This window comes from Sebastes fasciatus, chromosome 17, assembly GCF_043250625.1.
Source record: "Sebastes fasciatus isolate fSebFas1 chromosome 17, fSebFas1.pri, whole genome shotgun sequence".
In the NCBI taxonomy this organism is placed as follows: Eukaryota; Metazoa; Chordata; class Actinopteri; order Perciformes; family Sebastidae; genus Sebastes; species Sebastes fasciatus.
In genome coordinates, this window is record NC_133811.1 from 21,951,430 (window position 1) to 22,095,608 (window position 144,179).

General features: G+C 42.5%; 2 protein-coding genes across 3 annotated transcripts in view; both read left to right on the plus strand.

Moving 5' to 3' along the window:
- The first annotated feature begins 25,452 nt into the window (after positions 1-25,452).
- efna3a (ephrin-A3a) lies at positions 25,453-101,163 on the plus strand. The gene is made up of 5 exons (XM_074613740.1): positions 25,453-26,162; positions 89,113-89,414; positions 89,656-89,721; positions 91,240-91,317; positions 98,885-101,163. The coding sequence occupies exons 1-5, from the start codon at positions 26,053-26,055 to the stop codon at positions 99,001-99,003; spliced, it is 675 nt and encodes a 224-aa protein (XP_074469841.1). The 5' UTR covers positions 25,453-26,052; the 3' UTR covers positions 99,004-101,163.
- A 40,225-nt stretch (positions 101,164-141,388) lies between these two features.
- The window catches only part of efna1a (ephrin-A1a), a 14,542-nt gene continuing 11,751 nt past the window's right edge, over positions 141,389-144,179 (plus strand). For both annotated transcript variants that reach the window (XM_074613154.1, XM_074613156.1), the window contains exon 1: positions 141,389-141,724. In XM_074613154.1, the coding sequence (XP_074469255.1) occupies positions 141,627-141,724 (98 nt within the window). In that variant the 5' untranslated portion in view covers positions 141,389-141,626. The remainder of the gene's footprint in view (positions 141,725-144,179) is intronic.

The following is a 144,179-nucleotide window of genomic DNA, read 5'->3' on the forward strand; positions in this document are numbered from 1 at the left end:
AGGCATCCCACACATGGTGTTTTACATGTGCTGCGTCTCAGGTGTGCGGTATTGTATACAGTATGTGTGTGATTGATGGAGACAAAGACAGAGCCAAAGGGGAGAAAAGAGACGTATAGAGACTGTTTGTTACAGTACATTAGAAAACATTATGGCTCCTGTAGCAGGGCCTCGACGATGAAAGAACAACAACAGCAAAAGACACGCACACTCGCACACACCTAGTAATCACCATCACACAGCTAAAGGGTAATTGCACATGGTAGGGGAAGTGCCGCAGCTCTTAACAGTATGTGCAGCACGTACTGGTACAGGAGAAATGACCTCTACGTTCCATGTTTCCGTCTCGCCCTTTTTTTTTGTCTTCGCTCTGCCAACATTATCACCTACCCCGCCGTAGTAAAGGTGGGCTGTAACTGCTCGTGATTTTACACAGCGAGGCTCTGGAAGCTTCTCACAGTAAAAAGAGGGAAGGATGGAATCGCTCCCCCAGCAGGGTAAAACTACAGGCCAATCACAGAATTATAGTGCCCAAGGGAGCACGACCTGCTTTCTGCTTGTGTTTAAAGAAAAGTGATGTGTGTGTGTGTGTGTGCGTTTTCTTTTTTTTCCTCTTCTTCTTTTTTGATTCCAGACAACCTCTTGAGTTTTATCTTTTAAAATTTAACAGCCAGTCTTTCCCCGTGTTCTCCACCTCTGTCTCTCTTAGCCTGATTCTAGTGATGCTGGTAAATGGTGGCCCAGTTTGTCCCCCCCTCCTCCTCCTCCTCCCCGGCGCTCCCGCTAGTGAAATTACCAGTTGGTTACTATAGAGACGTGTTTATAAATGCAGTTTATGACTCCCTGTCTGCCCTTTCTCTCGCTGTGTTTACCTCCTCATTTTCCACACCCCTATCTTCCCGTCTCCTCTAAAATGACATCTTTCTATTTTCTTTTTTTTCTCTCTTTCCTGTCTGTCTGTTTATCCGTCTCACTGCTTTCTCCTTCATCTGCCCCTTCCATCAGGTTCTCTTTTGCCCTTTCTCTCCTTCTCCTTTTGTCGAAATCTCATTATTTTGTTAATTTCGCCGGGGCCAGCCGCCGTCAACGTGACTCTCATTGCACAGAATTAATACCTAATTTACCTCAATACTCAAATGGGCTCCACTCTAGCAGCTTCCCAATCTAGGTGTTTACAATACCACAGGGCTTCCATTTGTGTCCTGCTCGGGGCTCTAAACTCTCCTTTTTCTTCCTATATAGGGCTCTTCTTTATGATAATGCATCTGTGTGGGTACGCGCCATACATCACTGTTTGCAAAGCAAGCACCCTTCTACCTTTGCGAGGTAAATGTAAAAGAAATAAAAATCTGTGGGTTGTCTTTTCTGCTCCCTCATGAAAGTCTAATGGAGAGCTGATTCATTCTTGCATCCATCTACCCAAGAAGACAATGGACGTACAGTATAGGTGTATTGAGACCACTCAAAGCAAAGTGCTGCTGAGGCTACAGTTTTACTCCCACTGGGTTCAGGTGTGGAGGGGAGCTAATGCACAACAAAGGGTTACGCTTATGTAATTATGTAATAACCAACCTACCTCCACTGGCTCTAAGCGAAACACTTATCTCCGGGTTGATTTTTCCACAATTTCTAAGTGCTTGTTTAAAACCGAATTTTCTCTCCTTGTAGCGAGGCATCCTCGGCTATGTTTGCTTCTGTGATTGACAGATTTTCTTCAGCGATAATGATTGGCTATGCTCTGGTCATTTCAGTAAAATGTCACTCTTCTCTGCAGCTTTGGGGAGTTTTTAACGGGGACGATTTGGATGCTTCCTTCTGTTGCCTGTCTGTTCAGCTGTAGTACCACTTTCATTCCGGCAGTATCACAGCGTACCAGTCTATTGTGAGTAGAAGGTAAGGTATATAGGCTGTCACCTTGTAACTTCATCAAAAGGAAGGAAAGATGTGTGTGAAAACAGTTTCAAGAAGACATAAAAAGCATTCTCGGGTATTCACTTTTACGGTAATGTAGGTTTTGATTTTTAGCGTATCTGTTTTCCTCCCACGAGCCTCTCTTCACTTCTAATTTATGGATTGTATTTTTCTGTTTCTCAGTGAACTTGCCTGCATTTAGCCGCACATTTAACTTTAATCTTCTCCTCAGTGTGTTTGTTTTAGAGGTATATGTGGCTGGGGAAAGCAGTTGTGAAAGTCAAACGTGGTAACAGGAAGAAAGATTAATTCTTCCTCCCCATAAAAATCTCTCGATCAAACACCAGATATTGTGTGACTGCATTGTGGTCTGGTCTATTTACACGATTGTGAAAATATTGTGCTGGCACAAATGTCCTCCTGTATCAATGATGAACTGATTCGATTTTGGTTGTCGAAGGTCAAAGTCACAGTGACCTTACTTCAGTACCATTGTCGTGATATTTTGGGAACGTTTTGAGCAAATTTCTTCAAATTTGGCATGAATGTCCACTTGGTATCAAGGGTGAACTGATTTAAATTTTGGTGGTCAAAGGTCACTGTGACATCACAATACATGTTTTTGGCCATAAAGCAAGAATTCACATGCTAACTATGACAATTTTACACAGATGTCGAATGAAGAAGTGATGACATGTTGGACAGACATGGATGTAAATTGCAACTTGACTGGTTGGAGGAGGCATGCAATCGCGAGGTGGTCTTTTTTCTCTGCATAAAGGCCGTTACACACCGGCGGCGTATCTTTCGCGCTATTAAACTGCATATTAATATATTTTTGGAATTGTTTTTTTGTCAACGTGAATATTACGCGTCGTTTATTGTGTAAAGGTCTTAACTGACTTCAAAACATCAAAGTGGTGAATGTATAAAAAAGAATTCTGCTGACTCATTTAAGCCAACATTTAAACATTTCTGGCATCAAACTTTATTGTAGCAGCACTGCAAATGATCTTAATGTGATTTTATTTGGCTGTCAATCGATTAAGATATTTAATCGTGATTAATCGCATGATTGTCCATAATGAATCTTGATTAATCTTGATTAATCGTACATTTTGTATCTGTTCAAAATGTACCTTAAAGGGAGATTTGTCAAGTATTTAATACTCTTATGGGAGTGGGCAAATATGCTTGCTTTATGCAAATGTATGTATATATTTATTATTGGAAATCAATTAACAATACAAAACAATGACAAATGTTATCCAGAAACCCTCACAGGTACTGCATTTAGCATAAAAAATATGCTAAATCATAACATGGAAAACTCAAGCCCAACAGGCAACAACAGCTGTCAGTGTGTCAGTGTGCTGACTTGTATGACACGGTTGGTAAAAACAGATTCATTAGGTTTTCTAGTTTCATATGATACCAGTATCTTCACTCTCGCTTTAAAACTGAACTCGGTACAACCTCTGGAAGATCGATTGCGTTAACGCGTTAAAGGAATTAGTGGCATAAAACCAAATTTGCGTTAACACGTTATTATCTCGTTAACTTTGACAGCCATAGACTTTATACCAATTATGTTTGGCCATTTATCTGCATATTAGAAAAATATTACACCAAACTACATAATGGATCTGGAATTACAAACCTATTCAACATAATTCAGTTTCAGATGGATATAACTGTGTGTGTGTGTAGTATAGAGTTTGTGCATCATGTCTGCATCGTGTCCCTGATTTTCTCTGCCTTGTCATTGCAACTCCATTCCAAGGAGCCACGTTGGCACGGCAGAAAAAGCCTGTCTTAACACCCAGGCTGGTTAGATTATACCGTACGAGACAGCGGGACGCGCTGCCATGACATCGATGACACGACGCGTGTCACCCCTCCGCTGTCTCTCTGCCATTTAGCGATGTGGCACTGTGTGTGTGGGGCCCTCGCTGCATCTCTCTCCCTCTCTCTCTCTCTCCTTGTGGGTGATGTGATGAGGTGCAGTAATATATAAGAAATGACTTGGTGGCAACTCATCTAATGTGATTTGTGTAGGAGCTCATAAAACCTCGCCGAGCGTAACTTTAAAAGAATGAAATGGAAGGGCCGGGTGTTGATTCGGCTCCCTCTGTCGCATTGCAGGGGATCATAAATGCGTTGAGAATCGGGCTGTGGGATGAGGATTTTCTGTGGATTTCTATCAATGCTAATGACGACCATATCATATTGTCATAAAATGTGCGAGTGCAGCCACTCTGACTACAAAGACCTCTACCTGGGTGACTCTCCTTCAGCCTGTGTCGCCCTGTAGGGAGGCAGCGAGACAACGGCTCCGGAAATAAATAATAAACACGTTTAATTAAAATGAGAATGCGTTGCATTTCCACGTTAATCCTAATTTATTCGCCTTAATTGCGCTTCCATTTGCTTTGCTGATGGTTGGCACAAGTGTTAATGAATAAGCCATTGTCTAGATGCCATGAAGCATTTAGCTGAGCAAATCCTAATATACTGTAGCACTTCACCTGCCTAATAAGCAGAAAGAAAACTCCTCAATGTCATAAACTTCACTACACACACACACGTATGCATGCCTAAACTACACGTATGCACACCCACCCCGGCAATTCTTCTGCAATAATTACATCCTATTCATATTTGAGACCCACCCCAACATTAATTATAACAGTATAATGCAATCATAGCAAACTGTGTGTTGTATAACGTGCTGTGATCACATTTCCTCACTCATTTATCTTTTTCGCTCGACCCAACGTCGGGTCTGTGGTCGGACAATCGATCTATTTGTCCCTGTGTTCCTCGGCTCTCTGCGTTGCTTATTAGTGTCATTTGGTAAGAGGGTATCTCTCCGATGGCAGCCTTGACTCCCCGCTCATCATCTCTCCCACCTCGTCTCCCCACTTTCTTTTACATGATGAAAAGCGAGCTTTCTTTCTCTCAGGGCTCGAATAATCATTTTTTCCAAAGCGGGGATTTAATTGCATGTTAAAAGTCCTCGTCGGAGTCTTTCGCTGTTCTTGAACTATGCTCTTTTGACTGTCACCGAACCGGAATGGAAGTAAACTCTCTCTCTCTCTCTCTCTCCCTCCTTCTGTGTCTCTCTTTCTCATTAGCGAAGTTTTGCCTTCATTACCCTAATGTCACAATTTTGTCTCTTTCTTCTTCTTTTCAGAAAATGTAATTGGGCCTTTGCGTGTTGGTGATTGTCTCTGTATCCGCTGCATGTAAAAATCACCAAGAGTGAAATTTCACCCTGGGCATATTTTCACCGTCTTTTAACCTCCCTCTTGGCTTCCTCGGACTCCTGTTGGGAGACGATGAATAATTTTTTGGGAGGGCGGTATATTCAGAGAGCATGAAAGAAAAGGTTCAACATCGTTCCCTTTCTCTGCCCCTCCAAATGTTCCTCAATCTAATACAGGCAGGCCCGGCGAAATACGCTCCATGCATTCAAAGCAGTGTTTATTCGGAGCATCTGATTAGAGTCCATGTGTTTTTCTAGGGGCGCAGCAGATATCTGGTGTATATATATCAAGTGGCATGGTCCTCTTCCATGTGGCTCCAGGCGCAGCATCTGCACACATCTGCAGAGTGCAGAGTATCCCCCGTTGCCTCGTTATCTCCTCCAGAGCTGCTTAGTGATTTATTTACCTGCTCGCCACATGCCGCTCAGGCAAAAAAAAAAAAAAGGACGAGGGGAATAAAGGGAGAAAATGGGGAGAAAGGGGGTGGGGGTGAGTGGTTGAGGACAGGTGACGAGAGACAGAGGAGAGGGGAGAGAAAGGAGGCAATGAGCGAGAAAGAGTGTTGAGGCGATGATAACACGCTGATGATGAGAGGAGCAGGTGGAGAGAGCCATTCAGACGTCGTTTACAGACTGACAGAGCCAATGAAGGGCCGGGGCGAGAGGAGGAAAACAACAGGACTGAGATTCTTAATTCTAATCAGGAGATTTGGTTTGAATAAAAATAAAAATCCATGCAAACCCCGAGGATGCCACTTCACATTAGTGAGGATGCTGTCATCCACAAGAAGACATCAGTGTTGCTGAGACACCAGGTGGCGGTGGACAAAAGATATCAGTCAATGAAAAGTGACTGGTTTGTAATAAATGTGTTTGTTTGAATATGTAAACATACACTGACGTACACATAATTACATTTCAGAGACAATTGTGCCAGTATAAATGGGAGACGCAGAAAGGTGTGATCCAAATGCAAACAAAACCTTGAATGTAAACATCAACCCACCAGCGGAATCCAGAGGTATGTCAGTTTCAAATTGATTGACAGGTATTATAATACAGGGACCACAACACTATCTAAATTATTAATATTTTCTGAGGCTAGTAAAGTGTTGTTTACATCAGTTATTTTTGTAATCATTGTTGTAAAATTGCAGTGATGACACCTTCTGTGTCTCTGAAACCCGTAAGTACGCCGTAAACTCACTATTGACGCATCCAGGGGACGCACCCTATTTCTTCCCTGATAATGCTACAGGGTGAACAACAAATCTGTGTTGAAATCATAGAAATAAACAAAAGAAATCTTGCTATAAAAAAATAATAATCATCCACCATATATACATCATTCTTCTTACCATCTGAGCATCTATCTTGCACAGACGAGATCCAGGCTGCGTTCCAAATCACATACTTTTTCTTTTTACTTTTAGTACATACTGCAGCTGCCCTTACAAAGTGCATACTGTTGCATGCAGTATGCATACAATTGGGACATACTACTTCTTCATAACATTGTGCCTTGAACTTTGACCCTCTTGCTCATATATCATAGGATTGTGAGTCAGAATAGCCAGAAAAGCATGCTGGCTTGCATACTGCAAAATGCAACCAGATGTAGTAGGACAACCTGGTATTTTTGGCTTACTGCATTTGACATAACATGTATTGGGACTTACTACCACTGTTCATAGTCTCAATCATGGCGGGAGAAAGTAAATGTCCTTGCTGCAACAAGACCCATTCTCACCGCACAGATTTAATTTCAACAATCAAGGCTACACACTTGGTATTGTAAATAAACTCACGTGGCCACTGATCAATGCTGTGTTCGCTCATGTCGATGATGACACCGATGATGCTGGGGATGCGCTGTGTTGAAAGAATATTTTCACCGGCGGCCGCCATTTTCTTACCGTCTGTGCATATATCCCACACATGTCAGCTTTTTATATTATCGTCTTAATCAAGTTTCATGTTTGTGATAAAAGTTTCACAATTTCTGACTTGATTCTTTTTCTTATTATATCACATTTTATTTGTATAATGTTTTGTAAATACATTTTCAGATTTGGGATTTTATTTTCTTAAAGGACCAGTGTGTAACATTTAGCCGGATCGATTGTTAGAAATGGAATATTATATTAATAAGTCTGTTTTCTTTAGTATATAATCACCTGAAAATAAGAATTGTTGTGTTTCTACCATGTTGCACTGCCATGTTTCTACAGTAGCCCGGAACGGACAAACCAAACACTGTTAACTTTTCCTGCTTGGGACGGATTCAATAACGTTACTCGCTGCCATCGCCACCGCTCTCTCTCTCTCTTGCTTCATCACTCACTTCCCACGTACACACACACTCTATGCACTCTACTCTTACAACAACTGGCTCTAGAGAGGGTCGTTCACGTTTTTACTACCGCCGTAGTTCTTCTACATACTTGGCACGCTGGAGAAGCTTCAGTCGGCTGCAATCTGCAACCTCACCGCTAGATATCGCCAGATCCTACACACTGCACCTTTAATTTTCAGATACGTGACTATAACCATAATTCTAACCATATAACAACAAACACGAGTTTAACACCACACAGCTTTTATTGGGCACCCACTGAAATGACCATCACAGGACCGCATTGAAAGTGGTGAATCACTGAAATTGTCCTATAGTTTCAATGATGATCACGTGACAAACACACTAAATGCAGTCATATCATTTAGAAAAAAAACCTCTTTAATTATGTGTCTGAATTTAGCTCAAATGCATATGATAAGGAAAGAATTGGGCAATAAGAATTCAAGTTTATTGTTCGGTAGCTGTACATACAGTAGGCCTACAGTATATGGTCGGTACCGAGCCCTGGAAAACTTGGTGACAAATCTTCAGTCTAACATGAAATATTCACGACTCAAAAAGCGACAATCGAAGTTAAAGTTCACATCTTTATTTATTATTTATGAAGAGTTTAACAGCTAAGCTGCTACATCGGGACCGTGTGGGTGTAGTTTGATCGGATTTGAGCGACAGCGTCCAAACAAGCCACCACCTGTCATCACACTCTGATTCATTTACATTTTGACTGGTTCACAGAATTATGTAACATCACCCAGACAAAAGAAAAAATAAATAAATCTGTCATGTGAAATTGTTACATATATCACAGTTACATTCATTGTACTGTAATAATTAGTTGTTTTTCACACTTTATCATATTTATGTCTATTCATATTGTACATATTGATTTATTGCCCAGTATGTCTATATGCACTTTGCACCATCTGGTCAGATGCTAAACTGCATTTCATTGTACTGGTACTGTACTCTGTGCAATGAAAATCTAATTGAATCAAATTTAATATTATTTCAGTTTAAGATTTTTTTGATTTTCTAATCTATGATTTTACACCGATTTTTCTACTAACAAACATGTAATAACTGGTATAACTGATTTACCGCCATAACCATTACATCTCTATAACAAGCAGATGGGTTGGCAGTGAGGGCAGGCTTGCCAAGGTCAACCCCGGGGTACTCAGAGATATCGCCGCCTGTGCGGCAGCACTTTCATCCACCGCCAAGACTCACGCTGCTCCCGGGAGCTGTGCCTCTCCTCCCCATGCCACCCCCTCCGTCCCCTCTGGATCTGCAGGCTTAGCTAACTCAACCGTGTAAGCACATCTCCCCCACCGCTGGAACCAGCCTCCGTGGGGGAACCTCGCTCGCTTTGCCACACAGCACGCACCAGGCACGCACCGCCAGTTTCACTGGAAGCCAGACAGACGTTCATGGAGAATTCCCCCACAGCCACCCCCCTGCGCTCTCAGCCCTTTCCCCAAACCAGCGTGGCGGTTTTACCCCAGAGGTTCAGTGCCAGTCATGTCGCAGCCAAGCCCTAAACCGTCTGGGGGTCTGAGGTCTTGCTACCACATTCCTATCTGCTGCAGTTCAGGATGGGGGGTGGGGGGGGAGGCCTTGTTCAGCCCAATCAGGATTTTCGGAGCTGGAGTGCTAAATGACCCTCTTAATGTCACTGGGGAGAAAAATGGGCAATCTCTCAATTTGGCATGAGCCGGTCCGTGGCAGCGAGGCAAGAACTTGATAGAGTGTGGAGGTTTTAAGCGGCAGGAAACCTGGTGACCTTTCCCTGTTTTCTGACGCGCTGACTCGATTGCCCTTTTGAAAATGCTAATACCAAATGGTTCTCTACAAAACAGGTCCTCCGAGAAGGCCCTCGGCGTGTCGAATAAAAGGGTGGAAGACGACCACAAGCAGTGTGTGTTCAGAGGGCACCGTGTCAAGTTTCGGGGTTAAAGCCCTGTGTAATGTGAAACCGGCTGCATTCATTATAGAGTGTGTTCTTTTACGGAGGAAGAACTTCTCGGTAAATAACTTCACTCAATTAAGTTCCTGCACAAAACAAAACTGAATTGCTCTCCCAAAATTCCAGCATCTGAAGGGCCAATTTATTTTTTATGGAACGGTTATGAAATCACCTGCAGTTTATGATAAAGTCTTGCTTCTCCACTGAGAAAGCATTTATTTCCCTCCTTTTAGCACCTGCGCAACCTCGTGCATGGCACGTAGCTGCTTAGTTTGTGGAGCTCTGCAAAAAAAAAAAAAATCACATGAAGAGCAACTTAATTATTTGCTTAATTTTATTCATTCCACCGCCACAGAGGTGTGCAAAAGGCGATAGAAAGCATAATTATCTTAATGGAAGACTGAGATGCATGCCCTTTGTAACACAAGCACCTCTTAACAGCCAAATCAATAGCACGCTACGGCTGCGCCCTCGGCCCAGGAGTGGATCACCTCCATCTCCACTATCGAGCACTGATGATCATAATAAGCTGCTTTGATGCGATTCACATCGCCGCAAATAATGAGGCGTCCTCAGTCGAGAGAGCGCTATTACCTTTTCCATCTCTCTCTCTCTCTCTCTCTCTCTCGTTCAGCAAAGTTCAACATTAATGTAGCTAAACAAGTTTTTCTCCAGGGTTTTAAAACCCCACTCAATCATTTACTTTCTCTTTCCTTCTTTTGCAGTTTGAGTGGCGTTTTTCAAAAGATGAATTGACATGTAGAAAAATCATGCCGTCATGAGACACTCAGTCCGGCAGCGGGATAGAGAAAATAGAACAATAGAATCTGATGACCGCCTCAGCACAAGTGTCGACTATCAGCTCATCAGAGAGCACAGGAAAAGAAACCGACATGGCTGCCATACATCTGGGTACACTCGGTTTTAAAAACAGATGCAGCTCCACTCAAAATCCCTGCTGAGGCTTGTATAACCACATATGTGACTACGTCAGCGGTGTGTCACTGGAGCTATGAGCAAGAAACACTGATTGCTTGGTTCATTAGTCCTCCTCACCGGACTACTGAATAACAATACTCCTCTGAGGCATTGCACTTGGCCTTTGCACAAGTGCTTACAGCGGAGCGGACTGTGCGGCTTGCTGAAATAGCTCTCCGAGCATCAGCTGATCCTTCAGTGGCTCATACTGACGCTCACAAAAAAGAAAAGAAAAAGCAAGACAAGGGTGTTTGGGGAGAAGCCAGAACAAGGGGCTTTAAATGGAGGCAGATATTGCTTCGGGACTCCCAGTTGGGACTCGTGTCGATCAGGTCAGTCAAGAAGAACTGTCTTGACATGTGATCAGGAGCAGAGCAAAAGGCGTGAGCTCTCCTAACGGGGACGTCGTGTGTGCTGTTGGCTGACCCCTCTGTACACATGAGTCTGTCGGCTGATTTATGTGTTGTGTAAGCGCCGCTGCCATTACTGCCGTGACATGAACTGAAGGCATTTACACTGACAGTGGAGGCGTTTGGGATGTTTGTCCCCTATGAAGGGTTAGTTTGTGTTAGTCTCAAAGCTCTACTAAATCACTAAATCAGTTATGATACAGGCTTTGGGAAAAAATAACATTAACATACAGCTTCTGTCTAACCTCCGCAGTGTGGATGTGAAAGTGCTGTGTGGAACAGCTGGCTGATTAAACCCAGCAGGAATTACTTGCTAGCTAATGATTTACATCATCAAACTCCCAAGTCGTCAAACTGCAGCTTGGTCAGCGGCTCTATGCGTCACACTATGACGCTCCACGTACTCCTCTAGCGCACACACATGGCTGCCTCTGGGGTCCTGTGTGAAACCAAAAGACAACGTTGACTTATTTAACTTATATACATAAGTTAAAGGCTCTATAAACAAGATTCAGAATATTGATATACTGTAGCATCAAACAACTCTTTGCTATGTAAAGATACAGAGGAGTAATGTCTACCTGAGCAGAGAATGAAGTCACTCTACCTCTGTGTGTGTTGTAATCTGAGGTTCTCTGTGCTTTGTTTACATAGCCGGGCCGCCCTTTGAATCACTCTGTTGTGCCCCACTGGATAGCTAATCGCCGCCACTCTGCACTGCGCTCATATGGCAGTTACAGTTGATAACGCCGTCTCGATAGCCCACCCTCCGGTAACAAAATATACTTAACAAATATACTTACAGCATTTTAACCCAAACCATGATCTTTTCCTAAACCTAACCAAGTCGTTTTGTTTCAATTCACAACGTTAACCATGTGTGTCTATCAGACTACCCTGCATGTGGAAAATTGACGCTAAAACGGTGCGTAGTGCGTTACAAAGTGACGCCAAAGGGTCCTGACCGAGCGTCTGTATGTGAAGAGTTGGGAGTGAGAATGTGTGTGTTGTAATCTGAAGAAATGCATCATTTCATACAAATTGGAAACGCATGATACTGTAAAAATGGAATTCCAGCCAGGAAACAACACAGTAACAAGCTCGCAAAAGATGCTATACGCGGTGGCGGCTCACCATCAGTCCCGTCTAGACAGATTGCTTGGTGTTTAGCTGTCCCTGGTTGGCTCAGAATGTGAACGAAACACAAGGGTTTAATGGAGAAATATAAAAGTGAAATAGATTTCATGAAGCAGAGGCTTGTGGTTTTCACTTTCCCTTTTTTATGCCTAAGTTGAAGTGTATTGTTTGTGCAGGAGATTACAGTACAAAAGAGAAAAGACGTCTAGCCGTCTGATAAAACTGGACTACATTTTGTTAAAAAGTTTTAATTTAGTAGATTATAACCGTTATTTTAATGGCATTTGGTGACTATATCTTCAGCATGTAACAGGTTATACTACATATCTTGGACAGATTTCCTGGCAAATCCTCTTAAAAAGTGAAATCCTTTACATGTTCATATATCGCAGTGTTACATGTGTGTTAACAAGTGGGGTGTGAACAAGTGAGTAATGGAGGCTTGTCTACTGTTGCCTGCAACCCTGATTTGTCTATAGCAATAAATGAAAATGTTTCATTTTAGCCCAGCGTGTCCTCACTATCACTCCCTCTGTTACGCACACACACTCGCATACATCCATATCAGCCAAATGCCAGACAGTACGGCAATTATTCAAACAGCTAATTAGGTCAGTCAGCTCCTTCGGCCCTGCAGGCGGAGGGTTGTGCAAGATGGTCGGGCCTGACATAGTGACCTCATGACGGCTTGCCTGGGCATCACTGGCTGGGATTGGTCCAAAGCCAAAGGGATGAGTGACCCGAGCGTCAGTTGGACTCGTGATTGAAATCCCGAGCATCAAGTACAGGCCTTCTGGGCATCCTGCCATGTGTCGCTGTGATACTCTACTCTACGGATATAAGACGACCAGGAGTAAAGTCCTTTTGAACAGTTGGACAGGGTCTCCTTTTTCACCCAGTAGACAAACACTTGAATCCATGATTGATCTGATTTCAGGAGATAAACACAGACCATTCACAGACATCTGTGGAGGAATTTACTCAGACCTGGGTTAAACTGTATTTGCATACAATTACTAGCTTTTACTTGAACCTGCATGAAGTTTGCAACATGGTGCAATATGACAATGAGAGTGATGAAACAATTACAAAAAAGGATACAGTGTTTTCTCTAAGTGCATTCAGTTACAGCCAAAGACAGTAGTTTCCAACATTTTCTGTGTGCAAACCTCCAAAATTATCCAGTGATTCACAAGAAAAATAATATTAAAATAATAATAATATACATTTATACAAGTTTTTGAGCTTGCGGATTATTGACCTTGGAAACTGCAGTTGATAAACCAATCTCAACTCTGTTTTGTTCAGTAGCTTGTTGCTTTTTCTAGCACAACTTTTAGCCAACATGGACAAGATGCCCTAGGTGTGTTTAAAATAATGGAAGGTTTAAATATATTTCCTGCTATCCTGTCCTGTTAAACTTGTCTGTGAGCCAGAAAATTGCCTGGAAGTTGATCCTTAACTGCAGTTAGCTACAGAAGCTAATACGTAACTAATTTCTCAGTTACTATCATTTTGACTGGACATTTTGGAGTGTTTGATTCCTCTAAAATTTCAGGCTGTTCTCATACACGGTTTGTAGCTATACCTACAAAAAAGTAATGCACTGTAATTCGTATATATCCCACGTAATCAATTCCTATGTAATCCACATAATCCTGAACCAGGAAGTATAAAGAGCGACCAACACTCTATAGAAAAAAGGTCATGGTGGAGGGGTGGGTCAAAAAACACTAGACTTTCGTCCAGGAGACAGGCGTTCGTACCCCGTGTGAAACCAGAAGTCAACATTGATTTTTTTTGTCACATAACTTCTTAAGTAACGCAACTTCCGTAGTTATTTTAACCCAAACCATGATCTTTTCCGAAACCTAACTAAGTAGTTTTGTTGCCTAAACCTCACCAAGTTGTTTCTTGTTAAGACAGAAGTTTATTTTGAAAAGACTGTATGCATGTAACAGGCGGATATTTCCACGTGCATCACATGTTGCTGGACGTTCATATAGGAAAACACATGAAAAATGAGGAATAACTTTTTGGTAAGATATCATACAAACCATTGTATGAGGATATCTTGAAAATATACGTTTATTAATTGCGTTGTTTTGCCCTAGTCACATTTCTCGAATCTCTACAACAGATGTAAGAAGTTCAAAATTAACGTGTCTGTAGCCAGAATGACTACAGTTATGAGAATAAGCCCCAGGTGGAAAAATACTGGATTTTCTCTTTAATCTTCTCCCGACACCTCAGATTTCTGTGCAGGTTAAATGAAAAAGTAGGGCGGTGCAGTGTGACAATATGCTTCAGTTATAATTGTGTGAAATAAGGCTGAGCTGCATTAACTTGTTGAATACAGCAGTCTGCAGCATTGGTTATGAGTAATGAGCCAATAACAGGCTGCTATGCTGTAAATGATGCTGCATTCTGCCTGACACTATATAAATAATCAAACCATTAGTTATCAGCTAGATGAATATTGAACCCACTGTGTCATCATCCTCCATAATCAGCTTGTCTTCCTCTTCATCTGTGTTCACAGTCCCTCATATGAAGTCGTAATCCGGGCGGCTGTGTTTTTTTTTCTATTCTTTCCATAAAGCACACACCAGGGAAAGGTTTATGTCCACGCCAGGCCCTGCTCCGGTAGTGATTGTGACATTTCTCCTTCTCCCTCAGGGCTTCGCTGCACCCCTCCGCCACCCTCCCCCTCCTCCTCTGTACACCCTCTCATCCAAAATGCTCCCAATTCCTCGGGTGCAATATCTTCTGCTCGCGGAGAAAAAGGTCACATGCTCCATTATTTCAGAGTGAACTTTCGACCTAACATTTACAGAGGAGGCAAAAAATAGCCGTCGATGTGAAGACGCAGCAGGTTTAGCTGGGCTGTATATTTTTGGATGAAGGACAGACGGACAGCATGTAAGGATTATCATTGTTTGACAACACGAGTCTCCATATAGAGACGAGGGATGACAAGGCTGAGTGGTCACACATTGATCTGAGTGTCCCGGCCGCGTGTACTGTACAAGCCATTACGGCATATTGGGAGTCGTTTCCATGCTAATAATATCTGTTCTCCTTGAGCATTATGGCACTTGTACATGCAGGAAACAGCCAACCCCTGAGGCTGTGATGGCAATGACTAACGCTGCCTTTTGACTCTGATTCACACTGCAAGTCAGTCCTCTCTGCCAGTGCAGTTCCACCTCCATAGCTTCTCATTAGAGCAGTGGGCAAAGCACAGTGATGAGATGCAAAGTGATTTTTTTTTTTCCATTCAGGGTGTGACATTAAGTTTAGCAATGAGAGACAATGAGCTGTGTTTACTGATGACGCCCTGCTTCCAGCCAATTACTGGTCATTAGAGGGTTTCAGAGACACTGGCTTTACTTACAGACAGCAGCGAGGGTGAGGAGGAGAGAAACGATCCTTTATGAATACATTGAGGTGCTTACTTAATTGCTTCCTCGATCGATGCTCGTCCCGTGGTCAGGCCAGGCTGCTGATTTGAGCCCGGTTATTGACTCAGCTGTTGTTTGCTTTGTCGTACAAAACCAATCCTCGGAGCTTCAGTAAGAGCAGACCCGAGCGAGGGGGAAAAAAACAGATAGAAAATAGTGTCTAGTGATTTTCCTCTGCATTTTCTTCATAACTCTTGTAGCTCTCAGCATGCTATCAGGTTTGTCAATACTTGTTTGTGCTTGCACTCGTATTGTTATTGCGTACGGCTTATGTAGGCATTTTCAATGCTTTGTGTTCTGCAACGACGTGCATCAACTAATTTCCAAGACACAGCCGCGGTGAACAAAATGCCTGGCAACGAGATCTGCCATTACTCGTATTGATTCGTAATCAATCATGAAGAAGCAGAGAGATTTTTCTTCATTTCTGTCTATCCATCATCCACCCATCCATCTATCTATCCATCTATCCATCCACCCACCAATCCATCTATCCATCCACCTATCCATCCATCTATCTATCCATCTATCCATCCACCCACCAATCCATCTATCTATCCATCTATCCATCCACCCACCAATCCATATATCTATCCACCTATCCATCCACCCATCCATCTATCTATCCATCCAACCATCTATCCATCTATCCATCCATATATCCATCCATCTATCTATCCATCTATCTATCCATCTATCCATCTATCTATCTATCCATCTATCCATCCATATATCCATCCATATATCCATCCATCTATCCATCCACCCACCAATCTATCCATCTATCTATCTATCCATCTATCCATCTATCCATCCATATATCCATCCATCTATCTATCCATCTATCCATCCACCCATCCATATATCCATCCACCCACCAATCTATCCATCTATCTATCTATCCATCTATCCATCTATCCATCCATATATCCATCCATCTATCTATCCATCTATCCATCCACCCATCCATATATCCATCCACCCATCTATCGATCATCCATCTATCCATCTATCTTTCCATCTATCCATCCACACATCCATCTATCCATTCATCTATCCATCCATATATCCATCCATGTATTATCTATCTATCCATTTATCCATCCACCCATCTATCAATCATCCATCTATCCATCTATCTATCATCTATTTATCCATCTATTTATCATCTTTCATCTATCTATCATCTATCTATCCATCTATTTATCATCTATTATTTATCTATCCATCTATCCATCTATCTATCTATCTATCTATCTATCTATCTATCTATCATCTGTCCATCGATCCATCCATCCATCCATCCCTCGGATGCAACAATATCAGTCAGATCAATATACAGTTAATCTATTCTGTAGTTATTACTTCATGAACCATATTAATTAGGCAGTCTGTACTGTATATTGAACAGCAGATTATAACTAACACTTTCTTTACTACAGATCAAATCAGATTATTACTGAATTACTGCACCTGTTTCTGTCAATAATGCAACATTACAATATAATGCCAGCTCCATATGTTCTGATCTCTCAGATTTCTTCTGTGAATGAAAGATCAAGAGTTTAATTCTCTTTAATGATCACGTGTCTTTCATTCATTCAAACCTCTCGTTCCCTCTTTGTTCACATAATATTACAGTAAATCATACTGGTTGATGTGTTATTAAAGCCTTATTTTCATTTTTGCAGCATCACTGCAACTGTTATAGTAAGAAGTGAATTCTGATCCTTTTTGGATTGGAAGTCATTCCAATAATTTTCTCATTCTCTTTTTGTTTGCTTATCAGACACATGCTGCTCCGCTCTTGTTTTCTCTCTCCTCTCCTCAATATTTCATGCCATAGAAAGTGCATCTATTCTCGGCGTTCCCCGTGCCCTACCACCTCCCGACTGTCACAACATAATATTCCATCATTTGACACCCTTCCACCTTTCTTAACCCTCTCTCTGCCTCCCCGTCCTTCTAGTACGTAGAGGCCATCATGTGCATTAGGCTGTGATGGTATGTTTGCTCTTTAGAGAGTTTTGAGTGCGCCTGCGTCACTCGCTCAGCATAACAAAGGACAAAAACTGTATTATCTAATGTTGCGGGTGAAATTTGTTGAGATCGGTTACACAATGCTGAACGGATTAGTGAAAACATGTGTGGTCTATAAAGAAAATGACCATCTACGAGGTTGTAAATTCAGCATTTGCTTTCCAAAACCGGCAATCTGACGAACACACCCAGTTCAGCACTGCAATTGGCTGGGTGTGAGGAGACGAGAGAGAAGGCAAGGTTTGAGCTTAGCTCTCTTCTTTCTTCACACATTTACTCCCGTCACTTCCTGAATGTGCAATGTTTGTATGATGGCAGCCCCGTCTTCGAGTGTTGCTGTTCAGTACAGCTCCTTTTTTGCCTTTTGACGTGGTAGGACAACTTGTCACATGAACTAGTTTGTTTTTGTTACAAACCAAGTCTTTTAGGGCGCTTTCACAAGCCATAGTCCATCTGCTGGTCCGAATCAGAGTGAAATTGATACTTTTGGTTTGTTTTCTATTTAGTCTGGTTTGGCTTCACAGTGCACAAATTAAAGCGGACCAAATAAAAAAATAATTTGCTGAGGGGCCGTTTACGAAGGAGCGAATTTATCTTTTTTGTCTCAAGAGACAAATATACAGGGAATCGTGGACTTTGATATATTGCTGTCTAAGTGTTTTCACTTTGACTCGGCACTGATCTACTATGCGCATGAATCCCTTCTCCATTTTTATCTCAAACAACTTTATAAACATCATTATTTTTGTGGTCTTTATTTAGCACATTCTATATGTTCTCTTACCTGTCCAGGGTGTAGCTGGGATCGGCTCCAGTTCCCAAGCGACCCTGAATAGGATACAGATAATGGATGGATGGATGTTCTCTTCGACCCAGATGTCAATCAAACATCAGACTTCTGCAGAAGTCAAGGTCAGTCCTCTCCGTCGTTTACCTGTGTCCATCTCAACAAATGCCCACACAGTCAGCATACAGTTTGGTTCGCTTGGAAACAGTCCGAGACCACCTGTTGCTAGCGGTCTCGGACCGCTTGTTTTGGTCCACACCAGCGTACGATTACTGCGTTCACAACCGCCCAAACGAACCGCACCAGAGTCCATTTAAACAGACTAAATGTTGGCTTGTGAAAACGCTCTTAGACAAGTCAAGTGAAGTTTTTGTATCGCCTAATAACATACATACATAACTTTTAAAGGGTCCAACCCACCAATGGTTCCCAAAGCAGCTCAAGCTAAATATCCTGCTGCATTGAGGTTATTATTCTGGTTGTTTTCCAAGCCCTCATATGATGACCATATTTGTTTTCTTAAGAAGTGCCCTTAATCCATGCCAATTTATTCCAATCATCATTTTGCTATTTCATTTCTATCTGTTTCTCAAAACAGATTGTCCTTAAAGTTTATCTCCTCGCTCTTCCGGTCCTCTGTCCTTTACGACCATTTACCAACACATCACTCCCTTCCCTAAAGGCTCAGCCATCTTCCTAGCATCCATTTCCCCGTGCTCCCTTTTCATCACAGCCCGACGCTGAGGAACATTGTTCTTGATTGCTTGGCAGATGCCATTATCCTGGGCTTATATCTTCACAATCACATTAGCCATTTGCACAGCTGGGCACTTACTGAAGCGAGGCAGGTTAAGCACCACACTCGAGGGGGCAAAACGATGGAGGCCCACCTGGAGCTTAGGCCAGGACTCTCCTCAGCACCATGCCATTACCAAAAACACTGTAGGCCTTTCTTCCATTTAGCTAATGCCTCCACGTCTCCCTCTCCATCTCCCCTCCTGACACTCCTCGGTGTCTCATATACTTTAGTCTTCTTTAACCTTCTCTACCTCTCCCTTGATTCCTGCACTGTAATTTCTTCCTTCCTCCAACCTCGATCTATCCGTGCCCCCAGGCTCTCTCCATTTCCTCCTCTCTTTCTCTCACACTCTAGAACTTTTTTTGTCCCTTAGTCTTTTTTTTATCCATTCCTCACTTTATCACCTGTATGGGTATAGTGGAGTTGAGGGACTGCAAAATGCAGATTCACACCAAATGAAAGAAGTAAAGAAAGGAGGATGAGGGAAGTTGGTGAGGTGACTGTGTCAGCACTGTTTGCTGAGACAATGCTGAGCTCGGGCGGCAGGCCAGAGATGCAGTATGCATTTTTCAGGCTGTTCTTATACACCGTTCGTAGCTATACCTATGGAAAGTAATGCACTGTAATTCATTCAATTGAATTTATATATATATCACAAAATCAATTTGTATGTAATCCATGTAATCGTGAACCACGAAGTATAAAGAACGATAAACGCCGTGTAGGGAGGAGGTCGGGTTCGACGGGTGGGTAAAAAAACTCTGGACACTTGTGAAAACAGAAGTCAGCGCTGATTTATTTGTCACATAACATCCATACTTAGTTTGTTGCCTAAATCTAACCAAGTCAATCTTTTCCTAAACCTAATTAAGTAGTTTTGTTGCATAAGTCTAACCAAGTCAATCTTTTCCTAAACCTAATTAGGTAGTTTTGTTGCCTAAACCTAACTAAGTAGTTTTGTTGCCTTAACCTAACCAAGTCAACCTTTTCCTAAACCTAACTAAGTAGTTTTGTTGCCTTAACCTAACCAAGTCAATCTTTTCCTAAACCTAACTAAGTAGTTTTGTTGCCTTAACCTAACACAGTTGATCTTTTCCTAAACCTAAGTAGTTTTGTTGCCTAAACCTGATGGTTTTGTTGCCTAAACCTAACCAAGTCAATCTTTTCCTTAACCTAAGTAATTTTGTTGCCTAAACCTTACCAAGTTGTTTCCTGTGAAGACGGAAGTTTATTTTGAAAAGACTGTATGCATGTAACGAGTGGAAATGTACACGTGCGTCAGGTGTTGCTGGACATTTGTAGTAAAATACACGAGAAAATGACAAATAACTTTTCGTAAGATATCATATGAACCCTTGTATGAGGATACGTTGCATTCACACACTCTCACTTTCACACAGAGACGTTTCATGTGTCTGCGTCTGCAGGTTCAAAAGGCTGTTGTTATTTTTGTCACAGCTACTTTATATTCCAGTTTGACATTTCACTAGATTAACTGATTAATCAAATAAATTGTTGTTTACTGACACCGCCACTGGACATTAAACTCAATCAAGACAACCTCGTTTTAATCCATTAACATTAAAGCAGAGATTACTCTGAAGTGAGACGTAGGGAGAGAGGAGGGACAGACGGGTGTGGGGAATTAGAGATCGCACAGATAGAAGCCAGGAGGAAGAAATAAAGAAATCCCACTGAGGAAGAAAACCGGCACGTTTTCTCCTGGAATATTGCTTACGCCAGGAATGAAGTCAGTTAGGGAATCAATATGAAGTCAACAAGGATATATGAAAGTGTTGAGGCTGATTGATGAGAACAAATTATCTGAATAATCAATATGCCCATAGCTGCTGTTCATGAATTAATCACAAACAGAGTCAGAGTCAAGGTAAGAAGCCATGGTTACTGTTACTACAGGGTGCACCGGCAGCCTATTGCAAAGCGTGCTGCTGCAGAGGCTGCAGGGGGGCAATAAGCATACATAAACAGTGCATCACACGGCGCAAAGTCGAACGAACAACTGCGTTCAATAACTTATGACACTGGGAAGCCTCATTCAGTCACATGTTCAAAATACACACTCATACACACAAAGCACATCATAAATATATGCATTTGTGCCTCTGCTGGTTGAGACGGGTCCAGGAAACATATTAAATGTCACTCTCTATATTTTCATCTGGCTTTCATTGGCACTGTGCGGTCGGTGCGCGCAACAGGAAGCGAGAGATCATCAGTTCGGGAAGAAATGGAAGAATATGCTCTTCATATGCAGCACTTTCCCTCCCGAGTGCGAGGCGACAAAAAGGATGACAAATGTTAGAGTGGATGGAGGCGAGTGATCCACTGGAGCCGCACAGATAGGTGGTGGGACGGAGAGAGAGGGAGAGTTGGGAGGGAGGAAAAAAAAAAGTGATGGTACTTGCTCTTTCATCCGCTCCTTTACTCCAGTCGCCACGGCAACATGCCTGGAGGGCACTCAAGAGAGGCGTCATCACTGACAAAAACAACAGAGAGGCAGGGAGTGAGTGAGAGCAAACGAGAGCAAACGAGACAGACTGTGTGTATGAATGAGAGCCGAGAGAGGAGAAAGTATGGCAGCGGATCTACAACCGACTACCTCACTCCTCAAAGAAGTGTGAATATGACCTTCAGGGACTCGCCAGAGAAGTGTAATGAGCGTTCATTCATCATTGGAGGTCATTCAGATTAATGTTTGGATCGCTCTGCTAAAGTTTCACCAACAGCGTCTACGATCACGTTTATGGGTGTGAATATCACTGATATCCCCTCTAAAAAAGGACACTATTATGAGATATGAAATTGGCAGAGTTAATCAAACTGAGGCTAATGCTTAATATTTGGAATTAACTGAGCCATTAATACTGCGGGCTGCCGTTAGGCTAGATAGAGTGGTTAAACCACCACAGGCGAAATCAAACAGGTTAATTAAAGTCTCCAAATTTTCACGCTCTTTCCCTCAGTCTGTATTTCACTGGGAAACACACACATGTACACACACACACACAATAACTCACACATGTTTTATTACTATACTTGTGATGACCTTCCACTGACTGTATTCATTTTCAAATATTAATCTGAATCCTAGCCTTTTAACCCTTAAAAAGGACATATGAAAAACTCACTTTTTCAATGCACATTCATTTGGGTATCTGGAGTGTCTACCAACCCACAAACTGTGAAATAAGACAACCCAGTCAGTTTTTTGTGAGCTGATAGATCATAAACATGTGATTGAACAAGCCATTCAGATTTGGAGCCCCTTCTTATGTCACATGCAGGCTCATTAGAACAAACCGCCCACAGCTTGAGAACTAGATTTGCAAAGGTGCACCATAATTTTCTGGCAAGGCAATGAGTCTGGGCTTTTTCCGGCGGGGGTCTTTTAGCATTAAAGCATGTAAACATTTTTTTCTAGTAGAAACCCAAAATAAGTAACAACAAGTAATAACAAATATGAACCTGGAAATGAACAAGATGTGTCCCCTTTAACACCTGCTGAATAGTGAATCTGAAATAACCTAATTTCTCCAAAATCTTTCACTCCAACGCTTTCCAGCAAACAAAAGGAATAACACCAAACTACTACCTATTTTTGTACAGTACATTAGTTTCTGGCATCCAGATTGAGCCTCAGACCAGTCTGAGTATCACAATTACAGATAGTCATACAGTAGGTGGAACCAGAGTTGGGTTTATGGGGCTTAACCCAGATCATAGCTGCATAGGAACCCTTGACTGTGTATAAAGATGGATGACGCGTCCCCACTTTCTCATTTCGTCATTTGGAGCCAGAGTTTGCGCAGCAGTGATCAGGGGACTGAAGCGGTATCGAGGTCCCGTCCACACACCCGCCCGAGCCAATCACGAGCCGAGCACAGCGTGAGCCACTTAGCTGCTACGAAAGACACAAAAACTAACCATAATATCTTTATAAGTACATTTATGATCAAATTGACACATGTTCTATTACACAGACTCGTGACTGTTATGGAAAGTTAAAGTCACATCTCGTCTCTTGTACTATTCCCGATCCTCCGGCTCCGCGACTACTTCACTAAGAGCAGCTGTCAATCATGACGTCATATCCCGTTTTTATAGCATCAAATAACTAATTAAAACCAAACTTATCAGAAAAATGAACACATGAACATCCATCAGCGTGATAAAAACTGCCTTAAATGACAGTAGCCATCTTTGGGAAAAAATTATTTGACGTGTACTTCGACTTTTTAGTTTGACCCAGGTCCCATTTGCTAACATGATCAAGATGTTTTGGCTTCACTTTTGGGGAGCTGTGATGTCGTCCATCTTTATAAGGTAAACATCTATAGATTCTATGAGAAGATTCTATAGTAGTAGGAACATATGGACATTTTGTGTGTCCGTGTGTCGAGATGAATGTGCAGACTGATTATGATTCATAAACACTTATAAACAGTTAGAAAGCAAGTCTTGGTCATTAAAATGTCTCAGAAAGCTGAAGGACATAGATTAGCGATTATTAGTCTTCTTGCTGTGATTTGGCCAAGCGACATGGTAGACTACACGATGGACCCTGATCAATCATAGCATGCTGCCTTTCACAATCTCAAATTGGGCCGTTATCGGGTTATCATGTAATCTGTTCTCAGTATTAGACAGCGCTCTCCACCAGCATCCAGTTGGTTTTTCTTTTAATTCTTCAAACATTTGCATCAAACAGTTTCCTCTTTTTTTCTAGCTGTTGACAGGAATTTGAACAGTGTGCTTGTAATTAACTGTGATAATGATTAAACGTGTGATAATGAGTCATTTCACAGCTGGTGAGGATTTGTCTCTTTTAGTGTGTCCCCAGTGTAATCCCAAAGTAAACATAAAAACTACTTATTAGAAGTGACCTGTGCTGTATTATTCAAATCTCAATGTCCATTAACTAAACCTATATAGCCTACTCCTAAATCTCACAGAAAAAAACACAGCTTATTAATTAAACACTAATATTGGATCGGTGTTCGGTATCGGCTGATACCCAAAGCCCAGGTATCGGTGTCGGGACTGAAAAAGTCGGATCGGTGCATCCCTTCTGTTGGCTTATAGTATCCTTTAAAAAAATCCTCAACCTCCGTGTCCATGCTGCCAGCTAGAACCATGACGGAGGCCTGATGCACGGCTGCAGCTCCAGACGCTGTTGACCGCTGTCGGGCGCATCACCTTCAGCAGGTGGACACCTCCACCGCCTCTCCCAGCGCCCTCTGGTTGAGAATGCGAGTCATTGAAACATGCTTTGAAAATACTCCATTCTACTGACACGTTGTTTATATTTCAGATCTTTATTTGATAGATCGATTCAATTTTGCTCGATCAAATTCTCAAGGCCAACTAATCGATTATCGATTAATCATTAACATCCCTAACTATAACACTTTTTTTTTTAAGGAAAAGCCATACTTTTTTATTCGGCACCATCTAAAAGCTCTGTGGATGTTTATGATTCTACATAAAAATTTTATCAACAACACCTTTAAACCTACTGTTTCTAAATATTATATGAATCCTAAACCTACATTAAAGTATAATTGATTCTTAAAGGATTGTGTACAGTCAAAACATGATCATGATTTATTTCTAGGCTACTGTTTTTAATAAAGAGGATTACATTTTCTCGTATGGTATCGTAAATTCGTGAGCCTGGTTTGATAGCTCAGGGCTTATGCCCTTTTCTATCCATAGGCAATCATTGGAAGGAGGAAAGAGGAGATGGAGGAGGAGCCCAGTTGGTGTTGAGGCAGCATGGCCCATGCCCGGCCAGTTGAGGAGTTTTTTTTTCTTTTCTTGTTTTTTTTTAAATATATATATATATATATATATATATATTTCTTCTTTTCCTCATAACAAAATAAAATAAAATGAAATATGGATAAAACAAAATGCAGAGAAAAAATAAATAAATAAATAAAGAAATAAAAATAAAAATAAATAAATAAAGAAAGAAATAAAGAAAGAAAACTAACTAAATTAAGGCAAGATTAATAAGAATAAGATAAAATAAAGTAAAATAAATATAAATAGGTAGATAGATAGAAGTAAAGGGAATGATGGCTAAAAGGATGGTGTTTAATAGGGTGATGGATAAAAAGATGATGTTTTAAAAGAGAATGATGGATGAAAAAGGATGATGTGGTTGTATGTGGACTGTAACTGGTGTTAAATGTAATCATGGGTTTGTTCTCCACATTTTCATATATATATATATTTTTTTTTTCATTTTGCATGTGTTGTAGGGGGCGTGGCAGCAGCAGCAGCAGCAGAGAGAGATGGACATGTGAGCGCATCTCGGCCATCGGAGGGCGGGTTTGTAGCGTTGTGTGTCTGTGTGTGTGTGCGCAGCGTGCTGCTGCTGCTGCTGCTGATGATGAAGAGAGGAGAGGAGCGCACAACGTACACAAGCCATTCCTTTCCACGGACATCCAGCGGCTCCAAAGCTGCTGTGCAAAGACCAATAAACACCGAGCTCAGCTGTCAGTAAGTGAACGTGGTAGCATTTGCCTCCTCATTACCTTCGTGTTGCTCTTCTTCCTCTCTCTTAATGAGAGCACACAACTGCCAAACAAAAGGAGTGAGGAGTGACTTGGAAAAAGTGCGCAGAGAAAAAAACCGACAAGTCCAAATAGATTTTTTTTTTTGCACAAGTGAAGATGTCCAAATGGCTCTCGTCGTCGCAATGGGATTTGAGTTGAAGAACCACTCAGAAGTCACCCTGACCTGATTCAACCCCTGTTTGTTAAGGTAACTTGATTTTTATTGTGGGGATGTTGTGAAGGACGCGTCGCCTGTTCTGGGACAGAAGGAAGGAAGGAAGGAAGGAAGAGAGAGAGAGAGGAAGAGGAAGGAACCAGGACGAGCACCGGAGAGGAGAGGAGGAGGATTATGGCTCTCGCAACGTTTTCTCTCAGCCTCATCACGCTGGCGCTTACAAACTTGCACCTGTCGAGAGCCAGCGACCGGCATGCGGTGTACTGGAACAGCTCCAACCTACAGTAAGTGTCCGTGAACGCAGCACTGTATTAACTTGTGTTCCTCTCTGATGCTGATGCTGATGCGCACCTGTGCTGCTGAGAACTTGTTTACAACGACAGTGACACTGGTCACATCCTCTGCAGCGACTTGATTCTTTTGTTTACAGCATTGAGACCTTGAAAACACCACAGAAAGACATTAAATACCAATAATAAAGCCAATTATTTCCCCCAGTTTTAAGATAAGACAACTGTCTCATTAAATATGTGCTTCTTTTAATCTCTAAAACAATTCCAAAGCCTCAAATTTCTCTTTCTTTTTCATTTAATCAGGGTACAGTAATGCATTGAGACCTTGAAAACACCACAGAAAGACATTAAATACCAATAATAAAGACAATTATTTCCCCCAGTTTTAATTTAATCAGTGTACAGTAATGCGTCTCCATAGGGGAAAGTGTTCCTACAATGTACCTTCTCTCTGCTCCCTTGCATGCGGAGTGGTTACTGTATAAATATTTGATTCTTTATCTCACATTTAGTCCCATCTTCTGCCTCACAATAATGACTCATTTGAGCTGAGAACTTGTTTACAAGGACAGTGACAGTGGTCACATCCTCTGCATCCTCTCTATTGTTTACAGCATTGAGACCTTGAAAAACACCAACAGAAAGACATTAAATACCAATAATGAAACCAACTATTTCCCCCAGTTTTAAGATAAGACAACTGTCTCATTATATATTTGCTTATTTTAATCTCTAAAACAATTCCAAGCCTCTTTCTTTTCCATTTAATCAGGGTACAGTAATGCGTCTCCATAGGGGAAAGTGTTCCTACAATGTACCTTCTCTGCTCCCATGCATGCAGAGTGGTTACTGTATAAATATTTGATTCTTTATCTCACATTTAGTCCCATCTTCTTCTGCCTCACAATAATGACTCATTTAAGCTTCTTTTCATTTGCCCTGCTTTCACTTTTCTGTTGTCAAATACATAATTCACACACACGCAGCTGCTCAAACTTCCATGAACCTGCTCGAGTTTGTATAAATAAGTATTCTTGCCACACAAACTGCACATTAATGTATTCACACACACACATCTGAGCCTATATCCTTGGATTCCTCCGACAACAGTAAGGTTGCTTACCTCAGGTAAGCTCCCCCCGGCTCTCCTATCTCTCTCTCTCTCTCTCTCTCTCCCTCTCTACCTGCGAGCTATAAAGCCAGCTTGCTGTGGGGCAGAGATCGATGTGGATCCTACCGCCTTTGTCTTCTCATTAGCCAACAGTGAATCCATCTTTCTCACATTCTTTTATCTCCTCTCCTCACACAACCTCCCTCTTTGCCTCCCCCCCTCCTCCTCTATCTGTGTGTCCATTTGTATGCACCTCAGATGCGGGTCTCTCCTATCGCCTCTCTGTATCTCATACTTGGTTATTTTCTCCCCTCTCTTATTTTTCTGCTGTGTCTCACCAGCCGGCTTGTCCCCCTCAATTCCCCCTTTTTTCCTTCTCCCCTGCATCTCATTACCGCCCCCCCATCTGCTCCTGGTCCCTCATTCACCTCCCGGGCTCTCAGCCGAGAGTACACATATACAGTAGATGATTGGAATTAGAAATTGTATGAAAGTCATTTCAATGTGTGTGGACGCGGGGTAATTGAAATATTTCCTCAAGTCAAACAACGAGAAAACTGCTATAAAACCTCAGGGAAACGGCTGCAGCACCGTCACTTCCTCGTTAATGTTAACGGCAGAGTCACATTCAGAACTATATTTTAGATTTATGACTGCAGCTAATCCCGTTAGACTGACGCGACGAGAGAAGTGGTACGTTAACTGATACTTGCTTTTAAGCTCCGTTAAAGTGCCCAGGTTTTTTGAGTGTCACAATCAGTATTAGTCCCATCTATCAATTTTAATTATTCTTTCGCTGTGTGTTCCGTCTAAAAATGGTTTTCACAGCGTGGGTAAGGTTGCTCATTCGTTACAGTGTTGGCACATTTTGTGCCTTTAAATTGACATTTATGTGTTAAAGTGACAAATATGTGCTGGTATTAATGAATTCAGAATACTGTTTGTGTGAGAGAGAGAGAGGGAGGCAGAGAGGGAGGCAAAGTGCAGGTGTGGGTCTACATGCCTGCGTGTGCAAAACCTTTCCTTTCTCCACGGTGCGATCTAAAACTCTAAAATAATGCAAAAATTGACCCAGTTTGCAGGTAGCAGACAAACCCTCAGAGGCTATGGCAGGAATACTGATGGCCGTCAAGATTTAAAAGGCCTCAGGCTCGGGGCCACTTCTCCACCACTCTGTCGACATGCATAGAGAACCGGCTGAAGGCCTCGCTTGTTCAACGATGCAGCTCCTTTCCCTCGTCCAGCTCCGGTTATTAGAGACCAACTCAGGAGGGTGCTGTAAGAAATGAAGGCTGTAGCGACAAGAGATCCAGAAACCAGAGGCCTTTAGGTCCAAACTCTGGTTGGGGGCCTTAATGTTTTACCCTGGAGCGCAGCATTCAGCGCAGATGGTTACGGCACAGCTGCAAGAAATGGGATCACTTGGAAGCCAAAGCCATGAAAATGGCTTTTTATGATGATGCGCTGCTAGAAATGTCTTGCTCTGGTGTATTGAAAGTCAAAAGGGGATTGTCAAATAGTACCCAGCAATGCTGTGCTGTTGGATTCTTTGAGGTAAACAACATCAGACGACTTATTAAAGCTTTTTTCCTCGGACAATTTGAAGCGAGATGTCTCGATTATCATAACCCAAAGAAATAGCTCAGAGCGCTTTGATTACTGCCCCAGTCACCGTCACAATCGCACCACTACCCCCCCATTAGAAAGTGTTGCTCTCAGCTTCCGCTCTCAGCAGTGCGCCTGGCCAACTCGTTACAGATGTCCCTGCTAATGGCTGACTGAGGCAGGAAAAAAAAACACACACGCACGCAGGCCATTAAATCATCTCGCATCTGAGGCCATCTGCCAATTAGAGGGGGGAGATGTGGAACATCTTGAGAGCGCGCGGGAGCAGCGGTGCACTGCGGTAAGCCTCGCCTGCCCACCAGCATTCGTCCCGTGCTCCTGCCACCTCCTCGCGTCAGGTGTTTGGCCTCGCTGGTTAGGCGGGCCGCGTCTCCGTAATTGGGAACCCCGTGTCAGCATGATCAAAACAACAGCGCATGCAGCTCTCGTTCACTCTCCCACTCCTTCCATAAGTCACGCAGTGTGTCCACTGATGCTCACAACGTAGCAGGACACCAGAGTAGAAAGCCTTTTGCACCGGCGTGGGAAGGAATGGGAAGTGAGTTTGAAAATGTGCCACACATCTCTTTGCTAAATCACCATTCTCAGCAAGATGAAAGTCTTCTTTCGCTGTTTGTGGCTGATCCGCGGCGAGTTACTGATCTGTGTGTTCCATGCACATTACAAGCCTGATTTGGACCCGAAATGGTGTCTGTCGGGCCCACATGAAGGAAAAACAACCCAATCCTCTGCACTCCATATCTGGTGCCACAAAATAAATTATCACCTTGACAAATAGCCTCCCTGAGAGTTGGAGGTACAGAGGCCCTGTGATCAATGTTGAGCCGAGGTGCCGTCTTACTCAACAGGCTCATTAACCGCCAGGTCGGACTGTGTGGGTGTGTGCAGACCCAGCCAGAGTCGGAGGTGGTTCCCCGCGGGGCAGAGGAGAACCCTGACATCCTACAGGGAAAGCTTTTTAGATATTTAGTTGCAGTAAAATGGAATTGTTGCTGAGAAATGTAGAAAAGCGAGAGAGAGAGAGAGAGAGAGAGAGAGAGAGTGAGCGAGCGATGGAGAAGGTGATGGAGAAGGAGAAATCAGAAAGTACATGGAGGGGAAAGAGAAGGATGCAAAGTGTGAAGAATATTACTGCAGGGAAGAGGTGGGCGTAATGGAGAGATTGGAAGGAGAACACGCTGGAAAAAGGTGGAAAGTGGAGCAGCCTTTCAGAGGAAGAAGGCGAGGGAAAGATTGATTGAGTTGGCCAGAAGTCAGGAAGGGTGAAAGAGAGCGCGGGTTCTTACCGGATATGGAAGTCGGGTTATTTGGCCGAATGTGTTGCAGCTGCTGTTTTCTGACGAGATGATACCCGCGGGAGTTGATCCGTGCTAATGTGGACACAGGCTGGGTCATTCATGTGGACCGATGCTCAGAGACAATAGCGCCCACCATTCACCTGCCCCTCTGCCCTCCTGCGCAACACGGCGCAGACGGCGCTCACTGGAGACGAGCTGATTTGATACCCGATTACATGCACGTCCGTCTGCCCGCGGCCCCGTCTCTGAGCTGTCTCGGCGATTTTGCATACAAATGCTTCTCATTCACTGCCATTCAATTTATTCTCTCACATTCATCGCACCACAAAAACAGCGGTCGATAGTAGTCTTTTAGCTGGCTGCGGTTATGTTAAATGAGAACGTCTGAATACCGCTGATTGAAAAGTGCAAATTGACCTTATATCCGTTTTTTGAATTAAACATGTCTCTCCAACCTGTGATGAAGTATTACTCTCGCCAACTATTCAAGTTGTTTGTGAACATTTGAATGCTTTATATTCTCTATCAGGCTCAGACATCCAGAAGATTAGTTTGATGAACAGCGCTTTTAAATGGATAGTTAACTTGACATTATCACCCAGCTTCATTATGCTGTAGATCTGCAGCGGTGTCTCGGAGCTTATCGGTCTGCTAAGCGGCGCACTGGCCATTTTTAGCTCATAGGAGCCTGCCATGAGTCACATAAATGGATGGAGAAACACTGAAAGGATGTTTAATGGTTCGTATGGATCCAAGAGTGGCTGAGGGGATCGATACATTTATATGGTATGGAGAGGTGAATGGACCCTGGCTGAGCAAAAACACTACAAGGTTGCTTTTCGAGCAGCAATCAATCAAACCGGGTGCATCAGGTGATCAATGTCCAAATGCATTTTTAATTGGATTTCGCGGTGTCAGTAAATTTCCATGAAGTGTTCGGGGCTCAGCTCGGGAAGCGCAGATGAAGTATTGCCTTGGAACAGCATGCTTGAGAATTGATTATTACGGGCTTGTCACTCACTGCTCCGGGGTTCATGCTCCATGGAGGCCTTAACTAAGTCTACACTAAATAAGGTCTTGCTACAGCCCAGCGACGGCTGCTTCAGAGAAGACAAAGGTTAAAACAAAAAAAGCATAAGGCTGAGCACAGATTAAAGAGAAAGCTGTTTTTGAATACGTCTGTGAGATTTAAACAAACTGTAAGTTATTCCTCCGCAAGATAAAAATAAAAGGATTTCATCTGCGCATACATTTAGATTCTGCCTGATTCACAAATTCAAAGGTTAGGTGAGAAGAACTTCAGTATACACTGTATATATTTCTGCCGAATCTCTCGCTGCTCACCTGCTTAACACTTTAAAGCAAACAAAGTAAAAATAAACACAGTGCGTCCCATCACTGAAGATTTGTTGTTAATATTTGAGGTGCATTTTTAAGAATTCTCTTCTACTTACAGTCAAGCTTATGTGAAAGTAATTGCAAAGACAAAAGAAAGGAGCACAGAGGTATTAATGTTCATTCAAAGGGCTGTTGCTCTCGGTAAACATTAATTTGACTCTACAGCGCGGTGAACGTGAGTGAAATTAAAAGATGGGCGAGGATACAGATAAAACCTGAGGACGAGGCACTTAATCAACCTGGAATTTAATAGATGTGAACCGAAGGGAAATAAGGAAAACTTTGAATACTCAGTCACATTAAAACCTCCCATCTTGGTGTTTCCTAGGGCTGTCCTCGACCAAAGAAATTCTTAGTCGGCGAACACTTTGAATCGACTAGTTGATTTAATCGACAGATCTATGAAACTGAGTTTCTCCACAAAGACTCACACAAAAGCACCACTTTAAATCTTGTGTTTACCAGAGATGTGCTCATAAGCTTCTTGGAAATAAGTCATTCAGCAGGAAAAAGCAAAAAAAAAGTCCAGACTCATCTACTAAAGAAATCGTATTTGACTAGGACCAAAACGACAGATTAGTTGACTAATCGACTAATCGGTCCGGTGACCCCCAGGGGTCCTTCAGGGAGTTCCAGGGGGTCCCCAGAAACACGGGGAATAGTTTATTCTCACTGTTTAATTCACTATAGAAGTGAGTCCAATATGAGTAAGAGTCATAAAGGCCTTCACACACTTTGCACGTTTTTTTAATCCGTCATCCGTTAAAAATCGTTAAGGCACTGAAACCTGGCTCAGAGTCTGATGCGTTTTATTATTCGCTTCTTTGCAAAAATCCGCAATACATTAGCAAGAAGCTATCATTTAGCCACCTAGAGCATAATCACTACTATCTAATCTTTCAGACATTCTTTGTTTTGCGACCATCCCTGATTCCAAGCTGTTCTGCAATCACCCGCCATAATCTATCTTTAAATTCTGCATCTCCATATTCTTTATATTTCTTTATCGTAAAGTGCTTTGTGCTGGGAGATGATGATGTTTGCACGGATGGTGGCTCTGAATGGTCAAACAACCCTCTTTTGTCTGTGTGTAAATGTGATTAACATAACGTGAGGTCGCATTTATTTTTTAAACGTGCAACAATTTCAGCCGAAAATACAGACTTGGTGTGCAAAGGCCTTTAAGGGTGACTAATCTGATCATAGGTTTCACTTCCTCCACGGTTATCTCCTCAACTGTAGTTGACAACTACAGAATTCTGGTCTTAATCATATCTAAAAACCAACAGATTTCCAGATGGAGGTCCTTGAAGCGAAATCTTATCAAATGGGGGTCCCTTAGTATCAATTTTGGGGTCCTTGACAGGAAAAAGGTTGAGAACCACGGGTCTAGAGGTCCAAGGCACCCCAAGCCTCATTATTATGAGGAATTGGCAGGTTTGGTGGGCCATTGTAGCCTGTTCATGGGCTCTGATGGGAAAGTGCCATCAGAGTCATTGTAGAGCCACCCCAGGTGAGGGGGTTGGTGCTCCTTTCTTAGGAGGAGTCTAAAGAAAAACATAGTTAGGCTCTTCATATTGCCATCAAAAGCGATTAGCATTCCTTGCGCTCCAAGGTTATGAAAACTGCACTTAACTAGCAGTGGGAACCCACAGGAGATAGTCCTGATCCCAGCCAGGTAGAACCAATTTCAGACTCAATGATTTGAATGCAAATGCTTTCTACAAAGAGGGCTTTCCAACTTCCGAATGGGAGCTCCACAGTACATTACACTGGGAGTCTGCACCGCGGTGCCCGTTACCCACTGGGAAATTACATTGCTGCTATGATGGAAATGGCTGCCATGTAGGAAAAAGATCAAAGCTGTTGATAGGTGGATGGTCACTGGCTGGAGTTTGATTATTCGGGAAATGGGCCTTGTTACGCCACATGGCCTGGAAAATGATATGGCAGCCGCAGCAGTTGGTCAAAATAATTTGTTTTGTTATTGAAGCAGAAGGCCCCTTCTGAGGTACGGCAATTGAGGCGGTATTTTGCGCCGACCAGCGCCCTCAGAGTTATCAGTGTCCCTTCATAATAAAGGCAGCCGAGTGAGGACACAGGTTTGTGCTCTGTCATATCTTGTTCTCTGTTCATTCCCTTCAGGTCTTGAGCCGTGACAGGTCTTCCCTCTAATGCTCTTGGGTGCTTAACAACAGCGGCGTTACCAGAAGTGGAAACTGTCCTCGCGGCTTAGTGCATGATACGGCTCCAGTTTTCCTTTCATGCGAGGGCAATTTGGAATATGGGCAGCGTAATAATTAGGTATTCCGTTATAATTGCGATTTTTCCTTTTGAGGATATAATTATATGAAGGTCTGAGACCCTTTGGCAGGCGTCGTCTCTGTAATGAGAATATTTGAAGAAAATTGAAATCGCTCTCTAGTGCTCTGTGCATCTAGAATGACTAAAGGTAATTTGACCCTTCAGCAGCAGCGGCAGCAGCCGCCACCTCCAGTGGCTTAATATATCCCTCTTATATTGTTAGAGGGAACATTTAAATCAGTACATCTTCAAGCGAAACTGTTCCATTACAAATATGATAGCAAAGTCTTTAGAGCTTGAAAGTGTGATGTGAGTGGATTGGACGGGAGGCTTTACCTACTGGCAGAAAAATTAAAGTTATATTCTTGGTGAGGAAGCTGGAGGGCTGTGCAGCTCAAATTTTACATTTGCAGACATTTAAATACTCCTGCCTGAGAGAGCATGTGCCTATTGTTGTAAACTGTTACAGTATGACCTGTACACACAAGCCATTATGCAGTGTTTGAGCCAGGATTGTCTGGGAAGGGGTCAAATTGGCCCAGTAGTAGAACTTTCCTAGGGGGTCACTGCTCCATTCAAGGGGGACAATAAACTGTGAGAGCAGAACACCTGGTGAGTGCTATAAAATAATATTGAAATGATATTACACATATTATATTAGTCATATGACAAATTTTTACTTCAATTACCCTGAAGAAATGAGAATTGAGAAATTATAAAGTCATATGAATGGAAAATAACAAATAAATATAAAAATAGACTAAATTACTGGAGCTCACACGCAGCGACTATCAGTGTGAAACCTAAAACTACCTTTTCATCATACAAATTGCTGGTAAGTCACATCTGATTATTAAAACTAAATATATCAGATATCTAAATTGATCTTGTTGACAGCTAACCTTACGTTAAGTTAGCGTGAGCCACTTAGCTGCTATGTTAGCACCACCGTAGCTGTTTGGCTAGAAAGACGCAACATCTAACCATAATATCTCTATAACTACATTTATGATCAAATTGACACTTGTTCTATTACACAGACTCGTGATGGTTATGGAAAGTTAAAGTTACATCTCCTCTCTTGAACAATTCCTGAACCTCCGGCTTGGCGACTACTTCACTCAGAGCAGCTGTCAATCACGCCTCTTTTTCTAGCATCAAATAACTAATTAGAACCGATCGAGATGTTTTGGCTTCACTTTTGGGGAGTTGTCATGTCGTCCATCTTTATATACAGTCTATGGTTGAACTCGGATGGTACAAGTTTACGTAAGCACACGTCATATTTTGTTTTACAGGAAGAAAAGATGATCGGATTTTTATTTAAAAATATGAGGAAATTTAATTTTTATGATTTTTTTTGTTGATTTCTTTTTTTGCATATACTGTTAAATAGGTGCACAACACATCACACATCACAGGGATGTGATCTAAAAGGGTTAACATCTTAAAACGCACCTATAAAAATGACTATAAAACCTTTTACCATCATTCAAAACATTGATCGTCGAGGACGTTGATCATCATGTAACCCTAACCCTAACCCGCTGGTGGGAAGGTGGGTTTTAAGGGGTTAAAAAGGCATTTTTCATTTCATCTCGACATTAAAGTTTAGTGGTTCTGACTACTTTATGCTATCCGCTAGCTGTTAGTCGACTGCTGTGTAACTACAACGCTGGTTTATTGACTGACAGACTCACTCTGTTGGTCTTTGTGAGCAAAACCGCTCAATCCTAACTAGCTAACTTGTTGAATATCAAAACTCTACAGTACAAGTGGCACTTTCCCTCACAATACTGGCACTGGATGCATGTTTACCAGACTACAGCGAACAGGATTCATTTTGAAGTTTGGCTAACTCACAAAATAAATGTTGATACAGCTTATAAACTCTAGAAATGGGAAGCCTGCGAACAGCTTTGATTCTGCCCTTGATTTTATGGGGGACAATTGGGTGCAGGAAAGTCGTAGCGGCGGGACATTTTATGTTTTAAAGGGGGTCATTGTCGCAATGGCACGCTCAAACTCTGAATATTTAATACAAAGTCAGCGGATCAGAGCCCATCTCCGACAGCGGCGCCGCACTCCTTCCTCTCCGTCCATGTTTCCATATCTTCGACCTCATCATTTAATCAGGTCTCGTGTTGGTCTGCATCAAAAATCTATTTGGAATTCATTTGCCGCCTTGATGTGTAAATTCAACTATGGTTAATACATGAGCTACGGCACATGCATAATCATGTCTCTCTACTCACACACGTGCATCTTTCTTTTCCTTCCTGGTGTTCTAACCCATTGATTTATATGGACAATACGTGACTCATCTCTCACTACTGGCATCCTCCATCAACGGGGGGGTTCCTTCCCCCTCCTTCCCCCTGCCTCCTCTCTCTGGATCAGTGTGTAATGTTGGTAAGAGAAACAGCCCACCAGGCAGTCTGTTGTTTGCATTTGTCACAGCCGAGGGGGGGTGATTTGAGGATCGAGGGACGAGAAGGGGCGGCGCCCTGCTTGTTATTACTAGGGCTGTGTATTGGCAAGAATCTGGCGAGGTGATACATATCATAATACAGGGGGTAACAATTCAATATATTGTGATATATTGCGATACTAAAAGCAAGGATATATATTGAGATTTTTTTTCAAAGCTAATTTTAGGAAAACTGTCACAGTATAAAGACACAACACCATCTGAATAAAAAGAAGTCACTATGTGAAATGGCTGTCATGGGGACTAACATTACACATGAATACAATTGAGCTCATTGGATGCACAAGAGTCTCAGCTTTCCAATTTATGCAATTCTAAGACTGTTTAGGGACCCTAGTATGCAGAAATATTCAAATACACCATTGTAGAATAGGTGAAAATAACACATTTGTACTGCATGCAAAAAACTGCATGTTTTTTTGCCCCAAACTGCATGTGATTATCATAAAGTGGGCATGTCTGTAAAGGGGAGACTCGTGGGTACCCATAGAACCCATTTACATTCACATATCTTGAGGTCAGAGGTCAAGGGACCGCTTTGAAAATGGCCATGCCAGTTTTTCCTTGCCAGAATTTAGCACAAGTTTGGAGCATTATTCAACCTCTTTCACGACAAGCTAGTATGACATGGTTGGTACCAATGGGTCCCTTAGATTTTCTAGTTTCATATGATACCAGTATCTTCACTCTAGCTTTAATACTGAGCCTGCTACAACTTCCGAAACATCGATTGCGTTAAAGAAATTAGTTATCGCGTTAACTAAGACAGCCCCAGTATCGATATTTTCTTACACCCCTAGTTATCACTACGAACGACTAGATTATAGAGGAGATGTATAGCAGAGCCAGTAGTCCTGCTCACCATACTCCCTTGTTACAACTGTGCAAATTCTCCTCTGGCTATGTACCAATCTGCTGCAATGCTTTGTTTGTTAAGGTATTTATTTGGTTGGTTCAGCTGCTCCTCGGTTGCTTTGGGCTATGTACGTCTGTGTGTGCTGTTCTCACGGCCATGATAGCCACATTACTAACATGACGTCTTTGTGTGTACAGTATGTGTCAGGAAAATGGCTTACAACCTGTGTAATGCTGCATGGGACTGTGTCTCGATCAGTGCATAGTGTGTAAAACCGGGAGACACGCAGAGACGAGTCCAGATCCTCACCATGCTGTGTGTGGGTGTATAGAATATCAATGTCCTGCTGAGCTCTCTCACTGTGTGTGTGTGTGTGTGTGTGTGTGTGTGTGTGTGTGTGTGTGTGTGTCTGCAATGAGGTGGCTCTTAAGGTGTTTCCATGTCTGTCTGGATTATTTGTGTGCGTGCATACTGTGCATTGCTTGTTTGATTGATTGCGGGTGAAAGCGGAGTAATGACTGTGTCTCCTTGTCTCGGCCCTCTCTCCGTCTCTTACGGTCAGTCCCTGCTCCTTCACGCCTGTGTTTCCTTTTTTTGTGCGTTGCCTCGCAGAACGGCAGCCCCTCTCCGTCTTCCTGCCGTGTCGTTTGAAGTGTTTTTCGCTCAGCCTTCTGTTCCTGCTCCGTTCTCACCTTGTGTGGAGTCAATGGGAAGTCCCCGAAGACCGCTTCGCTCAACCGCATTGCCGTGCGTGGGAGGAGAGTGGGCACTACCGCCCATTTACCTCCCTTTTAATTTATTGCTCTATTGAGAGAGTGACTCACATATATTGTATCATTGTATCATGCACTTACCTTTCTAGTGCAGTGTAGGCACACATGAGAGGAGCTGTGTTTCCCCTTTTCTCTGCAGTCTGTGTCTTTCAGTATAGCATAAAGTATACGTACAGTAAGAGATAGATGGTTATGATAAATAGATTTGCTTTTGCAGCACTTAAAGGGATTCTGTGCCACTTCCCTGGAGGAAGAGGAAGTGATAGAAAAAGTTACGACAAAAAAAAAAATAACCAAAAAGGAAGAGGAAGAAAGTAAGGTTGGGGGGAGGGGAGAGGCGTAAAAAAAAAAAAAGGTGATGGAGGAGGGAGATATAAGGCAGCGCAGAGATGTAAAGGCAGAGAGTGGAGGTGGGGATAAGGGAGGAGGAGGAGGAGGGGGAGGGGGTATCCGCATGTAGAGGAGAGGAAGACTCTGTATGGAGAATATTAATGGCGTGTCAGGAAGTGGAGTATCTTTAAAGACCTCAACCTTTCTTCTGGTGCTCATGCGTATTGTATCGGAACAAGCAGCTTGGAGGCACGGCTGTTTAAAGCCAGGAAAAAAAGCGCAGAACTGCATCAATGGCAGAATTTTACCCACATGCATTCATTACCAGAGGTAGCATTCACGGGAAACAAATAGTAACGGCCACAACAACTGGAAAGGAAGCTTAACACCTACAATATCGCATTTGGTAGATTTTTTTTTTCTTTTTACCCCTTTAGTCCAGCATGTGTTTGGCTCGATAAAACATGTTTATTAGAGGTGGCTTGTTTGTTTCTCTGTCATTGTCAAAATCAGTTTGCCTGGAGGTAGATTTCTGGCCCACAACACCTGCTCCGCTTGCTGATTTAGATACAGCAAACATTTACTCTCTCTCTCTCACTCTATCTATCTATTAGGGGTGGGAAAAAATTGATTTACCTATGTACTGTATCTATGTAGCGTTGAAATAGATTTTTTTAATGCCAGAATCGATATCTTTGCTTCATTTGAGTCTGTGCGGAGATAGAAGGTAGTTACCGCTTTTATTGTTGTAGTCTGAGTAACGTGACGTTCCGTATCCGTCAACCAAAACAAACCACAGACGGCATTCAAACGGCCCCGATGGAGCTGACCATGGATGTTTAGAGAGCACAAAGCTGATGGAAAGGTAGCGACAGACTTGGCGAAGTTAGCGGAAGTATACACATAAGATTATGGAAAGGAAATAAGATTGATTGGATTATATTTACCAGAAGTATAAAATATTAAACGTCCCTTATAAATAAGAAAGAAAATACCACTAATTTGTGAGGGTGTCTTTATTCTTTGATATTTGGGCTGCTGGAAAATATTCAATAAATAATGCCTGACAACGACTCATATATTTGACTTCAGGCCATCTCTGAGTACAGACATGCTGAATATCAAACATTTTAATGTTTTAATTTAGATATTTTGCCTAGAAGTGTATGATTCAACGTTTTTCTCATGGTCTAGTGATTCAAAAGTTAACAAAAATTGCATTAAATCGTAATATCGAATCGCAATACTTGTAGAATCGCAATGCCCTACTCTCTATCTATCTATCTATCTATCTATCTATCTATCTATCTATCTATCTATCTATCTATCTACCTCATTCACTCTATATCTCTTCCTTTCTGTATTATGCCCGCATACTCAAACACACTCACCAATTTTCGAGTTGCAGCTGTGTCAGGACTCTGAGATCCCTCCCAGCACCTGTCAACGGCGGGATCTACAGCGAGAGGGGAGCTGCAGGTGTGCGCGTATTGCGTGTGTGCACATGCGTTATAGGAAAGGAATCGAGAAAGAAGAAGAGGCGACGCTCATTTACCACATGATGCATGGAAGAAACACGGCGTCTCGCGTGGAAGCCGGTGTCACCTGTGACAGTCAATGACAGGGCCGGGAACGGGCCTCTCAGGGAGAGGCAGGAAGCACATGAATACGATATTCCTCATATAGCGTATTGACAGAGATGCAAAAGGCATACAGTATGGTGGCGGGGGCAGAATAACAGCTGAGCACATTGTTAAGAGTTAAATGATGTAGTGAGGAGAATAACATATACAGCCCGAGGTCGTTGTTTATGATGTGAAAAGCAAGTGTGACACGCAGCGACTGCGAAAGATGGATTCCTGCTGTGGAAATTGGTCTAATACCAGGAGGTTTATTCCCTGCGAGTCCCGGCTGCCGTTAAAAACATTGTGAGCCGTGATTGGAAAAAAAAATGTGAGACTGTAGATAATCAAATTCACGTCTCTGGCGGTTTATTTTTTCATTTGATCCGGAGTAATGTAAATTGGAACATCAAAGCTCTGTTGTTCTCGTTTCTGTCAACGTAAATCCTGTCTGCTGAAAGAAAGTTTACTCGTAGCATTGTCAGGATTTCCTAATGTCTCTAACAACTTCTGACTTGGCATTTGCAATTCATAAAACCGGTTGTAATCCCTAATTAGCAGGCTTTAATTTCCCTAACGGGAATGAACTTTTGGTCAAATTAGAGGTTCCATTAAGTTTGATTCTAACCTCCAGCGCCTGCGTTATAGGGGCAAATTAGTGCCAGGGAAACCATATCTCTAGCTAATGTGCGGTGCCAGGGAGATAACTGCAGTTTCAAAAATGCCAGGGACATTAGCATTCCTGCATCGTGCTGTGTGTGCGAGGTCTCAGTTTTTAAATCTATAAAAAAAAAAATTGCTGTTCGTCAGCAAAAAAAGCCGGCTTCCCCTCCCCCTCTGCCTCCTCTTCATTAGACAGTTCATCAGCAATCTATCATCATATGTATTATTTATGAGCCCAGTTCATTCTAAACACACAGCACAGGTTTCTTTAGTTATTTAGGTTTCAGTTATATTTTCAAACTAGTGTCAGCCCTATTGTGTGTATATATATATATATAGAGAGAGAGAGAGAGAGAGAGGGAGAAAGAGGGAGAAAGAGGGAGAGAGGATTCAGAAAATGATGCTTTTCTGCTTAATGAGGACTCCCAGCGTTGCCACCTCCACCCGAGTGGAGAGCCAGGGTTTGCTGCTCCGCCAGCCCCCTGCTCACTGCCTCGTATGCAAATACCCATTTTTCAATCAACCTTGTGGTTCATTCCGAGGCGTTCGATATATAGGTCTGGCCTTCTGCGAGGTAATTTACCCAGAATTCCTTTGACCTCCAGGGTCACCTGGTGGAATGACACCTTTAATCACTAACCCCCTACTCAGTGTTCATGGCCTCCGACGAGACGCACGAGGTCACCGAAAGTAAACTGACTGCGAGTTTGTCTTTAGAGAAGGTGATGGTGGCGTGTTAGCCCTGACTGAGTCGCGTTGGCACCACTGAATGCTGGGTAATAATGACACATTAGGTGCCAGAGTTTGGTGCCTAATGAATAGGTAATTCTGCATTATAATAACATAAGCCCTGACCTAAAGTTGTTGTTGATTGACCCCTCAGGTGGCTTCTTTCCCCAGTTGTCTTAGAAACAGCCTCAGGTCAGGCAACATTTCACTGTAATAAGAGCACACATTGTGATAGTTGTAGCAAGATACTGCACAGATTGGCAGCAGCGCTAATGAGGCAATTAAAAGTGAGCAGAACTTAAAGTAAATAATCTAACAAGACATGTTTTGTATTGTCAACATGAAGTTTAATATTGTCTTGACTCTTACATTTTAAAACTGTTTTGAACAAATATAAGAAATGTCAGCCCGTTCGCACAAAAAGGCATATGAATGACACAATAATGTGCGATAAGAACGCCCTTCTTGCTTTAGGCGTGTCATTTGTATGCCATGTAGACTGTACTGACTACTAACTGCAATGTAAACACATCCGTGTGAATATGCCGCGCTCAGAGCTAGTTACATTGGTGACATTTGTCACATGTTTTTTATGATGTGTTTTCTGTACTTTTATTACGTTGTTGCCGTACGTATTTTTTTTTTTTTACGTACTTATTTTAAGCCCAACCATGACGTTTTATGGACTAAGTTGTTTTGTTGCCTAAACCTAACTGCGGACGTTACCATGGTTTTGTTGCGTGGTGTATAAATGACATGCGAAAAGCCTAAAATGCGTCCTCATGACACGCAGAATGTCTTTGTAGTGTTTTGCTATTTATGCACCTCCTTTTTCTTTCTAAAAAACGGCGACTCTCACATGACTTTCATGTGACCTTGACCACTCTCTCTTGACCTTTCATTCACACCATTTAGTCTCTGGTGTGAGATGAGGATGTGAATGACCCACTAAAGTGAAAATCCCTGAAACTCTTCCTGTCATTCAGTAGAACAAATGAAGCTTCTTGATGTTCAGTCAACACATGAGCTGCTCGTTTTAAGTCTTTATAAAAAAACTAACTAGAAACGAAACTATAATTGTTTGAACTACTTACTGTAGCGCTGCAAATGGTGTTTTGAAAAAACAATTTTCACCTGGATTTTTGTGTTACTATCAATTTTTTTTCACTTTTAAAAAAACACCAATGTTTTTTGTTAAATAAGAACAGACAGATAAGAAAAAGTAATGAATTCAAGGTAATAAGATTGGTACAGGTGCAAAAGACTTTTTACACAACACCCAACCCGTATTAGTAGGACATACTTGCTTGTGTGTGTGTGTGTCTAAAAATCTCAATATCTCAATGTTTGCCTGAAAATGTAAGGAATTATGTCCATATTTAACCATTCTTCATCTCACGGTTTACGTCCAATACCAGCGCTCAGTGCTAATGCAGGAAGTAGTGTGCCCTCTATGTGGAGATGGAGGATCAAATCCGAACATTCAAATTTTGGTCAAACTATGTACAGTATGTTTTAGAGTCAAAATGCTATTTTCCCAAGCCCTTCTAAAAACCTTTTCCCACGTGACCTGACGTAGGTTTCTGCATGATTGCGCTGCAACATGTACAGTGTACTGTATATACATCGTTATAGTCAGTGTATACATACAGTAACTTAGATGGCGGTCGGCACGCTCCCAGTTTGGAGAGGCAGACAGGAGTACGGCACAGAAGCTAAGCAATGTACCGCTGTGGACGCCACATTAGTTCTGATCCGAAAGTCACACAAACGATTCAGCAGTAGAGCAGCAACTCCTGTGTTTCGGCGAGGTAAAATGACTGTTTTTGTGAATGGAGTCTGGTCTGCTATGAAGACCGTGATATGATGGCTTCAGTTCCCCGTCAGAAATGACTGTCAAACGGCATTGTCAGGGTAAAGCGGTAAAATTATACAAAATATAGCGTACACTTAAACTGATATTGAATTTTTTAGGTGGCTAAATTAAATTTTTCTGCTGCTTCAGTCCACAGCTTCTTTACGTCGTCGTCAGATGGCTCTTTCCAGCGGGAACTGAAGCCATTGTATCGCTCTCTTCAAAGCCACCAGACTCCATTCACAAAAATAGTAATTTTACCTCGCAGAATATGGGACTATATATAAAACCCCACTTAAAAAACTGAACTAACCCTTTCAGTTATTTCCAAACTTTTCATAACTTTGACTCAGCTAGTGCTAGCTTTCGCATTATTCATAACAATATTAATTGGCTTCATAATTAGCTTACGTTGGTAACCTACGTCACTGCTTTTTGCTAACAACTTTGAAAATAACGAAACAGAACGTAGATGGTCCCTTCCCTTAACCGTGCTTTATTTGCCATAACCACAATCTCTCCCAGACCTCAACCATCATGTACTTGCCACGTTCAGATATCTGTGAGCCCCTAAAAGAGAGACCCTCCACTCTCCTTCAACACTTACCGTCAAGGTGCCCTTGAGCAAGGAGATCAACTTTTAATTCCTCAAGTAAGGCTGTTTGATGGCGACTGGTACAGGACTGGTTTTTACTGTGAGAGTAACCATCCTCCCCTGTGACTGTAAAAATGAGTTGCGGTCTGTGTAAACAACGAAAAAGTGTTTCACCCAGCACTCTGTATGATAGGTCTGAATCTGTAGGGAGGAATTACACCTGAATACACTCACTCTCTCTGAGATGCATCCCTTACATGTGCCCACCCACTTCAGCATCCAGTCACAGAAGACACCTCACACTTTAACTCACAAACCCAAATGCCAGATCTTGTGCTTTTCTTCCATAAGCCCTGCGATTTATACCGAGATACACTGTAAATCCACCCGAAGGTTCTTTACATCCTCCGTGCACACCAGCAGACACACACACACACACACACACACATACACACAGTGTGATTCGACTCAGCAGAAGATTTGTAATCGGGGAATAATTGTAAAATTGTATTGACTATTGCGAAATTATGCAAATGCGCTCATTCCACCCTTTTTTTTCTCAAGATACATGTAGAGTAATCATGACGGACTGATTAAAGTTTTGATTGGGGGAGAGTTTTTGAATGCCGTCGAGTTATCAGTGATGTGCTTTTATAAAACAGCTAATCAACCGAAAAAGTCATTGTGTGACCTGAATAACACAGTGTCTGACTAATCAAGGAAGACGGGACTTCACACACACGCACACACACACACACACGCAAGCACGGACAGAAAAGCCGGTAACTCTGATTCCTCTCTGTAAAGCCCTGCAGGTGTGGTCCACTCCTCCTACGCTGGCTATTAGCACAGCCTATCATTGGTATTCATTTGACGCTCCTAATTCCCCCACAGTGTTTTTTCCCCCCTCTCACTTGACAGAGGACCGTGGGTTAAACGCCGGGGGGAGCGCTCCATCACGACTAGATCTGATCCAATTAAATACAGATTTAATCAGCCCCGCAGTCGGCGAGTGAATACGCAATGTGATCAGGCCGCTGGTAACCGGAGGCCCCGGCAGCGCGGTCGCTGGTTTCCATCCATTGGCGTAGCGGGTGAGGAGACACCGTGATCCTATCTGACCTGTCAACTGAGCACATATCTGCAGACGGGCATGTTGAAGCTGCTCCGCGCTTCTCTGCGGCGTCCGCAAACCTTTGCTCTGCTGACCCCGTAACCCGCTGATTTAGTGTGGTGAGAGAGATGCTGAGGAGATGGTCCTGTGGAGGATCTGTGAGATTTACTGTGGATGCAAACACGCAATTAATTAATGATTTAGGGACTGGATTGTATCTGTGGCAGGTGGAGGAGGTTAATCTTTCGTTTACTGGCAGAGAAGAGGGGTTACCAGTGGCCGCGGAGAAAGTGGTGGAGAAAGCGCCTCCCACCTGCCAGAGAGGGAAGATTTCCCCTCCTCGCTCCCAAATGGCTGCAGCTGCTGATTGTTGAAACCTTTTACTCTGCAGAGGAAGCAGTCCTGTGATATGAAGTACAGCTCCCCAGTGCCCCATCAAAGTCCACTGTAACTGCTGTGTCACCTTCAGAGTTCCAAGGGAGGATCGTACATGGGGAGCTGCCGCAGCGCCTACTAATGAGAAGTCATTGGGAAGTGGGTTGCTTTTTAACATAGCCCGATGTCCGGGGTCATTTCAGTCACGACCCGAGACTTAATTACAAACCCTGCTCTTTAGCGCATGCCGGTGTCGGTCTGCGACTAGATATTGTCGTGAAAAAATAGCCATTCTGGCCGTCACTCAAAAGCGTGGCTGTAAATAAGTAATGCCTGCCTCAGTTAGCCGCGTCCCACACAATGCAAACATAACACGCCGTGGCGCTAAGTGCACTGTTTAGTGTCTGAACCGAATCCAACCTGGCACGTCGATCGCTGTGGCGCTGGCGAGCTTAACAAGCTGGGGGGGTTTGTTCCTCATCCAGCATGCCAGTCATTTATGTTAATGCAAACCTTCTCTGTCTCTTTAATGTTTACAGTGATGAATTATGTGCTATCAGATCGTAGCCTCGTATCCTGAGTGTCATTGGCATTCAAAGCATTCCTGCAACCTTTATTGAAAACCACAGAGGACAGATGCCTTGAATTTCTTTTTTTTTTATCATTATTCAGATAAGCTTATCTCATACTATTGTATGGAAAAACCTGCAATTAATAAAAAAATGACTCTCATAGTGTTTCCCAATGAAGGGTCTAAAGAGGTATATTTGTTAATTACACTGTGAAATGATTCCAGTTTTTTTACTGTAAGAATTTTTCAGCCACTTTCTGCCCCTGGGATGGAGATCTTTCTCTCCTCAGATCAGTAGTCTGTAATTGCCTCTTGTGTTTGGAGGAAGACCCACCTCGCTTGTCATTTCCAGGTGTAAATGAGATGAGGAGAGAAAGGTTACTCTGAGCCCCACAAGACCGCGCAGTCCTTCAGGGTGGTCCCGGCTCACCCCTGCCGTAGTCTGATATCTCAAACAGAGCTGTGTTTGAAGTGCTTGGTTGGGTGCCTCTGCTTTCTGCACTCGGGCGAGAGTCGCGGTGCTTGTTCAACTCTGGCAGCCCCACTGTAAGTTCCTTCTTTTGTATTTGCATACCGAACAAACAGGAAATTGTGTTCATTTGTATGCAAATGTGTTTGTCCCCAAGGCTGGGATTTTGAATTAAAAGTTTTACCGTCCCATTAATTCCAAATTACACACAGGCACTGACATGGGCTCCTCCGCCCGGCAGGGGGGTATCCGACTTGCCATCCAAACGCATCTCCGTCAGTTTAGGCTGTTTAGTTTGCCATCTGCGAAACGGAGTCGGAATTTGGATTTAATCTGGTCCGCTGATTTGCAGATTGATCGTCTGCACCACGTTGCAATCTCCTCTTAATTATCTCACGGAAATATGCAGAGATTTGGGCGTGATTGATATTCAGGGATACTACGAGAGACAGACGCGGGGAGGCCTTGGAGTGGTTGACTGACAGGTTGCGAGGAACATGGTGAATGAGGGGGAGTGGTGAAGGCCGTCCACCGTGCCGACGTAGCACACCTCATCAGCCCCCGCTCATTAAAATACATGTACAACCTTATGAAAAATGCATGACCCCGTCAATGACGTGTGGCATGTATGGCCTGATGCTGACAGTCGAGGTAATATGAAAAATTAGCGCCTACACACAGGCTTCTGAAAAAGGGGCTTTGCATAAAGGGCCTTGTCATAATGTTGCAGATCAAGCACTAACATTGTTTTAATTCAGCTGTTCAAAGTTTTCATTATAGGGATTGAATACTGGTTGTAGTATGGAATATTATATAGGTAGATAGATAGATTCTGCCTTTTTAAGTGTGTTTATTTAAAGGGGACATATCAGGCACATTTCCAGGTTCATTCTTGTATTCTGGACTTCTACTACAACATGTTTACATGCTTTAATATTGTCTGTCTGAATATATACCTGTATTCACCCTCTGTCTGAAACGTTTTAGCGCCTGTCTCTTTAAGAACCCCTTGTGAAAAGCCCAGTCTGCTCTGATTGGCTTGTGAGAAAATATATAATGCACCTTTGCAAAGGAAGTTCTGAATGGTCTGAAAAATGAAGCCAATGCTGGAATGTGCCTTAAACTTGCATTCTTTCTAACAGCCAGCAGGGGGCGACTCCTCTGGTTGCAAAAAGAAGTCTGATTGTATAGAAGTCTATGAGAAAATGAGCCTACTTCTCACTTGATTTATTACCTCAGTAAACATTGTAAACATGAGTTTATGGTCTCAGTTGCTAGTTTCAAGTCTTCTTCAATACAGCATGATGTTCATTTAGTAAATTATGGTCCCATTTAGAGTCAAATAGACCATAAAGCAGGGGATGCTTTAGGGCGTGGCTACCTTGTGATTGACAGGTCGATGCCATGGCGTTATCCGGTTTGGGCGTTGTCTGTATTTTCGTTGTACAACTTTCACGGTGTGTTTTCAGTTCATTAAAGTTAATTATAACCTTTTTGGTTGCCTAAAAATGGTCAGTTGTACTTAACTCCACCCTCTCTTGTAACTTCTGGTTGCAAAAAAACAAGATGGTGATGGCCAAAATGCTGAACTCGAGGCTTCAAAACCGTAGTCATGGTGATTACGTCCACTTCTTATATATAGTCTCAAGCTGTGGCTGATATATTCTAATGAGTCTGCATGTGACATAGGAAGGGAAACCAAATCTGAATGGCTTGTTGAATCACATGTTTTCTGATCTAGGCAGCCCACAAAAAACTGACTGGGTTGTCTTATTTAACAGATTGTGGGTTGGTAGGCACTCCAGATACCCAAATGAATGTGCATAAGCACTGATAAAGTGAGTTTTTCATGATACAGTATGTCCCCTTTAAAAAGATACAATATAAAAAAAGGTTGCAGTTTACTCTTTACCGTTTACTCTGTATTTTTGCAATTTGAAACTACTCAAGGGTAGCCGAAGCAGCTAGTGGCACTCAAAATAATGAATGAGAAAAGTCTGCGTGCAAGAAAAGATTAATTAATGAGAGAAACCGATGGATCGATGGATGTTCTGATCTCTCCAGCCTTCCTGTTTTCACCAGTGCCAAGTTTGAGAGAGAAAAACGCCACCATTGTAGCATCCAGCTTTTTATCAGGTTGTTTAATGTCTCGGCCTGGACCTATGGAAATAACAAGGAGGTGATAAAGGCATTTTATTGGGTTGTTCTTACAGTATAAAGTGATAGGCCTTATGTCACTAGTGGTAGTGTTCTTTTTCTTCTTGTGTTCTTTAGCTTTACAGCAATGGTTATTAATTATTTATCATGATTTGTCCACATCTAGTTCAAGACTTGTACTTTTCATCAGTTGTACTCTGAATACTAAAAGACTAAATACAAATCGAACCAGCTTTCTACAAAGGTGTTGCAGCTGCTGGATGATGAACATCACCATCTATGAATGTGTAAAACCGATTTTTTTTTGCACACAGAGAAACACTCACACACACATTCACACATTAATAATGCATGGAGCACATCGTGTACACATGCAGAGTTTTGGCAGACATCTGATGTCTCTGTGTGATGAGCCAAGGGGGACACATCATTTCTGACTCTCCAGTCAGAGAGTGATGGTGGCAGTGTGTGCGGATGCCAGGTTTGCTAATGAAAGGGGAAATTTGGCTATGTGTCTTCTCAAAGACTTTAGAAAGGGCTTATGTTCTTTGGAGGTGGTGCAGTACCTAACCTGGAAGGAGCCCATGCCTGACGGGCTAAAATAGTCGGAAAAATGTACCATTGGACCAAAAAAAGACCATTTGTACAACACACCGAAAGCAAACAACCATTGTTCCTGAACCATTGCTCCGATAAATACACACTACTCGTGCAACAAAGAAAAGAGCATTGCGAATTATTATGTAGAATGACGCCGATATTTTGTATGACATCAGTTGGAAGAAAGGATTTCATTGGTCAAACATATTTCCGCAGGCGAAAATCTGCTGAAATCAAGACCCATCCGAATATTTTTTCCCCTGCACGAATGTTCTGAATGGGTTTGCAAGCATTCATAAGAACCCTAAAAATATATTTTTATAAATTTCCATGCAAATTTTTCCTACGAAAATCCTTGTTAGATGTGAAACGGCTTTTAAGGCTTTGAAAATGTGAAAATATTCGCCTGCGAATATTATATGTCTATAGCTTTTGTTGTGAAAGGTAAGAACAGAAGGAGTGGATCTGGTCTGCGCTGCCTTTGTCAAGGTTGAAAGAAGTGATACAATTTGCGCTCTTGGTTCAGACTATGGAGCCTCCATGTTGTTGTTTCATAAAGGCGCAACTCAACCCGTTCTGCACAACGTGATTGGTTGATGCCTTTATTTGGGGTGCAAAAGCTCAGAAAATCGACCTCGTTCCAAAAAAAAGTACGTCCCTTTTTCGCCGCGTATTATTCACATTCTGTGTGAAAGTATTCAGGACAAAAACATCAGTTAAAAAAAATATATTGACATGCGAATAAATTCAGTAATGTCAGCTCAAAAGGGAATTCTCCTGTTTGTTAGAAACACTCAGAAATAAACATCTTATGGCTTAGACCAGTGGTTCTCAAACTTTTTCACGTCAAGGACCCCTAAACTGACACAGACTACTAAGATTTTGTCCCAGGGTCAAGTGTATGAAACCCATGACCAAAATAGCTCTACACTCTGTCATTGTGTTGCTTATGGATGGATTTATAGTGAAAATAAATCATTCCCCTTTTTGCTGGGGGTCCCCAGCTGGAACTCCTAGGGCTCCTTGTACCCCACTTTGAAAACCACTGGCTCAAACTACTGGGCTTAACAAACTCAAGCTACATTACTAGATTGGAAAATGTTGTATCTGTGATTTGCCTAAATCTATCTTACATTTGTTTATTCGCTCTTGTCTTGTTGAAGGTTAATTTTGTACAATAAACACATTCAAGTAAACAAAAATATAGAGAAAGAATAAGTAACCTTTAAAAAAAGATCAAGAAAAGAGTTGTGCATTGAATGAAACACAATAGACATTCAACTTTCACACTGTGTATAACAATCTCCATGTATTGATCCTGAGTGCTGCTAATACAAAATTTTAGTTATGTTGGCAATACTTTATCTCAATAATGAAACAATATTCAGAGCATCTATTCAGCGAGATTGGTTTGTACATTTCATGCAGTTGTTTATTATTTGTTACTGGAAAAATCAATGTTGAATTTATCAAGAAGAACAGATGGAATCAGGGCTGTTTTTGCACCTGAACAAAACCATTTCTCAACAGTCGGGAGAAAACGCCAGGCAGGTTTCTGTTTTCATTAGCAGAACTGGCAACCACACTCCCTGCTCGGCTCGGCTCACATCACTCTGATTGCAAAAAGGATGTAAAATCCCTCGTCGCCGTTTGTTGTGATGTCAGCCACCCTCCTGAATGCTGTACGTGTAAAAGATGCCACATGCAGAAATTAAATATAAATTGGGTTGCTGCTTTTTGTATATGTACAAAAACATTTTTAATTATTTTTTTTATATGTGACTGAAAACACAGATGGGGTTTTGCTTTTACAAATATTTTACACACAACAAAAGTTGCAGAATAAAAGGTCTTAAAACATTTGTGGAGGCATTATGATAAATATTTATGTCCACGTTCTAGTTGCTGTTCATTTTTGTAACAACTGCTGGTGTGGAATAGATATGCAGCGGATTTGGATGCAGGTAATTGGAGCAAATATTGAATGTAGATGTGATTGCTTAGTCATGTCTCGTGCTGCGCCATCCTTTTTGACTTTTTCAGTGGGCCTGCTGCCTTTGTACCGTGTGTGACAGAACGTATTGCTTCGTAATGAGAGCTGCTGATACGTTTCTGCACCAGTGCCACCGAGACAAATTAGAGTGTTTATTGTACTTAGTGGACAAGGTGAATCTGAGAGTGTGAGAGGGAAAAGTAGAGAAAATGGTGTTTCGGGATGAGTCCTACAGGCTATATGTACCAAACAGTGGAGCTATAATTATGAAGTTATAATGCAAAACAATGATGTACACGTTTTTTTTGATGGAATACAGAATAGGGTTGTCAAAGTTAACGGGATAATAACGCCTTAACGCAAATTTGTTTTAACAGCACTAATATCTTTAACGCATTAACACAACTTGGGGTTTTTAGGTTGTAGTGGGCTCAGTTTTAAAGCTAAAGTGAAGATACTGGCATCATATGAGACTAGAAAACTGAGGAATCAATTGGTATCAACCATGTCATACTAGCTTTTCAGGAAGGAGGATAAATAATGCTCCAAACATGCGTTCAATTTTGGGGAGGAAAAACTGGCATAGCGATTTTCAAAGGGGTTCCTTGACCTCTGACCTCAAGATGCCCACTTTATGCTAATCACATGCAGTTTGAAGCAAGCCATAGTCAAGTCAGCACACTGACACACTGACAGCTGTTGTTCCATGTTCGCCATGTTATGATTTGTGCATATTTTTTATGCTAAATGCAGTACCTGTGAGAGTTTCTGGACAATATGTGTCATTGTTTTGTGTTGTTAATTGATTTCCAATAATAGATATATACATACATTTGCATAAAGCAGCATATTTGCCCATTCCCATGTTGATAAGAGTATTAAATACTTGACAAATCTCCCTTAAAGGTACATATTGAACAGATAAAAATATGCGATTAATTGAGATTAAATATTTGAATTGATCGACAGCCCTAATTCAGAATAAAGGGCCACTATTTCTAACATGGAATAAATGTATCCACTATCCCTGCTTTTGGCAGTGGCTCACATTCAAGCAAGTGCATGCATAAAGTAAAAAGCAGCTTTAATCAATCACAAGACAGAGCAAGTGACAGCTGATTAATATTCGTCAGAAGAAAATCCTCAACTATGCCTCAAAACCCGACGCAGAACAGCAAAAATCCATCGGTGACTATTGAATCCGTTGACTGCTTGCGTGCCTCCCTGCTGTTACGGTTCTCTCACTATTGTTCTGTCCTCGAATGAACTGTCACAGAGAACAATAAAGTCGGTAGTGTACATTTCCTGAGACGAAGAAGGTTGTCACAATTGCCACAAGTCATTGGTACAGAGGCCTGGGCTGGAGTAAACCTGCGGCGTGTGGAGAGGCTGAAGGAAAATAGTTGGTAAAAGAGGACTCGAGGGTTAAGGGAGGTGGCAGAAGAGCGTGGCGCAAAATGTGCCATCGCCATTATCACAGGCCCCAACTCGGACACCCTATCCACCTGTTATTAGCGCTGAATTGGGAGGATTGAATTAGGCTGCCTTGTCTTTAAGGGCTCCTAGAATCTAGCTGCCAAAGCCTTTCTGCCTTTTTGCCCGTAAGCCAGCGGGGGTCAGCGGGGGCGCGTGAGTGGGCAACGACCGCCAGTCACAGCCACTCAGAGACACCCTGGAGGGGGGGAGAGGAAGGAGCCGACCACAGCTTGGCAGCTCCACTGGAGTCTGATAAGCTTTAATGGCACCGCCACAATGATTCACACCATGCGAAACACACACACACACACACACACACACACACACACACACACACACACACACACACACACACGCAGGCACGCACACACACCTCTAGCAGGCTTGTGAGGAATGATTTCTGGACCCTGGATAAATTTGCAGTAGCAGGGAGTCTCTATTTACCAGTAATTGCATTTCTCTGCCCTCTCTCAGCCCTGCCTTCAAAAATGTTCTCTGCCTCAGGAAGTTGAAGGTGGCTGGGGAAAAAGCAACAGAACATGTTGTCGGCCTCACGCGGCGCTCTGCCACAAGTTGACAGCTTATAGGCCAATCTGTACCATACATGAATACAAGCTGTGTACGGTACATAACCTGTCAGACAGACATGTTGCATCATCTGCGTCTCCCGTATGCCCGTTCAACCGAAACCAAACGCATTTAACCGCAGTGCATGTGTGTGTCTACTCGCCATACAATGACTTAATTGATCCGTTTACTCTCCATCAGCAGGACTACCCTCCAGCAGACGAAGATGTTCAAACACAACATCTGTATTCACTGCAGCAGTCTGTCGGTGTAAATTATGATAAACGGTCTGGGGTATTTGGTTAATTTTTCATGGTGGAGGCGGCTCAGGCTTGCCCGTTGGCATCGCGGCAAACAGTTAAGGGAATAGAATAATGGAGCCCAGTATCTCAGGGAATTATGCTTGAAATGGACAATTTTATTTAATTCATTAGTTTAATTGACAGTGACAATCCATGTAAGCATTGTTACATTTAGATAAAATGAAACAGATGCACTGTCTATAAGACTTCTAGCTGTAGCTAATGTGCAATCCTTATTCCTTGTTAGGCTAAAACACATATACACTCACTATCATAAATAGAAAAACAACCAAATCAAATGACGATTAAGGACAACAAAGGAGAAAGAAATTATGTCTGCTCTGTAAACCCATGTGTCTCAGTGTTCACAGATTTGCTCTTTTTCAAGCCATAGTTTTACCTTTGTGTTGAAAGCTTTAAAATCAGTTAATGTTTTTATTTCTGATGTTGGGGTAGTCAAAATCTGGGGGCCTTTAACTGGAAAAGAGGACTGACCGAATGTTGTTTGGCGTTTTTCCGGTTTACAGTCTCCACTTAATGCTCCTTTCGTAGTGGCTCCTTTGCTGTTACTGGAGTGCCAGTGCAGGAAGGATGGATAAGAGACCAACAAAACGGTGGTACTGTATGGGTGGATGGGTGTGTAGTGCCTCTAACTTTCATACTTTACATCCTGTCACAGACCAGCAATTCATGTCCACAGTCTTTCCCTAACCTTGAAAGGGTATTCCAGTGATATAGTAGTTGAGTTGGAAATCAAAGCTGCAGAGGTAAAAACACTGGATCCTACATGTTGGGCTTCCAGTAGACCCCTACTACATTGTAAACAACACCCTTGTCTTTTAAGCTCTATGATAAAATGATGTGCAATTTACAGAGTTTAAATGTCAGAAGAGTGTGATTTATAGGGCATCTACTGTGGTGCTAGTTTCCTACACAGAAATGCTGCCAAATTACTTCATGACAACATAGTTGTAGCTAAATCTGTCAGTATATGGATATACCCAATGTACTACCAAGACATTGTATCCTCATACAACAGTTTGTATATCTTATGAAAAGTTATTCCTCATTTTTCGTGCGTTTTCCTATGAATGTCCAGCAAAACGTGGCAATTTCTTCACATGCATACAGTCTTTTGAAAGCAAACTTCCGTTTTCACAGGAAACTACTTGGTTAGGTTTAGGAAAGATCATGGTTTGGGTTAAAATAACTCTGGTAGTGGTGTTTTTGTCGCTCTTTATACTTGCTGGTTCACGATTACGTGGATTACATACAAATTGATTTTGCGGGATATAAACAAATTACAGTGCATTACTTTTCGTAGGTATAGCCACAAAGGGTGTATGAGAACAGCCTGACCAAGACATTGTAACTCTTAATCTCCAAAACCACTGGATCCTACATTTCCCATAATGCCGCTTGATAGCGTTTTTCATTAGACAAACCTGGCAAACGTCCACATCTTTCAAAATCTCCCCACACAGGTTTTCTGTTGTAATTTGTCATCTTCAACCCCCGTCAGTAGTAACCTGGATTACATCGCTATGAGATCATCGAGGTTACTTGACAAACGTCCCCCGAAACTGCAGAAGACATTATACGTGGTATGTAACGTTATATAATACCAACCATGACGAGTAAACTGAGCTTCACATGTAAGAATGGTGGAGTGTTCCTTTAACCGTACTGCGGTCGCCACGCACACACACACACCTCATTAGGTGGAAGACGGGGCTGGCCATTAATCATAAGGGTTGGCGGCTTGATCCCCAGCTCCTCCTGTCTATATGTTGGAGTGTCCTTGAGCAGGACACTGAACCCTCAAATTGCCTCTAATGTGTGTATGGAGGGAAAAAAATGGTATTTCTATAAAAGCATTTGAATGAAGTGTAAAAAAAATCAATAATTTAATTATTTGACAGTGAATGCTATCTGGCATTCTGCAGAGTCGTCTTATTATTAATGTTCTGTCGGGGCAATACGGTTAAATAAAACAGCAACACAGAGAGAGAAATGCACCAGCTGCGACATACATATCCTTAGTGAGTGTCTCTTGACTGATGAAAAGGGGTTGTATATGGAAACTATAGGGTGTGTGAATGGTTGGATATATATACGTTTGTGCTGGAGAGGAAGCAAGTGAGTGATGGAGTGGAGTTCCAGCAGCACAAAGTAGTAGTGCCTCCACTTAATCGACACACGGCTAAGTTGGAGACACGCAGGGAAACACCACATGAATGGAAAAAAAAAAATCAATAGTCTGAAACAGTTACTTGAATAAAATACCCGACTCTGCCCGGCTCACTGTAGTTTTTTGAAGCTTCACCCTCCTTAACACTAAGAAAAGATCTGCTCCTTGTTAGCAGGAAGTCACTACAATGCAATAATGTACTTAGCAGCTTTGTCTGTGGAGAGTGATTGCTGGGCAGACTGCTAGCAAGTGGAACAGATTGCAGTATTGCATATGACTCAAAATGTCCATCTGCCCCCATTATGTGTGCAGTGTCTCTTTTTTTCCCCCTCATTTTTTTTTTGCTGCTTTCAGCATTATACTGTAAGTGTGCTCACACATCTCTCTGCTGCTGGGAGTTTGTATTTTTATTTTTTTATACATCCAAGGGGGAGGTACTTAAACACACGCACACACACGCAGGCTGCCGCGGTACAACAGGTAATTATTTGCAAAGAATGGAGCAAGTGCGTGGGGGGCAAATTGCATCGTGGGATGGCTCTGCGGGACTGAAAGATGTCAATTGAAGAGGCTGCCATTTTTTATGCACACCTCATCCATTGTTCTCCGTGTTGAATTGCAGGGGGGGTGTAGGGGCAGGGGCCCTGCATTCACATGTACCCTCTCAGAACGTGGGTGTATTTGTTTGTCTCTGTCAGAGAGGATGATTTGCCCCTCGCCGGAGAACACTAGCTGTGCACCAAGCAGCCGGTAAATGGGAACATGAGTTTAGCAATAATTTTGAACCCCTCTCGAGAGCGACGCCGAAGTGTGCGGCGAGCCTGTCGCCACCTGTCATAACCCTCAAAACAGCAGGTAGGGCAGAAGAAAAACCACCTGCCTGTCAGGAACTCTCTTCTCTCTAATTGTTCGACGCACATTCACAGGAATACCAGATTAATTTTGCTTTATAATCACCGTTCATTGTTCCCCACTTATTGTTTCCTTGCTCAATTTGTTTGTTTATGTTCACACTTTGGCAACACAAATGTTCTTTTGTCATGCCAACCAAGCGGGTTTGCGTGCGAGGCAAATGAATTTAATTTAAGGGGAGAATAGAGGAAGAGCAGGAGAAAGGGATGGGGGAATGAAAGAGGCACCTGCAGACGTGCAGGAAAACAAGTAAAGCAAAGTAGGAGATGCAAAATGAAGACTGTTTAAGTAATTCTTTCAGTCTACATGGACAATGTTTTAACCAACACACCCAGGGCTCCAGATTATGGGACCAAAAATCTGTTAAGTGCGACTAAATATTTTCATTGGTCTCACCGGTGCACCTGACATTTAGCAGGTCTGTCTCTGTGTGTGCAATGTCATGTGTAAAATCGTACCCTGTACTCCTCCTCGAGAAACATCACAACCATAAAACATACCGGTAATTAAAAATTATGAGAACTATTGATTGTTTTTACGTCAAAAAAATGCTGCGATGCTCGTTACACCTGTCCCCGACACTGAACGGCCCAACCCAGACCGACATCATCGGTGGAGGTAACTGCTCCACCACCTGTCTCCCTGGTCCCCAGTAAGATGCCTAATCATGAACACGTCACCAGGTTCATTTCACAAGTGGGGAGAGCAAAAGTGTGTGTGTGTGTGTGTGACACTGTGACTGTACATTTAATAACACAAGACAACTTTACCACTAATTCCTTCTCTGCTCAGACGATGACCAAAAAGCTGATCTGCTCTGAGCTCATCTCTCTCTCTGTCGCTCACCCACTACGCACACATTACATAACGCTGCTCTTATATCAACGTAATATGTAAACACGTGGATACCTGACGGTACAGTAGGTAGACTGTTTGAGACGTAGTAAACACACTATTGATAATGCTACATTGTAAACTACAAATCCGTATTGAAATCGGCCTGACGAGAGCCAGATAAAGCTGAAGTAGGCGAGAGTGGAGCAAATAGGATTAAAAAAACTTAATTTTTATAAAACAGTCACTATATCCTGACAGTAGTGCATAAAACAGGTAACCTGAAAAAAATCATCAGCCTCTTTGTCCTCCGATGTCCTCTGGTGCTCTTAACGGCATCTGCAAGATTTCACAGACTGGAGGAAAACAAGCAGTCAGAGCTGATCTGAGGTCTGCTGTCCATCTGCTGTTTATGAAAGCCGGCTGTCAATCACTCGCAAACTCCGACCAAACGGTCAAACGAGGCAGCGCTGATCAAATATGAATCAATATTATGTTACTGTAATGCCTATTTCTCTATTGCCTATTTCACATGACCTGAGCACAGCCAATAGGAACACTCTCTCAATGAAATGACCTGTGATTGGTCAAAGTCTTCCGTCACGGGCTAGATTTTTTAAAGCCTGAAAACAGAGCCATGAGGAGGTGCAGAAATTCAGTTTTCTCTCAGAACACTTGAATTACAATATGCTGAAAGGTTATTATGGAATCTTTGACCAATGATGCCAAAAAATGTACTGCCTACTGCCACTTTAACAGGAGGTGCCATTGATTAACATTATGGTGCGTTCAGGCTCAATTCAGTAATGATGAGTATTGGGTGTAGGTAAATTCTAACATGATGTGTTCAAATGTAATCTTGTAAAATGTAATGTTTGGCGAGAAACTTTGATATTTACAGCTGTTTGAAGGAGATGTTTTCAAAGCAATATAAAATAGATAATAGAGAGGGAATTATGACTTCATAAGAAAAAACATTTTGCAAACGGTAATAAAGGAGAGGATGTTGAAGTACATGGGATTTATTGTTTTACTTTTGTTTTTTACTGTGGTATCGAATTGGTATCGAGAATTGTAGAATTTCACTGGTATTGGTATCGACTACTAAATTCCTGGTATTGTGACATCCCTAGTGTAGGCCTATTGGAACTGACAAAACACTTAAAAAGTTTTATTGCAGTGCCAAAAGGCTCGATGAAAGTGCACTAGTGCAACCAATGTAAAAAGTTCGTCTGGAGCCCTGCAACGTACCTGACAGCTAATGATGGATTATTCATTTAAAAGGACACAATTACTATATTAAGATCGTTTTTTAATTCATGAATCAGGCTGCTGTACTGTATCTGTGGAGCCTATTCGTCTGGAGATACAGCGCTGTAAGAACAAAGCAGCCCCATCACGTCCGGCTGGCCGTGCTCCCGCGCTAAGAGATGTGTTTGATAATCGGAGGTCGATACCATACTCTTATCTATTGAGATTAAGCTTCCAGTAATCCTCGATAGGATCTCCTATTCATTACAGCTACTACGCCCAAGATTATGTTACAGCATTTTCCACTTCCAAACAGAAGATGTATTACTTATTTTGCCAGCCAAAACCACTTAATTACTTGATATATTACAGTGGAAGAAACTGAATTTGCAACTGCAGGATTAATAAAATATATAATGCCACTAAGTTTGTGATAAAAGGATACGACTGCTGCTGTAGTGATAAAAGAATATCACTACTGTTAGAGCTATTACTGCTGCTAGAAGCATATATGATAAAGAAAAACAAACAGTTTAATTCCCAACAATCCAGTATTCACAGTGCACGTTATCACCTGCTGTTTGTCCGGGTTAGTAGAGATCGCTGCCTGTTTTGTGAAGTGTGACGTTCTACCGACTGGAACGTGTCCAGCTCGCTCTCAGCTGTGGAGTTGGGTGGTTCAAAGCCCTTTGCCCAGCACGTAGCTGTGCCCAGGGACAGCAAGAGAGGAGACTGATCGAATTGGTTTTACACCGGGGTTGTCAGAGGTCTCCTAACTTCCTCACAAATCAATACGGGTCTTAAACTGCAGCCAACCGGCTGAAACCGGCCACTATTTACTCCAAACTCTGAGGCTCTGTCCGCGTTCCTCATCAGTAATGACTGAGCAGTTTGAATTGAGCCAAACGCCCCTGTGGGCCAGGGAACACTGAGTCATGTTGTTCGCACACATTAATAATGCATTATAGCATGTAACACTGGATAATTAACTCTGCTGCTAAATACAAGCTCAGTCCAAAGTGCCATTCTGCCAGGATGCAGTTTGCCCAGAGTGAGAAAGCGTAGGGTGATGACTAAGCCTTCCGTCTTTGTTGTGAATGATTATAGGCTTTACACTCCTTTTTTTGTTTGCTTTGCATTTTGTTTCATCATTGTGTCAACAAGAAGTACTACAATTAGATGGATATTAATCAGCCGGCTCAGTTCTGAGCCAGACAGAACTTTCTTTATTTCTTCAATCCCACAATATTCAGTCTGAGTGCTAAATTACAATGTGTGTGCGTTATTACAGCTCCTTCTCCATACAGAGATGGGTATAATTTGATTTTTCTAGCTATAGGTGCCAATATTATACCCGAGTTTGAAAGAAGAGCTGAAACTCATTAGTCAATTTACAGAAAAGTAATCAGGATTTATTTTAATATTTATTGATTAATCATTTTCTAATTAAAAATTCCAAATATTCTCTGTTTCCAACTCCTCAAATGCTGCTTTTCTTTATCTTATGTGATCGTAAACTGAAAATCTTTGGGTTTTGGACTGTTGGTAGGACAAAACAAGCAATGTGAAGATGTTACCATGGGTTTCTGGCATGATATGATACATTTTATCACTATTTTATGATGTTTGATAGACCAATCGATTAATAAAACGAATAATCAAAACATGAATCGATGATACAAGCATCCCGATGTGAAATTTTATTCCAGACCTTTGAATCTGCCCACTCCACCGAGCTGACTGCTTCATCTGGCATCATGACGGCAGGGCCACACTGCCTTCTACAGATTCAAGGTCTCGCCTATTTTTTTCCGTGTGCTGTGCGTGATTCACAGCAAAAATAAACTGTGAAATGATCTTTTGATTTCAGTATATTTACACCATACCAGCAACATTACTACAGTTTCAAGGTCTTTATCTGTAGAATATGTCACAGACATGAAAAAAAAGTAAAGATTAATTTCAACACTTCATGTTTCTTTTTCAAAATGAAAGCCCTCTAGCGTTTATCTGTGGACAGAATCCCTTCATTTATTAACACAAGGCTTTTACTTAAATTTGTAGGCACTTGCATGGCTCAATACATGAATAGAGTACTAGCTTTTAATTGTGGATTATTATTATTATTTACAAATGAGCACACACTTCTTAATCTTTTTCTGTCTAAAATAAATATAAATTATATTTATAATGAAATGAAAGTAGAAAGAAAGTAGCAGCAACGCTGTCTGTGTGGACGCCACATGCATGCGAGCCGCAACAGTTCAGCGAGGTAGCCGTCATGCGCTGCTCACACGGCAGCGTGGCCCGGGCGTGACATGAAACAGCGGTTTCTCGGATGAAAAAGCAATCGATCCAATGAGCTCCGCAGGAGGACTAACGATTAGCCAATCGGCGCCACGGGTGGGACTAGCGCCGTTGTCAATCTGTTGTCAAGTGTTGTCAAGCTGTGTGCCAAGTGGGCTGCTGAAGAATATTCTTTAATTTGGTATGACCCCCTTGATTAACAAATTTACTTTACAAAGACAGCATGTCTTCTGAATATCGCCCAACATTGTAGTCTGTTTTTACTTCGCTCAGCTCCACTCTTGAAATCTCAGGAAAAACAGTTCGTTGGCATAGCTACGCATCAATGTCGACTTCAAATGCTGTTGGATTCAGGCGGATACGTTGGTCGTAGTGATTGGTTTGGACAAATCGACGGTCCTTCCAAAACCCCATCTGCAGAGGAAGACTGTGAGATGTGGTTGAAAGCTTTGGAAAACGCTAGGAAGTGTTTTTTTTGCTTTTTTCATTATCTTAATTTGAAAGTTTTCCTTAAAAACAATGTACAAATATGCCAAATTTCTCAAATGCATCAGTTTAATGTTATAATAAATCGGCCGTCCAGGAACTTTGGCAGAATTAAATGCAAAGTAAAATAAGGAAATGTCCGGTCAAACTATAAATAAGACTCATTTGACGCTAACTTCCATTACTTGACAGTTTTTTTTATTTAGCTACAAGCACATTTCATTCGATACTTAAAAAGATTTGGGTTTGACACACAGCAGCACTACCTCTATACACATAGTGTGCCTTTTCCCCAGCACACAGAATGACTCAGTCTGTTGATGTGTTTGTACTTCACAGCTCTTTTAGTGTTGTTTCCTTGTACTGAATGTGAAATCCTGTCTCTTTCACTATCTCCTCCTGCTGCTGCCTTTAAGTTAACACCATCCCCGCGTTACATTGGCTGCACATTACAAATAGACTGATTCTGATTGTGAGTTTCATTCTGCCAACCTTAATCTAACCAATGTAACAATCTAATTGATCACTTAAGTGTAATTGGAATCATTTGAAGCTTCATGCTCCGATCCATGTTAGCCATGCTTCAGTCCCCTCTAACAGTGCCTCGAACACTGCTTCTTCTTTTTTTCTCCTCCTCTTCCCTCTCGCTCTCCGTCTCTATCCCAGTGGTTCTGGTCCGCTGCTCTCCCTCCATCTCCCTTGCTTTATCTTTATTGACTGGAGAGTGTAAGGCGGTGTTAAACCAGCATCGATGTAATAGTGGGTATTACCCCTTTGAACTGCCCTTAATTTGACTGTAATAAACTCACATTTATTTTGGTGGCTGAGGCTTTTTCTCCCCCCTCACACACACATAAATATATGTAGAGAGATATCTAAAGTGTGTGAGGGAGAAAGCTGCATTAATGGCCATTGTTATGGGGATAGCATACCCAGTGCATAGCCTGTCAAAAGCCATTCTGCGGCGCGGCGCACTAGAGCCGTGCTTGAGACTCGTCTTTAATTGGAATGTAATTGGAGAAGCACCATTGATCATGAATCACATTCAGCTCCGTCTCCCTCCTCCCCGAACTATAAGGGTTGCTCCGTTTTCCACTGACTGACTCCCACTCCTTCTCTCTCTCTCTTTCTATCCCTCCTCCTGTATACCACCTCCTCCCGTAAGGAGAACGTCAGTCATGTGCAGTGGAGCGACGGAGAGGAACAAGGCCCCCTACCGGGCCCAGAGCGTGTGGGTCAATGTGTGTCTGGGGCACAAACCACAAGAAACAGGGGGTAAAAAACAAAACGAGGAGGAAAGAGAGGGAGGGAAATAGAGGAGAGGAGAGAAGAGAGGAGATTAAGAGGAAAAAGAGGGCGGGAGCGACGAGATGGAGCGCACAAGTGGAATCATTTGTAATAGCCTGCGCGCTCTATTGCGCCATTTCATCCAGCATTTAGTTAAGCGAGATTTGTTTTGTTTTGCCTTTGTTGTCGGGGAATGCTCGGAGAAGTCAATTTGTTGGCTCATTTGTCAAACGCTGGACTGCGTCAGTGGCATCTCAGCGGTGTCGTGGAGCGGAGAAAAGCTCTCTCACTCAGTAGATGGGAATCAGGCCGGTGGAGATTGCCTGTGTACCATTTTAAATGTGGACTGGAAAACAATGGAAGCTAAGGGCACCGGCAGAGCACCTCTGTCCCAAATTGATTCTTAAGTGGAATAGGGCAGCGTGAGCGAGGAGGTGGGAGGGAGGTAAAGAGAGAAAAAGATTGCGAGATACTGTAGTTAGGGAGCAGAGCTGCACCGGTAATAGTTTTTAAAGTGCAATTTGAGGGAGTTTTTTGAAATTTAAATTATAACCTCACATAAATAACAGTGTCTTAACAAGCTGTAGGAAGGGAGAGTTTTACCTGGCAACCATTAATCCCCAAACTATAATGACGACTGTTGATGGCGAATTTACTCAGCTGTAACTGACGTTGCTTCTGTGGGCTGACCAAACCAACTAATGCGCACACACACCACATGAGAATCAAGCCGATTCTGGCCCGATTCCCTCCTCCCGACAAACGTCAGCAAAGCCCCGATTTTTTGATGGTTGTAAAGATCATCTGCTCAGAAGTCCATCCTGGCCGCACCGATTTCAAATCGTAAATTAAACATGTTCAATATTAAAGATCAGATATCCTGTTGTGTGCGGGGAACCCCGAGGACAACCGATGACGCAGCCACGTTGGAAAGAACGATAGCCAACTGAGAACCAAGCCGACTGAAGCGAAAGGACAACCGCCGCCATCATAGTGTTTGCGGCTAATGCATGAGCTAAAACAAAACTCAAAGCATAAAGTAGTAGTAGTAAGATGGACCTCGCAAATGGAGGACCAACTTGTTGATTAGTGGCAACAACACAAGTGTTTATTTAACGTGTCTGCATGACTTCATCCATCCATCCATCGGGAATTTTCAGTACCAAGTATAGTGCGAAAACTAACATCGCTAATTGTCGTCCGACATGTTTGTTTACACTAAAATCACGTTTGATCAGGAGATGTTTTGTGAGATTTTCCTTTTTTTTAGTCGGGACTCTTGTTGTTCATGAATGAATCTGTTAGTGTGTGGTGTGCTGTTTTGGCCAAATCATTGCTCTCCACACAGTATAGAAACAAAACTGTTAACGTGTCATTATGTGTGGGGGCTCTGGGCTGATATCTGGTTTTTATGCTCCATACATGTTGGTTAAAGATGGTTTTGTCAAGGAAGAAACACCGCTCTGTTTCATTTTGATGTCGGAAAAAATAAAGAGTAGGCTGCAACTTGCTCTCGATAAACAACTCTACCGATCAGCCCGGTGTCAGTTTGAGACAGGAAGCTAGCAGTGAGCTCGTTAGTGTAAGTGATGGACAGTTGGTGGACAGAGTTGTGGAATCTCACAGGTTTCTTTTGCCCTAAATCTATTTATAGACCTTTTTTGTTTTTACTGAAGACATTTGGACAGTAAAACAAGCACAGATGTAAATAATCCAATGAATGATGGGTCCTGGTCTTGTGCGTGCTGGTTTACTGTTGTAGCTTATTGGGACACTTGAATACAGCGGAGCCATCGTTAATGTCATTAGTAACACCTGGGCAAGAGGTATTTGTAAGTTCTATGCAATATGTTGAATTCAATTAGTCTATACAATGTGGACTTTAAGGTTTGTGCTTGATCCGAAAGGTTACTGGAATCTTAGCAACGGTTTACATTCAGATCATTTATGTTTGCCACAGGTATTTAGGGTCTCTGCTATTGTTGTTGGAGGTGCAAACACTGGAGGCGGAGGTGCAAATATGCATTGTAGCGGATGCCGTCGTGGGTAAACTGTGTGTGTAAAAGAATAAGAGTTTTTTTCACAATCAAAGCAGTTATCGTTAGCGGTTCAGTAAGCTTGTCATACCATCGTTTTAAGAGAAGCAGCTCATGCTCTCAGTGTCTGAAGATAACATTAACATTAACAGAGCTATCAAATGGACCATTATCGGTTGTCAGTCAGATATCTAAACATTATCAGACGCAACCTAGGAGCAGCTTGTCATCATCACCATTACTGGCCAACTTTGTATCCATTCATTGTGTATGTGTGAATGTCATGATTGACAGGATGTCAGGTATGATGGAATATCTTAATAAATGTGGGCTGAATTGATCATTTTTAAACTTATCAAGTTTATGGTTAATGCCTGACCAATATATGTGATATATGTTTTGCGATGCTGTATAGATTTTTAAATAACCTTTTAAAAATCCGACGGTCCGCTGGCGGACCCGGACGCTATTCTGTCTTTCGTAGGTTGTAGCGGGCTCAATATAAAGCTAGAGTGAAGATGGTATTATATGAAACTAGAAAACTTAGGGAATCCATTGATATCAACCATGTCATACTAGCTTGTTGTGAAGGAGGATAAATAACGCTACAAACTTAAGCAAAAATTTTGCAAGGAAAAACTGCCATGGCCATTTTCAAAGGGGTCCCTTGACCTCTGACCTCAATATATGTGAATGAAAATGGGTTCTATGGGTACCCACGAGTCTCCCCTTTACAGACATGCCCACTTTATGATAATTACATGCAGTTTGGGGCAAAACACATGTAGAACTGTACATGCAGTACAAATGTATTATTTTCACCTATTCTACAATGGTGTATTTGAATATTTCTGCATACTGGGGTCCCTAAACAGTGTTGGAATTGCATAAATTGGGTATCACTGTAAAGCTGAGACTCTTGTAGATCCAATGAGTGTATATATATGTATGTATTCATGTTTAATGATGTTAGTCCCCATAGTAACCATTTCACATAGCGGCTTTTTTGCTCAGATTTTATACATATAGTGGTGTGTCTTTATACTATGACAGTTTTCCTAAATCGCAATACATCGCCTTGCTTACAGTATCGCCATATATTGAACCGTTACCCGAGTCTTGCCAATACACAGCCTTAGAAAATAAAGGATGACATCATCCAGCAACAGCAACTACATTATTTTTCCTGATTCTATTCATTTGTTTGATATTACATACAAGATCCAGTATGTTTTGTGATTATGCTTGATACATCTTGTTTATTCTACGTGGGTACAGGCTCGGAGTGAAACATAATCTTAATTTAAATTGATAGACTGCTCCTGTTTGCCTTGCAGGTAGATATTTTCTTAAGCTCCACAAGGAGCGACGAAGGAAAAGGAACGAGGAGAAGAGACAAACTAGAGCAGGGTCAGAGATCCTTCTTTGGTATTTATGAGACATAAAGAGTGACATGAAAATGTGATCAAATGGATGAGACACAGGGAGAGATGAATGTTTGATAGAGCAACGGTTACTGATGAGGGGCTGGGAACCGATGTCGGGTTGCAGTATTAGAGAGAACAAGAGCAAACAACAAACAATCAAACAGACAAACAAAAAAGGGCCACGAATAAGGAGCGGCAAATGGAAATGAATGAGAAATGAGGAAATTAAGTGGGGGTTGTGAGATGTGAGGAGACTGGGAGAGGAAGAGGCCACAGGGAGGTTGAGAGTCAGGGTGAAAAGAGATGGAGGGAAGGATGGAGAGGGAGCGAGGAAAGAGAGCAAGCAGAGAGGGGGAGGTTGTTGTTTTAAGATCAGTACGGATGAGTGCGTCTCCCCTCTCTGGGGAGGGGGGACCATCGGCTCTCTATGTCTGTCACTCCACTCGTTTATGCCTCGCTCCGAGGGAGAGGTAAAGGGCGCTTAGTGGTTGGTGTGTGTGTGTGTGTGTGTGTGTGTGTGTGTGTGTGTGTGTGTGTGTTTGAGGTGCCTCGTGTGAGAATGGGGGCAATTTGGAAAAAAGGACTGTAATGCTCTTTTCATCACTGAATGAGTCACCCCTCCTTTCATTAGCTTGTTTTTCTTCCCTGCACCACCACCACCCTTTTTTCTCTTCACCGTCTCTTCTCTCCTGCCTTGTTCTTGCCTTACAAATACAGGCTGTACCGTTCTTCTTCCTATTGAGTAGCTGCTTATTGTCTTGTTTTCTTGAGAGAACATGCCGTACACTTTCATATCCTGTTGTGTGGTGACGCAGGTTTTTTGAGGTTTGGATGACCTCTGGTTTGCATTATTTTAATGATCTATTAATCTAATCTAATTTCTATAAAAGATCAGAAATTGTGACAAAATGCCCGTTAAAGTGATAGTTTGGGTGTTTTGAAGATGACGGTCGGCGTGCCCCCACCTTGGAGAAGCAGACAGGATTACCGACACCAGAGCAAAGCAATACAGTGCTGTAGACAGGTAGAAAAATTTATTTTAGCCATAAAAAAAGGCTCCCCTAAAAAAAACCTGTTTAATTATACGCTTTATTTAGAATATTTTCACTGCTCTGTCTTGCCGTCAGACAGCCCTTTCCTTCTCCTTTCCGACGGGGAACTGAACTGGAAGTGAAACTTATCTATGCTCTCTCCAAAGCCAGCAGGCTCTGATGACAAAAACAGTATAGATACACTTCACTTTCAGTTCAGTTCGCCATCCGAAAATATTCTAAATATAGCGTACACTTAAACGGATATAATTTTTTTTTATGTGAGCCTTTCTTTTAGGTGGCTAAAATAAGTTTTTCTGCCGTCCCCGTCCACAGCAGTACATTGCTTTGCTCCAGTGTCGGTGCTCCTGTCTGTTTCTCCAAGCTGGGGGCGTCATCTACTGTAAATAAGATACCTACTCTGGATAAGCACCTCATACAACCCCACTTCAAAACATTGTAACTATCCCTTTTAAGTCTTCCAATAGCTTTTTTGGCCAAACAACAACAATCCAAAACCCCCAAATATTCAATTTACAAAGATATGAAACAGGTAAAAGCAGCAGAGAAGCTGGAAACAGTAAAACACTCACTGGTTCCAGCTTCTCATGCTTTTTGCTTGATAAATGACTTTTATTATCACAATTGTTTTCAATTAATTTTCTGTAAACTAATCAATTAGCCAACGTTTGTTTCGACACTAGTTTGGTTGCACAGGGTAAATAAAAGGCTCAGATGGTATTTAATAATGTGAATGTCATTGCACTTGTATTATGTTCAATTAAAAAGTAGTTCATAGAATTTAACTAATTAAGGGGCTTAGAAGACTAAAATCGTCATTTTAATTTAACCTGTTGATAGTCAATATTTTGTGTGGAAATTATATTATTCATTGATTCATTAATTCATTGATTGATTGATTGATTCATTCATTCATTCATTTCAATTTCATGCCGTTTCAGTGATTTAAGCCCTTAACACACAGGGGCGTGACGAATAAACGACACAAAAATGCGAAATACTTGCCTGCAAATATTCTATGTGTAGGGCTTTTATTGTGAAAGGTAAGAACGGAAGGAGTGGATCTGGTGTGCGTTGCCTTTGTCAAGGTTGAAAGGAGTATTAAAGTTTGCCGTCTGATTCGAACTATGAAACCTCCATGTTGTTGTTTCATAAATATGGGCGCAACTCAACCCGTTGCGCACAACGTGATTGGTTGATGCCTTTATTTGTGGTGCGAAAGTTCAGAAAATCAACCTTGTTTCAAAAAATAAATTACGTTGCTTTTTCGCCGTATAATATTGGCATTCTGTATGAAAGTATTCATGACAAAAACAACCGTTAAAAAAAATATATTGACATGCAAATTAATCACACAAAAAAAGTGTGTTAATACCTTTAGACCATCATATGCTTATTTAACTCCCCAATGAACAGGGATGGAAAGACTACAAAAAGCTTTCACTCAAGTGAAGGTCAAATTATTGTTTTCTAAAAAGTGTGCAAAAAGTGAATTTGTTCCAGCAATGATGGTAATTGCAATTAGTCACTTTCCACCCCTGCTGCTCATTTAAAATAACCGACTAATGGAACAGAATTGGCAGAAACTCCGGATGTTCATTTAAAAAGCATGGGAAAAGTCTAGGGCACATTACTGCTTTTAAACAGAGAATGAATTCACAAAAATATATTTAACCACCACATGAAGGAATAAAAAATGAAAATAAAATAAATGTCATTGCCGGTTTTACGGCCTGTTTTTTAGTGTCCGCGGAGGGACCAAACGCCATTATTTTATTTTACAACACAGTCGGGCTGACATCTGATATTTAATTAAAGGCCAGTTTCAGTCAAAATATATTAGAAAGCCGATTCATCCGTCTAACCCGAGCAATAAGTAATATCCGCCTTGTCGTAAAAATTAACACTAAAATACGTCTCTGTTTCAGTGTGATAACGCTCATTTGGCTTAAATTACAACGTGTCAAACGTTCCATTTTTGGCGCTAATAACTGTATCAGTATTGAGACTGGCTGGCAGCGGCCTCTAAAGCCCCCACAGACAAAGTTATCATTGTTTTTGCAGGTAGGCAGACCTGTCACCCTGAGTGTGTGTTTAGCCCAGTTGCCATGAAGGTTATCAGGCCAGCGCACAAACTAGACTAGAGGTGGAGGGGAGGAGGTGGGGGGGGGGGCTCCCCACAGGTTAGGAGGCATAAGTATGCAGCACCAGTTAGCTGCTTATTTTACCTGCGTGTGTGTGTGTGTGTGTGTGTGTGTGTGTGTGTGTGTTTACAGAGCTGTCTGTCCATGTGTCTGTTTATCCGCCTGCCTCTTTTGTGTGCGCTCATGTATTTGAGTGTGTGTGTGTGTGTGTGTGTGTGTGTGCGCGCAGAACCTCCCAGCAGGAGCAGCCAAAGTGCGTTCCTCTAATGTCATCCTGTGGCCGTCCTCCAGCTAAAAGCCAGCGGCTTGCTCTCCTCCCCCAATGTCACCTTTCCTCCCTCCACTTTTTACTTTCTCCTCCTCTGACGCCTCCTCCCTCCTCTTCCTCATCTCTCTCTCTTTCTCTCTCTCTCTCTCTCTCTCTCTCTCTCTGTTTGTCATTTTTCATCATCTGTCCGTGTTTGCTAATCTCCGTCCTTTCTCTGCTCTCCGTCTCAATTCATCATCTCTACTTGGGTCCTGTGCTGAAGGTTACCGAGTCGCTGATGGAGAGAAGACGCCGAATAGACGATCATAAAGACTGACAGGGAGGGAGGGAGGGAGGGGTTATCCTCTTATCGCTCTCTCTTTTTTCTCCTCTCTTTCTTTCTCTTGTTTTCTTCTGCGTCCCTTACTCTCTCTCTTTTCTCTTTCTTTCTCTCTCCCCCTATCTGTCCCCTCCTCTCCTGATCTCTGCCCCCTCCATCTGCTCCTTCCTGTCATTTCTACCCCGACATCGCTCACCTCTCCCCCTCTATCTCCTCCCCCCCAGCTGATCCCCGCATACTGACAGCCGTCAACTTCTGACGGACGGACACACTCCACGGAAGCAGCATGTGAAGTGTGTGTGTGTCTGTTTGCGCTTAATATGATGTGAAGCCTGTTAGCGTGACCCGTGCGCCAGGTCGACCCCGTGTTTGCTTTGCCTGCTCTGAGCGGGCACGTGTTTACAGTTTGATTCCTGCACGTTAAATGCGGTCAGATGGCCTCGCTCTGTCATGCTTCAGCACATACAGTATGAATGCAAAGCTACACACACACACACACACAAACATACACACACACAGCTCAGTACATTAGAGTATTCTATCTTTACGCACATAAGGTCACATTCAGAGCTCCTGTATGCCTCGCTACACAGGCCGGCAGCATTAGGCCCGGGAATCATGGCGAAGCGGCCTGCCCGTCTCTATCTGAAATTCTAATCACCGCTCGCAGACATTACTATTCAGCCTGTGCTCCCGCCGGCTGCCTGCACTAAGCTTTGCACTAAAGTTTTGGTTAAACCGTGAAGGCCGAAGCCCATTTCATAACACCCACATTTGTATTACATATTGATAAACACAATCTGTGTGTTACTTCCTGCCCCCAATCTGCCGCCTCCTCCTCCCCGCCGCCGCTCTCCCTTCACCTTGGCCACCAACTTCAAAACAATGTTTTTCCCCCCACATTCAGCGGATCCGTTCCCTTTGTCACGACTTATTTATGCATTACACATCTTTTCTTAATAATCTCTCCTTTCATCTTTCAATTTTCCCTCCTTTGCCACCCTCCGTCTCTGCATCCCTTTCTTCTGCCTCGCTTAAAGCGTTTCACCTCTCCACTATCTCCACGCCTGGGCACACTTTTCCTCCCTCATTCGACTCAATTCTTATCTTCACCTCTATATTCCTTCATCTCTTCTTTTTCCCATCCTCCTTCTCTATCTTTCTGCCCAGCTACCTCTCGCATCCTTCCCTCCCTGTGCCCTCTATCCCCTCTCTCTCCGTCACCCCCGCCCCCCCCAGCTGAAATGAAACCCCGTCGGCGCGAGCCTGGCCCGACCACGTCCCCCCACCGAGGCTCAGCCGCACGGACCCAAAGAAACAGACCTTGAAAAACAAGATAAAGTACATCAAAACTGCAATGGGTTCAGCGCTCAACGGGCGGGCAGTGTATATTTTTGGATACCATTTCCCATTTTTACACTCGACTCCCCGCCCTGCTCCACCCAGTCTGTCTGCGTTTCTCTCCCTCCGCCTGCTTCGCTCCGTCCCTCTTTTCCCTTCCCTATCCTCCTCAGACAGACGTTGTCGCAGTCTTGACAGTGAGGCGAGTCTGCAGTGATTACCATTGATTAAAGTGGCTAACGAGTCTCCTTTTCATTCTGCTGGTGTGAGGCTGTGTGTGTGTGTGTGTGTGTGTGGTGATGTGGGAGTGTGCCTTTAATGTGTGCGCTTTTCTGTGAGTGTGTTTTCGTGTTCAGAACGTGTCCATAAAGCTGTCACTCATCTGGGCTGGGTGTGTGAGGAAAGAAAAGCCCAGCTGTGAGTGCTTAACAGTTGAGGTGTGTGTGGGTTTAATGGGATTGTACACAGGCAGACATGTGTGTGTTCATCTGTGTGTGTGTGTGTGTGATTGTGTGTTTATAGTATACAGCGCACATGAAACACACTAATTCAGCTGCCTGTTTAGCAGAGACGCTCGTCCTTTGTTTTCCTGCCACATGGACCATTTTGCCCACAGATCCGCACAGCGAGAACTAAACACCCTGCAGCTTAATTCAGCTTCCAATCAAGTGACCAATCAAATGTGTCATTTTACCTCTAGAGCACATTGAGTGTGTCGTGGCGTTTCATTATATGAGAATGTGTATATTTTTTCATGTGCATGAAGGTGTGCATACATGCGTACACCTTTTTTTTCTTGTGCTCACTTCAGGTAATATTTTTAAATATCTGTTAATGTTTGGTTTAGATGGCATTAGGGATGTCTCAATACCAGAAATTTAGTAGTCGATACCAATACCAGTGAAACGACACAATTCTCTATACCTATTAAATACCTCGGTAAAAAAGAAAAGTAAAACAATAAATCCCATGTACTTCAACATACACTCCTTTTTTTGTTAGGAAGTTAAACAGGTCATAATTCCCACTCTATTATCTATTTTATATTGCTGTGAAAAAAATCTCTTTCAAACAACTGGATTTATTCAAGTTTCTCACCAAAAATGCCATTTTACAAGATTACATTTGAAAATTATGCTAGAATTTACCTTTGCCCAATTCTCATTTTTACTCCTATATCATACGTAGAGCCTGAACACATCATAATGGAGATCGTTGACAAGAGCTAGTTAACATTAGCTGTTAGCAGCCGGTAAGCTGCACGATTTCAACACGGATTTGTTGTTCACAAAGTAGCATTATCTATAAAAATATGGTGCGTCCCCTGGATGCGTTGATAGTGAGTTTATGACGTCCCAAACACATTCTCTGTCATCCCCGGGACGACGGGACGATGATAGTCTCGAGCCCTGACGGTACCTATGGTACCCTTGGTACTGTAGAAAAAGGAGTACTGTCCCGTTTTCATAATTTTGGCATTGACTTGGTATCGAAGTATCAATTCTTGTGACATCCCTAGACGGCATTGATTTGGTACAGATTAAAGACAGGTATTGTTAGATAAGTTGTTGGCAATATGGTTGAAATCAATATTGGGATATTTAAAGTTGGTCTTATCAATATATTATATTAAAGTAGATAAGTATAATGTCACATAATGTCGCTCCTATGAACCTACAGATATTATCACCTGACCCCGCAGTGCCCCTCAGCTCTACGGAACATTTTAGCATCATTGTTTTGGTTTTACAACTCGCACATTTAATGTTCCGTTCACGCTCGCCAATCTCATTAGTATTATTTCCACACCAGCAGCAGGCGGCTGGCTCTAACAAACCTACTGTACACTACCTTCCTATGAACTAATGGTTGACAAAATTAGTGACTAGCTGGTGAACATTTAGCAACTAAAGAAAGAGCCAGGCAGATATTTCACTCAGGAGATGGTGGAGACCAAAACAGAGCAAAAAGAGAGTAAATATTGAATTGACAATGTTGTTCTGTATCTGCTCATTAAGCCACTTTTTGCTAACACATTCACCACAACAATTTATAAAGTGATAATCGGTGATAATGTAAATGATGTGTTTACAGCATGTTACAAAAAAACATTATTGTGGCTTTATGGATATTTAGCAATCAAAATATTGAGGTTCATAAGTGTAAAATAACTTATATTAACTCATATTTTTTGTTTTGAATTACAACCTGCTCAGAATCAACAAAAATATGGTGATACTATAAATGACAATGTGGAATTTTTGCCCAGTCTTACTGTGAGCTGCATAAAAGGAGGCGTAGTCTGTGAAGGTTTGAACAAAAGCAGAGAATTTGCATGTGCTATATGACCCAGGTGTGATTGAGCGTGTTGATTTAATGCTGTATGGTACCTGAGCACAAAGCAGCTCGAGCGGTAACCCTCCCGGCTGAGGCGGGGTGAGGCTGAGTGAGCCTTTGAGGCACACAGATTCACATCCGACATGGCTGCCTGAGCCATAAGAACAACTCCATGAATTATGAAAGGGCACAAGCCCATCGCTGGGGCTGCTCCGAAAGGGGAAGAGATGGAGGGAGAGATAACTACACATTGTAGATAGATGGAAAGATAGTGTAGAGTGAAGCAAAGTGGAAACAGAAAACGAAGGAGAGAGAGATGCACTGGCACAATAAGAGAGGCAGATAAAGCAGGCATGTGTAGTGGAGTGAGAGGGTGTTTGTTTTGGAGTGAGGAGGGAAGTGTGTGTGCTCGTCTTTGTGTGAAATTTTCTGTGTATGTCAGTAAGAGCGACGCTGCATTGTTCCCAAATCTAACCAGCTGCGTAACTATGCCGTTGGATTTGGGCTCATCACTGGGTCCACAAAGGCAACATTTTCACACAGACATAACATACATCACGCAGGCTTTGTTCCAGCCTCTTCAAACAGTTTTCACTGCGGAGGTGTGACAGCACGCTAGGCGGGGATCTGCTGCCCACCGTTTCCAAACCTCGGCAGAAAACAGAGGAGAGACGGAGACGGGGGATTTTTTATTTTTTTTTACACCAATTATCTAATGTGTGATCTGGGGGCCTCGCTGCCTGTCACGCGCAGCCTCTGGTTTATTCTGTCTTTTAATCTTTCTAGTAATCTTTTCGCCACTGCTGAGCCGGTGTCACAGCAGTGAACTCCAAGACAAGGCAATTCCATTAGGAGATGGCATGAGGCGGCATTCATTAACGGCCCTCGGCCAGATGCTGCGCCGCATATCGAACAGAGGAGGGATAATGTATTGTGCCTCATCACAAAGTAGTTCCAGAAAGGGGGTTTCCATATTCAGGAGGAGGCATTGTGGCCACGGAGAGAGCAGGTGGATTTCTTCGAGTATCATTGTGCGGCGTAACAACCTCCCTCCCATCCCTCGCCATCCCTCGCCATCCTTCATTCTGTTCCAGGGCTGTCTCATCAGAGCCTGCTCAGTATTCAACGCTCTCAACTGTCCACTCAAATCTCTCAATCTGTCGGAAGCGTTTCAACAGAAAACAGTACAAACATTTCATCCTCCCATCACCCAGTCCTCCCAGTTCTCCCAGCTGCGGTGTTTGTCCTGAGGAAGTAAACATGCAGAGAGATGCCTCGCCTCTGCAAAAGGATGTCGAACGCTTTCAGAACTCTTTATCTCCTCGGTTACATAAGTGCCTATATGTACCGGCAACCTTCACAATTCATAGCCTTAGGGAGACGGGGAGTGATGGAAGGGAGAGGAAAGATATAGCGGGAGGCGAGGAAAGTATGAAAGAAAACACAAAAGAGAGAGATGGGAAGTAAAGGGGTGGGGGGATAAGAACAATAGGAGGAGAGGAGCTGCGCAGGTGACGCAGAGGAGATAGAGCGAGCAAAGACGTGGGCCGCGGTCAGTCAATTATTCAGGTCCGCCGTACCTCGGGAGCTGCTTTGAACACGCCGGCCCGGCATCACCTGCTAATGGGCCACAGATTGACATGCTACCTGAGCAGACTCCCCTCTTTCTCCCGTCCTATACGGGCTCTTATCAGTGCTCTCTGGTGGTACGTGTAAATAATTACTCCGTGACCACTCTGCTGTGCGAGCTGGAGGGTTTGTTTGCACATAGAAAAGAGGATATATTTTAAAAGGGCGGTGGGTTATTTTAAGAAAGTGGGTGAATTATTTATGGAGGCCTGCTCGGAAGTGTTAGTGCTCCTGTATGTTCGGGGATATCACAAGCTGGGAGTGACGTAATGCGAGGGTGTTTATTCGTTAAATGCCGTGTGTAAGTTGCATTTAGCCTCAGTCATCGGGGAGTGTGTTCATTTCGCTTTGACGTTTTCTTTTATACTTTTGAAAGTGCATGAGCGTGTGTTGTGTTTCGGGGGGCTGCGTAGCATACACGAAACCCTGCAGTTGCCATGGCTTGGAGATAAAAGACCAGATTATTCTACTTGGCATCCATTAGGTTGGCACTGGCTGAATATCGTCCAGTCTAAATCTGACCCAGAACTACTTTCCTTCATCTTTCTTTCTTTCTTTTCCCACCTCACCCCCTCTCCCTCTCTCCTGTCTTTGTTCTCCTTCCTCTCTTTCGTTCTGGCTGAGAGAGGGATGTGTGTGCCAGCCCAGAGTTGGGGCTTAAAGACTGAGTTTTTTTTTTTGTTGAAAGTGAACACCCCACTGTGGTCGACTTCCTGCGACAGCAGCCGAGCCCCTCGCACGCTGAACTTCAAAGCTTGCATACCGCGCTTTATAAAGATAATACAAGTGGCTGAGTTGTCTCATGGTGCTCAAGCATCTCTGTGGATTTGTGTTATATTTTACTTTTCTCTTATGTTGTGGTTATTTTGTGTTCAGTTTTACACTGATTTAGGTTAGGACTGTCAATCGATTCAAATACCTAATCATGATTAATCACATTTTGTATGTGTTCAGAATGTACCTTAAAGGGAGATTTGTCAAGTATTTAATACTCTTATCAACATGTGAGTGGGCAAATATGTTTGCTTTATGAAAATGTATGTATATATTTATTATTGGAATTCAATTAACAACACAAAACAATGACAAATATTGTCCAGAAACCCTCACAGGTACTGCATTTAGCATAAAAAATATGCTAAAATCATACCATGGCAAACTGAAGCCCAACAGGTAACAGCTGTCAGTGTGCTGACTTGACTATGACTTGCCCCAAACTGCATGTGATTATCATAAAGTGGGCATGTCTGTAAAGGGGAGACTCGTGGGTACCCATAGAACCCATTTTCATTAACATATCTTGAGGTCAGAGGTCAAGGGACCCCTTTGAAAATGGCCATGACAGTTTTTCCTCACCAATCTAGTATGACATGGTTGGTACTGATGGATTCCTCTGGTTTTCTAACTTTAAAATTGAACCCGCCACCACCTCCAGAAGATCGATTGTGTTAATGCGTTAAAGAAATTAGTGGCGTTAAAACAAATTTGCGTTAACAAGTTATCGCGTTAACTTTGACAGCCCTAGTTTAGATGCTTAACTTGTCCGTTTTTTCCTCTAGATCCATGAATGAATACTAAGCCGATGTGTGTTTGTGAACCCTCGTAGTCTTTTTCTTAAGTGTGTCCTCTGCTCCGTCAGTGGCCAGACAGTTGGAGATTGGCGAGATAAGCGCTTTGTTTTTGGACATGGCCACGGCGGGCTAGCGGGAGCTGCCTGGCACCCTCGCTGAGGGCGTGTGCTGTGGAGAATTCATCTTGACGAGAGCTTCTTTTGTGTGTCACAGCCCCTCTGCTATCTCGCTTTCTGTCTCTGTGCCTCTGTGTCTGACACGCTCTCTCTGTCTCTAAGGCCAGCACCCTTTACGTTTAAGTGGCAGCACAAAATAGAAATTGGTGTGTTCTCTCAGGTAATATGTCCGGTCGGTGACAAAAAAGGGGCTGCTTTTGGCTCTGATTGTGTCCACACCTCCGGTCAGAATCAATTCAGAGGGAAAAGATATTGATTGGTAATGTCGATTGTGCAGCTTCAGAGTCATTTCAGCTACTTCAAAACATATTATAGCAGATTCATTAGAAAATGTGTGAGACAAAGCAGGCTGTGCCCTTGATTAAGGTTGGGTAGATTTTCTTTACACATTTTAAATGTTCATTTTTTGCCAATTTTACACTATTATATTGTCCTAATTTACACATGACTCGTTTTCTGAATTTAGATTTTTTTCCTCTCAAAAAAGGCAGCATCATATGAACATGAGGTCCATTAGGTGAAGGCACTTAACAGATGTTTAGCAGAATAGCAAACAGAAATATATATAAGTACAGAATCTATCAAATATTGTGTTGGAATTACTTTTGTTTTGAAAGAAATTATACTGATTTATTTTTTTTTAAATGATCAGTGCTTTGTCAAGGTGATGGATTTCATTTAAAAAAAAGTGTTTTATTTAATGAAAAGTGATGAAGAGCATGGACAATATTTGCTGAAAAAGAGTAATATCTCAATGCTGTTCATATTCAGGATGCCACCTTAACAACCTGAGAACAAATTAGCGCTGCACAATTAATTGAATATTATTCACGTTCACGATATTGGCAATTAAATTAACATGATCAACTGTGACATTGATGTTTAAAATGTATGCTCCGCTGCAAATCAAATCAATCGCTTCCCAAACTAACATCCAGCCACCAGGGGGCGATCCAGATGTTTCGGCTTCGTTTGGGGAGCTGCCATGCCTCTGCGTGGGCACCCCACCAGGGTAGCCTGTGAAATACTTTCCTGACTGTTGCGGCTGCAGTCCAGAGTAGAAGAGTTATATAATACTCATTTTAACAGAAAGCAAACGGGCAAAACAAAAAATGCACTAAATTCAGGGGAAGATGAACCTTACTGTAAGTCTTATCTTCATACCAAGATTTATTAATTAGCAGGACAAGCTGAAAGCACAACGTGAAAGTGAAAGCAGCGTTCTGTGGATTTAATTTTGGGTAAATAGTTTTGGAACAATTTTATTTTGCTTCTAGGAGATGCACTCTGAATAGTGGAACATGGAAGTGAAAGCAGCGCTCTGTTTATTTAAATGTGAAAGTGCAATGAAACATATTTTATCCCTAAAATCAATGAATAATCGTGATCTCAATATTGATCAAAATAATCATGATTATCATTTTGGTCGTAATCGTGCAGCCCTACGTCAAATTCAATCATGTTTGGAGTATACTGCGCCTGTATGTATAAAATACCTGAACACATATAAACACATTGTCATTTTCCACAAGGTCAGTGTTATCTATTGTATACTCTATATGAATGCGGGACCTTTGCTGGAGAACAGGCTGTGTTGCATCAAGGAGAGAGGAGAATGCGTGAGACAGTAAATGAGAAGTGAGCTCGCGGAGAGAACAGATGTGGGCGATGGAGCCTTTAATAGTGAGGTACAATTAGAGCCTCACCTTGAGAGAGGTGGACCCTTGTTATCGCGGCTTGTCGCAGGATATAGCCCCTAATCGCACCACAAACGCAGCGGGACGGATGGCTTTTCAAGACTGGATCGTGACCGCGGTCTGACATCGCCTCGTGCTACCTCTGAAGATTTTCGGCCATTAGGAGAAAAGGCGTTCCCATTATCTCTTCCCATTTATTCTCTTTTGTGTGTGTGTGTGCGTGTGTGTGTGTGTCATCCATTCTGTTTTTATAATTCAAATTTCAACACGACCAGATTTTTGGACTGTAGCGCATCTATTTTAGCCACTCAAAATCCCAGTTGCATTAACTAAACCACGGACATTAAAATATGGAGTTTAATTGCTGGATTTGAGTGCTCACTAAAGTGTAAGCCGTATTGCTGCCAGTCTGAGTTGCCACACCAATGCAAAGCCCAAAGCACAGGGGCCGACTCCAGCCAGAAAAACATTCCCAAGTGGTCCTTGGAAACATTTCACTGTAATAAAAGGGGGGAAAAAAGGAACACGCCTAGTGGCCTCGATTACATTTATTTTATGCAAAGAGTCTAGCTGGAGGAGAGCCACGGTTTAATATTCAACGGTGTCATCCATATTTCTGTTTGATATTTAAACTTCCTCTGTGGATGTCTAGAAAGTAAAGAGCAGTTTAAGCCACATAGATTAATCAATGGAATTCATGCCTGATCATATTTCCTCTGAACGAGCTGGCAGCAACCCATAATGTTTTGCAAGTGATTTAATCAGAGGTTGGCGCCGTGGCAATGGTGTGATTATGTTGATCATGATCAGTTTTGTTTCCCTCTCTGCAACAATTCAAATACGGGTGCCCATTGAGCACACTAGCAAATACAACGTGCCCTTTGCGTTGTGTCTTCCCAGCTTTTTACCCGCGACCCCGTTTGAAACTTTGCATATGTGAGCAATTCAACCACAGTTCTTGTTTTTTTTAAAAGCTTGAAGAGGTCAAACTATCAAGTGTTCCTAGAGAAAAATGCCGAAAGAGGCTTGAAGAGGTAAAACTATCCAGTATTTCACGAGAAAAATGCTGAAAGACACATTTCAGCATTTCAGCAATTAACAAATAGAACTTTGTTTATCACATAATAGAGAAACAATGAGTCAATAAATGGACAAGTTGGAGGATTTGCTGTTTTGTATCATTGTTTATTGAATATATTTGGGTTTTGGACTGCTGGTCCGACAAAGCAAGCAATTTGAAAAGTGAAAAATTGTGATCGGGACTCAAAATGTTGTCATGTTTTATATACAAAAGGATACATTAATTAATTAAAAAAGAAATCAGATTGGGAACTGTGTGTGTATTTATGTATATATGTTGTTTAACCATCATCTGAGGCTAGAGTCTAGACACTTCTCTGCATCGTCTCCTCCGCCAGCTTGGACTATAAATCCTGGGGTGCTGCCAGAAATTCTGTGTTCCTTAATATGTGACACGGCATGCCCCTCTCATACATTAAGTTGGCTAATACTTTACATTTCTGAAGGGGTCCCTCAAGCTCCTTCTCCACCCACTTTACTAAAAGCGTGCCCAGAGCGAGGCCGGGGGAGACGGAGACACCAAGCAGCTGAACTGCAGGGTGGAATATAGTGAGCAGATAGTCCGTCCTTTCACTGAAACATCCTTTTCTCAGCTCCTGTGTCGGCAAGAATCGGCCCCGCAAGCTGCTGCCGGATGTTGTTCTTTAGCTGAGGCTGCACTGTGGCCTCCCACCAAGTGAGGAAAGCAAAGAGATTTCGCTCATAAGAGATCAATAGAATATCACTTTAAAGCTGAAATCCATAACTTTCTGCATGTTTGAACTACAGCAGCAATTGAGCATTTAATGCTGCGTTTATGAAGTTGTTTCACCTCGTTGTTGTCGCCGTGCAGTGTAAATGTCACGACATCAACACAAATGTATTAATCACTGAAGTGATTAATTCATTTGAAAGCGTTGGCATTTCAGCATTTCTCAGTAACAGAGAGAACGGATATTCATTTTCATTTTTCAAATCACAGTTTTTAACTTTTAAGATTTTGTCTGCTGTTAAGGTGATCTGCTTTAAAAGGCAATTGCTGTCAAGGTGTCCTTGAGCAAGACTTGTAATTTTCAGCAGCAGAACTATATGCTGTAGGTGGTGTAGCTGTGCAGGGTAGCTCCCAGGTGCGGGTGTCTGTAAATGTTAAAAAAACGTTATTGCAAAGCTTCCCTGAATTAGATGAAGGCCAGGAAAGAAATGCGGCAGAGCATCTGAAATGAGGGAAGCAAAGGTGGAAGGCCGAGGAATAAGCCGTGGGGAGGTTTATACAGGAATGGGTAAATATGAAAAGGTAATGTTCCTCAATTTCTCTGAGGCCGGAGTGGACAGAGGTTGTGAAGAAAACTGGTGGATGACTCCCAGTGGTCTAATAGTAAAAGAAGAGAGTTGCAGCGTTTGCCTCTTCCCACAAACTGGCTCAGCACTTGTTTCTCCCTCAATCCTCCATTTCGGATCGAAACATTGTAAACCGGGCCGTTAATTGCGGCGTTAACTCAATCAGTGACGACTCACAGGAGATATTGTGTGTGTGTGTGTGTGTGTGTGTGTGTGAGCTCGTATGCGTGTCTGATGGTGTCTTTTGTGCGCATGTGTGCGTGCACAAGTAATGAGTTTAGGTGCTGAGGTACAGAGAAAAACAGCAGAGCCCAGCTCGTCCCTGCCAGGGGACTCGATCGGAGGAGTCTTGTCGGTGGTAAACAGGCGATTGGTGAATGGCTTTTTAAGTCACGCCATTTCGTGCATCGGTAGTTTATCCTCCTGATGAGGCTGATGTTGATTACCCCAGAGAGTGTGTGTTTTAAGGTCATCAATGACGATGCCACGCTGACCTCATCTTTATCTGAGAGAAGCTTCGACAACTCTTTGAGAAACACAGCTAGACAGTGACGCTGTGGAGGTACACAGCAAGTACAAGATTTTACATAATTGCTTTAATAAAAAGTTTAATGAAGTCATTTTTCATGGCAAACATCTTGGAACGCAGTAATGACAAACAATGCAGACACCGAAAAAAACACCTTGTACTGTTAATTAGATATCAATTACTTACCGTCGGTGCAGTGGGTGTGATAGTCTGTCGGGCGACGAGCATTTATGCAAAAGTCGATTCTTTAAATTGAATCATTCTGACTCCGTGGTGCTGTCTTTGACGCAGAAAATCTCTGTTCATAATAGCTTTGTAGAACACATAAAGCAAGCTGGAGGACAAATCTTAGATATCTTTGCCAGAAAACTGAAGTGAAAGAAAATATAGCCCAATAAAGTAAGGTTTTGAAAAGTTGTACAAGTACAAGAAGTAATAAAAACGTTTTACAACAGTTATTTGGCTTTCATATGACATTTTCATTCTCCAGTGTGCACCTATGATGTTATTCAATAAAAGTGAGTCTCTTAACAGTTGCTGATATGTGCGTTTGCAAAGGAAAAATACCTGTGTCATTGTATTCTTTACAGTACATATCAGAATTGCAGGAATACTTCACCAACATAATGACCCTTTGTATATCAGTTCTTCACCCCGTGTTACCTTGAATTCTTGAAGAAAACTTTGTTTTTCTTGCATGCCTCCACAGCGAACAGAGAATACAAAAATCGTATGCGTCGTATGCTCACTACTTCCCAAACCAATCACCCAATTCGACTGTTATCAGGCCATTAAATGTGCTTTATCGCTCGCTATAAGCGCCATAGATGTGGGTCAATAGGGGCCTACTACACCTACTATGTTGTAAAAGTGAAGGCGAAACTTAAAACCAACAACCACTAATGTTGTAAAACTAAATGAAACGTTACGTTTTGAACACAAACGAAACAGCTTTTTTAGGTTTAGGTAACAAAACCACTTGAAATAACTATGTTTCAAAAGTGAAAGTAAAACTTAATGCTTGTGAACACACAGACAACTCCACGTTGTTGGTTTCACATGGGAGTTTCACGCTGTCTATACTACAGCGCCTCGCTTCCGCTTTTGTTCCTGTCGCTAGAGGTCGCTGTTGTCTACTTGTATTCCTTCTTTCGGTGATTAACCATGTGAATAGATGACAAAACCTACTATGGGGTGTAGGAGGGCCCTACTGACTAGGGTTGTAACGGTACACAAAGTTCACGGTTCGGTATGTACCTCGGTTTGGGGTCACAATTCGGTACGTTTTTGGTACAATAGGGAAAACAAAGATGCTGAAAATATTTATATATTTAAAAAAAAAATATGAACATTCTACTGTTGCTCATTTACTTTACGATCGAGTGTGGTCACATTTGCATGGATAAACACCAGTCTGTTTTTGTTTCACTCTGCTAATAGACACATTCAGGTGATGCCTTTGTACATTAAATGTTTGAAGTGTATCCACAGATATAGGCCAACCCGACTTCAGTTTAACAGTGTAGGCATACAGTTTGACACAAATCGTTGTCCATAGAGCTCGATTAACCCGGAAAACTAACGTTACAGCGCTGCTGCAGCTGATAGAGAACAACTGGTGCGCTGCCAGAACTTTCCGGGTTAAACTAACGGGAGTAGGGAGTAGTAGACATAAGCCGCTGTTTGGGTCACAGTGCATACCGAAAGGATGTTGCGGAACCAAACCAAATGTCTTGCAGCGAATGGTTCAATACAATTACACCCCTACTACTGACCCACATCTATGAGGCCTCTAACCACGGATAAGTCCCCATTTAATGACCTGATCAGTCTAATCAGCTGAACACATGCATCTTCGCTAAAACCTTACTATTTATAACACTTATGCATAAACAGTCGGCATCTCACGGATGAGTAGCGCACCTGTCTGTTTAGTAGTGAGCATTCGACCGGATAAATGAGACTGATTATACTGCATGAGTGGTGTGAGAGTTTATTAACGGATGTTTTGACATAGTTTTGCTGTTGTTAAACGCGTCCCCTCGTTCACTTCAATTCATCAAGACTTTTTTGATTCTTCACCGTGGAAGCGTGCGAGAAAAACAAAAGTTTTTTTCAAGAATTCACGGTAACCCAGGGTGAGCAATTGAAACACAAATGATCATTTTGAGGGTGAAGTACTTCTCTAATACCTGAAGAGTTGAAACCCACAAGTGTTTTTTTTCTTCTCCAGTCAGAAGCTATTACTGTCTTTTTTTTTACTGCAAGGTCGGACTATGTTTGTCAAAAGCAACAACTTGTCTCTTCCAGCTGTTTTTAACGGATTTTTGAAAACAGTCGGAGCCGCTGGCAGTAATGTAGGGCGAACCTGCAGCAGAACAAACAGCGCTAACTTCACACTGTGAAGAATACCTCGGTGGGTTTAGACTTCTCATATCCATTCATGTCAGTGGGAATAAAAAAAACAAATACAATTGTGCTGGTATTATTTTCCTTGAAAGTCAGCAGCGCTCATGCTCCTGCTTCTGCTTTGATGCTATCTGGCAAAAATGATTATACAGAAAAAATGACATGGATTTGTTTTAGTATTAAGCTCAATGGAGGAAAACAAAAAAATGATTGACATCACTCGCGTGGAAAGTGACGGAAATATCTCCTGATAAAGCCTCATTTTTGTTACTCACAAATTATTCTTCATGGTGTTTGAGTGTTTTTTACTACAGGAAAAAAAACTGATTTTCTGTGGCTCCGTTAGATGCTCTGTTTCTGTCCACTGTATGTTTTTAAGTGTCTTTAGCTGTAGCGCTACCTCACCGTTGTTATTTATTGATACCGGCGGTATTCTCCAAAGACTCTTTTTAGCGCAGATGTGAAAGGTGCAGTGGTGCTATCTTTGTCTTCCTTGCTGGCCCTCCTCCCTCCTCCTCCTCCTCTCTCTCTCCGACTATCTGCCTCCCCTGGCAGTCTTCACCAGCTTTACTAACTAGCTGCGCACTCCCACTCATAGGAAAATGATGATGAGACAGCAAAACCAGCACAGAGACATCGCACAGCAGAAAGAGAGGAAGAGAGAGTTGGAGAGAGGGAGCCGGCTGCAGGAAAAGAGAGACAACGAGAGAATGAGAGCCATCAGTCTTTTTTATGCACTTTTACCACATATATGTTCATCCCCGGGGAGCACTATGTCTCTGTCTCGGCCTCTGCCTCCCTCTCTGTGCCTTTCTCTTTGTTGTCATCATTCAATGCGTTTTCCTTCCTCCCCCCCACCTACCGTAAGTTATTAAATCTCCTCTCACCCCCTTCTTCTGTTTCTCCTCCCTCCGTTCCTCTCTGCCCTGCAACCTTTCTGTCTTGTGCCACTAAGTGGACTGCTTATATAACAGCGTACACCTAGAGGGACTCCTCTCACCCAGCCAGCCTGTTCTTCTCACTCCACCCTTTTAAGTCTGCTGTTTTTTGTTTTTTTTCTCCTCCTCTTCTGCAGCACCTTACCTTCTCTTCCTCCTCCAGAGTCATTTTTCCTCCTGCTCTTCCTTTCTTCCCCCGGCTTCTTCTTCTATCGCTATGACTTTACGATTGGAACAAATGACCCTCCCTCCTGCTGTGTAGCTGCGTCTACTGGGGATAAGTGATAACCAAAACAGTAAAGTCTTATGTTCATCTAAGGCAAAAACGATTAGTCGAACAACAGAAAATTAATCAACAACAATTTTAATATATTTATTATATTTTAATAATCAATAACTGGTAATTATTTAAGTTTTTTACCAAGAGAAAATTATAAGAAATTCCCAAATGTGCTGCTCAAATGTCTTTTTTTCCATCTTATATCACTGTAAATAGATTGCTGCTGGAGTGAGTCCTAAAACCTGGAAATGATTGAGCATTTTAGCACTTCAGGTTCCCTCGTCTTAAACTCAGTGGGCTTTTTGAATGGGTTTTTAGTTAAATGCCTGAAATAAGGTCTGTGGTTAACATAAGCTTAAGAGATTTTTTTTGTTCTACAACATAAAATACGTCAATAAATAACCCACTCGTGAATTTTAAATCCTTTAAGTGTCTTAAAAAAGGCGGTTGCTAACAAGTGGTTAAATGAGACTACTAAACGTCTTCACACCGAACACTAGTCCGCCTTTAACTTAGTGATGACGATGTGAAGTCATGCGACCGTGGTGTAGTTTGTTTATTGCTTAACGTTAGCTTTTTACTTCTGGCGATTTCATTCACGCTTCAAAAATCATAAAAGTGTTGTTCATTTGTGCAGATTATCTTGCTGAACAGAACGTGATCGTATCATAAACGTTTGTTTGCCACAGAGCTTATTTTCTACAATAATCCAAAAAGCCAATGGAAAAATCCCATTAGCTTTTTGTCGAGGGAACCCAGGGTGATGCTAACTTCCTGGTTGGCCTATAAAAATATGTCACCCCTGCGTCACTCTATTTAATATCTTTGGGTTTTGGACTGTGGATTGGACAAAGAAGACGTCACCATTAGCTCTGTGAGATTGTAATGATCATTTTTTTCCTACTTCCTGTGATTTTATAGACTCAATCAATAGATTCATCAAAAAATAATTATTGATAATGAAACTAATCATTGCCGCTCTAGTGTCTTCATGTACAATCAGCACATGAATGCACCAAATTAGTTATCATTGTCTATGTCAGTAGCCTCTCATGTACACGTATCACACATCTCTCCAGCCGCTTAAATCTTAAAACAATAAGAACAAATGCATGTCTGGTGAGTTCGCTGCATTTGTCTCAGTAACACCCAGCGGCGTTTTTTCCATAAATACTATTGAGTGCTCAAACACAGACATACACTCTTGCTTCCTCGCATTCAGCTCCTCCCGCACGCCGCCGTCCTCTCACCTATTTCTCAATGACTGCATCACTCTCCGACTTTTTGCACGCCGCTCGCATCCAGGATTCTCCTCATGGCATGTTTTCATATTCAACGCAGCCCCTCGTTCTCCCTACTTTCATCTTAGGTCTGTCTGCTTACCATTCTCTCTCTACCCCACACACCCATTGTACCGCTTTATCTATCTCCCCCTCCCATCTCAAACTTCCTCCTCCTCCACCACCAGCACCATCACCACCACCACCAACCCCCCTCTCTAAATATAGTCCCTTTGAAGCATAGCTGTGTTGTCTCTTCCCCGCAACACTGCAAGACAAAAGTCTGTCATCTCACATCTGAGCAGCGGGGATAGAAAGCACAGATAAGATTGATGGCCCCAAAAAGAACACTGGTTAAGAGAATTGATATTCATCTGCCTGTGTAAACGAAGAAGGAGGAGGAGGAGGATGGGAGTGGAGGTGAGGAGAGGATCCAGAGAAAAAGGAACAGTTGTAACGCCACAGCGAGACAGATGGCGAGACGGAAAGAGAGAGCGAGAGAGAGTAAGAGAGAGGAGAGAGGTGTTGTGACATTTCTGATCCACATTTTGTAATTGAATAATAATCTCTCTGGAGGCCTGACCTAGTAACGTATGCATGTGTGCGCATGTGAGCAGCTATGTGTGTGTGTAGGCACTATGCAAACACAGTGAGGGAGGTGTGTGCTCCTTTGTGTGTGTGTGTGTGTGTAGCAGAAAATGTGTAAGAAAGAGTAGACAACCAGGAGAGGAAAAAAAAAATGAGTGCAGAGGAGAAAGAGTGGATTTAAACATGAGACGGCACAATACCTCCACCTAGTGGTGCAAAGGAGTCATTACAGCTGTAGTTGGTGCATGTCACACATCACTGCAGCCAAGGACTATTCCCATCTCATCACCTGCAGGAGCCCTTCTAATGGCTCCTACTTTGTCTAATTACAGATTGTGTAATTTACATAATAAGTATACTTAGTAATATAAACAGTGAAGAGCACAGCGTGCAGCCGAATGCAAAATCATATCACATCATCGCCTCAGTTGTTCAGTGAGGAGTCAGAGTTACTGTATGTACGTCACACATATATACACACACACACACACACACGCTCAACCTTAGAGTGGCCTTCCTTACCTGCTAACACTACTCGTCCATCAGCGGCGGTTGCCAGGGGAGCTGGGCCATCATATGTACCGTACCGCGTGCAGGCCGGTTGGTTTCCCCCCGCGGCCAGAGCATACATCGCCACTGACAGGATCTCCTTCCGCTTCAGTGACCCGGCCTGTAGCTGGCTCAGGGGGAAAGACAGGAGTGCAGATTATCATACTCAGCAGCAGCGTTTCTCAGCACTCGCCACGAGGCATATAGCGAGGAAAATGTGTGTTTTTATATGCAGAGGGGTGGGGGGGGGGGGAAGGTGTAATAGTTTCTCTCTTGAAGAGAAGAGGGTGTTAATGTGCGCCGAGGGAAAAGTCTGTGGCTGTTTGGCCTCTTTGTGTTGCTTTTACGTCGAGTATTTTCTGCTTTTCTCTGTTTTCTTCATTGTAAATTAAATGTCTTTTGGATGTTTGAAGACATCACCGAGGGCTCTGGAAACTTGTGATTAGAGATGTTCCAATACCATTTTTTCCTTCCCAATACCGATTCCGATACCTGAACTTGCGGTATATGCAGATACCAAGCACCGATCCGATCCAGCGTGATAAAAAAAAGATTAGTTATTATTATTATTAATTAACAGCTGTTTACTACTGACCATGTATGGATGTGATGTGATTACTATCTTTGTTGTATGGCCTGGCTCGGGGTTAAAGCGTTTTGTAACACATGAACAAATACATACAGAGAATGAACGCAATAGAATTGTATTTTATTATTCAGTTTGTCAGTTACAAAGAATCTAAATTAATAATATAAGAAAAAATTAAATATAAAATATCAAGTTAAACAAGTTGATTAATTCCTGGTTTAATAAATGATGGTATTGGATTGGTGCATAGACTGGCATACTCGCCGATATCCTATCCCAAAGTTTAGGCAGTATCGGACACACACACGATACTGGTATTGGTGTCGGAACAACTCTACTTGTGATGGGAATTTTTCGTTATTTTCTGATATTTTATGGACTAAAGAATTGTTTAATTGTAAAGATAATTGAGAGGTTATAGGAATAGTTCAACATTTTGGAGAGAGAGTTGGATGAGAACATCAACATCACTTTCATATCTGTCAGGAGACAGTTAGCTTAGCATAAAGACTGGAAACAGGGGGAAACAGCTAGCCTAGCTCTGTCCAAAGGTACACAAATCTACGAGCACCTCTAAAGCTCACTAACAACATGTTGCAGTTTTCTGGGTTGTTATGTCCGGCACTCTTTCTTGCCTGGGAGAATGGTTTTCTGGTTGCCTGGCAACCTCAAGCTGACGACAAAGCTCCAAATGTCAAACTAATCCTTTAACAGAACAAAACAATTACATTATTTGCAGCCCTAGGTACTTATCCACATTTCTGTCTGTCTTTCCTTCTTTCTTTTTTTTTTAAATCCACTTCTGTCTCCCCACTTAAATCTGTCTGTATTTTATCCTTCAGGCTACGGAGGGAGGGATACACGGTGCAGGTCAGCGTCAACGACTACCTGGACATCTACTGCCCGCACTACAACACCAGCCAGCGGGGGACGTTGGAGCGCACCGTGGCCGAGCAGTACATCCTCTACATGGTCAGCTACCACGGCTACCGCACCTGCGACCCCCAGCTGGGCTTCAAGCGCTGGGAGTGCAACCGGCCCCACGCGCCCCACGCTCCCATCAAGTTCTCGGAGAAGTTCCAGCGCTACAGCGCCTTCTCGCTGGGCTACGAGTTCAACGTGGGCCAGGAGTACTACTATATCTGTGAGTAGACAGACACTGGTTTATTGTGATGGATAGGAAAAGCCTGAGAGGGCTGAACATCCAATATTTTAACATCTTCTCTCCGGCTGCTGTCACCCACATGTATTGATTGCATGTCTAATAGATTGTGGAAGTTCAGCCGAGGACAGACTTGGTTGCTCAGGCTGCAGAGCTTGCTGATTGTTGAGGGCGGTGTGGCCTGCAGAGGGCACAAGGTTGACATGTTTGCTCTCCGTTTCAGCCACGCCCACCCACCACCACGGCCACAGCTGCCTGAGACTGAGGGTCTACGTCTGCTGCTCCACCGGTGAGACCCTCGTTTTCATACCGTTTCCTCTCCTCCTGTGTCACTTCATCTCCACTTTCTTCTCCCCCCTCCCTATCTCTTTGTCATCCCCCAAACACACAGAGACAAAGAGGCAGACAGAAAAACTAAGATCTGACAGTCTTGTCTCGGAGAGAGGCTTTTTCTGCCGCGCGCGCTGTCTTGGCGAGGTTTTGATGATGGCGTCTTTTCCCTCGAAGCAGCGCTTTGAGAGTGATGGTTTAATGTTATTCTCTGTCTCAGTGCTATTACAGTAATGCTCCATCTCTCTCTCAGTGAATGACATGCTCTCATGAAGCCGTACAAAAGATGTAGAAGAAAAAAAAATTTCAGCTGCAAGATTCGTCTCTCTCTACCCTCCTTCTCTCTCTCCGTCCCTCCCTCCCCTAGCTCTCTTGACCACTTCCCCCCACCCCACTGTCTATCTCTTCTTCTTCTCTCTCTCTAGCTCTCTCATGCTTGCTGCCATGTATAGTGTGTGTGTGTTATTTTTACCCTGGTAGCCTGCTCTCTCCCCTGCAGGCCTTTGATCAGGAAGCCCAGCGCTGAAAGCCTCCCCCTCTCCTCTAACCTTGTCAGCACTAATACATCCCACACTCAGGCCACTGTCAGCCCCTGTGTACACATCACCTTAACACCCCCCCAACCCCAACCCACCCCATCCCAGTGTCACGGCTAATCTATTGATGTGTCTACCACGCCTCCATTGGCTTCCGTGCGTTTGCGCGTGCACCGCCGTGTGTGTCCGAGGTGTAGGAGTTTGCGTGTGTGTTCCTGCACATGGTAGTTTTGTACGGCCGTAAATCTTTTTAGTGTGTGTGTGTGTGTGTGAATGGCCATGTGTGCATTGGTGCATTTAGTGCAGTTTTACAATCCACAACCTTTACTCAGCCAAGGTCATTTTAACAGCTTGCTATCAGAAAAGCTGTTGATTTCAGCAGCCTCCAGACCGGTTTCATTTTCTCTGCGTGTCTCCCACCTTAACGCCTTTACAAGACTTTAAGATAAGACAGAGACGTGAATATTCATGACATATGCTTTACATCTGCGAAAGAGCTGTGACTTGATTGCTACCAGTCCCTATGTAAATTATGCTATTGCATTCTCCACACAGGCTCACACAAACACATATATTTAGTTTAAAAAAAGCAGAAAATACACAAACGTATATACGGGAACACATCGACAAACCCACACATCATTCATTCATGGATAATTTGGCAGACTGAATGTAATTCTATGTCTAGACGAACAGCAAATGTAAAAATGATTTCTGTCCACCGTTTCCGAATGCTTTTAATCTTCAGAGTCTGGATTCCCAGGATTTCTTCAGGGGCACACACCAACTGCTCCATGCTCTGCTATAACTATATCTGTGTACAATTTAGCGGTGCCCAAAAATGCACATTTCACCCAGTCTTGTCATTTTAATGACGTGTTTTCTCTCCATCATTTCTCTCTTTTCTGTCTTTGTGTGTGTATACGTGGTGTGTTTCTCAGTTTCCCAGGCAGATGACGACTCCAGTCAGACCTCTCCCGACTACACAGTCAGGCCAAACATCAAAATACACAACATCGGTGAGTGAGTTGCTAAAAAAAGGAAGAGCGGCCAATTGCCAGATGCTGGTCAATATTTGGCTGTAGCTGCAAAAACTTGATTTGTGTCCCAATCATTGTGGAAAGGCACCAACCATTTGTTAGTTTTTTTTATATTCTGTGGTTGGCAAATGAAAATCCACTGGTCATAGCTGGTTGATGAGTAAAACATTTTTTTTTCTGCTCTTGAGGATTTGGCAATCTGAGTAAGACAATGAACAATGGAACTTTAGTGATTCAGCAGTAGTGGCATTTATACTTATATACATATTGTATTTACGGGCATCTGGGAAAGAACACAAATATAATATGGAAACAAATGAACCCACTTAAAGGTACAGTGTGTAGGATTTGGTGTGATCTAGCGGTGTGGTTGCAGATTGCAACCAACTAAGTACCTATTACTTTATGCTATTACTGAGTAATAGCATAAAAAATAATTCATAAATGAATTAATTCATCAAAAATAAATTGTGAAAGTGTATAAGGGTTTAGATCATGATGATAGAAGAATATGACGGCACATTCCCATGCTCTATTATGTCTCATAAATTGTTGCAGCAATTTGATACCATTTGTTACACAGATTTGGTGCTAAATTTAACCATTTTTACCACTCGAGAATTGATAAAAAATTATCAATAATCCCTCCAAAATACCACATTAAGACACCAAGACCTTGAGGAACACCATAAAAATAGTCATGCTGTGTTTTGGTTTAAAAACCTTTTCTGCTAGAATTGCCTTTTTTCGGTGATTGGATGGCGAGGACTTCCGTTTTGGAAACTTCTCAGAAACCCCCTTCTTGTCAATCTACCTAGGAATCATTCCATCCCCTGAATGCTCTAGGTCTCTAGTTTGTGGCTGTAAAGTTTCATGAGGTTGTGATTATTCTAGAGGTCACCACAGGTCATTTTATACAGTGAGCTCAAGTTTCAAAAAATGGTCTCACTGGGTACCCATAGAACCCATTTTCATTCACATATCTTGAGGTCAGAGGTCAAGGAACCCCTTTGAAAATCGCCATGCCAGTTTTTCCTCGCCAGAATTTAGCGTTCTTCCCGACAAGCTAGCATGATTGATGCCAATAAATTCCTTAGATTTTCTAGTTTCATATGATACCAATGATGAACTGATCCCGGTACAACCTCCGGACAGAGTGTTAAGGGGTTAAACTATTAATTTGTCAGTGTCATTATAAAATTCAGCATTTCCATAGTTACATTAATTCAGTCATGACACGACGCTAACTCAGTTGTTAGTGCCACAGCAGTCCCCGGCCTCACGTTGCCCTACATAAAACAATATTTGAATGAGTTGCACACAGTGAGGTATACAGATTACACTAGTAAATACGAGCATGAGAGAGTATTGGATTGATTCGATACTCAATTATCACAATGGGCGATATTAAACCAGAACTGCAAGCAAAAACCAAACCCTTTATCTCCTACAATGCACCGCACAGGTGAAACCTCCACAAGGTCAGTGGAGGTCTTGTAGGGAATAAAAGGCCCGTGTTTACCTAAAGAGAAAACATGTCAGCGGGCAAGTCAATTGTGCAGCTGAGCGGTTACATAAACCCTCTATTTTTCTTTCTCACAAAAGCCTCTTGCCGGGAATCATTTAGTGCGCTTGTTTCTGGGAGCTGTGGGCAGTCTGTGACGAGGGCTAAGAGAGTGTGACCTGCCTGGGATGGGAACTGAGACCAGCAGAGACGGAGCGAGGAGAGCTCTCGAGCCATCGGCAACGAGTACCTTCAGAGAGAGAGAGGGGGCAGAAAAGAGAGGGAGAGAGGGAGAGAGGGAGAGACACGGTGAGACAGAGAGATAAAAGACAGGAAGGAGGCAGTGAAAGAGAAATGCAGCAGGAGAAAGCCTGGCAGAAAGAGGGACAGATAAGGCAGAGAGAGATAAAACCAGAGTGGGGGTAGAGAACCGGGGGGTGCAGAGAGAAGGGGCAGAGGAAGAAAGAAGAGCTCAGTGGTGGGCGAATTGCTCAGTGGTAACTCCGGCTCGAGCTTACGTAGAATTTAATATAAAAAAAACACACACACTGGCAGGGAATCATAAAAAAAGCATAGCCTCTAGCATTGTGATGCATTTTGCTGAATACATTTGGAGGAATAACAAAATCAGGACACACAGATTTGTGCGCACACACACTCATACTTAGAAACAAATCGTACCCCTGATGGCTCTGCTGACCGCTGGACACCCACTCTCTGACTCACCCTCAGGACCAGACCAGCCCACAGACTGGCTTAGCATCAACAAATCTCTGCCTCTCTCTCCACATATGTTTGGACTCGCTGTCGTCCTCGTTACTTTATTATTAGCTTTGCTTCTACGTCACATTTTCCTTATTTAACAGGGTGTCTTGAGGAGAATTCTGGTCTATTACAACTTGTTTTTTGTAGTTTCGGACATCATATCTACGGGTAATAATAATAAGGCTGTTAAAGTTACTGTGAGGTGCTTTTAACTGGTTATGGAACAGTCAATTTAATACTGATGCCTCTATTATATGACTTGCATAAGTAAACGAGACTATCAGCGAGAAGATTGGCTATTTCTATATAATTATTCTTAATGCTTGTCATCGGTACCACCGGGTCGGATTCAGTGGGATATCAGACACAAATCATGCAAGTTCACCAGAAACTCCTTCAGCTCAGACTCCAGCGGGAAGTGAAAGTCAATTGTTCGTTCCATTGCAACATCAGCACCCAACAGCAGAGCTACACTGAGAAGCTCCGGACGGAGGTGGAGAGCTCCGCGTTCCCGCAGCAGCGGCTCCTCCTCCGGCTAGGAGCAGAGCTTCGCCAACACAGATACCACGCTGCTGGAGGCCCAGGCCGTATTGCTGGGCCCGCTGGAGGGAATGGAGGCACGGGAGAACCAGAACCAGGACTTAGCAAGGCAGACTGTCAGACCCTGCTGCAGTAAAATGAGAGGTTTTCTAAAGGGACTCTGGTTCCTCATAGTGGCTTGAAGTTAGTTGCTGAGATCTGGAAACATGGTGACATTGCTAAACTCAGACGGGGCAAGAAACATGAGCAGTTAGATGATTTAAACAAATCCTCAGGTCAGCCAAAAGTACTTGGAAGAGAAAATGAAGGGCCAACCATAAAAATATTACTCAAAGCTGTCTGCTGTAATCATCTCAGTTTATCATTTGTGAAACGAGACGCCGCCACCATTTGCAATCTGTGTGCAGGCAGTGCTTGTGAATCATTTCTATGAAATGGGACGCTGTTGGCTTGTTTACAACCTGCCTGATCGTCTGACTCGCTCGTCTTTGTTGCCCCATTAGAAAGTGTTTCCATATCTCAGCAATTACTTTGCTGAGCCCAATATGCAACATAAACTACAAAAACAAGACCCGCGTTGTAATAAACCAGAATCATCCTTTAAATATGAATTGACTTGATTTATCTTTTTTATGATTTTAATTTTCTAAACACACATCTGTTCTGCATAGCAGCGATTCGTTACGGTAGAGCGTCTTACAACGAACGGCTTGTTTCTGCAAATGTACTACAAGAAGGATCAGTCTTGCTGCTTGAATTAATCATAACCTTATAGTTTCCTGCGGCAAAGCTTAGTATACACTGTGCATTCTTCCATCTGTGACTTGCCCTTAAACACTGTCCTCCTATATTGAGCGTCTGCAGCAGTAGTAGGAGGGATAAAGGCTGCAATATAAATAACGTGATGGACCAGACAATGCAACCGTAAACAGATAGTATTAAGATGCATCAATAGGCACCGGCGCCCAGGATTCATCTGTCCTGAGTGGCTTGTTTTGTGCAGATTTTCTCAAAATCAGTCATAAGATATAGTTGTGATGCACCGGGCAAACCAAAACACTTCATCCAATATGTGCAGTCTGTATACAAATTCACAAAGAATGGATTGTGGCTGCTGATAGCACCATGAATTACACATCACTTGCAAACGCTATCTGCCCCGACTCAAGGTCCGATTCACAAATGATATAACAGCACAAACACGTCCATAAAGTTATCCATGTTGCAAAGTATAAAATAACACAGTAGGCAGAACGATGGCAGAGAGAAAAACAACAATAAAATATTGAAACCGTGAGCTAAAGGTCCTGACCGACGAGGTGCAGGGGCATTCCTTAAAACTTCAGGCAAGGAATTTAAATGTGACAGAGAAAAAAAACATATTTAATATTCCAGTCTGTCAGTGCTGACAGCCGTTATGAAGGCGCTTCAGTTACCACCAACTCTCTGAAGATGCTAATAATTTCACTACTACTGTGTGTGGCTATTAGCGCTGATCTTTATGAATTGGACTGTTTTTGATGAGGGCTCATTTGCATAGAAGGAGGCCAATTTTGTGCCAAATATTCGCACATTACATAATTTAAATCCAAGCCGCAAATAGCACAGGCGCACCGAGACGCCATTTGCTTGGCAGCGCTATAAGGGATGCATTTCACCCTTTGCTGGTGCTTTAAGAATTTAGAATTACACGGTTTGTTTTTGTCATATTTTTGCAAGTTTAACGCCCGCCCACAGCCGCGCAATCCTTTTGTGAATTTGCCCCTCTGTGACCAAAAGCATTGAAACACTGGTTCAAAAACATGTCAGACCACCTTTGGTGCTGATAGCAGCTGCCATGCTTTAGTAGCACCTTTAAAGATTACCTATCATGCTCGTTTTCAGGGGCATCATTATGGGTTTGGGGTTTCTAAAACATGTTTAAATGATTTAATGTTAAAAAAAAAACGCTTTATTTTTCTCATGCCGGCTGTGCTGCAGCACCTCTTTTCACTCTCTGTCTGAAAAGTCCAGTCTGCTCTGATTGGTCAGCTGGCCCAACGTTGTGGTTGGTCGTCAACCGTACCAAACTCTTCGGACTCTGCTTCAGCTCCGCTCTAACTAGCTTTGTTTGAGGGTGTGCCAAACTAGCCGCTAGGCAGGTATTATGCAAATGTGTTACTTGGTGACATCACCACATCACGGAAGAAAGGGCGGGACTTCAAGCAAGGTGTTTCAGGCAGTTCAGGAGCAGTGTTTCTGTGGAGGAGAGTAACTCCCTTTGGCGTGGACTTTGGGCTTTGTAACTTTGCAGACCTTTTACATGCACAAAACAATTATATTTCACACTAAAGGAAACGCCAAAAAAAAGCACAAAAAAAACACAATAGGTCCTCTTTAACAAAGGACATGCAGCCTGTCATGTTATTTTGTTGTGTTTTGTTCTAACCAATCAGTAGTGAGTGATGTATCCATCACAGTATAGAGCTACGATTGCGGTTACTAGGAGCAATTAAGTTTAGGATTTTCACGACCTTCAAAGTCATATTCATATTAAAGAGTATTTGTTGCCATGTTTCTGTTGCTCTTTTTCATGGAGGAGTGAAGGAAGATGGCATTAAGGGCATTGAGTGTAAGCCAGTCGAGTTCCCTCCACACTATTACACCTCCCCCCACTGACCTGTGGACCTGTAACCACACATGATGGCTCCATCGCCTCACGTTGTTTACGCATCACTGCAGGTCTGCCATCGTCGTGGCGTAGCTGGCAGGAGGATTTATCAGACCAGACAGCCTTCCTCCACTCATCGACAGTCTGGAGCTGATGTTTCTTATCTCACTGTAAACGCCTCGGGCGGTTTTTCGGCGGACAGGAGAGCTACCCCGCGTGTTGTTACACCCCATACAGACGAGACCGCACCGGATTGTGCGTGCGCTCGGAAAATTGATTGCTGTATCCCACAATTGCGCTGTGATGTTAAGGTGTCATACTGCGGACCTTTGATAACTTGTTTTGGCCCGAGGCGCCCGACGTCCGCCACATTCATCTTCCAAGGACGGCCTCCATAAATAGCAAGGGTTTTGAAGAGGTGCATATTGTGCAGCTTTGTGATTGTCAAAGCTCTCGGCGCCCACAAATAAAGTGCAACATCACACGAATCAGTTCACAACAACTCGAAGAAAATGGAGTTGTGTCTCCGTGTACTTGTTTATGTAAAAGTAAGTGAGAGCTCGCTCCTTCTGCAGGAACAGGCCGTCTCTTCTTCTGGTCACTGAGTGTACATTTTATTCCTTATGAAACCCTTTTTGGCGAGACAAACCGGATGGTGTGAAGTGACCTCTGGCCCGTTCACCTGAGGCAATATTCTCCCCCCCTGCCTCGACTGAGTGTGCTCTGTGTGAGTTCATGCCGGTGCACTGCGGTGTGAATGTCAGGGCTGTGTGTCACCGCCACAGACAGATGCCTCGTGTTCCTTAAGAACAACAGTGACGTGGGCAACAGTCGCACACAACCAGGACAAACCAGAGCGGTCGGATGTTTTTTTTCCCCTCAGACAGAGACAGACGGCAACAACAAAATTCCGCACATTCATCAAACGTCAGCTGCCATTGCGACTGTTGTCTCTATCTGTTATCTCTCTGTTATCACATCTCTTGTTTTTTGACTTGTAGCCAATTACTGTCCCGTACACATTTAGCGAACACCGGGCAAGGCTTTAACTTCACACTGAAACAGCATCTTGCCTCCTCAGTGTGATGTATTTCCTGTTGAAAGCCAGTTTGAATTGATGGAGGACGATACGCCGGCTGGAATTTTAACGCACCGGGACATTACGGTGACAACGTAATAAAGTGAAAGTAATGGGATTTTGATAGACAAACACAAGATCGTTGTAACTTTTTTGGGCACAATTTGTCAAATAGATACATCAAAACAAGTATTTTTCATCTTTTCCAGCGCAATTTGAAGCTGTTAAACCCAAATAATGCCCTAATGATACGATATAACATCAGTATGACACATCTCAAGGCTTTAAACTCCCCCTCCTTCACCTACGTCTCTCTCTTTTATGTCTGATGTGGGCTAATGTGACTGACGTCAGGAAGAAATTGCAGCTTTCTTCTGCACTTAGTTGGATTACTTCACGTCTCAATGCAGCCAGCACAGGTTGTTCTCATAGTTGTGCAGGCAACAGAGCTCTTTTGCTTCATTTTGCCGTGTAATAACCCTCCAGATATAATGGGAAGCATTATGTCGAGACAGAGCATAATGACTCAGTTTAATCCACTTTTTACAGAGTATTACAAAATGTGTTCTCTCAGCTCTTTCTCCTGTTTTTACCCCTCCAGCTAATGTTCTGTTGTGTCTAATCAATGGCAAGGCCATAGTAATTTGGTTTGATTGAAATCCCTCTAGGATAAAAACATCATTAGTGTGAAAAGAGGAATACGTGAAAAAAGAAAAACACACATCAGAAATAAAAGTGTTTTTAATTTCTCCATCCCACAGGGGGGAAATGGCCATATGTAGCAGTGCTGATGATAATTGGTGTGGTTTGTTAATTGCATCATGTCTTTTTCTCTGCATATGTTAAAAGCACAATTAGCATGCATCACACGCCGCCTTTAGATTGATGAATTAATAATGCAGTAATGGTTCGTTTCCTTCTGTCTGGCGCGTACACACTCGCTCTTTCACACTCACGTTCTTCTCTTTTCCCACTTTCTTATTTCCTCTCTCTTTTTCTCTCTCTCCAGATGAATTTAACCCCGAAGTTCCCAAACTGGAGAAAAGCGTGAGCGGCAGCAGCCCATCGCGCGACCGCCTTCTTCTCACCGTGGCCATGCTGCTCGTGTCTACCGGGCTTTTGTCCTAGCGACTCGTCGCCCGCGAGCGACGCTCCGTGCTTAGCTGGGACCGCCTTCTCCAAAGGGCTTCGTATGCACCGAGTTGTCGTCGTGAAAGTCTGCAGAAACACAGTCGAGGTGCAATAGAACCACAATCAAACGGACACGGAAAGAAAATCCTTGAACTTCACTTAACTTTTTCAAAAGGAGAGGCCTTTTTTGCTGTCATATTTACACACACTCCATGTTGTTGTTGGACATCATTACAACATTTCATGCAGGTGTGTTTGCCACAACATGGAGACCACAACCATGATTCAGAATCTGTGCTGCTGTCATGCCAACAAGTGGACTTGTAATGAGTTGGATGTAGACTACACACTCTTATTGTAGCATGGATATAAAAATCACCTGAGGATTTCAAGCTGCACTGTCTGTTGGATTTTTAGGCCTTGGACCACGGACCGAGTATGCCGATGGATCAAACTCAACTTAGATGTAGTAAAGAGCGAGCTTGACTCTGGAACTGTACTGATTTTACCTGGGCTATACAGGATATTCATGTAATCGGTCAGTGATGAGAACTGCTGCCGTTATCCCGGACACTGAAGAATGTTTTCACACCGGTGTGAGGGGAGCTGCTGGTTGATAAGAGGCCAAGGTGTTTCTTAAGAAAAGGGAAAGACTTTGTGAGGATATATCCACAGGCCTTTCAAGAATCCATTTTCACCAGACATCAAAAAATACCCCTGGCTTTGTGATATACAGACGCAAAGCCCGCGTTTCTTAGAAGATAGCGAGTGCCCTCTCAGAACTAGTCCTTTGTCTGCATTTCCTGCCTTCACACTGTTAACAACCCGAGAAAAGTACAGACCCCGGACTAGTAATTTGACGGCACTTTAGACGCGGGTAGACGTGTGTTTTGTTCCGACGCATTTACCTTCAGCACTCGGCGTAGTATTTTTCCGGATGTCAGACCTTTCTCCTCGCAGCAATCAGCAGAGTCATTCAGAATACCGCTAATTTACAATTCTTAAAAAAAAAAAAACTCTCTGCGGCAAGTTTCCCTTTTAATCCCAGACAACCCCATCCATTTCCCCTTTTTCCACTCCAGTGGTTCCCGGCCAATCAGTGCCGACGGCCATTACAGCAGTCACGGTCACCATGGAAACGACCCCATACAGTCGCCAGAGTGCGGCAGGTGCCTGAGGAGAAATTGTGCTTTGAGTCTCAAAGTAACGCTGCCGCCATTTTGTTAAAAAAAACAAAAAAAACAACAAGTGTGAATGTGCAAATAAAGATCACTTTTTTTATATTGTAATACAGGACAACATAGGCTGGCATTAATCAGATTACAATGTTGTGCTTTTATAATTTATTTACTTTCCAAATGTATTTATTTTAACATTAAAGTATATTATTTATCTACCTAATTTATTAATGTGCATTTGTAGGCCTTTGCTCAATAAGCTATTGTGCCATTTTTTTATTATTTTTCTTAAACAGTGGAATTTTTACTGCAGCATTTTTGCTTGTGTAGATAAATAGGCAGATGTAATTGAGCCTGACGAAAAGAGAGAGTGGGTTATTGGTTCGGACTAGTCAGTGGGGATGTACACTCAGTAACCCTGCTCTCATTAGTAACAGATACCGATAACCAGGTTATGTTGCTGAAGAAGCGCATGACATAAAACCAAGAGTTGATGGACGGGCAGCATTCCTCCAGCGCTGCAAAAACGAAGGAGTCTGCATTGTAATGTATATTTATAATACATGCCGGTTATGGAATGTGTGTGCACAAGCGTGTATGAGCGTGTGTGGCTTTATCTGCCTTGCTTTCCTGTGTGTGTGTGTGTGTGTGGGAGTGTGCAAGAGAAAAAAACATATGTGTGCACATATGTGTGCCGAATGTGTTCGTCCGCGCTTCTCCAGTATGTTGCATTTAGAAATTCCGTACCCGTCAAGGAGTCGTCTGTAGGAATCTGAATATGCAAGTGTGTGTGAGAGAACGTGCTCTTCTGTAATGTTAGTTTACGTTACGGGGTTTTTGGGAAAAGCATTTAAAAGCGGTGTTGAAGACAAACCACGAGAAATGTGTTTACCTTTGACAAGAATGAATAAAAAAAAACAAGCTGTAAATTGATCCAAGAATGATTAAAACAATGCCTATTAAAATCTTTTTGCAAATTTACATCTGTGTGTTTATTTATGAATTGTTTCTTTTACGCCTCCTTGCCCTTTTCTTTATCTCCACAGTGACTCCTTCACCTTCACTCTGCACTGTTTGTTTTCCTTGAGCACTACTTGAAAGCTCTCCCTCTTTCTCTCACACTCCACTTTTAGATATGTCGGTCGTGAGCGGACAGCAACTCTCGCTGCAAGTACTCTCAGTGTAAAACTATCACCCTTCCTTACAGCACCCAGTTTTGCAAACACTTCTTCTTGCCATAAAACATAATGACAGCGTAGGGAGGGAGGGAGGAGAAGTCACGGCTCCACATCTCCCACTCTATCCATCTCCCTCTCTCTCAAAAAAAAAACACCTGCAAGCCATTCATGTCTCCACAAATCTGTCTCCCTCCGTCTCTCCTTTCCCTTCGCCCCTGTCAGCTTCTTTCTAATCTTTGTGCGCGGAACAGAAAGAAGCCGACAACGGGGAGGGACACATGTCTCAGATGCACTAATGTCCACGTCAGAAGAGGACAGAGGGGGGCAGATAAGATTTTTGTCTTTGATGCAGGCCTCTCACATTAGAGAGAAAGAGAACAGATTCTGCTCTCGGCTGTCGACTTATCTCACTTCCAGACCTGGGTCAAAGAGTGTTCCCAGGGGTGTGTGTGTATGTCTGTAGAAGGCTAGTGCCAAGAAACTCTCAAAGTTCATTTAATATAATGACTGACAATTCACTTGACAAAACGTGAATCACATTTAACTGAGCAGGTTACAACGAATCACGTCTATTAATATCCGTTTCCCAGCTGTTTGGTTCTCATGTGAGGGAGCAGCTTCTGATTCTGTCTGACGTTCTGTGCATTTAGCTGACAGACTGATAATTGTTGAATATTACAGTGGGCTCACTGTCTCTTGCCCACTTATAGGTTTAGACTTGCACATAAATGTTTCAGCGTTTTGACGCTGGGAGAACGGGAGAAGGGTTTTAGCTTCTCCTCCGGGGCCTGGGTTGACAACTTGAAGCATAATCTTGCAGGAAAATCAGGCCCCGCTTTGAGGCTGTGTCTGGTTAGTTATGTAACGGTCATATTTACACCTTATATTCCTGTCTGGGAAAAGCCTATGTTTTGCTTGTGCCTAATTTAAACATTAATTGATGCACTTACTGTTGAAACGAGAGGATCACGAGTGGATTAAAAAGGCCCACCTTGAGCCTCCGCCGTGAAACAGATACCCAACAAGTGCTCCGTCCAGACTCTAACTACCAAAGACATTCCATTAGCAAGAGGAGATGACCTCCTCTCCGTTTGGAGGCATATTATCGTTTTCTGAATCATTTACTGTGAGATAAGCCATCTGTAGCATGGGCAGGCCCCGCGCCGTCGAGAAGAATTCCCCTGACGAGCTGCACCGTCTGGCCCAAACAATGAAACAGATGCCTCCTCCTCAGAGAACTTGTTATAGCTCAGGACATCAATGAGACGATCACGGAGGCCGGTGCTGCCTTCAAGTGCACTTTGGAAAACGCCTGCTTCAAGGTTGGGAGTTGTAAAAAGGAATTGTGTTGCCTCTGGCCAGAAAAGATGATGTAATTCACATAATCAGGGTTTTTATTTTTGAAATCATGCAGCACAAGAAAGAAATTTGGCAGATGATTTTTGTCCAACTCTACAATTTATGGCTAACCTGAGCAACCTCCAGGAAATAACGCACGAAATGTATAACGCATGTAGGCATAATGATCACTTTTTTGCCAATTTTTTTTTTTCACATGCGCTGCAACTACACATTAAACAGAACATGAAACATGAAAACGCATGTCAATGCCAAGCTATTTACACGGAATGCCTCTCACTTCACAGTCTACTTTCTTTGGTGCTCAGCTTGTATTTGTGATATTGACTTCAAATGGAAATGTTTTGCAATCCGGAGTAGCTGCCAAGCCTCTTTCTGTGATTTTTATGCCATTCAGTGCCCATATGCCTGTGCACATATTTGATATATTAAATATGTTCTGCAGTCAGACACCTTTGGGAAGCCTTTTTTCATGTTTTGTGGATTCCTGATGGTTATTCTTGACAGCACTTTGATGTTCCATAATAGGCACAGTATGCTGTATATGCATTTATTATGTGTAACATGTAAGGTCTCAGTTTCAGATGCATTCACAGGTTTTCCCTGCTACACTTCCAATATGATGCCATGGAAAGCATCTCTACTCTAGCAGGTATGTTGTTGCTAGACAGCAGATATTATGAGAATATTCTACACAGAGTATCCAGCTAATCTATTTTCCACCTATAGGTGTCTCTAAAGCTCTCTTTCATTGTGAGTCTCTGCTGCAGGGAGAAGCTGCCAGTGAGATATGGCTACAGGGCATCTGAAAAACATTATGCAACAGATTTACTGTAAGTATGTTTGCCCATAGGATAAAGAATTTGTTTAGACAAAGAGTTGGTGTATGTATTATGTGGCCTGTGTACCCTGAATATTTTTATTCATCTAAGCTGGTCTGAATACATGTTAAGCTGCTGAAGTTCAGTGGGACTAAAATAATAATCTCCCCAAACTTCAGCGAGTGCACCATCGTCAGAGTTGATTGATTCATGTTTAATAGTGCTGGTGAGGCTGCTCTGGGACATCCAGTGTTAATTACTGTACATGATGAATCAGTGAAGAAAGGCCACCAAAGGCAACATCGGATAAAATGTAGAATATATAAGGGAGACAGGGAGATGCAAGACCGCTTTGCATCAGGGTCCTGCATCGCCCCGTCAAGGTTTATTTCACAACAACGACCAGCCCGCTGTACATTATCCCTTACTTATCTGTTGAAAAGATGAGCTGACCTACTGTACTAACAATTTCTTTCAACTTTTCAGGATTATATTAGTTCAGGGGTGAGTCATCACAGATTAAGATAAGAATAAATTTAGATGTAAAACATAAATAGTTGACAGTATGTCAGTCTTAATCAGTGCATACTGAGGTCAGGTTTGTTGGTTGCCTTCTGGCACATAATCCCCCGTAAAACAGCAACTCGTTGTCTTTACACTTTGTCTTTTTGCACAGATTAAAGATGCTAAATTCAATATCCAGAGCATTAATATAGCATCAAACAACTATTTGCTATGTAAAGATACAGAGAAGTAACGTCTACCTGAGCAGAGAATGAAGTCGCTCTCCCTCTGTGTGTGTCGTAATCCAAGCTTCTCCACGCTTTGTTGCCATAGCGTGCTTTTTAGTGTATGTTTGTGCATGTGAGCGTGCCCCATAGGCTAGCTCTGCACTGCTGCTCTGCACTGCTCTCATATGGCGGTTACAGCTGATAACGCCGTCCCAACTGTTGGCGTCGTCGCGGGAGTGTAGAACCCACCCTCCGGTTCCCCCTCAGGTTAACACTGTTAGCTCTGTCTGCACTTTTGCTGTTGTTTGCACTGTTAGCGTTGTTAGCACCATTAGCTGTGAGCTATCAGGGCCCTGTCGCCATGTTGAGAGCTGTTAAGAGGCAATAGAAATGCTCCATCCTGTGTTTAGCACCTTTAAAGAAACACAATATAACGTGGAAATTAGTGAGCTTTAGAGGTGTAAGATTATTTTAGGCATGTCTTAAAACCCCGAACTACTCCTTTAAGTACATTATAGTCATAGCACTGCACTATTTACCTGTTCACCTGGTCACAGGTGGTTTTTCAGATGTGTGTCCACTGGTATCCTAATGGGACCTCTTCGAAATCTTCCCAGGATTTTGGATTCGTCTCAACACTCCTCCAGCTTCAGATCACCGTGAGTCAACTCTCCTCCTCTGCAGATGGAAACAAACCCAGCTGGGGGTTTTTGAGCTGAGCTGAGATGAGGTGAGGAGACGTTTTGGGATCCAAAATGACATCATTTAGTCCCGTGGGAAATATGATGCCAGCTCCTGCGACGAAGACACATGGCAGGAGGACAGGGAGGATGACATGACGGGTCCACTGGTGACGTCAGCAAGCTTTCAAAGCAGGTAAGAAGAGTGATATGTCAGCGTGTTATTATAGCTGCTAATCTGATACAGGCAGCACTCGGGGTGAGAGGGATCTGTTTGGTTGGCATTCAGTCTCACTAATAGACCCTTTTTGAGATGATAATTGGCCCTCAGAGGAGCAAGAGTCGTGTTAAAATCAAATCTGGAGGCAAGAACAACTCAGCTTCCTTGAAATAGGCAAAGACTTGCATTTATTGAATAGTCATAATGGGCCTTAAATTAAATGAAAACGTCCAATTTTACAATGACAGCCCACTAATTTGGGGTTTTATGAGGCCCTCTTTTCTTGGACATGTTGTTAAGAGAGGCAGGAAAATGTGAATGTGCATCTTAATTAGAGCGGCGTTAAGCTTCCTAGAGGGCTTTGCTTTTGCGCACATTAATTTGGGCTCTTGCCAATCCTCTCCAGATCAGTTGACTAATGTGTTGACAAGTGGAGGAAAGTTATCGCAGAATATCAAACAGGCCACATTCGCCGTCTGCAGCAGCAGCCTCTAGTACTCGCTGCAACAGCGTGTGTGTGAAAATGTTGTGAATATTAAACAGGGCAGGATTTGACTGTAATCCTGGGCGAGAAGAAACAGAGGTAGATATCAGACTGGAAAAAGATTGTATTCCCTTAGTTGAGATCACTATGTATTTACATCTATAAACATATCGGTGAAGTCAGACACCTTCTTTTTTTCTGATGTAAACCGTTATCTGTTTATCCGTTTAAGGAGCTAAAGCGTCTCATGAATTATGGAAAACACATTTGAACTCTGCTGAAAGCTGCACTGTTCCTTTCGCAGAAACTCTGTTAGCAAAAACATCCCGACGTCTCCCATGTGAGTGTGAGTACATTAATGGATGTGAGATTTAAGATGCTTTAACTGCAGCGTCTTCTCGCCTGCATTAACGCGGCCCTCTCTGCAGATTGTGGAGGAAGTCGAAGAAATCAATGAATTTGTAATCAAATGAAGGGGGAAAAAATGGACTGTGCTACAGCTTCACAAATCCCCCCCATGGAATAGTTTTAGTCTTTTTTCATCCCTCCGGCTTTCGCTTGTGAAGAAATCTGCCTCTCATCTCTTCTTCCTTCCTGTTTTTTCTTTTCTTTCTCACAATTTCTCTCGTTTTTGCTACTGTGCATCTCCTCCTGCGCTCCGCCTGTGGCCTCTTATCGTTTCTGTCTAATCTTTCTACCATCTTTTAGCCCCTCTTAACCTTTGTCTTCATTTTAGACTGTCATACCTTCCCTCCAGTCTCCACATTGTTCCCTAATCACCCACACCCTCCTCCTCCTCCTCCTCCTCCTCCTCTTCCTCTCCCCCTCCAGATTTAGCTGTAATCCCTCATTTCTGGTTACTACATCTGCACAGCACTTAACAGCTGGGGACCTACTCCATAGACCTTGTGCAGTGTGTGTGTGTGTGTGTGTGTGTGTGTGTGTGTGTGTGTGTGTGTGTCTGTGTGCAGATATGCACATGTGCCCACACTTTGGGCATCTGGTCAAAACTTAAGCCCAGGAATAGCTAATGCTTGTCTCCCAAAAAAAGATGTTGTGACAGAATATTTGTGTCAGGCTGAATGATCCAGGATGTTGCAGACTGACACAAATAAGTATCAAAGGAAATAGATGATACCCTTTAAGATTGACAGAAAGCTGCAAAGGGAGTACATCTAGTCTGGTTTGTCAACAAATCTTCGATCTAAAGATGACATGTCTTTATAGTTTAAATGCAAGTTGCTGAATGTTTTGATGTTGATATATTGACATAAATGCTGACAGTTATTTTCTAGATTAATGCAAGAATTAAAGAAATAGCAAGACTAAGACAAGACTACAGCCGTGATAGCAGTTCTGTGAGGCTCTACCTTGCACTTTGAGCTAAATGCTCACTTCAGCATGCTAACATGCTTAAAATGACAGTGCTAATATGATGAAGTTTACCATGTTCACCTTCTTAGTTTAGCGTGTTAGCATCAGTGGTCAACCTCTGGGTCTGAGAAGTGCAGCCAATGCAAAAGTACCATAAACTTGCATTCTTTCTAATAGCCAGCAGGGGGCGACTCCTCTGATTGATTGTTTAGAAGTCTATGAGAAAATGGTCTCAATTGCTAGTTTCAAGTCTTTTCCAATACAGCATGATGTTCATTTAGTAAATTAAGGTCCCATTTAGAGTCAAATAGAGTATAAAATAGGGTATGCTTTAGGGCGTGGCTACCTTGTGATTGACAGGTCCACAGCGTTGTGCTTTGTTGTTATTAACTGCAACCTCTCGTGTCACTTCTGGTTGCAAAAAAACAAGATGGCGACGGTCAAAATGCCAAACTCGAGGCTTCAAAACCGTATTCCACAAACCAATGGGTGACGTCACAGTGACTACGTCCACTTCTTATATACAGTCTATGGTTAGCATGCTAACATTTGCTAATTAGCACTAAAACCAAAGTACAGTTGATGGAAATGTGGAAATATGTGTTTTGCCGATATTGAACAAAGAGTATTGAATAAATTAGAAATTCTACCAGATGATAGTGATAGATGAAAAATCATTGGATTACCAAAGTCAGTAGGCTTCATCCTCTTGAAACCATGAAGGTATGAACAAAATTTCATGACAATCCATCCAACAGCTGAGATATTTCAGTGTAGACCAGCGGTGGCCAACCAAGATAGAGTCGTGCGGTTCATCCTCTGGGGACCATGAATGTCTGTACAAATACAGTACAATTGTTGTTGAGATAATTCATTCTGGACCAAAGCAATGGAACCAACGTGTACAAGTGTACAAATATGAATTAAATTGCATTAGATCATGTTGCATGGATTTTTCCTGGGGGATTTTTGGTTGAATGACACATTGGTTTTGTCAACACCAATTTTGATCATTTCGACTGCTAAACTCCTCAGTCTGATGACGAATCACTGATTTGAAGGGGCATTTTATTAATAAGGTAGAGCGTCTTGTACTTCATAACTCTATTTTGTACCTTGTGCGAGCATGTGTCAAATCTACTTACGTCAACTGACAGCTTCAGATGTCACAAGGTATCTTGACTCACTCCCCTCGGGGAACGTTTCCCCAAAATGTCATATTGACAAACTCATTTTGCAAATGCCTTTCAGTTTCAGTTTTTTCTTTCTTGTTTTTGCAGCGTTTGACACAAACTAAGACCGACATGCTGTGAGACTTAAAAATATGCATTCAAAAAAGAAACTGAAATATGGAAACCAATCTCATGAAAAACATTAGTGATTTCACAAACAATCTGTGTTTATAAGTTGTCATTGTTTTCATCGTGTTTCATTGACAGCTATGCATCGGCTTCAACAGTGAACTGTTTCTTATTCTGAAGCATAAATAATCTTTGAGGCTGGAGCCAAATACCCGTTCGCAGCACATAAGACTCGTGTGAGCGCCACATTGCACCAGCACGTTGCAAGGTGTTAATGGCCATAATGATAGATGAGATGTTAACACAGACGGGTGAAGCATTCAAATGAAGTGAAAGAACACTGTGACATCTCGTTGCTAGAACTTGAAAGTGTTGGAAATGCACACATTGAGAGTTATTTTTATTAATTAGCCATATAATCAAAAAAAAACTTTTCATAAGTAGAGTTAATTGTTTTTTACAGTAGTTATAACAAGTTTTGTAAAGTTGTACAACATCTGTAGAAGTGGTGTTTGCAGAGATTGCATGTGCTACTTGCAATTTTTTCCCAGCTGGCAGCGTATATTTACGGGAAACCCAGCATCACATGAACGCAGCATGAGTGTTGGTTGGAAGCCAGCAGAGGTCCGGCCTTTAACAAGCCGCACCTGTGCCTAATCAAACCCCTGCCTTTATATCCGTGAGTGTCAGTAAACACAGAGGGAGGCTGGGACTTAAATGAAGAACGACTTTTACTTTAAACACGCTACATGCAAAACTGTGGCACATGTGGTATGTTTCACATGGTTCCACCCCTCCAAACTCAGCCACAGTGTACTGTACAGTACCTGGAGGCTTTATGGAAAACAATTAACCAATAAAATCAAAGCAAACATTTAACAATCACGCCCCAGCGAACCAGCTCCTTAACCGATATCCCGCTGATTTACACTTTTGAAAGATGGATTCAATCTAACACCTTCTGTCAGCAGGAAATTTAACAAATTAAAGAAGATTTAGAAGAAACGGTCGGTGTGTTGAATCAGCACTTTCGCACAAAATTGCTTGTGAATGCCAAGATAATTTGCAAGGCGAGCAATAAAAACGCTGGCCTTGCTTTTGGCGTGTTATATGTACGCCATGTAGTCTTTACTAACTGCAATGTAAACGCATCCACGTAAATATGCTACGAGCTAGTGACGTAAAATAAAAAGTGAGAAAGACTGCTTATAGTGGGCGGGATAGGAGGTGGATGGGTCCAACAAACACAGGACTTTCAACCAGGAGACCAGTGTTTTGTTTTGTAAGTTACATTAGTGACGTTTGTCACATGTTTTTTAGCGATGTTTGTGACATGTTTTCTATACTTATATTACACTGTTTCCGTACATATTTTACTTAGTTTACGTACTTATTTCAAGCCCAACCATGATGTTTTTCCTAAACCTAACTAAATGGTTTTGTTGCCTAAACCTAAATGCGGACGTTACTGTAGTTTTGTTGCGTTGCGTACAAATGACACGCAAAAAGCCTAAAATGCGCGCTTGTGACACGCGGAATGTCCTTGTAATCTCATGGCATTCATACGACTTTCCATGAGATCGAGTTGGTTGAATGGCGCATCAGTAATGGCAAATGTTCAAAGTTTGTCCAGTGAGTGTTAATGTGGGTGGGAGGGTCATTCTCTAGGCTACTAATCCCTTCTACGACCATCTTAAATGTAATTTAATTGTGAATGGAAACAAAGATACAACTGAACAGCAATTGAAAGGCTGCTAAATGTACAGTTATCTTGATGGCAGTTTGACTGGTTTTGGAAAAGTTGCAGTAAATGTGCTATACTTTTTTCATCTTTGACACATTAAACGCTCCGCACACCAATCTAAAAGCTTATCAGTAAAACCATCAGGAGAGTAAAAAGAGTATAAAACCTGACTGTGGCTATCCCAGCCTGGCTTGCTTCTCTGCAGGGCCGGAGGTCACAGCATGATTTAGTGTCATATCCATATTAATAACCACTAAAACGGGTTGTAATCCCAATCCCTCCCCCATGGAGCATTGATGGAGCTATCCGATTTTTTTTCTCTTCTGATCTGCTTTTACTTTTATTACTCTTAACTTTATTTTGTTCAACTGTAAAAAGTAAAGTAGTAGGCAAGTGTTTCTCTCATTTTCACTTAAAACGGCTCAATGTTCACCAAAATGTAAAAGCTGTCAAGTTAATTCTAACACCTTTATATAATTAAACAAATATGATCATGGAAGAGATGATTAACAGCCTGTAATTTACACTAAATTAAGGCAAAACATAACAAACACCTTTGTTTCCCGTCACAAAGGATGTTGCTACTTGTGCATGTGTGTGTGTTTTCGTTCCCTTTCACTTCCCTGAAGACAATGAGATTTTAGAACACTTTATTTCCCCTCCACCATTTTCACTTGTTCCACCGGCAGCAGCCGTCGTGAGAAACTCTGAAATCATTAGCAACTTTCATGCTGGGAAAAAAATGTGATTTTGAAAAAGTAATCTTAAAGATTAATTGATGTTAAAATGCTAGTTTGCACTTCTGGCAATCTCTAATGGCCATCTTATTTCACTTTCATGAAGGATGATAATGATTTTCAAGTATTTCTTATCCATTACATTTCTGTGTGATTTAAATAAAAGAGACTGTTAACAGAGAGCATGGGTTCCTGGATCATTTCCCCTTAAATGACCCAGAACCAACTTCACTCCCACTGTGGCACCGAGGTCCCAGAATGGCCACAAGAGTCAAGTACTCAGTTTAATGCTGCTCTCCCCAACGACTCCCTATTAACACCAGTTCAAGAGCAGGTTTTTATTTGAATGGAAACCTAGATGTAAAGAGAGAGCGAGAGATTAAAATGCTTTTTAACCATTATCAACCAGCCTGTATGAGGGTAGACTCAGTTGTGACCTCTGCCCAGACATGCATGGGGCTAAGCCCTCTTAGGCCATCAGGATGTGTTATTATGAAACACCATTGATTTCACTGAGTGGGATCAAATGGAGGTAAAACGTACGCACACATCTGCGGCGTTTGTATTTAAATCTATAAATGGATATTGAAAAAGCCAATGAAGTAGATGCAGGATGAGTTAAAAAAAAAAAAGGAAAAAAGAGTGACGTGTGAGACGCGTGTCTGTGTCAGCGGGGGCTCGTTTGAGTGAGTTGAGTGCAAACGTGGGCATGCATGTGGATACATGCTCAAGGCTGTACTTAATTCAACAGAATGAAAACAAGTCAGAACAAGGTTACATGGTTCACCTGTCCTCGCGGAGCTGTTACACAATCCCTGTTCAGTTAAAAACACATCACGGTGAAGCAGAATGAAAATGACATTGGCTTTCTGCTGATGTTTTCTATACGTTACTGGTCTTACTCACATTATATAATTCTCATTTGAGTCACCATTGGCACCTGTAAATTGAAATGTCGTGTTAGCTTTACGTCAAAAAAATCTCTGTCATAGATTATTTGTCTTTTTGAGGTTAATTTGTCATACATTACCCCCGCCCACAGTGGGAGCAGATGATGCCTTCAAGTGTGTTTATTGTTTTAATATGATGTCTTACCTACATTTACTGTAAACGCCTCACTGACATGGCATTCACTATTACTTAAGTGGAAATTTTCTGATAGCTCCAAGTTGTGACACACACTAGTGTCAGAGCCAATGGAAGTTTTTTAAATCCTCTTTTTTGTGATGTACTTGTTATTCCTAAACGTAATGGTAAAAAGAAAAGAACACTAAATCATATACTTCTTCTTTTTTTAAATTCTCCTACAGTTCCAGCTACAGTGTTTCCCAGAATGCCAAGAAAAAATGTGAACTTGACCTCCCTTGTCAAATGTGAGCCACAATTTCATTTTGAAGGCAGCAAGCAGTATACATACTGTATACAGATTTAGCTACAAAACAGCATTCCCAACAACCGGTACTAGTTCAATGTCTTGCAAAAATGCATTTTAGCGGCGGGAGACTTGCTGTGACTGTTGCTTTAACCCAGATGCTGTGGTTCAGTGTCCTTAAAGTTTGTTCATTCCAACATATATCATACTAGCTGTTACCTACAGTTTCCAGTTTTGATGCTTAGCTAAGTTAACCGGTTAACGGGCTGGCAGTAGCTTCATAATCAGCGAGAGAGCGAAAGTATATTTCTCCAAAATGTTGAACTACTCCTTTATAGGTGCTTTATATGATATTCAGAGCATTAATAAAGCAGCGAACACCTATTTGCTATGTAAAGTTATAGAGGAGCAATGTCTACCTGAGCAGAGGTAGAAGTTGCTCTCCTTCTGTCTGTGTCGTAATCTGAGTTTCTCCGTGCTTTGTTGACATCATAGACTGTATGTAAGAAGTGAACGTTGGTTTGTGCACTGCCGTTTTGAAGCCTGGAGTTCGGCATTTTGTCTGTCACCATCTTGGTTTCTTGTGACACAAGAGGGTGGAGCTAAGCACAACTGAATGCTGAATAAGATGTTTTCAGGCCACCAAAGAGGTTATAATTAACTCACATGAACTGAAAACACACCATGAAAGGGTTAAAGTTGTAAGACGAAAACACAAACAACTCCCAGACTGGACAACGCCGTGGTAGCAACAAGGTAGCCACGCCCTAAGGCATACCCTGGTTTATGGTCTATTTGACTTTAAATGGGACCATCATTTACTATATGAACATCATGCTGTATCGAAGAAGACGTGAAACGATTGATTGAGACCATAAACTCATGTTTACAATGTTTACTGAGGTAATAAATCATCCTCCTGATGGGGCAACAAGTAACAAGTAGTTACTACATCACCAAGCCTCCGGCACCACATATTTCATGAGCACACCTGATTTCATTTTGCAGTGCCACTTTCTGATGTTACTTGGCATGTTACTCCACTCTCCACACGCCTGTACCCTGCTGCACCAGACAACAGACTCTGCTGCAGCGAGATCATCAAGCCATTTATAGCAGATCCCCAGCAAGGAAGGTCCATCAAAGCTCCATACTACCCACTACCCCACTGGCCAACATGAACACACTCCAATTAATCCGTCACTAATACGATTTTTCGCTGGAACAGTGAATTTTGCCAATAGCAATGGTACGATTTAGGGCACCCGACTGGGCTGAGCCCCTCATATATCTCCTGAGATGAACATGGCTTACTGTGCATGCACTAATGCCGCCTCGAAGCCCATTGGTGGAAATCCAAATGAGGGCACATCACCCCAGATTGTATCCATATGTATCAGCCGACCAAGAGGTTCAGGGGAGGCTGCGAACAGACCATCCAGCTGTTGTGCCAGTTTTGTGGTAAACACAGCGAGGATTAGCCCCTGCTCTTAAGCTCGGAGATAATGATTCGAAATGGCCCGCGGTCAAAGGTCGATTGCATGTGTCCTGTTCTGCGGGCGGCATAATATGCTCCCTGTATCCTGTCTGCATTCAGAAATAGAAAGACCTCTGGTCCGGATCGTCGTCTGAGTATCCGCCGTCATAACACAAAGTTCATCGATGGACATTTTTGGAAGCACAGAAATGATAAACTAATACGTACGGTGCAGACAAACAAGCCGACACACACACAAACTCACATTTATTCAATATACGGAACATAATTTGTATTATTATTGTATTATTTATATTTCAGAGTGTCCTTACAGGCACTCTGAACCTCTGGATAAAGTGTATAATTTGCACCAGGTCATAAGAGGTCTTCACTGGCATAATGGACGTTAATGAGTTTTCTAATGTATGAGTGCAGCTCAGTCCATTAAGGTCAACTGATGAATATGACCTTAACTCCCCTTAAATATTAAATACTATTGCACAATATCAACAGACCGGAAAGAATAATCTCTCTCGTAGCAGCAGCTGTAATTATTTGATGTATTCATAGTAAAATTCCTCTGGTCCAGAGCTCAGGGAATCCACACAGGGCTATAATGTACCTGTGAAAGCTGTGAAAGGCTACAGCGATTGTTGATGGTGGAAAGAATAAGACATGTCCTGCTTCAATGGCACACCTTCTTTCATTATATCAATTGTGCATGAAATGATCACTGTTAACTGACCACATCTTGATAGTATATCTGCAGTTAGGGGTTATAAATAGAGCTGCACTAACTATATCACATTAACACTGACACAATTCATCCAATCTATCCTCTGCTTTGGCTCAGCAACCACCTTTGATTGTTTCTGGGATTTTGACATCTTGTCATTTTCCTTGCCGGTGAGGTGCTTCAGTGCAGAAAGCTACTGATTCGGTATACTCTGTGATTGGTTTGTTTATGTTCTGAACACCTCTAGAATGCTAAGAAGGGTCAATTTTTCTCTTACCGAAACTAAAGCAATCCCAGCTCAAGGTCCTCTTACTAGCTTTTTCCTTTCATGGATGGGAGTGTCCCTGGTTGTTATGGAGATGGATCTGTTCACATGTTAGCTTGGCAGTTGTTATGAATACTTGGATATCACTTTCTCTGTGTTGGCTTAGAAGTCAAATATCAAAGTTAATTTTTTTACCTTGGGAACAGTAGTTTGACAAACATCCACCCATCATCCAGATCCATCTCCATGACAACTGAACAAACACCCGATGAGGATCAAACTCTGGAGAAAAAAAAAACTAGAAGCCTACTAATAGCCTACTTTTGATGTTTACAGTTTATGACCTATACCTGAAAAACTAATGAGGAGATTAAAGGGGACATATCATGCTCATTTTCAGGTTCATACTTGTATTTTGGGTTTCTACCAGTTCACATGCACATGTCTATTTCACAGTTTGTGGATTGGTAGGAATTTTAGATTCCCAAATGTTTGTGCACAAGCACTGAAAAAGTCAGTTTTTCATGATGTGTTGCCTTTAACATCAGCATATCAGCATTTTACTACCATGTTAGCATACTGACATTAGCCTTTAGCTCAAAGCACTGTTATGCATCAGTGCAGTCTCACAAAACCACTAGCAAGGCTGTAGACTGTTAGGGTGCTTTCACAAGCCAACATTTAGTCTGCTTTATTGAGCTCTGGTGCGGTTCGTTTAGGCAGTTGTGAACGCAGTAATCAAACTCTGGTGAGGACCAAAACAACCAGTCCAAGAACACTTGCGAGAGGTGGTGTCGGACCGTTTTCAATTTGTTGAGATGGACACAGGTAAACGATAGGTTAACATGAGTGGGAGAGGACTGACCTGGACCTGGACCAATGTTTGATTGACATCTGGGCCAAATAGAACACACAGAATATGCTAAATAAAGTCTAAACAGTGACGTTTATAAAATCATAAACTGAAGGAGAAGGGATTCGTGCGCAGTCGATCAATGCCGAGTCAAAGTGAAACAACTTTGACAGCATCAAAATCCGTGATTCAATGCAGAGAAGTGGCAGCTCTCAAGATAAATTTGTTCCGTACATGCCCCTCAGCAACTTTTTAGTTTTTATTTGGTGTGCTTTGATTTGTGAAACCGAACCAGACTAAATAGAAAATAAAACAATTTAACTCTGATTTGGACTAGCCAAACAGACTATGGCTTGTGAAAGCGCCCTTAGTCTTGTTCAGTCATTTCTGTCTGTCTGTTACTGTGTATTTGCTACATTTATATCCTACATTCCTGGACCTCAGGAAGAAAATAACAAGTGCATGCATGGAATTATATATTAATCCTATAAACAACACAAGAGTTATGAGATGATCAAATTCAGGTCATGTTTATTTTCAAAAGGAGCACAGCACATGGGAGTACACCTCCTCGACAGCGATGATGAATGGAGAAACAGACGAGCTCTTTGTCAACTCTGTCATGTCCAGTCACTTTCTACAGAGAAACCTGTTTGACAGACAGGACTCGTCTCGCGCTGCGCTCACACAAACAGCTTTCCCTGCACAAACATGTTTCTTTTTTAAAGAGTCTCCTGCTCCCCTGAGGAGACGGTGAGCGAGCATGCATATTCATGACGGGAGCATGTATTGTCATGTTACAGCTAAAAAACAGGAGAGCCTTCTAACCCCTTCCTCCGGTGGATCGCTATAAGGGCTTCTACACGCTAACATACACAAAGTGCGCGATGCACAGGAGGCCATGCAGGAAGCTAGATTTCGACCATAATGGATGACGTGTTGTGCCAGCGGGAGAATGCAGCCTGTTTAAGAATGATAGCTGAAAGCCAAGCCATTTTAGGGGGGGCAGATCCATAATGCAGAAATCCCAAGAGGCAGCACCTGCCTCCTTATACAGGCAAGAACACACACGTTTCTTTCCCAAGCACACACACACACACAGCATGCAGGGCCAGCGGAGGCTGTTGCTGCGCTGGTGTGAGGTGCAGAGTGGGGCCCCTCTTGGGCAGAGGGTCTTTGTTCCTCTTTCATGGGCTCTGCTTCCCTCTGATGATGGGCCCATTGTCCGCGCTTCCAGTGGACCTGCACCATTCAGGCCTGCTGATAAAGCCCCCTTTCACAAAAAGCGAAGCAGGGGAACAAGGAGGGAAAGAGGGAGAAAGGGGGAGAGAAAGGCAGTGATGGAAGTGTGGAAAGGCAAAGGAGATGGGAAGGAGAAAAATGCAGTGAAGAAGCAGAGAGGGGTTAAAGGCAAGAAAGAAAGGGTTGTGATGGAAGAGAGAGTGAGCAAGACTGGTGAGATTTTTAGAAGCTGGACTTAAAAAAAACTATCAGAAAAAGAGAAGAATAACTGGTTGAAGGTGGATGAAAACTGGCTCCATCGTCTGCTGATCTGAGATTAGCCATCAGGCGAAACAGAAGCTCTCGTCTCTCTAGTTGTTTCCAGCCCGTTGGATCACACACTGCGCAGTCAAAAACCAGCACACATCCAGCATGCATTGCATGACCCTGAATGTTTTTCCATCGCTGTTTTTTTCTTTTCTGAACTTTGAGGAGAGCTTTGTACCACCCCTAATGAGAGCCAACATCAGCGCTTGACTCGCAATACTCTTGGCTGCCGTTCAGCAAAACACCGATTACGTAATTATGCAGATTTATTTATTTATTGTGTGTAACCATGCAACGGAACCAAACATGAGCTTTTTTTTTTTTTTTTTTTCGTGCTTGGAAAAAAGCGGGCGAAGGAAGAGGAGGCGGAAAAGTGACCGCTGTCATGCGGAGCCGGAGGAGATGCTGCTGAGAATGTCACAGAGCGTTCGGTCATACCAGCAGGGCTCGGCCTTGAGGCGGCCTCTCCCCTTTCTTCTCCGCAGGATTAGAGGGGTGAGTGGTGAGCACTCATCGTGGTCGTGCGTTTTTTCACCAGCTTGCAAGCGCGCACGGGGGGAAAACATGCACGCAGAAGTAGTAAACAGTAGCCAAGTGCCACAGGAGGACATGGATTGGGGCCATAGAAGGACAAGTAAAGAGCGAGGCAGCTGGTCACTTCAGATGGTTAATGATCCAGTCGCCTCTCACTCTGACTCAAGAGATATTAAAGCAGATTTGCCCCAAAGATTTAATGAGATCTTTTACCCATCCAGATTCTTCTACCATGAAGTCCATTAATCTGCCCTGACTAAATATAGTCGCCCTGACGATGAGGACGTGTCTAACAGATTCTGTGTACTATATTTGGTTAAATCCTCGTGACGCGATGCATCGAAGCGGAGGTGGTCATCATAACATAATCTGTTCTGAGACCATCCACATCGCTCCATGTCAAAGTGCAGTAGCTCGAGCCGAGGCGTCACGCATTGATGCTCATATCCAGCCATATATACACGCGCTCTTTCGTAGAAGAGGAGGAATCCTCTGAGAGCAAACTGCTCTGTGTCAACACACAAGATGAAGATCCAGATACAGAAGAAAGAAATAAATCAAAGCTGGTGAGTCAGTTTGACAAGTCGAGCACTCTCATTTGGACTTTTTTAAAGCTCCAACGTTCACCCACATCTGTGAGAGAAAACTAACAAATTGCTTTGCTTATCCTCATCAGAGCGAGTTCAAAGCTGCCCGGTACGTCATGGCGTTCAAGGGCTTTCTTAAAAATATTCAGTGATGATTACAAAGGGCTGCCAAAAAAGCCTCAGAGGGCGCATTAGTGTGCCGAAGCAACCAGCCATTTCAGAGGTGCAGCGTCCGTAGAGTTTGTTTTCATTCTGTCATTTTAATCCAGCGGCTGCACCGTGTCTGATATCTCACAGGCTCACATGTGTGTGCAGGGGTCATTCAGGGGGCCAGAATAGATTTAACAGGTATCAGGAATAGAGCCGAGCAATTATGTCAGCAAAGAGACCCACTAAATGAGCATTTGCATAAATCCTTTACACAAATAGACTGAAAAAAATGAAGAAAAAAAATGGCTGTCGCTCAGACTGGGATAAAAATAGCCGTTTTGTGAATGGAGAGGGGGGTTGCAGATCTATAGGTTACGATGGTAATTACAGGCGGTTTAGAGGGGGGAGACAGGAAACGCCGAAACTGAGCTGCGAGTAAAGCCGCAGGGAGGATATGTTTTTAGAGGAGACGTGGTGGATGTGTTCTGGACTTGCATTCGCACAGCAACAGGCACCGGGACAAATCAACAAGAGGAGAAAACAAGAAATGCGGAGGGAGAGGAGAGGAAAAAAAGATGAGGAGATAGAAGAAGTTATGACTTCAACATGTCATCCTGACAGTCGCGGTGCCGTGTGCTACTTGGATTGAAATGAAATCATATTCAACAAATAGGAGTCGTTCAAAGTAAATTCAATTAGCAAAAAGTGGAGAGACAGAGAGATTGATGTAATTTGAGCGAGGGAGGTATGGCAAGATGGGGGAAGTTTTGTAAGGAAGGCGGAGGGAGAGGGACGGAGCAGGAGGGGTAGGTTAAGTACAAATTTGGAACCACACAAGCCAACCACACGCTGAAAGACTGTAATTTGGATTTTCCCAGAATAGCCAGTAAACGAGGGAGAGAGGAGGGACGGAATAACATAAACTCTTTAGCAGCACGCAACACGCACAACAACAACACACTCCCAAGGACGGCCGTCATATCCAACACACACACACTCATGTATTGTATAGAGGCATACATATAGGCAACAACGCATACATCACTGTACTTATCTACTGCACCTAAGGATTACACAGTTACATGTACATGCGCAGAAACAAAACAGTGTATGTGTAGATGGTGAAATCCTCTTCTTTCCTTTTGTTTTCTTGTCGAGAGTTAGATGAGAAGATTGATACCTCTCATGCACAAGCCCAAAATGTCAAACTATTCCTTTAATCTTTTTTTGTAACTCCAATGTAATCTCTTTAAATAGATTCTGCATTCACGTGTAGAATCTGTAGGCAACAGGACACGATTTTGGCATCAGAAGCGTTCTGGTTTTTGTTTGTAGTCCAAGTAGTTTTGACCAATCACGTTGGAGCAGGCTTTGGTTGAAGGCAGGTAAACAGTCCGTGTGGAGAGCAAACCAGGCAGAATGCAATCTGGGAACCAACCGGCTATCGTCTGACGATGATTTAGCTTTTATTGTTTTATAATTAGCTTGTAAACCGGCTACTTGTGAAACAATCCATCGTCTCTCAACTCCAACTCAAGTCTCGCGTCTCATGTTGCTAATCAACTGTAAACAGTGAGCAGAGCAGAGAAAAGGAACCTGGATATCTGCTGGCTTCACCAGAGCCCCAAAAATATAGCCCCTTGCCCTCAGAGGCTTTTCTGTTGTCACACCGATAACCAATGGGTTTCGATATTGACTCCAATGTGACTTTGAACTGGATTTTGAGTATAAATATTCTGTTACATTAGCCTTACTCTCAACAGAATTTCCCTACACTCAGCCCCGAAAAAGAAGTGATGTCACATTTCTGACGTAGGTGATAAATTATTTAGCAAAGCAATCACAAACTGTGTACGAGACCAATCATGCAGTTTGTAGTCTGGAAGTGTAATATAGTACAAAACAAGGTGATGATGCACCCGTAAAATAATTGGTTTTAACACGGATTAAAGGTGCAGTGTGTAGGATTTGGTGGCCTCTAGTGGTGTGGTTGCAGATTGCAACCAACTGAATACCCCTCCGCTCACTCCTCCCTTTTCAAGGCTGCGATAATGTGAGCCACCGAGTGCAAAACCATGGTAACACCATTCGCCTCTCTCAGAGGCCATCCTTATCATAATAACACTACTATAGGAGCAACGGAAGTCAGACGGTGGCTGGCGGTACCACGGTTTTGCACTCTGCGGCTCACGTTACCGCCGTTTCACAAGGTTGTCGGAGAACTACTACTCAGGTAATGTAAAAACGTGAAAGGCTCTGTCAAGAGCCAGTGTTTGGTTTGTCCGTTCTGGTCTACTGTAGAAATATGGCGGATTCAGTGAAGAGCTGTAGATATGAAGGGCTCATTCTAAGGTAACGAAAACCCAACAATTCTTAGGTTCAGGTGATTATACACTAATGAAAACATAGTTATGAATATTATATTCCATTTCTGCTGAAATGTTACACACTGTTCCTTTAAACAAATGAGATAAACCTTGTTAATTGATGAGCTTTAGAGGTGCTGGTAGGCACATTTTGTTACTTTTGGACAGAACCAGGCTAGCTGTTTCCCCATTTCCAGTCTTTATGCTAAGCTAAGCTAACTGCCTACTGGGTTGGCTGTGACTTTCTAGTTAGTGTGCAGACATGAGTGGTATCAATCTTCTCATCTAACTCTTGCCACGAGAGCGAATATGGTTATTTCCCAAAATGTGAAACTATTCCTTTAATGTTTAGGCGTTTTCTCTTTTCTGTGTCGAACTCCCATAAGGAGATGGATCAACAAAAATAATATGCTTGATCCTCAGGTCTGCACAACGTCTGGAGATTTGGGAGGTGTATGTGTCGGCTCTTCCGATATAATTCCAGCCTTTTTAGACTTTCCAATGGCGGTTGCTGTGAAGCTGACAACACAATTGATTTATTATTTTCTCCGTTTTCTCTGTTTTTCTTGCTGTGGTCACTGTTGTTCTTTACTGACACAAACGTCTCTGTAACCGATCACGCCACTTCTACAAGTAATTAATACTTCTGCTGCGTTCTCAAACAGCTGAAAGCAATAATGTCATCATCAGCAGCACTAGTGTCATGGTTGATTTATGGCTTAGCGTTTAACACTTTCTACACAGGCCTGCAAAGCGCCGCACACAGTGAACTCCAGATATATATCTCTGAGGAGGTTATGTCCTCGTCAAGACCCTTTCAGCTGCACGTCACTTGTGCAGACAATGCACAGACATGCGTGGCTTCCAGCAGCTGTCTATCAAACTCGGCCGATAGTTTTAAATACACATGCATTCAGTTTAACTGGACACAGCTGTTGTGAAAAACACTCTGCAGGATCTGACAAGCTGTCCAAAACACTAACGGCATGGATTGCAGAGAAGTATAAACAGAGTGTCATTCACCACACAGCGCTGAAATAAGCTGAAAAATCAGCTCTAATATGTCAAGCCTTTCCATATCGGTTTTACACGCAGCTTTATTTCATTATCATGCAGGGAGTGGATGCTATAATAGCACGATTCTGACTGGAAGATAGCTGGTTTCAATTCTGGTCCTGCTGGGAAAATCTTAATGGGGAAGAGTCAAAACCGGTAACAACTGCTCACTTTAATTTCAGTAAGTGCTGCTGAAGTTCCCTTGAGCAATGTATTAACAGCGGTATGTTGCGGCAGCTGTAAGCAAGAGAGTGAAATATAGTGAGCTTTGCACTCACTTATAAAAGAGTAAAAGAGAAGACTGCTTTGGTTTTTCACTCAGCAGTGTGAATACTTTTTTTTTCTTCATTCCACGATGACCCCTCGAGGTTGCACATGGACTTAGATACATAAAAAACAAAAGAATCAGAATTAAAGTAGGAAAGGGACACTTGTTGCCCTGTAATGCAATAAAGAAGAAAACGATAAGTAAATAAATAGTTGAATGATTTTAAAATTAATATTCCTATAGGCTAGTATCGTTCGAAGAAGCTCAAACAGCCAGTTTGAGCTCTTGAGCTCCGAGAGGCGCTATAGAGTTCCTCTTGAAACTAAAAATATATTTAAGAGGTCCATAATCCCAAGCGCGTTAGTTGAAAAGTTAACAAATAAAATTGCTGAATGTTCTGACTGAGAACATTGGGTGAAATTGGTCATTATTACCATAGATATATAGGTAATAACGGGCTAACATTAAATGAAAAAAGTTTATCTACAGGAGAATAAATATTTGAAAGCAATACAGAATGACTGAGAGCCTAAGGCTACTGCATTATATGCCATCGTATTTTGAATTGCCACCTGGCACATTAATTTTGTTTTCCTTTACATAAATAAAGAAATTTCCACTATAACTTGATGCAGAAAAGGCAGAAATTGGTCCATAAAAATTCACCAGAATGCAGGAAATGAAGTGTTTGATGCTCAAAATGTCCTGGGGGAGGACCCCCACGACCCCCCACTTAATGTACACATGTCCCATTCTCATTAGGGACTGAGCTCCCCTAAAAGAGTAGTTTCAGTTGGTTGCAATCTGCAGACGCCAGATCCTACACACCTTTAATCCAAAGTCATTGACCTGAACTGCTTTAATGTGTAATATGACCTTGTCTGTGTTTTACGAACTGCTTGTCTGCTTTTTATGTTGTCGTTTCTTGGGTTTGGAGAGCCGAAGACAAATTTCAAACTAATATACAGTAATACTCGTAATCTTGATCTCTTGTCAAACATTTAATACATTTAGTTGGAACATAGTCACGTCAATATGTCTTTGAAATTGTCAGATTGTGAATACACATCTAGGTTTAAATTGATTAGTTCTCTACACAGGGCTAAAGAAAATCAGTCTTAAACAATCTATAAAGTCATTATAACTGTTACTATAAATCTCATCATGCCATTCCTGGAGATCCATATCTTGAGCCTAAGGTTAACCTGAAATTTAATGTATTCTTGATTGATATCTCCACGTTCGTGCCATAAATGTGATTCATTAAGATGCAGCTCGCTTATCTATTTTCAATGTATGCGTTGGCTTCTCATACCGGCGGAAATATTTCACCACTGTGCTCTCTCTCTCTCTCTGAAGTACAACCCTTTTATTTATTTTCACCTTGTCTGACTTACTGTGCGTCTACATCTGCTCACTAGTTTGGACAGAAGATGAAAACGGCGAACAAAGCTCTGGAAGACTGCGGGCGATGCCGTCAGCCCTCCGCACCACGTTCTGTTGCAGCAGGTCAAGCGGAAGAAGTAGGTCAGCTGTTGATTGTAACTGGGTCAGGTTGGCCTATTGCTGATGGCCCTTGGGCCAACCAACGTGGGTATTAAGTGTACGCTGCCCTCATTAACAAACAATAATGTTCACTGCAGGATTATCACCCTGTGATCCTACTTGATGACTTAACCTACGTGTCAGTTTGACTGTTAAAACTAGAGACTCTCTCGAGGATGGAGAGAGATTAAGTTTTATTTGGATTTTTTTAGATTTTAGGTATTTAGCAGAAGCTCTAAAGTGCTTCACTAGAATAAGCTTTGATTCTTAAATCAGCAAAATTACATGCAGCAAATAGTATTTCCTCATAATAGTCTTGTATGACGTGGCTGGGTCGTGCTGAGGATCATATGAATGAACAACTCTTTAATCTGCATCCAAACAGTTTTAGTGAATTTACATCTTGCCTGACGAAGTATCTTATCTGGTCCTGAAAATAGGTTTTTGAGAGAGTTAGATGTTTGTACATAAATGTGAAACTACAGCCAGCAATCGGTTAGCTTAGCTTACTGTAGCACAAAGACTGGAAATAGGGGGAAACGGCTAGCATGGCTCTGTCCACAGCTAGCAACAATGGTTTTGTACAGACTAAACAGAATATAACCAGTGGGCTACCTCCAGGTCTGAAAAGTGAAGTCAATGCTGAAGTGCCTTAAACTTGCATTCTTTCTAACAGCCAGCAGGGGGCGACTCCTCTGGTTGCAAAAAGAAGTCTGATTTTATAGAAGTCTATGAGTTAATGAGCCTACTTCTCACTTGATTTATTACCTCAGTAAACATTGTAAACATGAGTTTATGGTCTCAATCGCTAGTTTCAAGTCTTCTCCAATACAGCATGATGTTCATTTAGTAAATTATGGTCCCATTTAGAGTCAAATAGACCATAAAGCAGGGGATGCTTTAGGGCGTGGTTAGCTTGTGATTGAAAGGCCGCTACCACGGAGTTGTCCGTGTTTTCGTCTCAGAACTTTAACCCTTTCACAGTGTGTTTTCAGTTCATAAAAGTTAATTGTAACATTTTGGTCACCTAAAATTGTCTCCACCCTCTCATGTCACTTCTGGTTGCAAATACCAAGATGGCAGCAGCCAAAAACCAAGTTGGAAATGGCCAAAAACCAAGACGGCGATGGCCATAATTTCAAACTCAAGGCTTCAAAACGGCAGTCCACAAACCAATGGGTGACGTCACGGTGACTACGTCCACCTCTTGTATACAGTCTGTGGATATAATGTGCTAGTGAGCTTTAGAAGTGCTGGTAGGCTGATTCTGTAACATTTGGACAGAGCCAGGCTAACTGTTTCCAGTCTTTATGCTAAGCTAAGCTAACATGCTGCTGTCAGTAGCTTCATATTTGCTGTACAGACATGAGATTGGCATCAATCTTCTCATCTGACTCTCAGCAAATAAGCTTATTCCTCTAATACTTTCCTTATCTTTTAAATGACTATCTGGACAGTGAGCTCTGATTACTGAAGACACAGTTGAGTAATTTCTGTGCAGTTCAGGTTGCCGTTCAGATGTCCTACTTCATTAGTGAGTTCAACCACTGAGGAAAGCCTTCCTTCCTGTGGGATAGTATTCACTTGCTTAAACACATTTGTGATTTTATTGGCTCGGAGTGTGTGTTATTACCGCAGTGTTCTACTTCTCTATGGTTTCTGAAAAAGCAGCCCGGAGTGCTATAGTCACTGCTGAGATGAGTCAGCCCATCATAGAAAACCAGTATCACCACCAGCCATTTGTCATTATGTATTCCCTGAACATAGCTCTACAGCTGTCCTTCGTGGTATTTCCAGATTTTGAAAGACATTCAACACATCTGTGATTTCCATCCTCCATTAGGTAAAGCCAATAACGCAGAGCACCAGAGCTAAACCACAAAAGTACGGCTGCACTCGTTTGGTTTGATTTGAGGCGAGATTAGGTTTCTCACCAGCAGTAAACAAGCTGGAGGGCATACTTGACATCAGGGGGAAAATAAAAACCCTTGTTTGTCATAACAAGTTATGGAGATGGACTTGATGGCATTGTTTTGTAAATCGCTTCTTTCTTCGGTTTGGTTTGGTTCTGCATTTCTACCATGATTGCTGTTTGGCTGTGCTGCCAAAATCAGTGAGGGGGTATAAGCTCCATCATATTGGCTTTCTGTTTTAAGCACCATTGTGCATTTAATAGGGGTGACACACACCCTAATTGTTGTTGAGGACACTTTGTTTTCATGCGGGACATCATTCTCATGTAAATTTGACCGCATCATTTTGCCGTCTGCGAATGCTGTGACATTTTGTACCCCAGCTAATAGTACAAGCACCCCATACACGACCAATTATTCCAGTTCCCAAGGTCATTTCATTCTTCAATCCAGAAATGAAGACATTTTTTGGCAAGCCCTGAGCCACGCTTGGATGTGAATAAATCATTCTAATAGTGCACTCTGACAGTTGGGATCTTTTTGTGGCTTTCATGCAGCTTTGAGCCAAATGTCCAGAGTAATTATATTTGATCCGAGGGATCTCCTCATCACACGTTTCCCTGCTCTTTTAAAACACAAATAGTGAATAGGGCTTGATGAAAGATTGTTATCACCAAGCTGAATGTACTCAGGTGTGTTTGCTTTTCATGCAAAAGTGCCACAGGCCATTAACACGCCCATCGAACGTGCACGCAAAGCAACATTTAATCACACGGGATGCACGCATGTTCATGCACATGCCTGTACGCGCCGCGCACTTTGTCTACAGTACACGGAGGCATGTGATTTATTATCAACGCTCATGGTTATGTCAATAAATAAAATTTTCGGTTTCAAATATATCTTTTGCCTCAAACTGTTAAGCTGAAAAAAAAGATGATTATTCTTGGCAAATTAACAAAATTTCCCTCATTTTTTTCCACAAAACACATACTGACGCATCACGTCCCAAACTGTGCTCAAAGATCATGCCAGTTGCTTGTGTCTGGTCCAGTTTGCTGCGTGTAACTGTTGGCTACAGTCAACACTCAGGGCTGGCTTAAGGCATAGGCCATATAGGCGGTCGCCTAGGGGCGCCACCTTCCAAGGGCGCTGGTCGCCCTCTAAAAAAAAAATTATATATTTTTTTTAAATGACATTGGGCGCCCTTCCTCATTTTTCTGCATTGTGGTAACAAATCACAAATAAGTAAAGAAAAACACATTTCACCCCTGTAAAACTCTTTCTCATACATCACCAGGCCAGAGCCGGCCCTGTCAACACTCTCACAAAATCAAAATCAACAGATTAATTGAACCGGTACTCATTTCCATCCGTTTTACTTCTGTCGCCACCGGCGCTGCTGAGCACTTTTAATTTGATTAGTATATTATCCGTCATGTCAATAAAGTTTTTATAGGGTTTTTATAGGGTTTACAGAATAAATCACATCCCGGCCTGCATGCCTGGGGGATCCTCTGCGCCAAAACAACAAGAGATTCAAGGGGAAAGTCTTTTAACTGACGCCTCATCCATAAAATATTTCTCTTTGGGCTGTTGTTCGTCTAAAAGCGTACTGACCTGTTTTCCAAAAAGACCGAACGTGGACTCCCCACTGATGTTCCAGGAGTCTGTGTTACGTCTCCTAGTGACACCCCCGTGTCTTTGTTGTTGAAGATGAATGGAGTCATTTTGTCCTGACCCGTGACTGTATTTAGATAAGTTGGTTTTCAGTGTTTTGTGGTCTTTTGTGTTATGTTGTATTACACAGTGAGTGTTATGTTTGAACATTTGTAATGTGGTCAGCGCTCACACGAGAGACACGTCCGGTAGAGGGGTGGATGGGGAATATTTTCGAGCGTGTGAACTGAGTTGGCTACTACTAAACAACTGACTTTAAATATCTGCATTGTCGTGTTTAAAATGTACGTGTCTCTACATTTCTAAATGCATGTGTCTCTGCTGTTCTAGGAACTACTTTCTTTCTCTCTTTTTCTTTCTCTAAAATTTCCATCTGCATGTGTTTGTATATTTGCATTGGGGAGAAAACCTGGGAAGGGCGAGCGTCTGGACAAACCGGGCAGACAGACGGATGAACATGCCAAAATGTGACCGAGAGAGAGGAAGGCGATGTTAAAAACAAGGGAGGACAAGAGGAAGAAAAGGCAGAGAGAGGACTTGGACAGTGGAGAAAGTGGAGAGAGACGGGGCCCCTGACCTGACCACACTGACACACTCGGGTCTCTCTCTCCCTGCCAGCTGTGCATTGTGGTCGATCCGGAGAGGACACACTCGCACACACATATACTTATCTACGCATGCTGGCGATGAGGACATACTTGGCCTGAGTGCATGTGTGTGCTTGAGTGTGCGTTTTGGATGTGACAGCCTATCCATGCATGCTAAAGAGGAGTGTGGACGCTACCAAAAAATCCAACCGTCTGTGTTTGTTTTACTTGCAGCCTTTGTGCTCACATCCCTGAACCTGTATGCACATCTGTGCGTGTATATATTTACACGTCTGCTGGAGTGTGCCGGTGCTCATTTCCATCTGTTTTTCTTGCTCTGGCAGCCCGAGCGGGCAGGATATTGGTGCGTGGAGTGTCCCCGCGTACCACTCCATCATCTCAGCCTCTTCGCCGCGTCTCCACATGTGTGTCACGTCTGCGAACCATTAGCGACGTTGAGCACAAACGGAGTAATTAGGAATAAGTGCTCAAAGGTGCAACAGTTAGACACCCCCCCCCTCTCCAAAAGATCCCTTCCATTCCCACAATCCATTGCCGCATTCGCAGGCCGCTTTTCCCACCACCACTGGAGCCTGACTGTTACCCAACGCGCACGTCTCTGCAAATAGAAACGGTGCTGCTAACAGGCGATGTGGGCACCCTGTGTTTTCGGAGCGGGCCCCAGCGAGTGCTGACTGGCCCTCGAAGGGGTTATTTTTACTGCGCGTGGAGTTCTGCTGGACTGGCAGCGGAGAGAGAGAGAGGTGCAGGAAATGCAGCATGGTCAAAGAGTCAAGGAGGGGAAAGTTCCCTCTTAACGCAGCACTTTATCATGTCTGTGTGTAGTGCACATGGTTGTGTTTACGTGCATCTGTGGCTGAGTGTGTGTACGTTACACTGTAACCAAATGCGGGTGGGCTTTTACAGTATGTGCGCTTGTGTTTAGGCAAGGAGAGCTGCCCGTGTGTTTGTTTGTAAGAGTGTTGTGCGCTCCCCATTTCTAGGAAACAGGCTTTCCTTGGCATAAGCCAGCAAAATCTGCTGCAACCTCTGTAACCTCCACCCACCACAACCATCACCGCCACCACCTCCACCCTTCCTCAACCCTCCAGGAGAGAGGCTGGGAATCGATACTAGGCAATCTGAGGGAGCTGAGCGTGCCAGCATCCGTACGCTGAGGTTTTGGGCGATGGAATATCATGATCATGAGCATGAGCATCCAAACAATTACACGTAAACACACACACACACACACACACACACATGTTGATGCTTGCGCGGACATGGGGACTTCCCACACGAGCTCATCATGACATCTTAATTCAGGAGCGCCCGAGTGAAAAGCGGTACGCATGCGGAGGGGGGAACCGGAATGGAAAAACTGCGCCGCTCCAGCTGAGGTCAGTTTTTGGAGACGAACCCCTTGATGAGTGAGCAAAGTAAAAACCTGAAATATGCGCCTTAATCGCTGTCCTCGCTCTGCCCTCCAGCGCTACGTGCTCACGCTCGAGTCAAACGAAGGACGAAGAGGGGAAATCAGCACAAACACATTTGCATACGCTCACAGTTTACTCTCAGTGCAAATGTTGGGTGGAAAATGGATCCAAAAAGGTGCAGTCTAATTAAGATAACGCTCTTTTTTTTCCATTGGTTCTGAACAGTTGCACACATAAACAAATGTGCCTGCTATGCATAGATTTTATGGATAAACACACCTACTCTTACACACACACACACACAAACACACTGAGGCCACCGTAAATTACAGTCGTCCCATCTGGGAGCATTAAGAAGCTGTTAATGAATAGGGTGCTGGAGCAGCAGCCACAAGTGGAGCAAGAGGCAGCTGGAGGAGGAGGAGGAGGAGGAGGAGGGAGGTGTGGTGGTGGTGGTGGAGGCAGGGAGGATGGGGGGGCTGGGTAGCATCTGGGCAGCAGATATGTGTGTAGTCATGTAAAAAAGGGCTTGCGGTAACAGTGCACGTCTTGAGGGGGGGAGGAGAGGAATCAAAAGATGTGTTTTTGAAGCCAGTGCTCTCTGTGACCTGCCTGGTAGAAAAATGCGCTCTGTGAGTGTAGCGAATGCAAATAATACCCATAATCACAATAATGTTTCTTTGTGAAAATAAATTCTGGGGAAGGTCGAACGTGAGTGCTCACATTTTAAGCTGAACGTTTGTATTAACAAGATCAGAAAGCCAGATAAACTCCCTGCACACTGAAGTGGGGCTGCAGGGGGAAAGGGTTCAGCTCAGCCTCCAGACTAATGACTTCACCTTATCTATGGGAGGTGTCGGAGGAGGTGTGGCAACAGAAGGGCCAGTTATCTTAAGTGACCTTTTAATACCCCTGGCCCTTTCACAATACCTCCACTGGCGGGCGTTCAAAGTGGACACATGGGCAATACACAGAGAGCAGAAGTGTGCCTCAGAAGGAGACAAAAGACGCCACCTGTATGCTAATGCATTGTGAGGCTTTCAGAGAGGGCAGCGCTGCAGAAGCAGGAGGATGAAGTGTGCCGTTCCTTTGGAGAAAGGCCCGGGGCTGTAAAACGGCCCAAAAATTGATTTTGGACCTTCTTTTTCTTTAAGAAAAATCTAAAGTGTGCCACTTTGTGGGGGAGAGGGGGCTGTAAAATTGATTTTCTCCTTCTTTAAGGCTCCAAAGAAGAGAGACAATAAAGACAACGTGGATGAGCCACTATAGGACGGTGCTGAGGAGAGAAGAAAAGGGCACGGGCAGTAAAATTCATTTCCAATCTTTGTGTTAAGTAATGAGAAAGAGGGAGAGTGTGCCACTTCAGGGGGAGGTGTCTGAGGAGACAGATAGGACCAAAGGCTGTAAAATTCATTTTCCCTTCCTCTCTTTAAGTAATGGGAGAGCAGAAGTCGCCGAGGGTGAGTGTGCCGCCTTTGTCAATAAGCGGAGGGAGGGGAATGGGGCAATAAAATTCATTTCCTCGCTCCTTATTCCGTATTTTCTTAAGAAAGAGAGAGGCTTGACTAGCGGAGTGTGTCGCGGCTGTTCATATGGAAAAAAGGAAGCGAGGTCAGAGGCTGTAAAAGTCACTTGTTTCCTCGAGTAATAAGGCAGAGTGGTAGCATGTGCCAGTCTGAATGGAGGGTGGAGTAATTGCCATTAAGCAGATTTTTTTTTTTTTTTAGCATGGCACAGGCTTGAAACTTGACTTGGTCTTGCAAAAAATTACTTGTGAGCATCTGTGCTTTTTAGTTGATAAAAGTATACTTTAACTTACTTAGCCAATGATTTATGTATTACAAAAAGAGACTTGCTCCTTTTGCTATTTTACTTGATGATTAGTGATGAGATTTAAAAAATATATAAAATGTGTTGCCTCTGCGGTGAACAGATAATCCAAAAACTACACGAATTGAAGTAAATTCATATCAAAACATCCTTTTAAACTCACACACACTTTAATTTGGCTACTCTATCAAAAAGTAAGCACAACTACAAGCCAAGTATCCTTTTCTGTAGGCCTATAAGGCAAGAATACTTCATTATACTTTTCCTAAGTATATCTTGATCAAAAGATTAAGTAAGTAGGTCTATAAGCCAAGTATACTTAGACTTTTCTGTATACTTGTCAGTATGAGCCAAATATACTTAGACTTTTCTGTATACTTGTCAGTATAAGCCAAGTATACTTAGACTTTTCTGTACACTTGTCAGTATGAGCCAAATATACTTAGACTTTTCTGTATACTTGTCAGTATGAGCCAAATATACTTAGACTTTTCTGTATACTTGTCAGTATAAGCCAAGTATACTTAGACTTTTCTGTATACTTGTCAGTATAAGCCAAGTATACTTAGACTTTTCTGTATACTTGTCAGTATGAGCCAAGTATACTTAGACTTTTCTGTATACTTGTCAGTATAAGCCAAGTATACTTAGACTTTTCTGTATACTTGTCAGTATAAGCCAAGTATACTTAGACTTTTATGTATACTTGTCAGTATAAGCCAAGTATACTTAGACTTTTATGTATACTTGTCAGTATGAGCCAAGTATAATTAGACTTTTCTGTATACTTGTCAGTATGAGCCAAGTATACTTAGATTGTTCTGTATACTTTTCAGTATAAGCCAAGTATACTTAAGTATACTTTTGTTAAGTATATCTCTGATAAGTACATAAAAAGTAAACTGAAGGTATACTCTCTTATTTTAAGTTCAAAAGAAGTATACTAATAGCATACTTGAATAAATTTCACTCGACAATCCCTCCCTTTGGAGCCCTATAGACCACATGTGCATGCTCTTCTTCATGCTCATTCATAAACAGCCTTATGTAAACACATCTTCAGCATGCACATGGGCGCTTCATTCGTGTCGGTGGGATTTAACGCTATCTCTCCAGACTTCGGAGCAGCAGCTTTTTTTTTTCTCCTCCACACTATCTTGTTTCAGCTGAAAAGCCCTGAGCCATCTCTTTACCACACTGTCTCTCAGTGTGTGTACATCCAGACCTCTTCGCTGCATATTTTTCCACAACATCTACTGCTACGTTTCAGCTGCAGAGCCCCGAACCATCTTCATTATATAACGCTCTATCAATACATGATTCTTTTTCTCTCGCTTTCACACTATCAGCAAAACGAGTTGCAAAGGGCAACCACAGAAAGTTGCATGAATACTACTTCCCCATCTGTCAGCAGCAATGCCACCGCGGCCGTCGAGCGAACGTGCATGTAGAGTATAACCTCTTGTTAGCGATGGTGTCACTTGCTGTTGCCGTCAGTGTGACAGTCAGAATGGCACTATTCTGGGCAACTGCCAATGTCTCCTGTCTCCCTCCAGGGCCTCTCAGTTCTGGGAAGGTCTGGGCACTTTGGACAGATCGTTGCTCTTCGGGGGGAAGGCAGAGCATGTCACTTTCATTTCAACATATTTCAGGGGGTAATGAACAAACGTGGACGTGCTCCGGCGTCCTTGGGATCGACGACGTGAGAGCACATGCTGTTCCCTCTCAAATCTGTTGACTCTTCTCTGGGATCAGGTGCACCTAGCCTACAGCTTCTTCCAAAAAAAACAAACCTTGTCATCAGTATTCAGCTTCCCTTCCATCTATTTCCTCTGGAGGAAGGTGCTCAGCTGGCCCCTGTGAGATTGTTTGAGCTTTCTGTTTAAAAAACCTCCATAATGTGGTGCCGGATTGTTTACCGAGCGATATGATTTTTCCCTTTCACTCTAGCCTCGCATATGTTGTAATGATGTAATTGTACTTTGGTGTGCCGTTGCCTCCTATACACCGCCGGGCTGTTGTGTTGTTGTGGGATGGTAAACAGAGCCTCTGGGTGGTCCCCTTTCTCTGGACACACTGTAAAAAGTCTGCTGACAGGAGAAGAGCTCTTTCTTTTCAACAGAAACCTGCGTCGCTGCTCTCCTCTCCTCTCTCCTTTCTGTTCCGTCGCTTGTTTGTGGCAGCCCGGTCGGAGTCTATGGAAGTGCCCTCATACATATTGAAGGGGCTTTTGAGGAATCCACCAGTGTGCGGCTTTTTCATCCGGCCTACCCTCCTCTCCCCCTATTTTACATTTGAGTGTCAATCTCACCCTCTTTTTTTCTCTCTCTCTGTACGCGTCTGTCTGTATCTCTCTAAAAAAGTACTTTTGCATTCCGCTATTCAATTTCTGTTTTTCTCACTCTCTTCCACCTGCCCACTTCGATGCGAGAGCCCCCTCCCGTTCTCACACCACTTGGCTCCAAATTTCTCTCTGCCTAAATGTTTTTTGGCTTTTGTTTTGTAGATGAAAACTCTTGTGTGCGTCTTTCAAAGCCTCCCTACCTTAACTCACACTCCTCTTCATCTTGTTTTCCTCTAAATGTCTCTCCCCACTACACTTCAGTCGTCTTTCGCGCTGTCTCCCTAAGAATCTTACTTGAAAACTAGACCTGTTATGCATCTTTCAAACCCTTTCTTTCTGATCTCTCGGTCTGTCTCTCCCCTGCTCCAAATGTCCTCCCATAAATACAGTAATAATCTATTTCTGCTAGGGCTGTCAGTCGATTAAACGATTTAATCACGATTAATTGCTAATTAATTGCACATTTTTTATCTGTTCCAAATGGAGATTTGTCAAGTATTTAATACTCTTATCAACATGGGAGTGTCAAGTCAAGTAAATTTTATTTTTATAGCCCAAAATCACAAATTTGCCTCAGTGGGCATTATTACTATTGGAAATCAATCAACAACACAAAACAATGACAAAAATTGTCCAGAAACCCTCACAGGTCCTGCTCAATGCTCAAATCATAACATGGTAAACTGAAGCCCAACAGGCAACAACAGCTGTCAGTGTGTCAGTGTGCTGACTTGACTATGACTTGCCCCAAACTGCATGTGATTATCATAAAGTGGGCATGTCTGTAAAGGGCAGACTCGTGGGTACCCATAGAACCCATTTTCATTCACATATCTTGAGGTCAGAGGTCAAGGGGACCCCTTTGAAAATGGCCATGCCAGTTTTTCCTCGCCAAAATGTAGAGCAAGTTTGGAGCCTTATTTAACCTCCTTTGTGACAAGCAAGTATGACACGGTTGGTACCAATGGATTCCGTAGGTTCTAGTTTCATACGATGCACCATATGATGGTGTATCTTCACTCTAGCTTTAAAACTTAGCCCGCTACAACCTCTGAAAGATAGATTGCGTTAATGCGTTAAAGAAATTAGTGGCGTTATCACGTTAACTTTGACAGCCCTTCTGCTTTTCTAAGTGATACTTCCCCTCACTTCCTCTCTACTATCTTGTTCCATCTCTCCAGCCTCACTCTGCTCCGCTATCTTAGTATTTGTATGCTACTCCTCATCTGAACATCTTATTACATCTTGTGCCTCTCCTCTCTCCCCCTCTGTCCTTCTTGTTTGTTTCCTGTCTATTTCTATCTTCCTCACTCTCTCGCCGGCCCCCTCGTATTCATTTGGCACCCATCCCTGCTTCCGCTTCTCCTCTGCACTCCCCTTCGCCTCGAATATATTTATGTTTACACATTAAGTCTCTTTTCACCTTCATTTTAAACCTTCCTCCTTCTTATCTCCTCCGCGTTATTAAACTTCCTGTCTGTCCCACGTGTAGAATTTTTTAGTTTTCTTGAAACTGCATTTGTTGCCGCTATCCGGCCTTTTCCAAATGACTCTGCATTTCCCAAGAGAATGCACCGCATCGCTCATTTGTTTGTCTGTGAGTCACCTGCAATATCTCAGACACCACTTACTAGAGTTTGACAGTCTAAGGGAAATGAAGCATCGCACCTCTAAATTTTCAATTTGCCCGAGGGAAGGAGCCATAATTACAGGTCAGCAAAGGTAACATGCTCGCTAATTACTGGCCCAAAGGTTTCCCCGCATCATTTATAGGTGAAAACATGCTTATTGTCGCCTTATGGTATATCCCTCCTTCGCTCTCTTCCTCCTGCATCTTTTTCATTTTACATATTGTCCTTCTTAAGTGCATCTTTTTTTAAGCTCCTCACTCTCATCTCGCACGCCTCCTCACTTCTTGCTTTCATTCTTGGTCTTACGCTCTCGTTATCTAACATTGTGTTTGCATTTTCTCCTCAATCCTCCTCCTCCTCATCCGCCTCCTTCTCAGCTGCTCTTTGTCTCTCGGTTTGGCTCGTATGGAGGGTATGCAGGCGTACGTATTTGTGTGTCTGTGTGTGTGGGTGCGTCTGAGTGCGTGTGTTTCCTGAATGTCTAAGCACAGCGACGGCCTTGCCACTCTCTAGGATGTCTTTACCTGAACTCCAATCTCTCAGCCGGCACTGATCATTAGATACGGCTACGCATAATCAACCACCTCTTTGTTTACCGCTGATAATTAACTGCAGCTAATTAAGAGCTGGCACTTACCACTTCATCTCTTTGCTGTAACGCTAAGGTTACTCACTGATTAACTTTGTTTTGCTTTAAAATTGCTCCACCTAATCATTAACTTTGCCTCTATCGCCTCAGGAAAGCCGACAGAAAGTCAACATTTGTGCCAGAGTGAGCAAAAACAAGACCATGAACTAACTTGTTGTTCACCGGCAAAACATTGTGGGATAGATGGTTATGCTATCTTTACAGCATCCGTATTTCATGAGACCTGCGCGATGCTAATTACAGGAAACACTTCACTTCCATTGTTTGCAAAGAAAAGAGCTCCCAGGTTCAGGAACAACTCCTGCAGAGGAGCTGCATTGACTAACAATGGCGGTCACAAACCAATGAAGGCCGATGAAGTGAGGCACATACTGACTGGACCGAGCAATGTTCACACCAACACAGCTCTCTTATGTAAATAGATGGTGGGGTGTTGTTTGGGGATGGGAACATGATGATAGTCTATCATTAAACCTAACATTTGTATTCAGAGCGAAGCGGCCAAACACTTCTCCTTTAATGGCCATGCTGGAGAGCATGAAGGAGGAAAGAGGCAACAAGCTGCAGCAGAGGACAAGAAGACGAGTCTCTGCACATCAGACAAGGCCTGTGAACATGCAGAGTGCAGGTTTCCGCCAGATGTGTCTCACAAAATCAGGGATTTATTCATCTCGTATCATGCCTATCGTACCTACTTTAGTAGGTCATAACATATCAGGTATGGAATTAATCTGCAGATGATACGGTTCAAAATTAGGCCAATCTTTTCTATGGATGCCAGTTTTTGAGCTACAACAAAGGCCAAAAATGTGACCTGCAAGCAAGCAGCAACCTACGGTGCTGAGAAATGAAGCCAACGTGGAAGTGTCAAAAACTGCAGTTCTTCAATTTGCCACTTAAGGCTCCAAAAGTGCGTCAATCCCCATAAGCCCCCATGTTAAAATGTCCAACTTTACAGCAGAAATAAACATGTTTACAGCCTGGTACAAAAAACGGTTTTGTTTTTTTTGAGTCAGCAGTCAATGACGGTATAAAACAGTCAATAAAATAGTTTTCACCGCAACCATGAGAGGTCTTTGAGCATACAGTCATAAATGAGAAAAGAAAATATCAGGCTGATGGGTCCAGTAGTATGCAAGATTAGCCTTGGACAGACAGACAGATGCACACACAGACACGACTGAGCGCATGATCTCCCCACAGGCCTGGTAGAGATAACAATTAAAATCTTGCAGCGGGTCTTAAAAAACTCCCCCGAACATGGCATGTAGGTTGTTCCCGTGCAGAGGTAGATATTCTTTATAACTGTCAGAGCTTTTAGAGGAAAATAATCCTCTGTGTTTTGATTCCTCTTTTCAGGATCACAGAAAGTGCAACAATGACATCATGTAATTACTCTGGTTGAAAAAAACAAATTATGGACAGTCAAGTTCCCATGCCTACATGAAACGCTTTTCCCTATCATTTGCCTATATCTTATTTTCATGCCGCAGAACAGGCTCAGTGCAAATTCTGTCAGGATTTGAGGTGGATAGGGTTGTGTTTATGTGTGTACTTGCGACTGCGTTTGTGTCTGCGTGGACGTGCAAGCCTGCAGACATTCATGCGTGTTTGTGTGTCTGTCTGTGTGTCTGTCTGCTGTAGAAAATACATATATCAGGGCTGAACTGCAGTTTTGTCCCACTTCTTCTCTCTGTTTACTCATTCAGTACTTCAGGTTGGTTTGAAATTAAAGGTCCACTCATTTGGCTCCTGATAGAGTTTTGACATAAATGTCTGCGGCGTGGCGAAAGCTTTTCCACAACCATTTTCGATTGCGATGCAAATGACAATTATGTCGGCAGTCCCTCTCACCCTTTTTATCTTCCCGCCGAGGCAGAAAAAACAATTGGACTCTAAAAAATTGATCCGCCGGGATGAGCGCTCTTCATGAATACAAAACACATTATTTGGGACGACCTGCTTGACACTGAATCGCACACAATTACCATATATATGTGCCTCTCTGCGTTTGTGCTGTTAGATCTGAAATGGTTCCTCAGTTTGGACTGAATTTCTAAATGCAGATTGCCTCAACTGTGAATACTCAGAACCCCTGGACATAGAATATAATGTCTGTAATATACAAAGTCCGCTTGAGTCTGCATAATATGAATGCTGAAAATAAAAGCTTTATGTAAAATGCTTGATGAACTAGTGTGGGTGTCTCGTAGATAAGGAAATCACAGCACAGAGTGACAGGAGATATAAACAGGTATTAGTAGTTGCTTTAATGTGCTTGGAACACCACATGAGTGGGATGTAATTGCACTGTGACAATTAAACTGTCAGATAAACTGTTGATTTGCAATCAGCAGTCTACCTTCGTCTTGCGAAACTGTCGGGCCTTTTGTAACAGCTCCAACCTTCACTGTCTCCTGCGGCCAAACTGATCTGATCTGAGATGACTTGAAGCAAAAACATCTTAAAGGCTCTATCTCAGGGCTGCACAGGCCTCATATACTGTAAGAATAACCCCATTTCAGTTTAAGTGTTACATTGTGGTTACATCAGGAGTGTAGGCTATACCGCACTCCTTCACTGCTTTCTTAAATATGGACCAAATCCCTGCAGAGTTTATCTGATCCTAATCCCTGAATCTTATCTATCCTGAAATGGTGTCAATGCTCCAACTGTGTGCAATTAGCTGATTGATTTTATTATCCACAATGGTTGCCCCTCTTTTTTTTAACTTACTTTTTTGTTATTTGAAAGCTGTTGTGCTGCTAAGCAGGCATAGCAAATAAAGTGCCATGTCAAGCAGAAGCAGGCCTGAAAACCCCCTCTGGCGTTATGGCTCGCTAGGCTGAACAAGCAGCTCGCGGTCCAGATTATCCATGTCAATGGCACAGAAAATGAGAATCGGGATTTGCAATGGATCTGACAGTTTGGAGGTTATGTGCTTCCAGCTGAAGGGTACGGTCTCTGTAGTGTTTGACTGTCTAGGTTTTTATGTTTCATACAGTTTATAGTTTCAAAGGCTCCAAAACGCATCATATTCAAAGTTATAAGGTGGATTTTACTTCCATGTTATTATTACAAATGAACACCCTCACATAGTGAAAAAGAGTTGTGTAAGATAAAATCAAAACAACTTCACTTCAAGAAATCACTGTGCAAACACAGCAGATGTTGCTCAACCAGTACTTCTCAAGCAAGGGTGGTGCACTTCACTGACTGATAAGAGCTCAGGAGAAAGACTTAACAGGGTGAATGCACTCGACATTGGACAAAATAACAGGAACAACTGTACAACGTAATGCAATAGCTTTGCAACATAATGCAATAAAATAATGTTTTGCAGCTTTTAATGTTCAGCTTTCATTAACAAGAGAGCTGCTTAATTAAGTCTATGGTCATTTTTTGCGGCTGTATTTTGTGGTGTTTTTGTATTGTTAGGTGTTCATGTTTTGTCTCCTGCAGGAAAGAATTTATATGTTACAAGTAGGGCTGTCAATCGATTAAAATATTTAATCGTGATTAATCGCATGATTATCCATGATTAATCTTGATAAATCGCAAATTAAATACACATTTTTTATCTGGTCAAAATGTACCTTAAATTACAAGTATTTAATACTCTTATCAACATGGGAGTGGGCAAAATATACTTGCTTTATGTAAATGACAAATATTGTCCAGAAACCCTCACAGGTACTGCATTTAGCATAAAAAATATGCTCAAATCATAACTGCAGCCCAACAGGCAACAACAGCTGTCAGTGTGCTGACTTGACTATGACTTGCACCAAACTGCATGTGATTATCATAAAGTGGGCATGTCTGTAAAGAGGAGACTCGTGGGTACCCATAGAACATATTTTCATTCTCATACTTTGAGGTCAAAGATCAAGGGACCCCTTTGAAAATGGCCATGCCAGGTTTTCCTCACCAAAATTTAGCGCAAGTTTGGAACGTTATTTAGCCTCCTTCCCGACAATCTAGTACGACATGGTTGGTACCAATGGATCCATTAGGTTTTTCTAGTTTGATATGATGCCAGTATCTACACACTTGCTTTAAACCTAAAAATTGCAAATTGTGTTTATGGGTTAAAGAAATTAGTGGGGTTAAAACGAATTTGCGTTAACGCGTTATTATCACGTTAACTTTGACAGACCTAGTTACCTCCGCCATGGCCGAAGGCCTTGGTAGGAGGTTATGTTTTCACCAGCGTTTGTTTGTTGGTTGGTTTGTCCGTTTGGAGGATTACTCCAAAAGTCCTTGATGGATTTGAATGACATTTTTTGGAGGGGTGGGGTGTGGCACAATGAACAATCCATTAGATTTTGGTGGCAATCCGGATCATGATCCGGCTTCGGGAATTATTTTTTAATAACTCCGCTCAGCCTGTGCTTTAACGACGTACATGAAACCTGCCTTCCACTTCTAATTGCAAGTGCATGAAAATTATTTTACATGCAAGTAAGTCACATAAAAAAATATATCATATGAATAAGTGATGAGTGATTTCCTGTTTTACAACACGTGTTAATAACCTACTGTACATGCAACACGATGAAGCCAATGACTCATTTTATGGTTTAACTACTCTCAGAGTGTGATGTGATTACCTTTCTAGAGCTATTATAATCCCATAGAAACCAAACATATTTTATTACATTAAAAAAATACCATGAAATATAAGATAAGATAAGATAAGATAAGATGAACCTTTATTAATCCCCGGAGGGAAATTCAGGTGTCAAAGCAGCAACATCAGCAAACAGAGTGAAACACAGGAGAAAGGTAAAGGTATACAAAAATGATAAAAACAATAATAGAGATATAAAAGATACAGAGGGAATGGGTGAACATAGTGTATGCAGTCCGTCAATAAATAAATGTAATATGTGCAATAAATACATGTAATATGTACAAATGTGCAGTCTATAAAGTGGTACATAGGATGTATAGTGTAAAGTAAGTGTGCCAGTGGTTAGAGTCCAAGATGGTTGCAGATAGTGCATGTTTAAAGTTCTTAAAGTCCTCATAGTTCTCATATGGGGGTCAGCCTTGGTTGTGGAGCCTGATGAATACCAGCATGAAGGACTGACCCAGGCGCTTTGTGTTGTACCGAGGGGGGATGTGTCTGTGGCTGAAGGTGATATGATAAGGTTACTTTAAGCACACATTCAACTGTCTGTAAAAATTCCATAAAATATTTCTAAATGTTGTGTTGTAGGTCTGTTCAGACACACTGTGCATAGTAGTAGTAGTAATAAAGTATAAACATACAGTACAGTAGGCTTACATGTAGAGAAAGTTGCGTCTCTCGGACAGCCCTCTGATTGGTCTGCTCCGGTAGTGCTATTATAATCCCATAGAAAGGGTTTTAGAAAATATAGGGAACTATAGAATTGTAGGTATACTATAAAATCTGAAAAAAAACATATTTTATTTCATTAAAAAATACCATGAAATATGATGAGTGAAATACTTTAAGCACACATTCAACTAAACATTATATTGCAAAAATCTAGTGTAAAAACTCCAGAAAATATTTCTAAATGTTGTGTTGTAGGTCTGTTCAGACACACTGTGCATAGTAGTAGTAGTAATAAAGTGTAAACATACAGTACAGTAGGCTTTACATGCAGAGAAAGCTGCGTCTCTCGGACAGCCCTCTGATTGGTCCGCTCCGGTCAGGAGGCGGGGCTTGTAGCTGTGCGCATTTCACAAAACCAGCCAGCACGCCGCTCGAGCTCCCATTCACTACGGATTTGTCGAGTTAACCTGACCTCAATACGGTTCATACTCCTCTGCGAATCTACTTGTTTTCTTTCTTTTACCGCATGCGTAAAGGTGTTTTGTTTAAGCGTGCAAAGCTCCAAGTGCGCAGGACGAGCTTTTTCTCTGTGAACTTTTTTTTTTTTTTTTTTTGCACAACCTACCTGAGTTGTGCTTCTCTCTTCTCTGTCTCTGCACGCCTCCTCTCCTCTCCGCCATGGATTGTGTTTGGATTGTGGGCTTCGTTGTGAGCCTCTGCGCCTGGTTTGCTTCAGCGGAGCGACACAGCGTCTACTGGAACAGCACCAACCCAAAGTAACTATCTCCTTTCATCTCTCTTTTCCTACATTAATGCAGCGCTCTTGAACACCACCCATGCACTTTTTATTTGTCAATGCAAAAAAACAAAGTTTGGCATCTTAAATAAGTTATTGTCAGTGCAGATGAGATCTCCTTTCATCTCTCTTTTCCTACATTAATGCAGCGCTCTTGAACACCACCCATGCACTTTTTTATTTATCAATGCAAAAAACAAAGTTTGGCATCTTAAATAAGTTATTGTCAGTGCAGATGATGATTATCATTATGATCCGGATGCATATGAATAGTTGCATCTCGTGCATATTCATCTAGCTTGTTGTGATGAATTTGTGATGAAGCAACTGGCTGCTGTTGTCATGATAATGCAAGACAGTTGGGAGTCTCTCTTTCTTTCTCCCTCCCTCCTCCTCCCTTCCTTTTCTGGGCTCGAACCTGTTATTATGGTGCTGTTTACCTGAAACACTGTGTGTCTAACCTGTTCACATTTAATCCGTTTCGCAATCTGTGCACTACCTATGCTGCAGGATTAGTTCCACTAGGTACTTATCTTTTGTGAACAATGTGCCAACAGATCATACTTTTGAGAGAAGATAGCTCCTTTTTTAAATTGTGTGTTTAATGGGGCAGAGAAATGCGAGGATGTGTTTTTCTTCATTCCAGGACATGATCAAGTATGATCTATGAGAACACATCTCCTCATTTGGACTCTTTATGCACAAATGTGTCTTTTTTCTGAGTTTATTTATTGCAGGAGTGCAGCAATAATTCAGTAGACGTAGTCAGTGAATTTGTGTAATTTAGATGCTTTGCATGCTGAAATCCTACAGGGGGAGGATTTTATCCCCTGGCGAAGGGTTGTATTTTTTTGGTGTTGGTTTTACAGGTTCTGACTCACACAACGTGTTGAAATATCAGTTGCAATATCCTCCCCATCTTGACAGAGAGTCCTAACCTCTGTGTGGGAGTGGGAGGTTGCCGTGTCCCCTAAATCAAGAGCTATCACATTGGGGGTTTACGTGGCTGTCAGGGAGACATAGGGCTGTTCATATTTCAGGTGGTAAGACGAGTAATAATGGTGGATGACAGAGACGGAGGAGGTAACTTGAGGCCTGCCCAGTAGGTCACTCTGTGGGAGAGGGAGATAGATTGCTCGGGGGGGAGAGAAGAGAAATTGGAGCTGAAATTGTAGGGGCCATTCGGAATAAGTGGGGGTCAATTAGAATTATGTTTGAGGGTATGAGGTGGGGGAGTTAGTTTAACACGCCGCAAAACCAACTTCTACATGCACAAACACACTCGGGAAGGGGCAAGCACAAACAGGGAGTCCTGGCAGACAATCACTCAATCACAAACTGGGACAATCACAGCAAGTGACGTCATCTAAATCAATCAGTGTTCCCTCTCTCTGCTGTGCAAACACATGTCTTGCGTTGGTTGCAGACTCCCAGATATTTCAATATTTTCTCCAACAAGCTTACATTCAACCCCCCTGTGGTTGAAACTACAGCATCGAGTGTTGTCAGAAAAGGTCACAATTACAGCGAAACAGTCCCAGATGGAAAGGCGTTTTTTCGTGGAACCACAGTGATCATTCCTGTGTATGTTATATTGGTAATCCGTCCTTTCGCGCTAGCTGTTTCTTTTTCCGGATGACTGTGCTAAATCTCCCCCTTTGGCTATACTCTTAATCCGGCATTCGCGGAAAAAAGTCTCCGAGATGTTTTCATTCCGTACTTTTCATCATTCCCGGCAATCTGCTGCGCTCCCCTTTGACCCGTTACTGGATACGGTGCGTTGACGTCCATCTTTTCCCGCATGAGATGTGTGTTTTTTTGTTGTTGTTGGCCTCAACCGTTCATTGTTCCATCCCGCTGGTCTGTTGTTAATCAAATTGATCTCAGATTGATCGTTGCGGTCCATGTGGTGCAGGCTCATTTCCTTTCGTGTGTTTGTTGAGGGATTTAGCAACACACACACACACACACACACACACTCATGCATATACATGCACAGTTGCCCCACTGATGTGTGTGTGTGTGTGTGAGCTGGCTTCCAAGGTCGCGTCTCCCTGTACTTTGTTTCAGCGTGAGCGCGAAATCTATTCAGCACTTTCTGACCTTTTCCACTCTTTGGCATTTTTGTAACCTTTGTGTCCGATTAGCAACGGCTTAATCACGATGATTCCCAGAAAGAGGCTCACCAGTGTGCCCAGTCGGTTCGGGCCCCTGCATGCCAGTGTGTGTACGTGTCTTTTGTGAAGGGAGTGCCTGTGTGTGTGTGTGAGTGTGTGTGTGCGCGCTCACAACATCACCAGATTCGAGTGACTCACACTCTCATATACACATTAACCCCAGTCATCCACACATGTGCCACACAGTTGTGATTGATGTTAACATCGTCCCTGGAGCCCTCTGGACTCCACAGCTCCAATAATCTGCTCCTTCACTGC

What these genes read in the sequence shown, in the direction of transcription:
- efna3a (XM_074613740.1), top strand. Translation starts at nt 26,053, where the DNA reads ATGGCTCTCGCAACGTTTTCTCTCAGCCTCATCACGCTGGCGCTTACA. An exon ending in CTACGTCTGCTGCTCCACCG is followed by an intron (nt 89,722 to 91,239) that starts GTGAGACCCTCG and finishes TGTGTTTCTCAG; the next exon opens with TTTCCCAGGCAGATGACGAC. An exon ending in CATCAAAATACACAACATCG is followed by an intron (nt 91,318 to 98,884) that starts GTGAGTGAGTTG and finishes CTCTCTCTCCAG; the next exon opens with ATGAATTTAACCCCGAAGTT.